The sequence below is a fragment of the Thalia democratica genome, chromosome 2 (genome assembly GCF_965202585.1).
Source record: "Thalia democratica chromosome 2, ktThaDemo2.hap1.1, whole genome shotgun sequence".
Taxonomy (NCBI): domain Eukaryota; kingdom Metazoa; phylum Chordata; class Thaliacea; order Salpida; family Salpidae; genus Thalia; species Thalia democratica.
The window spans coordinates 37911549-38055727 of record NC_139166.1 but is presented as its reverse complement, the minus strand read 5'-3'; positions in this window follow the sequence as shown (position 1 = coordinate 38055727).

Here is a 144179-nt window from a genome sequence, read left to right as displayed (position 1 = left end):
GTTATTTCAATTTTTGGTTATAAAATGCTCGTAATATATCATACAATTAACTAAATAAACTTTTTAGGTTAAAATTATTATTTTTAAAGAATTAAAACTCCTTTTGACGTCAAAATCGGCTGTTTATGACAAAACACTTGCAATAAATATTGTTTATCGTACAGTATATAATTTATTCTAGTTTTTGACCAAAATATTCGTCTCATACTTCGTACAGCTAATTAAATAAATCTCTTCGGTTAGGAATATTAGTTTTAAAGTATTAAAACTCCTTTTGACGTCAAAATTGGCTGTTAAAAACGAAACACTTGAAATAAACATTGTTTATCGTAAAGTGTTTAAGTTATTCCATTTGTTGTTTATAATGTTTTTGTAATATTTTGTACAGCTAATTAAATAAACGTCTTTAGTTATTAATCCAAATTTAAACATATTAAAAGTACTATTGACGTTAGAATAGGCTGTTTTAACAAAATACTTGTAAAAAACCCTTTTTTCTTGTACAATATATAAATTATTTTGATTATTGGCTTTACTAATCATGTAATATATCATACAGCTAATTAAAACAACCTTTTCGGATAGTAATATTAGCTTTAATGTATTAAAACTCCTTTTGACGTCAAAATCGGATGTTTGAGACGAAATACTTGCAGTAAACATTGTTTTTCGTTCATTATTTGAGTTATTTCGATTTTTAGTTACAATTTTCTTGTAATAACTCGTAAACGGTATTTAATAAACGTCTTTGGTTAAAAATATTAGTTTTAAAGTTTTAAAACTCCTTTTGACGTCAAAATCGGCTGTTTAAGACGAAATACATGCAATAAACATTGTTTATTGTATATTATTTGAGTTATTTCGACTTTTGTGCATAATATTCTTGTAATATTTTTATAGCTAATTTAATAAACGTCTTAGGTTTGTAATCTAACTTTAAACATATTAAAAGTACTAAAGACGTTATAATAGGCTGTTCTAAAACAGAATAACTACATTAAACCCTTTTTTATCGTACGTTGTTTGAATTACTTTGATTATTATATTAGTAATCTTGTAATATATCATACGGCTAATTAAATAAACATCTTCGGTAAGAATATTAGTTTTAAAGTATTAAAACTTCTTTTGACGTTTAAATCGGCTGTTTAAGACGAAATACTTGCAATAAACATTGTTTATCGTTCAATATTTAAGTTATTTTGATTATTAGTTAAAATATTCTTGTAATAACTCGTAAAGGTAATTTAATAAACGTCTTCGGTTGAAAATATTTGTTTCAAAGCATCAAAACTTCCTTTGACTTCAAAACCGACTGTTTAAGACGAAATACTTGCAATAAACATTGTTTATCGTTCAATACTTGAGTTATTTCGACTTTTTGTTATAATATTGGTGTAATATTATGTGCATCTATTTTAAAAAACGTCTTTAGTTAGTAATCCAACTTTAAACATATTAAAAGTACTCTAGACGTTATAATACGCTGTTTTAAACAAAACACTTGTATTAAACCCTTTTTTCTCGTACACTATATGAATTATTTTCAGTATTGGCATTAATATTCTTGTGATATGTCATACAGCTAATTAAATAAACCTCTTCGGATAGGAATATTAGTTTTAAAGTATTAAAACTCCTTTTGACGTCAAAATCGGCTGTTTGAAACAAAATACTTGCAGTAAACATTGTTTATCGTTCATTATTTGAGTTATTTTCATAATTAGTTACAATATTCTTGTAATAACTCGTACAGCTAATTAAAAAAGCTCTTTGGATAGAAATATTAGTTTTAAAGTATTAAAACTCCCTTTGACGTCAAAATCGGCTATTTAAGACGAAATACTTGCAAAAAACATTGTTTATCGTTCATTATTTAAGTTATTACGACGGTTAGTTACAATATTCTTGTAATAACTCTTAAAAGGTAATTTGATAAACGTCTTCAATTAATAATATTATTTTTAAAATATATAAACACCTTTTGACTTCAAAATCGGCTGTTGAAGACGAAATACTTGCAGTAAATATTGTTTATCGTACAGTATTTAAGTTATTTCGATTGATGGTTATTCTTTTATTGTAGTATATAAAAGACAGCTTATCAAAAAAACCTCTTCGGTTTGAAATATTATTTTTAAAGTATTAAAACTCCTTTTGACGTCAAATCGGCTGTTTAAGACGAAATACTTGCAATAAACTTTGTTTATCGTTCTTTATTTGAGTTATTTTGATTATCGGTATTAATATTCTTGAAATATATCAAACATCTAATTCAATAAAGCTCATCGGTTAGAAATATTAGTTTTAAAGTATTAAAACTCCTTTTGACATCAAAATCGGCTCTTTAAGACGAAACACTTGCAATAAACATTGTTTATAGTACATTATTTGAGTTATTTCAATTTTTGGTTATAAAATGCTCGTAATATATCATACAATTAACTAAATAAACTTTTTAGGTTAAAATTATTATTTTTAAAGAATTAAAACTCCTTTTGACGTCAAAATCGGCTGTTTATGACAAAACACTTGCAATAAATATTGTTTATCGTACAGTATATAATTTATTCTAGTTTTTGACTAAAATATTCGTCTCATACTTCGTACAGCTAATTAAATAAATATCTTCGGTTAGGAATATTAGTTTTAAAGTATTAAAACTCCTTTTGACGTCAAAATTGGCTGTTAAAAACGAAACACTTGAAATAAACATTGTTTATCGTAAAGTGTTTAAGTTATTCCATTTGTTGTTTATAATATTTTTGTAATATTTTGTACAGCTAATTAAATAAACGTCTTTAGTTATTAATCCAAATTTAAACATATTAAAAGTACTATTGACGTTATAATAGGCTGTTTTAACAAAATACTTGTAAAAAACCCTTTTTTCTTGTACAATATATAAATTATTTTGATTATTGGCTTTACTAATCATGTAATATATCATACAGCTAATTAAAACAACCTTTTCGGATAGTAATATTAGCTTTAATGTATTAAAACTCCTTTTGACGTCAAAATCGGATGTTTGAGACGAAATACTTGCAGTAAACATTGTTTTTCGTTCATTATTTGAGTTATTTCGATTTTTAGTTACAATTTTCTTGTAATAACTCGTAAAAGGTATTTAATAAACGTCTTTGGTTAAAAATATTAGTTTTAAAGTTTTAAAACTCCTTTTGACGTCAAAATCGGCTGTTTAAGACGAAATACATGCAATAAACATTGTTTATTGTATATTATTTGAGTTATTTTGACTTTTGTTCATAATATTCTTGTATAATTTTTATAGCTAATTTAATAAACGTCTTAGGTTTGTAATCTAACTTTAAACATATTAAAAGTACTAAAGACGTTATAATAGGCTGTTCTAAAACAGAATAACTACATTAAACCATTTTTTATCGTACGTTGTTTGAATTACTTTGATTATTATATTAGTAATCTTGTAATATATCATACGGCTAATTAAATAAACATCTTCGGTAAGAATATTAGTTTTAAAGTATTAAAACTTCTTTTGACGTTCAAATCGGCTGTTTAAGACGAAATACTTGCAATAAACATTGTTTATCGTTCAATATTTAAGTTATTTTGATTATTAGTTAAAATATTCTTGTAATAACTCGTAAAGGTTATTTAATAAACGTCTTCGGTTGAAAATATTTGTTTCAAAGCATCAAAACTTCCTTTGACTTCAAAACCGACTGTTTAAGACGAAATACTTGCAATAAACATTGTTTATCGTTTAATACTTGAGTTATTTCGACTTTTTGTTATAATATTGGTGTAATATTATGTGCATCTATTTTAAAAAACGTCTTTAGTTAGTAATCCAACTTTAAACATATTAAAAGTACTCTAGACGTTATAATACGCTGTTTTAAACAAAACACTTGTATTAAACCCTTTTTTCTCGTACACTATATGAATTATTTTCAGTATTGGCAGTAATATTCTTGTGATATGTCATACAGCTAATTAAATAAACCTCTTCGGTAATTTGTGTTAGTTTTAAAGTATTAAAACTCCTTTTGACGTCAAAATCGGCTGTTTGAAACAAAATACTTGCAGTAAACATTGTTTATCGTTCATTATTTGAGTTATTTTCATAATTAGTAACAATATTCTTGTAATAACTCGTACAGCTAATTAAAAAAGCTCTTTGGATAGAAATATTAGTTTTAAAGTATTAAAACTCCCTTTGACGTCAAAATCGGCTATTTAAGACGAAATACTTGCAAAAAACATTGTTTATCGTTCATTATTTGAGTTATTACGACGGTTAGTTACAATATTCTTGTAATAACTCGTAAAGGTAATTTGATAAACGTCTTCAGTTAATAATTCTATTTTTAAAATACATAAACACCTTTTGACGTCAAAATCGGCTGTTAAAGACGAAATACTTGCAATAAACATTGTTTATGGTACAGTATTTAAGTTATTTCGATTGATGATTATTATTTTATTGTAGTATATCGTAAAGCTTATTAAAAAAACCTCTTCGGTTTGAAATATTATTTTTAAATTATTAAAACTCTTTTTGACGTCAAAATTGGCTGTTTAAGACGAAATAATTTCAATAAACTTTGTTTATCGTTCATTATTTGAATTATATCGATTATCAGTATTAATATTCTTGAAATATATCATACAGCTAATTCAATAAAGCTCATTGGTTAGAAATATTAGTTTTAAAGTATTAAAACTCCTTTTGACATCAAAATCGGCTGTTTAAGACGAAACACTTGCAATAAACATTGTTTAAAGTACATTATTTAAGTTATTTCAATTTTTGTTTATAATATTCTTGTAATATTTCGTACAGCTAATTAAATAAAGCTCTTCGGTTAGGAACGATGGTTTTAAAGTATCAAAACTCCTTTTGTGTCAAAATCAACTGTTTAAGACGAAATAGTTGCAATAAACATTGTTTATTGTACATTATTTGAGTTATTTCGACTTTTGAATATAATATTCATGTAATATTTTGTGTAGCTAATTTTATTAACGTCTTAGGTTAGTAATCTAACTTTAGTTATATTAAAAATAGTCTAGATATTATAACAGACTTTTTAAAACAGAATAACTATATTAAACCCTTTTTTATCGTAGGTTATTTGAATTACTTTGATTAATATATTGGTATTCTTGTAATATATCATACGGCTAATTAAATAAACATCTTTGGTTAGGAAATTAGTTTTAAAGTTTTAAAACTCCTTTTGACGTTTAAATCGGCTGTTTAAAACGAAAAACTTGCAATATACATCTTTTATCGTTTAATATTTAAGTAATTTCGAATTTTGTTAATAATATTTTTGTATTATTTCGTACAGCTAATTAAATAAAGCTCTTCCGTTAGAAAAATTAGTTTTAAAGTATTAAAACTCCTTTTGACGTAAAATCGGCTGTTTGAGACGAAATACTTGCAGTAAATATTGTTTATCGTTCATTATTTAAGTTATTTGATAATTAGTTACAATATTCTTGTAATAACTCGTAAAGGTAATTTAGTAAACGTCTTCGGTAAGGAATATTAGTTTTAAAGTATTAAAACTCCTTTTGATGTCAAAATCGGCGGTTTAAGACGAAATACTTACAATAAACATTGTTTATCGTACATTATTTAAGTTATTGCGTTTGTTGGTTATAATATTCCTGTAATATTTCGTTCAGCTAATTAAATAAAGCTCTTCGGTTAGGAATATTAGTTTTAAAGTATTAAAACTCCTTTTGATGTCAAAATCGGCGGTTTAAGACGAAATACTTACAATAAACATTGTTTATCGTACATTATTTAAGTTATTTCGATTTTTGTTTATAATATTCTCGTTATATATCATACTGCTAATATAATAAAACTCTTCGGTTAGGACTATTAGTTTTAAACTATTAAAACTCCTTTTGAATTCAAAATTAGCTTTTTAAGACGAAATACTTGCAATAAACATTGCTTATCTTTAATTAATTGAGTTATTTCGACTTTTAATTATAATATTGATGTAATATTATGTTCAGCTATTTTGATAAACGTCTTTAGTTAGTAATCCAACTTTAAACATATTAAAAGTACTATAGACGTTAAATAGGCTGTTTTAAACATATTACTTGTATTAAACCCTTTTTTCTCGTACACTATATGAATTATTTTTAGTATTGGCATTAATATTCTTGTAATATGTCATACAGCTAATTAAATGAACCTCTTCGGTAAGGAATATTAGTTTAAAAGTTTTAAAACTTCTTTTGATGTCAAAATCGGCGGTTTAAGACGAAATACTTTTATAATCATTGTTTATCGTACATTATTAGAATTATTTCGATTTTTGTTTATAATATTCTTGTAATATATCATACAGCTAATTTAATAAAGCTCTTAACTTAGAAATATTAGTTTTAAACTATTAAAACTTCTTTTGACGTCAAAATTAGCTTTTTAAGACGAAATACTTGCAATAAACATTGTTTATCATTTATTATTTGAGTTCTTTCTATTATTAGTTACAATTTTCTTGTAATAACTCGTACAGCTAATTAAAAAAAGCTCTTCGGATAGGAATATTAGTTTTAAAGTATTAAAACTCCTTTTGACGTCAAAATCGGCTATTTAAGACGAAACACTTGAAATAAACATTGTTTATCGTTCATTATTTAAGTTATTTCGATTGTTAGTTATAATATTATTGTAGTATATCATATAGCTTATTAAAAAAACCTCTTCGGTTTGGAATATTATATTTAAAATATCAAAACTCCTTTTAACGTCAAAATCGGCTGTATAAGTCGAAATACTTGCAATAAACATTGTTTATCGTTCTTCGTTTGAGTTATTTTGATTATAGGTATTTATATTTTTGAAATATATCATACAGCTATTTCAATAAAGCTCATCGGTTAGAAATATTAGTTTTAAAGTATATTAACTCCTATTGACATAAAAATCGGCTGTTTAGTCGAAACACTTGCAATAAACATTGTTATAGTACATTATTTGAGTTATTTCAATTTTTGGTTATAAATGCTTGTAATATATCATACAATTAACGAATTAAAAGTCTTAGGTTAGTATTAGTTTTAAAGTATTAAAACACCTTTTGACGTCAAAATAGGCTTTTTAAGACGAAATACTTGCAATAAACATTAATTATCGTTCATTATTTAAGTTATTTCGATTTTTAGTTACAATATTCTTGTAATATTTTTATAGCTAATTTAATAAACGTCTTTGGTTAGTAATTAAATTTTGAACATATTAAAAGTACTATAGACATTACGTTATTAGACGTTTTTAACAAAATACTTTTACTAAACCCTTTTTATAGTATGCTAATAAATTATATTGATTATTGGCATTAATAATCTTGTAATATATCATACAGCTAGTTAAATAAATCTCATCGGTTAGGAATATTAGTTTTAAACTATTAAAACTTCTTTTGACGTCAAATCAGCTGTTTAAGACAAAATACTTGCCATTTACATTGTTTATCAATTATTCTTTGAGTTACTTTGATTATTAATTACTATATTCTTGTAATAACTTATAAAGGTAATTTTATAAACGTATTCGGTTAAAAATATTAGTTTTAAAGTATTAAAACACCTTTTGACGTCAAAATCGGCTGTTTTAGACAAAATACTTGCAATAAACATTGTTTATCGTACACTATTAGAGTTATTTCGACTTTTGATTATAAAAATCTTGAAATATTTTGTCATCTAATTAAATTTACGTCTTTGGTTATTAGTCTAACTTAAAACATTCTAAAAGTACTATAGACGTTATAATAGGCTGTTTTAAACAAAATACTTGTATTAAACCATTTCTTTATCGTACACTAAATGAAATATTTTGATTATTGGCATTTATAGTCTTGTAATATACCATACAGCTATTTTAATAAACCTATTCGGTAAAAAATTTATAATTTTAAAATATAAAAACTCCTTTAACGTCAAAATCGGCTTTTTGATACGAAACTATTGAAATAAACATTGTTTATCGTTCAATATTTAAGTTATTGCGATTATTAGTTAAAATATTCTTGTAATAACTCATAAATGTATATTAATAAACGTCTTTGGTTAAAAATATTTGTTTCAAAGCATCAAAACTTCCTTTGACTTTAAAACCGACTGTTTAAGACGAAATACTTATAATAAACATTGTTTATCGTACAGTATTTAAGTTATTTCGACTGTTGGTTATAATATTCTTGTAATATTTCATACAGCTAATTAAATAAAGCTTTTCGGTGAGCAATATTAGTTTAAAAGTATTAAAACTAGTTTTAAAATATTAAAACTCCCTTTAACGTCAAAATCGGCTGTTTAAGAATAAACATTTTCAATAAACATTGTTTACTTTACATTATTTGAGTTAATTCGACTTTTGGTAATAATGTTTTTGTAATATTTGTATAGCTAAATTAATAAACGTCTTCGGTTAGTAATCTAGCTTTAAAAATAAGAAAATACTATAGACCTTATAATAGGCTGTTCAAGACGAATTACGTGCAAAAAGCATTGTTTATCGTTCATTATTTAAATTATTTTAATTTTTCGTTATAAAATGCTTGTGTTATATCATACAGCTAATTTCTTAAACCTCTTCGGTTAGAAATATTAGTTTTAAAGTATTAAAACACCTTTTTACGTCAAAATCGGCTTTTTAAGACAAAATACTTGCAATATACATTGTTTATCGTTATTAAATTGAATTATTTCGATTAAAAGTTATTCTAGTAATAATTTGTAAAGGTGTTTTAATAATGGTCTTCGGTTAGAATTATTAGTTTAAAAAAATTAAAACTCCTTTTGACGTCAAAATCACCTGTTTAAGACTAGCAATAAACATTCTTTATCGTACAGTATATAATTTATTTTAATTTTTTTATATAATATTCGTCCAATACTTCGTAGAGCTAATTAAATAAATCACTTCGGGTAGAAATATTAGTTTTAAAGTATTAAAACTCCTTTTGACGTCAAAATTGGCTTTCAAAAACGAAACACTTATAATAAACATTGTTTATCGTAAAGTGTTTAAGTTATTCCATTTGTTGTTTATAATATTTTTGTAATTTTTCGTCCAGCTAATTAAATAAACGTCTTCAGTTAGTAATCCAATTCAAACATATTAAAAGTACTATTGACGTTATAATAGGCTGTTTTAAACAAAATACTTGTACTAAACCCTTTTTTCTAACTATTATAAATTATTTTGATTATTGGCATTACTAATCATGTAATTTATCATAGAGCTAATTAAATCAACCTCTTCGGATAGGAATATTAGTTCTAAAGTATTAAAACTTCTTTTGACGTCAAAATCGGCTGTTGTAGACGAAATATTTTCAGTAAACATTGTCTATCGTTTATTATTTGAGTTATTTCGATTTTTAGTTACAATATTCTCGTAATAACTCGTAAAGGTAATTTAATAAACGTCTTTGGTTAAAAGTATTAGTTTTAAAGTTATAAAACTTCTTTTGACGTCAAAATCGGCTGTTTAAGACGAAATACATGCAATAAACATTGTTTTTTTTACATTATTTAAGTTATTTCGACCTTTGATTATAATAATCTTGTAATATTTTGTGTAGCTAATTTTATAAACGTCTTAGGTTAGTAATCTAACTTTAAATATATTAAAAATACTCTAGATATTATAATAGTCTTTTTAGAACAGAATAACTATGTTAAACCCTTTTTTTTGTACGTTATTTGAATCACTTTTAATATTATATTAGTATTCTTGTAATATATCATACGGCTAATTAAATAAACATCTTCAGTAAGGATATTAGTATTTAAGTATTAAAACTCCTTTTGACGTTTAAATCGGCTATTTAAGACGATATACTTGCAATAAACATTGTTTATCATTTAATATTTAAGTTATTTCGATTATTAGTTAAAATATTCTTGTAATAACTCATAATGGTAATTTAATAAACGTCTTCGGTAAAAAATATTTGTTTAAAAGCATAAAAACTTCCTTTGTCGTCAAAACCGACTGTTTAAGACGAAATACTTGCAATATTGAATAATGAATCGTTCATTATTTGAGTTTCTTTGACTTTTGGCTATAATATTGGTGTAATATTATGCACAGCTAATTTAATAAACGTCTTTAGTAAGTAATCCAACTTTAAACGAATTAAAAGTACTTTAGACGTTATAATAGGCTTTTTTATACAAAATACTTGTATTAAACCCTTTTTTCTTGTACAATATATGAATTATTTTGATTATTGGCATTAATGATCATGTATTATATCATATAGCTAATTAAATAAACCTGTTCGGATAGGAATATTAGTTTTAATTTATTAAAACTCCTTTTGATGTCAAAATCGGCTGTTTAAGACGAAATACTTGCAGTAAACATTGTTTATCGTTCATTATTTGAGTTATTTTGATTATTAGTAACAATATTTTTGTAATAACTCGTAAAGGTAATTTAATAAACGTCTTCGGTAAAAAAATTAGTTTTAAAGTTTTAAAACTCCTTTTGACGTCAAAATTGGCTTTTTAGACAAAATACTTGCAATATACATTGTTTATTGTTATTAAATTGAATTATTTCGATTTTTAGTTACAATATTCTAGTAATAATTTGTAAAGGTAATTTAATAATGGTCTTCGGTTAAAATTATTAGTTTTAAAAAATTAAAACTCCTTTTGACGTCAAAATCGCCTGTTTAAGACTTGCAATAAGCATTGTTTATCGTACAGTATATAATTTATTTTAATTTTTTATTATAATATTCGTCAAATACTTTGTACAGCTAATTAAATAAATCTCTTCGGTTAGGAATACTAGTTTTAAAGTATTAAAACTCCTTTTGACGTCAAAATTGGCTGTTAAAAACGAAACACTTGAAAAAAACATTGTTTATCGTAAAGTGTTTAAGTTTTTCCACTTGTTGTTTATAATATTTTTGTAATATTTCGTACAGCTAATTAGATAAACGTCTTCAGTTAGTAATTTAAATTTAAACATATTAAAAGTACTATTGACGTTATAATAGGCTGTTTTAAACAAAATACTTGTATTAAACCCTTTTTTCTTGTACAATATATAAATTATTTTGATTATTGGCATTACTAATCATGTAATATATCATACAGCATGTTAAATAAACCTCTTCGGATAAGAATATTAGTTTTAAAGTATTAAAACTCCTTTTGACGTCAAGATCGGCTGTTTGAGACGAAATACTTCCAGTAAACATTGTTTATCGTTCATTATTTGAGTTATTTTGATTATTAGTTACAATATTCTTGTAATAACTCGTGAAGGTAATTTAATAAACGTCTCTGGTTAAAAAAATTAGTTTTAAAGTTTTAAAACTCCTTTTGACGTCGAAATTGGCTGTTTAAGACAAAATACTTGCAATAAAAATTGTTGATTGTACATTGTTTGAGTTATTTTGACTTTTGGTTATAATAATCGTATATTTTTTGTACAGCTAATTTAATAAACGTTTTTGGTTAGTAATATAACTTTAAACATTTAAAAGTACTATAGACGTTATAATTGGCTGTTTTAAAACAAAAAACTCTTGTATTAAACCCTTTTTCTTTGTACACTATATAATTTTTTTGATTATTGGCATTAATATTCTTGTAATATATCATACAGCTTATTAAATTAACCTCTTCGGTAAGGAATATTAGTTATAAAGTATTAAAACTCCTTTTGACGTCGAAATCGGCTGTTTAAGAAGAAATACTTGCAATAAACATTGTTTATCGTTCATTATTTAAGTTATTTCGATTATTATTTACAATATGCTTATAACTCGTAAAGGTAATTTAGTAAACGTATTCGTTGAAAATATTAGTTTTAAAGTTTTAAAACTCCATTTGACGTCAAAATCGGCTGTTCAAGACGAAAAACTTGCAACAAACATTGTTTATCGTACAGTATTTAAGTTATTGCGATTGTTAGTTATAATATTTCTGTAATATTTCGTACAGCTATTTAAATTTAGCTCTTCGGTTAGGAATATTAGTTTTAAAGTATTAAAACTCCTTTTGATGTAAAAATTGTCTGTTTAAGACAAAATACTTGCAATAACGTTGTTTATTGTACATTATTTGAGTTTTTTCAACTTTTGATTATCATATTCATGTAATATTTTGTATAGCTAGTTTAATAAACGTCTTAGGTTAGTAATCTAACTTTAAACATATTAAAAGTACCATAGACGTTATAATAGGCATTTTTAAACAGAATAACTATATTAAACCCTTTTTTATCGTACACTGTTTGAATTACTTCGATTATTATAAAAATATTCTAGTAATATATCATAAGGCTAATTAAATAAACATCTTCGGTTATGATATTAGTTTTAAAGTATTAAAACTCCTTTTGACGTTTAAATCGGCTCTTTACGACGAAAAACTTGCAATAAATATTGTTTATCGTTCAATATTTAAGTTATTTCGATTATTAGTTAAAATATTCTTGTAATAACTCATTAAGGTAGTTTAATAAACGTCTTCGGTTGAAAATATTCGTTTTATAAGATCAAAACTTCCTTTGACGTCAAAACCGACTCTTTGAGACAAAATTTTTGCAAAAAACATTGTTTATCGTTCATTAATTGAGTTATTTCGACTTTTGATTATAATATTGGTGTAATATGATGTGCAGCTATTTTAATAAACGTCTTTAGTTATTAATCCAACTTTAAACATATTAAAAGTACTATTTACGTTAAAAAAGGCTGTTTTAAACAAAATACTTGTATTAAACCCTTTTTCTTCGTACACTATATGATTTATTTTGAGTATTGGCATTAAAATTCTTGTAATATGTCATACAGCTAATTAAATAAACCTCTTTGGATAGGTATATTAGTTTTAAAATATAAAAACTCCTTTTGACGTCAAAATCGGCTGTTTGAGACAAAGTACTTGCAGTAATCATTGTTTATCGTTAATTATTTCAGTTATTTTGATAATTAGTTACAAAATTCTTGTAATAACTCGTAAAGGTAATTTAGTAAACGTCTTCGGTAAGGAATATTAGTTTTTAAGTATTAAAATTCCTTTTGATGTCAAAATTGGCAGTCGAAGACGAAATACTTACAATAAACATTAATTATCGTACAATATTTGAGTTATTTCGATTTCTGTTTATAATATTCCTGTAATATTTCGTAGAGCTAATTAAATAAAGATCTTCGGTTAGAAATATTAGTTTTAAGGTATTAAAACACCTATTGACGTCAAAATTAATTGTTTGAGACAAAATACTTGCAGTAAACATTGTTTATCGTTCATTATTTGATATATTTTGATAATTAGTTACAATATTCTTGTAATAACTCGTAAAGGTATTATTATAAACGTCTTCGGTAAGGAATACTAGTTTTAAAGTATTAAAATTTCTTTTGATGTGAAAATCGGCGGTTTAAGACGAAATACTTACAATAAACTTTGTTTATCGTACATTATTTGAGTTATTTCGATTTTTGTTAATAATATTCCTGTAATATTTCGTACAGCTAATTAAATAAAGCTCTTCCGTTAGGAATATTAGTTTTAAAGTATTAAAACTCCTTTTGACGTCAAAATCGGCTGTTTGAGACGAATACTTGCAGTAAATATTGTTTATCGTTCATTATTTGAGTTATTTTGATAATAGTTACAATGTTCTTGTAATAACTCGTAAAGGTAATTCAGTAAACGTGTTCGGTAAGGAATATTAGTTTTAAAGTATTAAAACACCTTTTGATGTCAAAATCGGCGGTTGAAGACAAAATACTTACAATAAACATTGTTTATCGTATATTATTTGAGTTATTTCGATTTTTGTTTATAATATTCTTGTAATATATCATACAGCTAATTTAATAAAGCTCTTCGGTTAGGAATATTAGTTTTAAACTATTAAAAATTCTTTTGACGTCAAAATAAGCTTTTTAAGACGAAATACTTGCTATAAACATTGTTTATTATTCATTATTTGAGTTATTTCGATTACTAGTTTCAATATTCTTGTAATAACTCGTACAGCTAATAAAAAACAGCTCTTCGGATACGAATATTAGTTACAAAGTATTAAAACTCCCTTTGACGTCAAAATCGGCCATTTAAAGACGAAACACTTGCAATAAACATTGTTTATCGTTCATTATTTAAGTTATTTCAATGGTTAGTTACAATATTCTTGTAATAACTCGTAAAGGTAATTTTATAAACGTCTTTAGTTAATAATATTATTTTCAAAATATTTAAACACCTTTTGACGTCAAAATCGGCTGTTTAAGACGAAATACTTGCAATAAACATTGTTTATAGTACATTAATTGAGTTATTTCAATTTTTGGTTATAAAATGCTTGTAATATATCATACAATTAACAAAATAAACCTCTTAGGTTAGGAGTATTAGTTTTAAAGTATTAAAACACCTTTTATCGTCAAAATCGGCTATTTAAGACAAAATACTTCCAATAAACCTTAATTATCGTTCATTATTTGAGTTCTTTCGATTATTAGTTACAATATTCTTGTAATATTTTTATAGCTTATTTAATAAACGTCTTTGGTTAGTAATCTAATTTTAAACATATTAAAAGTACTATAGACATTATAATAGCCTGTTTTAAACAAAATACTTGTACTAAACCCTTTTTTATAGTATACTAATAAATTATATTGGTTATTGGCCTTAATAATCTTGTAATATATCATACAGCTAATTAAATGAATCTCATCGGTTAGGAATATCAGTTTTAAACTTTTAAAACTACCTTTAACGTCACATCAGCTGTTTAAGACAAAATACTTGCCATTAACATTGTTTATCGTTCATTATTTGAGTTATTTTGATTATTAATTACAATATACTTGTAATAAATCCTAAAGGTAATATTATAAACGTCTTCGGTTAAAAATATTGGTTTTAAAGTATTAAAACACCTTTTGACGTCAAAATCGGCTGTTTAAGACAAAATACTTGCAATAAACATTGTTTATCGTACACTATTTGAGTTATTTCCACTATTGGTTATAATATTCTTGAAATATTTTGTACATCTTGTTTAATTAGTGTCTTTGGTTAGTAGTCTATGTAAAAACATATTAAAAGTACTATAGACGTTATAAAAGGCTGTTTTAAACAAAATACTGGTATTAAACCGTTTCTTTATCGTACACTAAATGAATTATTTTAATTATTGGCATTAATAATCTTGTAAAATACCATACAGCTATTTTAATAAATTTCTTCGGTTAAAAACATTATTTTTAATATATAAAAACTCTATATAAAACTGATTTTAAAATGTCAAAATCGTCTTTTTAAGACGAAACTATTGCAATAAACATTGTTTATCGTTCAATATTTAAGTTATTTCGATTATTAGTTAAAACATTCTTGTAATAACTCATAAAGGTAATTTAATAAACGTCTTCGGTTAAAAATATTTGTTTCAAAAATCAAAACTTCTTTTGACTTCAAAACCGACTGTTTAAGACGAAAAACTTGTAATAAACATTGTTTATCGTTCAGTATTTAAGTTATTTCGACTGTTGGTTATAATATTCTTGTAATATTTCGTACAGCTAATTAAATAAAGCTTTTTGGTGAGGAATATTAGTTTAAAAGTATTAAAACCAATAATACAAAATATTAGTATAAAACTATTTAATAAACGTCTTCGGTTTCTAATCTACCTTTAAACTTAAAAATGTACTATAGACCTGATAATAGGCTGTTCAAGATGAAATACTTTCAATAAACCATGTTTATCGTTCAACATTTGAATTATTTTAATTTTTCGTTATAAAATGCTTGTATTACATCATACCGCTAATTTCTTAAAGCTTTTTGGTTAGGAATATTAGTTTTAAAGAATTAAAACTCCTTTTGACGTCAAAATCGGCATTTTAAGACAAAATACTTGCAATATACATTGTTTATCGTTATTAAATTGAATTATTTCGATTTTTAGTTACAATATTCTAGTAATAATTCGTAAAGATAATTTAATAATGGTCTTCGGTTAATACTATTAGTTTTAAAAGATTAAAACTCCTTTTGACTTCAAAATTGGCTGTTTAAGACAAAACACTTGCAATAAACATTGTTTTTCGTACAGTATATAATTTATTTTAATTTTTGATTATAATATTCGTTTAATACTTCGTACAGCTAATTAAATACATCTCTCGGTTAGGAATATTAGTTTTAAAGTATTAAAACTCCTTTTGACGTCAAAATTGGCTGTTAAAAACGAAACACTTGAAATAAACATTGTTTATCGTAAAGTGTTTAAGTTATTCCATTTGTTGTTTATAATATTTTTGTAATGTTTCGTACAGCTATATAAATAAATGTTTAGTTAGCAATTCAAACTCAAACATATTAAAAAAACTATTGACGTTATAATAGGCTGTTTTAAACAAAATACTTGTATTAAACCCTTTTTTCGTGTACAATATATGAATCATTTTGATTATTGGCATTACTAATCATGTAATAAATCATACAGCTAATTAAATAAACCTCTTCGGATAGGAATATTAGTTTTAAAGTATTAAAATTCTTTTTGACGTCAAAATCGGCTGTTTAAGTCGAAATCTTAAGATTCCATATAAGAAGAGACCAACACGTTTTTAATTCACTCAGAAGATGGATGGACACTGGTTTAAAAAAACCATCTAATAGATCATCAGCGATTGCTGAACACCTTTTAATCAATTCACATTGCGCAAAGAACTATAGTGATAGTAACTTTTCAATTTTAAGTAAAGCTCGTAACGATTATCACCTAAGTGTTTTAGAATCTTTATTTATAAAAACATGTAAACCTAATCTATGTAAGCAACAATACGTTTATAAATCTAATCTTTATAAGTTGTTATAGATTTTATTTAAATTTTGTCGCTTATTTTTTTATTTTTAATGTTGCTTATCTTAGTTAAATTACTAATTAACTGTTTTATATATGCATTTATGAATTGTGAATGCTTAATTAATTTTTGCTAAATTATGCTAATTATTGTTAATTGTTTTTTCTGATTTCTCTGATGTAACCTCTAACTATTTATATACTCAAAATTTAATCTTAAAATTAGTTGCTAACAAAGGTAGTTGAAAAGCGTTAGCCGAAATCGATTTTACTTGTTTGTTGCTATAATAAAGATGTTTTTGAATGGATTTTGTCTTAGATTTTTGTACAAGATATGTAGTACTAAAAAGTTATTTAATTGTAATAACTCATAAAGGTAATTTAATAAACGTCTTCGGTTAAAAATATTTATTTTAAAGCATCAAAACTTCTTTTAACGTCAAAACCGACTGTTTAAGACGAAATACTTGCATTAAGCATTGTTTATCGTTTATTATTTAAGTTATCTCGATTTTTGGTTATAAAATTGGTGTTATATTATGTACAGCTAATTTAATAAACGTCTTTAGTTAGTAATCCAACTTTAAACATATTAAAAGTACTATAGACTGCCTGTTTAGTTAATAGGATGTTTTAAACTAAATACATGTATTAAACTCTTTTTTCTCGTACACTATATGAATTATTTAAGTTATCTCGATTATTAGTTACAATATTCTTGTAATAACTCGTAAAGGTAATTTAATAAATGTCTTCGGTTAAAAATATTAGTTTTAAAGTTTTAAAACTCCTTTTGACGTCAAAATCGGCTGTTTAAGACGAAAAACTTGTAATAAACATTGTTTATCGTACAGTATTTAAGTTATATTAATTGTTCGTTATAATATTCTTGTAATATTTTCTAAAGCTAATTAAATAAAGATCTTCGGTTAGGAATATCAGTTTTAAAGTATTGTAACACTATTTGACGTCAAAATCGTCTGTTTAAGACGAAATAAATGCAATAAACATGCTTATCGTACATTATTTGAGTTATTTCGACTTTTTGTTATAATGTTCTTTTAATATTTTGTACAGTCAGATTAATAAACCCCTTAGGTTAGTAATCTAACTTTAAACATATTAAAAGTACTATAGACGTTATAGTAGACTGTTTTTAACAAAATAACTATATCAAACCCTTTTTTATTGTACGTTATTTGAATTACTTTGATTAATATAATTAATATTCTTGAAATATATCATACAGCTAATTAAATAAACCTCTTCGGTAAAGAACATCAGTTTTAAAGCATTAAAACTTCTTCTGATGTCAAAATCGGCAGTTTAAGACGAAATACTTACAATAAACATTGTTTATCGTACATTATTTGAGTTATTTCGACTTTTGGTTACAATATTGGTGTATTATTATGTACAGCTAATTTAATAAACGTCTTTAGTTAGTAATCCAACTTTTAAAATATTAAAAGTACTTTCGACGTTAGAATAGGCTGTTTTAAACAAAATACTTGTAATAAACCCTTTTTTCTTGTACAATATATTAATTATTTTGATTATTGGCACTAATAATCATGTAATATATCATACAGCTAATTAAATGAACCTCTTCGGACAGAAATATTAGTTTTAAACTAATAAAAGTATTAATTCCTTTTGACGTCAAAATCTGCTGTTTCAGACGAAATACTTGCAGTAAACATTGTTTATCGTTCATTAATTGAGTTATTTCGATTTTTGATTATAATATATCTGTAATAACTCGTAAAGGTAATTTAATAAACGTCTTCGGTTAAAAAAAATAGTTTTTAAGTTTTAAAACTCCTTTTGACGTTAAAATCGGCTGTTTAAACCAAATACTTGCAACAAACATTGTTTATCGTTCATTGTTTAAGCTATTTTGACTTTTGGTTATAATATTCGTTTAACTTTTGTATAGCTAATGTAAAAAACGTCTTCGGTTAGTAATATAACTTTAAACATATTAAAAGTACTATAGACGTTATAATAATCCTTTTAAACAGAATAACTATATTAAACCCTTTTAAACCGACGTTATTTGGATTACTTTGATTATTATATTAGTATTCTTGTAATATATCATACGGCTAATTAAATAAACATCTTCGGTTATGATATTAGTTTTAAAGTATTAAAACTTCTTTTGACATTTAATTCGGCTGTTTAAGACGAAATACTTGCAATAAACATTGTTTATCGGTTAATATTTAAGTTATTTCGATTATTAGTAAAAATATTCTTGTAATAACTCATAAAGGTAATTTAATAAACGTCTTCGGTAAAAAATATTTGTTTTAAAGCATCAAAACTTCCTTTAACGTCAAAGCCGACTGTTTAAGACGAAATACTTGCAATAAGCATTGTTTATCGTTCATTATTTGAGTTATTTCGATTTTTGGTTATAATATTGGTGTAATATTATGCACAGCTAATTTAATAAACGTCTTTAATTAGTAATCCAATTTTAAACATATTAAAAGTACTATAGACGTTATAATAGGCTGTTTTAAACAAAATAATTGTATTAAACCCTTTTTTCATGTACAATATATGAATAATTTTAATTGTTGGCATTAATAATCATGTAATATATCATACAGCTAACTAAATAAACCTCTTCGGATAGAAATATTAGTTTTAAAGTATTAAAACTCATTTTGACGTCAAAATCGGCTGTTTGAGACGAAATACTTGCAATAAACATTGTTTATCGTTCATTATTTGAGTTATTTCGATTATTAAAAATAATAATCTTGAATAACTCTTAAAGGTAATTTAATAAACATCTTCGGTTAAAAATATTAATTTTAAAACTCCTTTTGACGTCAAAATCGGCTGTTTAAGACGAAAAACTTGAAACAAACATTGTTTATAGTACAGTATTTAAGTTATTGCGATTGTTGGTTATAATATTCCTGTCATATTTCGTACAGCTATTTAAATAAAGCTCTTCGGTTAGGAATATTAGTTTTAAAGTATTAAAACTTCTTTTAACGTCAAGATCGGTTGTCTAAGACGAAATACTTGGAAAAAACATTGTTTATCGTACATTATTTGAGTTGTTTCGATTGTTGGTTATAATATTCTTGTAATATTTTGTACAGCTAATTAAACAAAGTTCTTCAGTTAGAAATATTAGTTATAAATTATTAAAACTTCCTTTGACGTCAAAATCGGCTGTTTAAGACAAAATACATGCAATAAACATTGTTTATCGTACATTATTTAAGTTATTTCGGCTTTTAGTAATAATATTCTTGTAAAATTTTTTACAGCTAATTTAATAAACGTCTTTAGTTATTAATTCAACTTTAAACATATTAAAAGAACATACTATATACGTTATAATAGGCTGTTTAGAACAAAATACTTGTATTAAACCATTTTTTATCGCACATTATATGATTTATTTTGATTATTGGCATTAATATTCTTGTAATAAATCATACAGCTTATTAAATAAACCTCTTTGGTTAGAAAAATTAGTTTTAAAGTATTAGAACTCCTTTTGACTCGAAAATCGGCTGTTTAAGACGAAACATTTGCAATAAAGATTGTTTATCGTACAGTATTGAAGTTATTTCAATTGTTGGTTATTATTTTTTTGTAGTATATCATACAGCTTATTAAATAAACCTCTTTGGTCAAGAATATTATGTTTAAAGTATTAAAACTCCTTTTGACGTCGAAATCGGCTATTTAAAACCAAATACTTGCAATAAACATTGTTTATCGTTCAGTATTAAAGTTATTTCGATTGATGGTTATAATTTTATTGAAATATATCAAACAGCTAACTCAATAAAGCTCTTCGGTTAGAAATATTAGTTTTAAAGTAATAAAACTCCTTCTGACGTCAAAATCGGCTGTTTGAGACGAAACACTTGCAATAAACATTGTTTATAGTTCATTATTTGAGTTATTTTCAATTTTGGTTGTAAAATGCTTGTAATATTTTTATAGCTAGTTTAATAAACGTCTTTGGTTAGTAATCTAACTTTAAACAAATTAAAAGTACTATAGACATAATAATAGGCTGTTTTAAACAAAATACTTGTACTAAACCCTTTTTTCTAGTACACTAATAAATTATTTTGATTATTGGCTTTAAAATCTTCTGAATATATCATACAGCTAATTAGATAAACCTCATCGGTTAGATATATTAGTTTTAAACTATTAAAACTTCTTTTGACGTCAAATCAGCTGTTTAAGACGAAATACTTGCCATAAACATTGTTTATCGTTCATTATTAGATTTATTTTTATTATTAGCGATAATTAGCTTGTAATATATCATACAGGTAATTAAATAAGCCTTTACGGTTAGGAATATTAGTTTTAAAGTATTCAAACTTCTTTTGAAGTCAAAATCAGCTGTTTAAGACGAAAAACTAGCCATAAACATTGTTTATCGTTCATTTTTTGAGTTATTTCGATTATTAGTTACAATATGTTTGTAATAACTCATAAAGGTAATCTAACAAACGTGTTGCAATGAAAATGTTAGTTTTAAAGTTTTAAAAGTTCTTTTGACGCCTAAATCAGCTGTTTCAGACGAAATATTGTTAACAAACATTGTTTATCGTACAGTATTTAAGTTATTGCGATTGTAGGTTATAATATTCCTGTAATATTTCGTACAGCTAATTAATTAAAACTCTTCGGTTAGTAATATTAGTTATAAAATATATTAAAACTCCTTTTGACGTCAAAGTCGGCTGTTTAAGACGAAATACCTGAAATAAATATGTTTATTAAACATTATTTGAGTTATTTCGACTTTTTATTTTAATATTCTTGTAATATTTTGTATAGCTAATTTAATAAACGTCATAGGTTAGTAATCTAACTTTAAACATATTGAAAGTACTATAGACGTTATAATAGGCTTTTTTAAACAGAATAACTATATTAAACCCTTTTTTATCGTACACTGTTTGAATTACTTCGATTATTATAAAAGTATTCTAGTAATATATCATACGGCTAATTAAACATCTTCGGTAAGAATAGTAGTTTTAAAGTATTGAAACTGCTTTTGAAGTTTAAATTGGCTGTTTAAGACGAACTACTTGCAATAAACATTGTTTATCGTTAATATTTAAGTTATTTCGATTATTAGTTAAAATATTCTTGTTATAACTCATAATGGTAATTTAATAAACGTCTTCGGTTAAAAATATTTGTTTTAAAACATCAAAACTTCCTTTGACTTCAAAACCGACTGATTAAGACGAAATACTTGCAATAAACATTGTTTATCGTTTAATATTTGAGTTATTTCGACTTTTTGTTATAATATTGGTGTAATATTATGTGCATCTATTTTAAATAAACGTTTTTAGTTAGTAATCCATCTTTAAACATATTAAAAGTACTATAGACGTTATAATACGCTGTTTTAAACAAAATACTTGTATTAAACCCTTTTTTCTCGTACACTATATGAATTATTTTCAGTATTAGCATTAATATTCTGGTAATATGTCATACAGCTAATTAAAAAAACCTCTTCGGTAATTTGTATTAGTTTTAAAGTATTAAAACTCCTTTTGACGTCAAAATCGGCTGTTTAAGACGAAATACTAGCAATTAAAATTGTTTATCGTCATTCTTTGAGTTATTTCAATTATTTATTACAATATTTTTGTAATAACTCGTAAAGGTAATTTAATAAACGTCTTCGGATATAAATATTACTTTTAAAGTTTTAAAACTCGTTTTGACGTCAAAATCGGCTGTTTGAGACGAGACACTTGCAATAAACATTGTTTATCGTACAGTATTTAAGTTATATTGATCGTTGGTTATAATCTTGCAATATTACTAGAGCTAATTAAATAAACCTCTTTGTTAAGGAATATTAGTTTTAAAGTATTAAAACTTCTCTTGATGTCAAAATCGGCGGTTTACGACGAAATACTTACAATAAACATTGTTCATCGTACATTATTTGAGTTATTTCGATTTTTGTTTATAACATTCTTGTAATATTTCGTACAGCTAATTAAACAAAATTCTTCGGTTAGGAATGATGGTTTTAAAGTATCAAAACTCCTTTGTTGTCAAAATCGGCTGTTTAAGACGAAATAGTTGCAATAAACATTGTTTATTGTACATTATTTGAGTTATTTCGACTTTTGAATATAATAATCTTGTAATATTTTCTGTAGCTAATTTTATTAACGTCTTAGGTTAGTAATCTAACTTTAATTATATTAAAAGTAGTCTAGATATTATAATAGGCTTTTTAAAACAGAATAACTATATTAAACCCTTTTTTATCGTAGGTTATTTGAATTACTTTGGTTATTATATTGGTATTCTTGTAATATATCATACGGCTAATTAAATAAACATCTTTGGTTAGGAAATTAGTTTTAAAGTATTAAAACTCCTTTTGACGTTTAAATCGGCTGTTTAAGACGAAAAACTTGCAATATACATTTTTTATCGTTTAATATTTAAGTTATTTCGAATTTTGTTAATAATATTTTTGTATTATTTCGTACAGTTAATTAAATAAAGCTCTTCCGTTAGAAAAATTAGTTTTAAAGTATTAAAACTCCTTTTGACGTAAAATCGGCTGTTTGAGACGAAATACTTGCAGTAAATAATGTTTATCGTTCATTATTTCAGTTATTTTGATAATTAGTTACAATATTCTTGTACTAACTCGTAAAGGTAATTTAGTAAACGTCTTTGGTTAGGAATATTAGTTTTAAAGTATTAAAACTCCTTTTGATGTCAAAATCGGCGGTTTAAGACGAAATACTTACAATAAACATTGTTTATCGTACATTATTTAAGTTATTGCGTTTGTTGGTTATAATATTCCTGTAATATTTCGTAGAGCTAATTAAATAAAGATCTTCGGTTAGGAATATTAGTTTTAAAGTATTAAAACTCCTTTTGATGTCAAAATCGGCGGTTTAAGACGAAATACTTACAATAAACATTGTTTATCGTACATTATTTAAGTTATTTCGATTTTTGTTTATAATATTCTCGTTATATATCATACAGCTAATATAATAAAACTCTTCAGTTAGGAATATTAGTTTTCAACTATTAAAACTCCTTTTGAATTCAAAATTAGGTTTTTAAGACGAAATACTTGCAATAATCATTATTTATCATTCATTATTTAAGTTATTTCGATTATTAGTTAAAATAATCTTGTAATAACTCAAAAAGGTAATTTAATAAACGTCTTCGGTTAAAAATATTTGTTTTAAAGCATGAAAACTTCCTTTGACGTCAAAACGGACTGTTTAAGACGAAATACTTGCAAAAAACATTGTTTATCGTTCATTAATTGAGTATTTCGACTTTTGATTATAATATTGGTGTAATATTATGAGCATCTATTTTAATAAACGTCTTTAGTTAGTAATCAAACTTTAAACATATTAAAAGTACTATAGACGTTAAATTAGGCTGTTTTAAACAAAATACTTGTATTAAAAACTTTTTTCTCGTACACTATTTGAATTATTTTAAGTATTGGCATTAATATTTTTGTAATATGTCATACAGCTAATTTAATAAACCTCTTCGGATAGGAATATTAGTTTTTAAGTATTAAAACTCCCTTTGACGTCAAAATCGGCTATTTAAGACGAAATACTTGCAAAAAACATTGTTTATCGTTCATTATTTAAGTTGTTACGACGGTTAGTTACAATATTCTTGTAATAACTCTTAAAAGGTAATTTGATAAACGTCTTCAATTAATAATATTATTTTTAAAATATATAAACACCTTTTGACTTCAAAATCGGCTGTTGAAGACGAAATACTTGCAGTAAATATTGTTTATCGTACAGTATTTAAGTTATTTAGATTGATGGTTATTCTTTTATTGTAGTATATAATACAGCTTATCAAAAAAACCTCTTCGGTTTGAAATATTATTTTTAAAGTATTAAAACTCCTTTTGACGTCAAATCGGCTGTTTAAGACGAAATACTTGCAATAAACTTTGTTTATCGTTCTTTATTTGAGTTATTTTGATTATCGGTATTAATATTCTTGAAATATATCAAACATCTAATTCAGTAAAGCTCATCGGTTAGAAATATTAGTTTTAAAGTATTAAAACTCCTTTTGACATCAAAATCGGCTCTTTAAGACGAAACACTTGCAATAAACATTGTTTATAGTACATTATTTGAGTTATTTCAATTTTTGGTTATAAAATGCTCGTAATATATCATACAATTAACTAAATAAACTTTTTAGGTTAATATTATTATTTTTAAAGAATTAAAACTCCTTTTGACGTCAAAATCGGCTGTTTATGACAAAACACTTGCAATAAATATTGTTTATCGTACAGTATATAATTTATTCTAGTTTTTGACCAAAATATTCGTCTCATACTTCGTACAGCTAATTAAATAAATCTCTTCGGTTAGGAATATTAGTTTTAAAGTATTAAAACTCCTTTTGACGTCAAAATTGGCTGTTAAAAACGAAACACTTGAAATAAACATTGTTTATCGTAAAGTGTTTAAGTTATTCCATTTGTTGTTTATAATGTTTTTGTAATATTTTGTACAGCTAATTAAATAAACGTCTTTAGTTATTAATCCAAATTTAAACATATTAAAAGTACTATTGACGTTAGAATAGGCTGTTTTAACAAAATACTTGTAAAAAACCCTTTTTTCTTGTACAATATATAAATTATTTTGATTATTGGCTTTACTAATCATGTAATATATCATACAGCTAATTAAAACAACCTTTTCGGATAGTAATATTAGCTTTAATGTATTAAAACTCCATTTGACGTCAAAATCGGATGTTTGAGACGAAATACTTGCAGTAAACATTGTTTTTCGTTCATTATTTGAGTTATTTCGATTTTTAGTTACAATTTTCTTGTAATAACTCGTAAACGGTATTTAATAAACGTCTTTGGTTAAAAATATTAGTTTTAAAGTTTTAAAACTCCTTTTGACGTCAAAATCGGCTGTTTAAGACGAAATACATGCAATAAACATTGTTTATTGTATATTATTTGAGTTATTTCGACTTTTGTGCATAATATTCTTGTAATATTTTTATAGCTAATTTAATAAACGTCTTAGGTTTGTAATCTAACTTTAAACATATTAAAAGTACTAAAGACGTTATAATAGGCTGTTCTAAAACAGAATAACTACATTAAACCCTTTTTTATCGTACGTTGTTTGAATTACTTTGATTATTATATTAGTAATCTTGTAATATATCATACGGCTAATTAAATAAACATCTTCGGTAAGAATATTAGTTTTAAAGTATTAAAACTTCTTTTGACGTTTAAATCGGCTGTTTAAGACGAAATACTTGCAATAAACATTGTTTATCGTTCAATATTTAAGTTATTTTGATTATTAGTTAAAATATTCTTGTAATAACTCGTAAAGGTAATTTAATAAACGTCTTCGGTTGAAAATATTTGTTTCAAAGCATCAAAACTTCCTTTGACTTCAAAACCGACTGTTTAAGACGAAATACTTGCAATAAACATTGTTTATCGTTCAATACTTGAGTTATTTCGACTTTTTGTTATAATATTGGTGTAATATTATGTGCATCTATTTTAAAAAACGTCTTTAGTTAGTAATCCAACTTTAAACATATTAAAAGTACTCTAGACGTTATAATACGCTGTTTTAAACAAAACACTTGTATTAAACCCTTTTTTCTCGTACACTATATGAATTATTTTCAGTATTGGCATTAATATTCTTGTGATATGTCATACAGCTAATTAAATAAACCTCTTCGGATAGGAATATTAGTTTTAAAGTATTAAAACTCCTTTTGACGTCAAAATCGGCTGTTTGAAACAAAATACTTGCAGTAAACATTGTTTATCGTTCATTATTTGAGTTATTTTCATAATTAGTTACAATATTCTTGTAATAACTCGTACAGCTAATTAAAAAAGCTCTTTGGATAGAAATATTAGTTTTAAAGTATTAAAACTCCCTTTGACGTCAAAATCGGCTATTTAAGACGAAATACTTGCAAAAAACATTGTTTATCGTTCATTATTTAAGTTATTACGACGGTTAGTTACAATATTCTTGTAATAACTCTTAAAAGGTAATTTGATAAACGTCTTCAATTAATAATATTATTTTTAAAATATATAAACACCTTTTGACTTCAAAATCGGCTGTTGAAGACGAAATACTTGCAGTAAATATTGTTTATCGTACAGTATTTAAGTTATTTCGATTGATGGTTATTCTTTTATTGTAGTATATAAAAGACAGCTTATCAAAAAAACCTCTTCGGTTTGAAATATTATTTTTAAAGTATTAAAACTCCTTTTGACGTCAAATCGGCTGTTTAAGACGAAATACTTGCAATAAACTTTGTTTATCGTTCTTTATTTGAGTTATTTTGATTATCGGTATTAATATTCTTGAAATATATCAAACATCTAATTCAATAAAGCTCATCGGTTAGAAATATTAGTTTTAAAGTATTAAAACTCCTTTTGACATCAAAATCGGCTCTTTAAGACGAAACACTTGCAATAAACATTGTTTATAGTACATTATTTGAGTTATTTCAATTTTTGGTTATAAAATGCTCGTAATATATCATACAATTAACTAAATAAACTTTTTAGGTTAAAATTATTATTTTTAAAGAATTAAAACTCCTTTTGACGTCAAAATCGGCTGTTTATGACAAAACACTTGCAATAAATATTGTTTATCGTACAGTATATAATTTATTCTAGTTTTTGACTAAAATATTCGTCTCATACTTCGTACAGCTAATTAAATAAATATCTTCGGTTAGGAATATTAGTTTTAAAGTATTAAAACTCCTTTTGACGTCAAAATTGGCTGTTAAAAACGAAACACTTGAAATAAACATTGTTTATCGTAAAGTGTTTAAGTTATTCCATTTGTTGTTTATAATATTTTTGTAATATTTTGTACAGCTAATTAAATAAACGTCTTTAGTTATTAATCCAAATTTAAACATATTAAAAGTACTATTGACGTTATAATAGGCTGTTTTAACAAAATACTTGTAAAAAACCCTTTTTTCTTGTACAATATATAAATTGTTTTGATTATTGGCTTTACTAATCATGTAATATATCATACAGCTAATTAAAACAACCTTTTCGGATAGTAATATTAGCTTTAATGTATTAAAACTCCTTTTGACGTCAAAATCGGATGTTTGAGACGAAATACTTGCAGTAAACATTGTTTTTCGTTCATTATTTGAGTTATTTCGATTTTTAGTTACAATTTTCTTGTAATAACTCGTAAAAGGTATTTAATAAACGTCTTTGGTTAAAAATATTAGTTTTAAAGTTTTAAAACTCCTTTTGACGTCAAAATCGGCTGTTTAAGACGAAATACATGCAATAAACATTGTTTATTGTATATTATTTGAGTTATTTTGACTTTTGTTCATAATATTCTTGTATAAGTTTTATAGCTAATTTAATAAACGTCTTAGGTTTGTAATCTAACTTTAAACATATTAAAAGTACTAAAGACGTTATAATAGGCTGTTCTAAAACAGAATAACTACATTAAACCATTTTTTATCGTACGTTGTTTGAATTACTTTGATTATTATATTAGTAATCTTGTAATATATCATACGGCTAATTAAATAAACATCTTCGGTAAGAATATTAGTTTTAAAGTATTAAAACTCCTTTTGACGTTTAAATCGGCTGTTTAAGACGAAAAACTTGCAATATACATTTTTTATCGTTTAATATTTAAGTTATTTCGAATTTTGTTAATAATATTTTTGTATTATTTCGTACAGTTAATTAAATAAAGCTCTTCCGTTAGAAAAATTAGTTTTAAAGTATTAAAACTCCTTTTGACGTAAAATCGGCTGTTTGAGACGAAATACTTGCAGTAAATAATGTTTATCGTTCATTATTTCAGTTATTTTGATAATTAGTTACAATATTCTTGTACTAACTCGTAAAGGTAATTTAGTAAACGTCTTTGGTTAGGAATATTAGTTTTAAAGTATTAAAACTCCTTTTGATGTCAAAATCGGCGGTTTAAGACGAAATACTTACAATAAACATTGTTTATCGTACATTATTTAAGTTATTGCGTTTGTTGGTTATAATATTCCTGTAATATTTCGTAGAGCTAATTAAATAAAGATCTTCGGTTAGGAATATTAGTTTTAAAGTATTAAAACTCCTTTTGATGTCAAAATCGGCGGTTTAAGACGAAATACTTACAATAAACATTGTTTATCGTACATTATTTAAGTTATTTCGATTTTTGTTTATAATATTCTCGTTATATATCATACAGCTAATATAATAAAACTCTTCAGTTAGGAATATTAGTTTTCAACTATTAAAACTCCTTTTGAATTCAAAATTAGGTTTTTAAGACGAAATACTTGCAATAATCATTATTTATCATTCATTATTTAAGTTATTTCGATTATTAGTTAAAATAATCTTGTAATAACTCAAAAAGGTAATTTAATAAACGTCTTCGGTTAAAAATATTTGTTTTAAAGCATGAAAACTTCCTTTGACGTCAAAACGGACTGTTTAAGACGAAATACTTGCAAAAAACATTGTTTATCGTTCATTAATTGAGTATTTCGACTTTTGATTATAATATTGGTGTAATATTATGAGCATCTATTTTAATAAACGTCTTTAGTTAGTAATCAAACTTTAAACATATTAAAAGTACTATAGACGTTAAATTAGGCTGTTTTAAACAAAATACTTGTATTAAAAACTTTTTTCTCGTACACTATTTGAATTATTTTAAGTATTGGCATTAATATTTTTGTAATATGTCATACAGCTAATTTAATAAACCTCTTCGGATAGGAATATTAGTTTTTAAGTATTAAAACTCCCTTTGACGTCAAAATCGGCTATTTAAGACGAAATACTTGCAAAAAACATTGTTTATCGTTCATTATTTAAGTTGTTACGACGGTTAGTTACAATATTCTTGTAATAACTCTTAAAAGGTAATTTGATAAACGTCTTCAATTAATAATATTATTTTTAAAATATATAAACACCTTTTGACTTCAAAATCGGCTGTTGAAGACGAAATACTTGCAGTAAATATTGTTTATCGTACAGTATTTAAGTTATTTAGATTGATGGTTATTCTTTTATTGTAGTATATAATACAGCTTATCAAAAAAACCTCTTCGGTTTGAAATATTATTTTTAAAGTATTAAAACTCCTTTTGACGTCAAATCGGCTGTTTAAGACGAAATACTTGCAATAAACTTTGTTTATCGTTCTTTATTTGAGTTATTTTGATTATCGGTATTAATATTCTTGAAATATATCAAACATCTAATTCAGTAAAGCTCATCGGTTAGAAATATTAGTTTTAAAGTATTAAAACTCCTTTTGACATCAAAATCGGCTCTTTAAGACGAAACACTTGCAATAAACATTGTTTATAGTACATTATTTGAGTTATTTCAATTTTTGGTTATAAAATGCTCGTAATATATCATACAATTAACTAAATAAACTTTTTAGGTTAATATTATTATTTTTAAAGAATTAAAACTCCTTTTGACGTCAAAATCGGCTGTTTATGACAAAACACTTGCAATAAATATTGTTTATCGTACAGTATATAATTTATTCTAGTTTTTGACCAAAATATTCGTCTCATACTTCGTACAGCTAATTAAATAAATCTCTTCGGTTAGGAATATTAGTTTTAAAGTATTAAAACTCCTTTTGACGTCAAAATTGGCTGTTAAAAACGAAACACTTGAAATAAACATTGTTTATCGTAAAGTGTTTAAGTTATTCCATTTGTTGTTTATAATGTTTTTGTAATATTTTGTACAGCTAATTAAATAAACGTCTTTAGTTATTAATCCAAATTTAAACATATTAAAAGTACTATTGACGTTAGAATAGGCTGTTTTAACAAAATACTTGTAAAAAACCCTTTTTTCTTGTACAATATATAAATTATTTTGATTATTGGCTTTACTAATCATGTAATATATCATACAGCTAATTAAAACAACCTTTTCGGATAGTAATATTAGCTTTAATGTATTAAAACTCCTTTTGACGTCAAAATCGGATGTTTGAGACGAAATACTTGCAGTAAACATTGTTTTTCGTTCATTATTTGAGTTATTTCGATTTTTAGTTACAATTTTCTTGTAATAACTCGTAAACGGTATTTAATAAACGTCTTTGGTTAAAAATATTAGCTTTAAAGTTTTAAAACTCCTTTTGACGTCAAAATCGGCTGTTTAAGACGAAATACATGCAATAAACATTGTTTATTGTATATTATTTGAGTTATTTCGACTTTTGTGCATAATATTCTTGTAATATTTTTATAGCTAATTTAATAAACGTCTTAGGTTTGTAATCTAACTTTAAACATATTAAAAGTACTAAAGACGTTATAATAGGCTGTTCTAAAACAGAATAACTACATTAAACCCTTTTTTATCGTACGTTGTTTGAATTACTTTGATTATTATATTAGTAATCTTGTAATATATCATACGGCTAATTAAATAAACATCTTCGGTAAGAATATTAGTTTTAAAGTATTAAAACTTCTTTTGACGTTTAAATCGGCTGTTTAAGACGAAATACTTGCAATAAACATTGTTTATCGTTCAATATTTAAGTTATTTTGATTATTAGTTAAAATATTCTTGTAATAACTCGTAAAGGTAATTTAATAAACGTCTTCGGTTGAAAATATTTGTTTCAAAGCATCAAAACTTCCTTTGACTTCAAAACCGACTGTTTAAGACGAAATACTTGCAATAAACATTGTTTATCGTTCAATACTTGAGTTATTTCGACTTTTTGTTATAATATTGGTGTAATATTATGTGCATCTATTTTAAAAAACGTCTTTAGTTAGTAATCCAACTTTAAACATATTAAAAGTACTCTAGACGTTATAATACGCTGTTTTAAACAAAACACTTGTATTAAACCCTTTTTTCTCGTACACTATATGAATTATTTTCAGTATTGGCATTAATATTCTTGTGATATGTCATACAGCTAATTAAATAAACCTCTTCGGATAGGAATATTAGTTTTAAAGTATTAAAACTCCTTTTGACGTCAAAATCGGCTGTTTGAAACAAAATACTTGCAGTAAACATTGTTTATCGTTCATTATTTGAGTTATTTTCATAATTAGTTACAATATTCTTGTAATAACTCGTACAGCTAATTAAAAAAGCTCTTTGGATAGAAATATTAGTTTTAAAGTATTAAAACTCCCTTTGACGTCAAAATCGGCTATTTAAGACGAAATACTTGCAAAAAACATTGTTTATCGTTCATTATTTAAGTTATTACGACGGTTAGTTACAATATTCTTGTAATAACTCTTAAAAGGTAATTTGATAAACGTCTTCAATTAATAATATTATTTTTAAAATATATAAACACCTTTTGACTTCAAAATCGGCTGTTGAAGACGAAATACTTGCAGTAAATATTGTTTATCGTACAGTATTTAAGTTATTTCGATTGATGGTTATTCTTTTATTGTAGTATATAAAAGACAGCTTATCAAAAAAACCTCTTCGGTTTGAAATATTATTTTTAAAGTATTAAAACTCCTTTTGACGTCAAATCGGCTGTTTAAGACGAAATACTTGCAATAAACTTTGTTTATCGTTCTTTATTTGAGTTATTTTGATTATCGGTATTAATATTCTTGAAATATATCAAACATCTAATTCAATAAAGCTCATCGGTTAGAAATATTAGTTTTAAAGTATTAAAACTCCTTTTGACATCAAAATCGGCTCTTTAAGACGAAACACTTGCAATAAACATTGTTTATAGTACATTATTTGAGTTATTTCAATTTTTGGTTATAAAATGCTCGTAATATATCATACAATTAACTAAATAAACTTTTTAGGTTAAAATTATTATTTTTAAAGAATTAAAACTCCTTTTGACGTCAAAATCGGCTGTTTATGACAAAACACTTGCAATAAATATTGTTTATCGTACAGTATATAATTTATTCTAGTTTTTGACTAAAATATTCGTCTCATACTTCGTACAGCTAATTAAATAAATATCTTCGGTTAGGAATATTAGTTTTAAAGTATTAAAACTCCTTTTGACGTCAAAATTGGCTGTTAAAAACGAAACACTTGAAATAAACATTGTTTATCGTAAAGTGTTTAAGTTATTCCATTTGTTGTTTATAATATTTTTGTAATATTTTGTACAGCTAATTAAATAAACGTCTTTAGTTATTAATCCAAATTTAAACATATTAAAAGTACTATTGACGTTATAATAGGCTGTTTTAACAAAATACTTGTAAAAAACCCTTTTTTCTTGTACAATATATAAATTGTTTTGATTATTGGCTTTACTAATCATGTAATATATCATACAGCTAATTAAAACAACCTTTTCGGATAGTAATATTAGCTTTAATGTATTAAAACTCCTTTTGACGTCAAAATCGGATGTTTGAGACGAAATACTTGCAGTAAACATTGTTTTTCGTTCATTATTTGAGTTATTTCGATTTTTAGTTACAATTTTCTTGTAATAACTCGTAAAAGGTATTTAATAAACGTCTTTGGTTAAAAATATTAGTTTTAAAGTTTTAAAACTCCTTTTGACGTCAAAATCGGCTGTTTAAGACGAAATACATGCAATAAACATTGTTTATTGTATATTATTTGAGTTATTTTGACTTTTGTTCATAATATTCTTGTATAAGTTTTATAGCTAATTTAATAAACGTCTTAGGTTTGTAATCTAACTTTAAACATATTAAAAGTACTAAAGACGTTATAATAGGCTGTTCTAAAACAGAATAACTACATTAAACCATTTTTTATCGTACGTTGTTTGAATTACTTTGATTATTATATTAGTAATCTTGTAATATATCATACGGCTAATTAAATAAACATCTTCGGTAAGAATATTAGTTTTAAAGTATTAAAACTTCTTTTGACGTTCAAATCGGCTGTTTAAGACGAAATACTTGCAATAAACATTGTTTATCGTTCAATATTTAAGTTATTTTGATTATTAGTTAAAATATTCTTGTAATAACTCGTAAAGGTTATTTAATAAACGTCTTCGGTTGAAAATATTTGTTTCAAAGCATCAAAACTTCCTTTGACTTCAAAACCGACTGTTTAAGACGAAATACTTGCAATAAACATTGTTTATCGTTTAATACTTGAGTTATTTCGACTTTTTGTTATAATATTGGTGTAATATTATGTGCATCTATTTTAAAAAACGTCTTTAGTTAGTAATCCAACTTTAAACATATTAAAAGTACTCTAGACGTTATAATACGCTGTTTTAAACAAAACACTTGTATTAAACCCTTTTTTCTCGTACACTATATGAATTATTTTCAGTATTGGCAGTAATATTCTTGTGATATGTCATACAGCTAATTAAATAAACCTCTTCGGTAATTTGTATTAGTTTTAAAGTATTAAAACTCCTTTTGACGTCAAAATCGGCTGTTTGAAACAAAATACTTGCAGTAAACATTGTTTATCGTTCATTATTTGAGTTATTTTCATAATTAGTAACAATATTCTTGTAATAACTCGTACAGCTAATTAAAAAAGCTCTTTGGATAGAAATATTAGTTTTAAAGTATTAAAACTCCCTTTGACGTCAAAATCGGCTATTTAAGACGAAATACTTGCAAAAAACATTGTTTATCGTTCATTATTTGAGTTATTACGACGGTTAGTTACAATATTCTTGTAATAACTCGTAAAGGTAATTTGATAAACGTCTTCAGTTAATAATTCTATTTTTAAAATACATAAACACCTTTTGACGTCAAAATCGGCTGTTAAAGACGAAATACTTGCAATAAACATTGTTTATGGTACAGTATTTAAGTTATTTCGATTGATGATTATTATTTTATTGTAGTATATCGTAAAGCTTATTAAAAAAACCTCTTCGGTTTGAAATATTATTTTTAAATTATTAAAACTCTTTTTGACGTCAAAATTGGCTGTTTAAGACGAAATAATTTCAATAAACTTTGTTTATCGTTCATTATTTGAATTATATCGATTATCAGTATTAATATTCTTGAAATATATCATACAGCTAATTCAATAAAGCTCATTGGTTAGAAATATTAGTTTTAAAGTATTAAAACTCCTTTTGACATCAAAATCGGCTGTTTAAGACGAAACACTTGCAATAAACATTGTTTAAAGTACATTATTTAAGTTATTTCAATTTTTGTTTATAATATTCTTGTAATATTTCGTACAGCTAATTAAATAAAGCTCTTCGGTTAGGAACGATGGTTTTAAAGTATCAAAACTCCTTTTGTGTCAAAATCAACTGTTTAAGACGAAATAGTTGCAATAAACATTGTTTATTGTACATTATTTGAGTTATTTCGACTTTTGAATATAATATTCATGTAATATTTTGTGTAGCTAATTTTATTAACGTCTTAGGTTAGTAATCTAACTTTAGTTATATTAAAAATAGTCTAGATATTATAACAGACTTTTTAAAACAGAATAACTATATTAAACCCTTTTTTATCGTAGGTTATTTGAATTACTTTGATTAATATATTGGTATTCTTGTAATATATCATACGGCTAATTAAATAAACATCTTTGGTTAGGAAATTAGTTTTAAAGTTTTAAAACTCCTTTTGACGTTTAAATCGGCTGTTTAAAACGAAAAACTTGCAATATACATTTTTTATCGTTTAATATTTAAGTAATTTCGAATTTTGTTAATAATATTTTTGTATTATTTCGTACAGCTAATTAAATAAAGCTCTTCCGTTAGAAAAATTAGTTTTAAAGTATTAAAACTCCTTTTGACGTAAAATCGGCTGTTTGAGACGAAATACTTGCAGTAAATATTGTTTATCGTTCATTATTTAAGTTATTTGATAATTAGTTACAATATTCTTGTAATAACTCGTAAAGGTAATTTAGTAAACGTCTTCGGTAAGGAATATTAGTTTTAAAGTATTAAAACTCCTTTTGATGTCAAAATCGGCGGTTTAAGACGAAATACTTACAATAAACATTGTTTATCGTACATTATTTAAGTTATTGCGTTTGTTGGTTATAATATTCCTGTAATATTTCGTTCAGCTAATTAAATAAAGCTCTTCGGTTAGGAATATTAGTTTTAAAGTATTAAAACTCCTTTTGATGTCAAAATCGGCGGTTTAAGACGAAATACTTACAATAAACATTGTTTATCGTACATTATTTAAGTTATTTCGATTTTTGTTTATAATATTCTCGTTATATATCATACTGCTAATATAATAAAACTCTTCGGTTAGGACTATTAGTTTTAAACTATTAAAACTCCTTTTGAATTCAAAATTAGCTTTTTAAGACGAAATACTTGCAATAAACATTGCTTATCTTTAATTAATTGAGTTATTTCGACTTTTAATTATAATATTGATGTAATATTATGTTCAGCTATTTTGATAAACGTCTTTAGTTAGTAATCCAACTTTAAACATATTAAAAGTACTATAGACGTTAAATAGGCTGTTTTAAACATATTACTTGTATTAAACCCTTTTTTCTCGTACACTATATGAATTATTTTTAGTATTGGCATTAATATTCTTGTAATATGTCATACAGCTAATTAAATGAACCTCTTCGGTAAGGAATATTAGTTTAAAAGTTTTAAAACTTCTTTTGATGTCAAAATCGGCGGTTTAAGACGAAATACTTTTATAATCATTGTTTATCGTACATTATTAGAATTATTTCGATTTTTGTTTATAATATTCTTGTAATATATCATACAGCTAATTTAATAAAGCTCTTAACTTAGAAATATTAGTTTTAAACTATTAAAACTTCTTTTGACGTCAAAATTAGCTTTTTAAGACGAAATACTTGCAATAAACATTGTTTATCATTTATTATTTGAGTTCTTTCTATTATTAGTTACAATTTTCTTGTAATAACTCGTACAGCTAATTAAAAAAAGCTCTTCGGATAGGAATATTAGTTTTAAAGTATTAAAACTCCTTTTGACGTCAAAATCGGCTATTTAAGACGAAACACTTGAAATAAACATTGTTTATCGTTCATTATTTAAGTTATTTCGATTGTTAGTTATAATATTATTGTAGTATATCATATAGCTTATTAAAAAAACCTCTTCGGTTTGGAATATTATATTTAAAATATCAAAACTCCTTTTAACGTCAAAATCGGCTGTATAAGTCGAAATACTTGCAATAAACATTGTTTATCGTTCTTCGTTTGAGTTATTTTGATTATAGGTATTTATATTTTTGAAATATATCATACAGCTATTTCAATAAAGCTCATCGGTTAGAAATATTAGTTTTAAAGTATATTAACTCCTATTGACATAAAAATCGGCTGTTTAGTCGAAACACTTGCAATAAACATTGTTATAGTACATTATTTGAGTTATTTCAATTTTTGGTTATAAATGCTTGTAATATATCATACAATTAACGAATTAAAAGTCTTAGGTTAGTATTAGTTTTAAAGTATTAAAACACCTTTTGACGTCAAAATAGGCTTTTTAAGACGAAATACTTGCAATAAACATTAATTATCGTTCATTATTTAAGTTATTTCGATTTTTAGTTACAATATTCTTGTAATATTTTTATAGCTAATTTAATAAACGTCTTTGGTTAGTAATTAAATTTTGAACATATTAAAAGTACTATAGACATTACGTTATTAGACGTTTTTAACAAAATACTTTTACTAAACCCTTTTTATAGTATGCTAATAAATTATATTGATTATTGGCATTAATAATCTTGTAATATATCATACAGCTAGTTAAATAAATCTCATCGGTTAGGAATATTAGTTTTAAACTATTAAAACTTCTTTTGACGTCAAATCAGCTGTTTAAGACAAAATACTTGCCATTTACATTGTTTATCAATTATTCTTTGAGTTACTTTGATTATTAATTACTATATTCTTGTAATAACTTATAAAGGTAATTTTATAAACGTATTCGGTTAAAAATATTAGTTTTAAAGTATTAAAACACCTTTTGACGTCAAAATCGGCTGTTTTAGACAAAATACTTGCAATAAACATTGTTTATCGTACACTATTAGAGTTATTTCGACTTTTGATTATAAAAATCTTGAAATATTTTGTCATCTAATTAAATTTACGTCTTTGGTTATTAGTCTAACTTAAAACATTCTAAAAGTACTATAGACGTTATAATAGGCTGTTTTAAACAAAATACTTGTATTAAACCATTTCTTTATCGTACACTAAATGAAATATTTTGATTATTGGCATTTATAGTCTTGTAATATACCATACAGCTATTTTAATAAACCTATTCGGTAAAAAATTTATAATTTTAAAATATAAAAACTCCTTTAACGTCAAAATCGGCTTTTTGATACGAAACTATTGAAATAAACATTGTTTATCGTTCAATATTTAAGTTATTGCGATTATTAGTTAAAATATTCTTGTAATAACTCATAAATGTATATTAATAAACGTCTTTGGTTAAAAATATTTGTTTCAAAGCATCAAAACTTCCTTTGACTTTAAAACCGACTGTTTAAGACGAAATACTTATAATAAACATTGTTTATCGTACAGTATTTAAGTTATTTCGACTGTTGGTTATAATATTCTTGTAATATTTCATACAGCTAATTAAATAAAGCTTTTCGGTGAGCAATATTAGTTTAAAAGTATTAAAACTAGTTTTAAAATATTAAAACTCCCTTTAACGTCAAAATCGGCTGTTTAAGAATAAACATTTTCAATAAACATTGTTTACTTTACATTATTTGAGTTAATTCGACTTTTGGTAATAATGTTTTTGTAATATTTGTATAGCTAAATTAATAAACGTCTTCGGTTAGTAATCTAGCTTTAAAAATAAGAAAATACTATAGACCTTATAATAGGCTGTTCAAGACGAATTACGTGCAAAAAGCATTGTTTATCGTTCATTATTTAAATTATTTTAATTTTTCGTTATAAAATGCTTGTGTTATATCATACAGCTAATTTCTTAAACCTCTTCGGTTAGAAATATTAGTTTTAAAGTATTAAAACACCTTTTTACGTCAAAATCGGCTTTTTAAGACAAAATACTTGCAATATACATTGTTTATCGTTATTAAATTGAATTATTTCGATTAAAAGTTATTCTAGTAATAATTTGTAAAGGTGTTTTAATAATGGTCCTCGGTTAGAATTATTAGTTTAAAAAAATTAAAACTCCTTTTGACGTCAAAATCACCTGTTTAAGACTAGCAATAAACATTCTTTATCGTACAGTATATAATTTATTTTAATTTTTTTATATAATATTCGTCCAATACTTCGTAGAGCTAATTAAATAAATCACTTCGGGTAGAAATATTAGTTTTAAAGTATTAAAACTCCTTTTGACGTCAAAATTGGCTTTCAAAAACGAAACACTTATAATAAACATTGTTTATCGTAAAGTGTTTAAGTTATTCCATTTGTTGTTTATAATATTTTTGTAATTTTTCGTCCAGCTAATTAAATAAACGTCTTCAGTTAGTAATCCAATTCAAACATATTAAAAGTACTATTGACGTTATAATAGGCTGTTTTAAACAAAATACTTGTACTAAACCCTTTTTTCTAACTATTATAAATTATTTTGATTATTGGCATTACTAATCATGTAATTTATCATAGAGCTAATTAAATCAACCTCTTCGGATAGGAATATTAGTTCTAAAGTATTAAAACTTCTTTTGACGTCAAAATCGGCTGTTGTAGACGAAATATTTTCAGTAAACATTGTCTATCGTTTATTATTTGAGTTATTTCGATTTTTAGTTACAATATTCTCGTAATAACTCGTAAAGGTAATTTAATAAACGTCTTTGGTTAAAAGTATTAGTTTTAAAGTTATAAAACTTCTTTTGACGTCAAAATCGGCTGTTTAAGACGAAATACATGCAATAAACATTGTTTTTTTTACATTATTTAAGTTATTTCGACCTTTGATTATAATAATCTTGTAATATTTTGTGTAGCTAATTTTATAAACGTCTTAGGTTAGTAATCTAACTTTAAATATATTAAAAATACTCTAGATATTATAATAGTCTTTTTAGAACAGAATAACTATGTTAAACCCTTTTTTTTGTACGTTATTTGAATCACTTTTAATATTATATTAGTATTCTTGTAATATATCATACGGCTAATTAAATAAACATCTTCAGTAAGGATATTAGTATTTAAGTATTAAAACTCCTTTTGACGTTTAAATCGGCTATTTAAGACGATATACTTGCAATAAAAATTGTTTATCATTTAATATTTAAGTTATTTCGATTATTAGTTAAAATATTCTTGTAATAACTCATAATGGTAATTTAATAAACGTCTTCGGTAAAAAATATTTGTTTAAAAGCATAAAAACTTCCTTTGTCGTCAAAACCGACTGTTTAAGACGAAATACTTGCAATATTGAATAATGAATCGTTCATTATTTGAGTTTCTTTGACTTTTGGCTATAATATTGGTGTAATATTATGCACAGCTAATTTAATAAACGTCTTTAGTAAGTAATCCAACTTTAAACGAATTAAAAGTACTTTAGACGTTATAATAGGCTTTTTTATACAAAATACTTGTATTAAACCCTTTTTTCTTGTACAATATATGAATTATTTTGATTATTGGCATTAATGATCATGTATTATATCATATAGCTAATTAAATAAACCTGTTCGGATAGGAATATTAGTTTTAATTTATTAAAACTCCTTTTGATGTCAAAATCGGCTGTTTAAGACGAAATACTTGCAGTAAACATTGTTTATCGTTCATTATTTGAGTTATTTTGATTATTAGTAACAATATTTTTGTAATAACTCGTAAAGGTAATTTAATAAACGTCTTCGGTAAAAAAATTAGTTTTAAAGTTTTAAAACTCCTTTTGACGTCAAAATTGGCTTTTTAGACAAAATACTTGCAATATACATTGTTTATTGTTATTAAATTGAATTATTTCGATTTTTAGTTACAATATTCTAGTAATAATTTGTAAAGGTAATTTAATAATGGTCTTCGGTTAAAATTATTAGTTTTAAAAAATTAAAACTCCTTTTGACGTCAAAATCGCCTGTTTAAGACTTGCAATAAGCATTGTTTATCGTACAGTATATAATTTATTTTAATTTTTTATTATAATATTCGTCAAATACTTTGTACAGCTAATTAAATAAATCTCTTCGGTTAGGAATACTAGTTTTAAAGTATTAAAACTCCTTTTGACGTCAAAATTGGCTGTTAAAAACGAAACACTTGAAAAAAACATTGTTTATCGTAAAGTGTTTAAGTTTTTCCACTTGTTGTTTATAATATTTTTGTAATATTTCGTACAGCTAATTAGATAAACGTCTTCAGTTAGTAATTTAAATTTAAACATATTAAAAGTACTATTGACGTTATAATAGGCTGTTTTAAACAAAATACTTGTATTAAACCCTTTTTTCTTGTACAATATATAAATTATTTTGATTATTGGCATTACTAATCATGTAATATATCATACAGCATGTTAAATAAACCTCTTCGGATAAGAATATTAGTTTTAAAGTATTAAAACTCCTTTTGACGTCAAGATCGGCTGTTTGAGACGAAATACTTCCAGTAAACATTGTTTATCGTTCATTATTTGAGTTATTTTGATTATTAGTTACAATATTCTTGTAATAACTCGTGAAGGTAATTTAATAAACGTCTCTGGTTAAAAAAATTAGTTTTAAAGTTTTAAAACTCCTTTTGACGTCGAAATTGGCTGTTTAAGACAAAATACTTGCAATAAAAATTGTTGATTGTACATTGTTTGAGTTATTTTGACTTTTGGTTATAATAATCGTATATTTTTTGTACAGCTAATTTAATAAACGTTTTTGGTTAGTAATATAACTTTAAACATTTAAAAGTACTATAGACGTTATAATTGGCTGTTTTAAAACAAAAAACTCTTGTATTAAACCCTTTTTCTTTGTACACTATATAATTTTTTTGATTATTGGCATTAATATTCTTGTAATATATCATACAGCTTATTAAATTAACCTCTTCGGTAAGGAATATTAGTTATAAAGTATTAAAACTCCTTTTGACGTCGAAATCGGCTGTTTAAGAAGAAATACTTGCAATAAACATTGTTTATCGTTCATTATTTAAGTTATTTCGATTATTATTTACAATATGCTTATAACTCGTAAAGGTAATTTAGTAAACGTATTCGTTGAAAATATTAGTTTTAAAGTTTTAAAACTCCATTTGACGTCAAAATCGGCTGTTCAAGACGAAAAACTTGCAACAAACATTGTTTATCGTACAGTATTTAAGTTATTGCGATTGTTAGTTATAATATTTCTGTAATATTTCGTACAGCTATTTAAATTTAGCTCTTCGGTTAGGAATATTAGTTTTAAAGTATTAAAACTCCTTTTGATGTAAAAATTGTCTGTTTAAGACAAAATACTTGCAATAACGTTGTTTATTGTACATTATTTGAGTTTTTTCAACTTTTGATTATCATATTCATGTAATATTTTGTATAGCTAGTTTAATAAACGTCTTAGGTTAGTAATCTAACTTTAAACATATTAAAAGTACCATAGACGTTATAATAGGCATTTTTAAACAGAATAACTATATTAAACCCTTTTTTATCGTACACTGTTTGAATTACTTCGATTATTATAAAAATATTCTAGTAATATATCATAAGGCTAATTAAATAAACATCTTCGGTTATGATATTAGTTTTAAAGTATTAAAACTCCTTTTGACGTTTAAATCGGCTCTTTACGACGAAAAACTTGCAATAAATATTGTTTATCGTTCAATATTTAAGTTATTTCGATTATTAGTTAAAATATTCTTGTAATAACTCATTAAGGTAGTTTAATAAACGTCTTCGGTTGAAAATATTCGTTTTATAAGATCAAAACTTCCTTTGACGTCAAAACCGACTCTTTGAGACAAAATTTTTGCAAAAAACATTGTTTATCGTTCATTAATTGAGTTATTTCGACTTTTGATTATAATATTGGTGTAATATGATGTGCAGCTATTTTAATAAACGTCTTTAGTTATTAATCCAACTTTAAACATATTAAAAGTACTATTTACGTTAAAAAAGGCTGTTTTAAACAAAATACTTGTATTAAACCCTTTTTCTTCGTACACTATATGATTTATTTTGAGTATTGGCATTAAAATTCTTGTAATATGTCATACAGCTAATTAAATAAACCTCTTTGGATAGGTATATTAGTTTTAAAATATAAAAACTCCTTTTGACGTCAAAATCGGCTGTTTGAGACAAAGTACTTGCAGTAATCATTGTTTATCGTTAATTATTTCAGTTATTTTGATAATTAGTTACAAAATTCTTGTAATAACTCGTAAAGGTAATTTAGTAAACGTCTTCGGTAAGGAATATTAGTTTTTAAGTATTAAAATTCCTTTTGATGTCAAAATTGGCAGTCGAAGACGAAATACTTACAATAAACATTAATTATCGTACAATATTTGAGTTATTTCGATTTCTGTTTATAATATTCCTGTAATATTTCGTAGAGCTAATTAAATAAAGATCTTCGGTTAGAAATATTAGTTTTAAGGTATTAAAACACCTATTGACGTCAAAATTAATTGTTTGAGACAAAATACTTGCAGTAAACATTGTTTATCGTTCATTATTTGATATATTTTGATAATTAGTTACAATATTCTTGTAATAACTCGTAAAGGTATTATTATAAACGTCTTCGGTAAGGAATACTAGTTTTAAAGTATTAAAATTTCTTTTGATGTGAAAATCGGCGGTTTAAGACGAAATACTTACAATAAACTTTGTTTATCGTACATTATTTGAGTTATTTCGATTTTTGTTAATAATATTCCTGTAATATTTCGTACAGCTAATTAAATAAAGCTCTTCCGTTAGGAATATTAGTTTTAAAGTATTAAAACTCCTTTTGACGTCAAAATCGGCTGTTTGAGACGAATACTTGCAGTAAATATTGTTTATCGTTCATTATTTGAGTTATTTTGATAATAGTTACAATGTTCTTGTAATAACTCGTAAAGGTAATTCAGTAAACGTGTTCGGTAAGGAATATTAGTTTTAAAGTATTAAAACACCTTTTGATGTCAAAATCGGCGGTTGAAGACAAAATACTTACAATAAACATTGTTTATCGTATATTATTTGAGTTATTTCGATTTTTGTTTATAATATTCTTGTAATATATCATACAGCTAATTTAATAAAGCTCTTCGGTTAGGAATATTAGTTTTAAACTATTAAAAATTCTTTTGACGTCAAAATAAGCTTTTTAAGACGAAATACTTGCTATAAACATTGTTTATTATTCATTATTTGAGTTATTTCGATTACTAGTTTCAATATTCTTGTAATAACTCGTACAGCTAATAAAAAACAGCTCTTCGGATACGAATATTAGTTACAAAGTATTAAAACTCCCTTTGACGTCAAAATCGGCCATTTAAAGACGAAACACTTGCAATAAACATTGTTTATCGTTCATTATTTAAGTTATTTCAATGGTTAGTTACAATATTCTTGTAATAACTCGTAAAGGTAATTTTATAAACGTCTTTAGTTAATAATATTATTTTCAAAATATTTAAACACCTTTTGACGTCAAAATCGGCTGTTTAAGACGAAATACTTGCAATAAACATTGTTTATAGTACATTAATTGAGTTATTTCAATTTTTGGTTATAAAATGCTTGTAATATATCATACAATTAACAAAATAAACCTCTTAGGTTAGGAGTATTAGTTTTAAAGTATTAAAACACCTTTTATCGTCAAAATCGGCTATTTAAGACAAAATACTTCCAATAAACCTTAATTATCGTTCATTATTTGAGTTCTTTCGATTATTAGTTACAATATTCTTGTAATATTTTTATAGCTTATTTAATAAACGTCTTTGGTTAGTAATCTAATTTTAAACATATTAAAAGTACTATAGACATTATAATAGCCTGTTTTAAACAAAATACTTGTACTAAACCCTTTTTTATAGTATACTAATAAATTATATTGGTTATTGGCCTTAATAATCTTGTAATATATCATACAGCTAATTAAATGAATCTCATCGGTTAGGAATATCAGTTTTAAACTTTTAAAACTACCTTTAACGTCACATCAGCTGTTTAAGACAAAATACTTGCCATTAACATTGTTTATCGTTCATTATTTGAGTTATTTTGATTATTAATTACAATATACTTGTAATAAATCCTAAAGGTAATATTATAAACGTCTTCGGTTAAAAATATTGGTTTTAAAGTATTAAAACACCTTTTGACGTCAAAATCGGCTGTTTAAGACAAAATACTTGCAATAAACATTGTTTATCGTACACTATTTGAGTTATTTCCACTATTGGTTATAATATTCTTGAAATATTTTGTACATCTTGTTTAATTAGTGTCTTTGGTTAGTAGTCTATGTAAAAACATATTAAAAGTACTATAGACGTTATAAAAGGCTGTTTTAAACAAAATACTGGTATTAAACCGTTTCTTTATCGTACACTAAATGAATTATTTTAATTATTGGCATTAATAATCTTGTAAAATACCATACAGCTATTTTAATAAATTTCTTCGGTTAAAAACATTATTTTTAATATATAAAAACTCTATATAAAACTGATTTTAAAATGTCAAAATCGTCTTTTTAAGACGAAACTATTGCAATAAACATTGTTTATCGTTCAATATTTAAGTTATTTCGATTATTAGTTAAAACATTCTTGTAATAACTCATAAAGGTAATTTAATAAACGTCTTCGGTTAAAAATATTTGTTTCAAAAATCAAAACTTCTTTTGACTTCAAAACCGACTGTTTAAGACGAAAAACTTGTAATAAACATTGTTTATCGTTCAGTATTTAAGTTATTTCGACTGTTGGTTATAATATTCTTGTAATATTTCGTACAGCTAATTAAATAAAGCTTTTTGGTGAGGAATATTAGTTTAAAAGTATTAAAACCAATAATACAAAATATTAGTATAAAACTATTTAATAAACGTCTTCGGTTTCTAATCTACCTTTAAACTTAAAAATGTACTATAGACCTGATAATAGGCTGTTCAAGATGAAATACTTTCAATAAACCATGTTTATCGTTCAACATTTGAATTATTTTAATTTTTCGTTATAAAATGCTTGTATTACATCATACCGCTAATTTCTTAAAGCTTTTTGGTTAGGAATATTAGTTTTAAAGAATTAAAACTCCTTTTGACGTCAAAATCGGCATTTTAAGACAAAATACTTGCAATATACATTGTTTATCGTTATTAAATTGAATTATTTCGATTTTTAGTTACAATATTCTAGTAATAATTCGTAAAGATAATTTAATAATGGTCTTCGGTTAATACTATTAGTTTTAAAAGATTAAAACTCCTTTTGACTTCAAAATTGGCTGTTTAAGACAAAACACTTGCAATAAACATTGTTTTTCGTACAGTATATAATTTATTTTAATTTTTGATTATAATATTCGTTTAATACTTCGTACAGCTAATTAAATACATCTCTCGGTTAGGAATATTAGTTTTAAAGTATTAAAACTCCTTTTGACGTCAAAATTGGCTGTTAAAAACGAAACACTTGAAATAAACATTGTTTATCGTAAAGTGTTTAAGTTATTCCATTTGTTGTTTATAATATTTTTGTAATGTTTCGTACAGCTATATAAATAAATGTTTAGTTAGCAATTCAAACTCAAACATATTAAAAAAACTATTGACGTTATAATAGGCTGTTTTAAACAAAATACTTGTATTAAACCCTTTTTTCGTGTACAATATATGAATCATTTTGATTATTGGCATTACTAATCATGTAATAAATCATACAGCTAATTAAATAAACCTCTTCGGATAGGAATATTAGTTTTAAAGTATTAAAATTCTTTTTGACGTCAAAATCGGCTGTTTAAGTCGAAATCTTAAGATTCCATATAAGAAGAGACCAACACGTTTTTAATTCACTCAGAAGATGGATGGACACTGGTTTAAAAAAACCATCTAATAGATCATCAGCGATTGCTGAACACTTTTTAATCAATTCACATTGCGCAAAGAACTATAGTGATAGTAACTTTTCAATTTTAAGTAAAGCTCGTAACGATTATCACCTAAGTGTTTTAGAATCTTTATTTATAAAAACATGTAAACCTAATCTATGTAAGCAACAATACGTTTATAAATCTAATCTTTATAAGTTGTTATAGATTTTATTTAAATTTTGTCGCTTATTTTTTTATTTTTAATGTTGCTTATCTTAGTTAAATTACTAATTAACTGTTTTATATATGCATTTATGAATTGTGAATGCTTAATTAATTTTTGCTAAATTATGCTAATTATTGTTAATTGTTTTTTCTGATTTCTCTGATGTAACCTCTAACTATTTATATACTCAAAATTTAATCTTAAAATTAGTTGCTAACAAAGGTAGTTGAAAAGCGTTAGCCGAAATCGATTTTACTTGTTTGTTGCTATAATAAAGATGTTTTTGAATGGATTTTGTCTTAGATTTTTGTACAAGATATGTAGTACTAAAAAGTTATTTAATTGTAATAACTCATAAAGGTAATTTAATAAACGTCTTCGGTTAAAAATATTTATTTTAAAGCATCAAAACTTCTTTTAACGTCAAAACCGACTGTTTAAGACGAAATACTTGCATTAAGCATTGTTTATCGTTTATTATTTAAGTTATCTCGATTTTTGGTTATAAAATTGGTGTTATATTATGTACAGCTAATTTAATAAACGTCTTTAGTTAGTAATCCAACTTTAAACATATTAAAAGTACTATAGACTGCCTGTTTAGTTAATAGGATGTTTTAAACTAAATACATGTATTAAACTCTTTTTTCTCGTACACTATATGAATTATTTAAGTTATCTCGATTATTAGTTACAATATTCTTGTAATAACTCGTAAAGGTAATTTAATAAATGTCTTCGGTTAAAAATATTAGTTTTAAAGTTTTAAAACTCCTTTTGACGTCAAAATCGGCTGTTTAAGACGAAAAACTTGTAATAAACATTGTTTATCGTACAGTATTTAAGTTATATTAATTGTTCGTTATAATATTCTTGTAATATTTTCTAAAGCTAATTAAATAAAGATCTTCGGTTAGGAATATCAGTTTTAAAGTATTGTAACACTATTTGACGTCAAAATCGTCTGTTTAAGACGAAATAAATGCAATAAACATGCTTATCGTACATTATTTGAGTTATTTCGACTTTTTGTTATAATGTTCTTTTAATATTTTGTACAGTCAGATTAATAAACCCCTTAGGTTAGTAATCTAACTTTAAACATATTAAAAGTACTATAGACGTTATAGTAGACTGTTTTTAACAAAATAACTATATCAAACCCTTTTTTATTGTACGTTATTTGAATTACTTTGATTAATATAATTAATATTCTTGAAATATATCATAGAGCTAATTAAATAAACCTCTTCGGTAAAGAACATCAGTTTTAAAGCATTAAAACTTCTTCTGATGTCAAAATCGGCAGTTTAAGACGAAATACTTACAATAAACATTGTTTATCGTACATTATTTGAGTTATTTCGACTTTTGGTTATAATATTGGTGTATTATTATGTACAGCTAATTTAATAAACGTCTTTAGTTAGTAATCCAACTTTTAAAATATTAAAAGTACTTTCGACGTTAGAATAGGCTGTTTTAAACAAAATACTTGTAATAAACCCTTTTTTCTTGTACAATATATTAATTATTTTGATTATTGGCACTAATAATCATGTAATATATCATACAGCTAATTAAATGAACCTCTTCGGACAGAAATATTAGTTTTAAACTAATAAAAGTATTAATTCCTTTTGACGTCAAAATCTGCTGTTTCAGACGAAATACTTGCAGTAAACATTGTTTATCGTTCATTAATTGAGTTATTTCGATTTTTGATTATAATATATCTGTAATAACTCGTAAAGGTAATTTAATAAACGTCTTCGGTTAAAAAAAATAGTTTTTAAGTTTTAAAACTCCTTTTGACGTTAAAATCGGCTGTTTAAACCAAATACTTGCAACAAACATTGTTTATCGTTCATTGTTTAAGCTATTTTGACTTTTGGTTATAATATTCGTTTAACTTTTGTATAGCTAATGTAAAAAACGTCTTCGGTTAGTAATATAACTTTAAACATATTAAAAGTACTATAGACGTTATAATAATCCTTTTAAACAGAATAACTATATTAAACCCTTTTAAACCGACGTTATTTGGATTACTTTGATTATTATATTAGTATTCTTGTAATATATCATACGGCTAATTAAATAAACATCTTCGGTTATGATATTAGTTTTAAAGTATTAAAACTTCTTTTGACGTTTAATTCGGCTGTTTAAGACGAAATACTTGCAATAAACATTGTTTATCGGTTAATATTTAAGTTATTTCGATTATTAGTAAAAATATTCTTGTAATAACTCATAAAGGTAATTTAATAAACGTCTTCGGTAAAAAATATTTGTTTTAAAGCATCAAAACTTCCTTTAACGTCAAAGCCGACTGTTTAAGACGAAATACTTGCAATAAGCATTGTTTATCGTTCATTATTTGAGTTATTTCGATTTTTGGTTATAATATTGGTGTAATATTATGCACAGCTAATTTAATAAACGTCTTTAATTAGTAATCCAATTTTAAACATATTAAAAGTACTATAGACGTTATAATAGGCTGTTTTAAACAAAATAATTGTATTAAACCCTTTTTTCATGTACAATATATGAATAATTTTAATTGTTGGCATTAATAATCATGTAATATATCATACAGCTAACTAAATAAACCTCTTCGGATAGAAATATTAGTTTTAAAGTATTAAAACTCATTTTGACGTCAAAATCGGCTGTTTGAGACGAAATACTTGCAATAAACATTGTTTATCGTTCATTATTTGAGTTATTTCGATTATTAAAAATAATAATCTTGAATAACTCTTAAAGGTAATTTAATAAACATCTTCGGTTAAAAATATTAATTTTAAAACTCCTTTTGACGTCAAAATCGGCTGTTTAAGACGAAAAACTTGAAACAAACATTGTTTATAGTACAGTATTTAAGTTATTGCGATTGTTGGTTATAATATTCCTGTCATATTTCGTACAGCTATTTAAATAAAGCTCTTCGGTTAGGAATATTAGTTTTAAAGTATTAAAACTTCTTTTAACGTCAAGATCGGTTGTCTAAGACGAAATACTTGGAAAAAACATTGTTTATCGTACATTATTTGAGTTGTTTCGATTGTTGGTTATAATATTCTTGTAATATTTTGTACAGCTAATTAAACAAAGTTCTTCAGTTAGAAATATTAGTTATAAATTATTAAAACTTCCTTTGACGTCAAAATCGGCTGTTTAAGACAAAATACATGCAATAAACATTGTTTATCGTACATTATTTAAGTTATTTCGGCTTTTAGTAATAATATTCTTGTAAAATTTTTTACAGCTAATTTAATAAACGTCTTTAGTTATTAATCCAACTTTAAACATATTAAAAGTACATACTATATACGTTATAATAGGCTGTTTAGAACAAAATACTTGTATTAAACCATTTTTTATCGCACATTATATGATTTATTTTGATTATTGGCATTAATATTCTTGTAATAAATCATACAGCTTATTAAATAAACCTCTTTGGTTAGAAAAATTAGTTTTAAAGTATTAGAACTCCTTTTGACTCGAAAATCGGCTGTTTAAGACGAAACATTTGCAATAAAGATTGTTTATCGTACAGTATTGAAGTTATTTCAATTGTTGGTTATTATTTTTTTGCAGTATATCATACAGCTTATTAAATAAACCTCTTTGGTCAAGAATATTATGTTTAAAGTATTAAAACTCCTTTTGACGTCGAAATCGGCTATTTAAAACCAAATACTTGCAATAAACATTGTTTATCGTTCAGTATTAAAGTTATTTCGATTGATGGTTATAATTTTATTGAAATATATCAAACAGCTAACTCAATAAAGCTCTTCGGTTAGAAATATTAGTTTTAAAGTAATAAAACTCCTTCTGACTTCAAAATCGGCTGTTTGAGACGAAACACTTGCAATAAACATTGTTTATAGTTCATTATTTGAGTTATTTTCAATTTTGGTTGTAAAATGCTTGTAATATTTTTATAGCTAGTTTAATAAACGTCTTTGGTTAGTAATCTAACTTTAAACAAATTAAAAGTACTATAGACATAATAATAGGCTGTTTTAAACAAAATACTTGTACTAAACCCTTTTTTCTAGTACACTAATAAATTATTTTGATTATTGGCTTTAAAATCTTCTGAATATATCATACAGCTAATTAGATAAACCTCATCGGTTAGATATATTAGTTTTAAACTATTAAAACTTCTTTTGACGTCAAATCAGCTGTTTAAGACGAAATACTTGCCATAAACATTGTTTATCGTTCATTATTAGATTTATTTTTATTATTAGCGATAATTAGCTTGTAATATATCATACAGGTAATTAAATAAGCCTTTACGGTTAGGAATATTAGTTTTAAAGTATTCAAACTTCTTTTGAAGTCAAAATCAGCTGTTTAAGACGAAAAACTAGCCATAAACATTGTTTATCGTTCATTTTTTGAGTTATTTCGATTATTAGTTACAATATGTTTGTAATAACTCATAAAGGTAATCTAACAAACGTGTTGCAATGAAAATGTTAGTTTTAAAGTTTTAAAAGTTCTTTTGACGCCTAAATCAGCTGTTTCAGACGAAATATTGTTAACAAACATTGTTTATCGTACAGTATTTAAGTTATTGCGATTGTAGGTTATAATATTCCTGTAATATTTCGTACAGCTAATTAATTAAAACTCTTCGGTTAGTAATATTAGTTATAAAATATATTAAAACTCCTTTTGACGTCAAAGTCGGCTGTTTAAGACGAAATACCTGAAATAAATATGTTTATTAAACATTATTTGAGTTATTTCGACTTTTTATTTTAATATTCTTGTAATATTTTGTATAGCTAATTTAATAAACGTCATAGGTTAGTAATCTAACTTTAAACATATTGAAAGTACTATAGACGTTATAATAGGCTTTTTTAAACAGAATAACTATATTAAACCCTTTTTTATCGTACACTGTTTGAATTACTTCGATTATTATAAAAGTATTCTAGTAATATATCATACGGCTAATTAAACATCTTCGGTAAGAATAGTAGTTTTAAAGTATTGAAACTGCTTTTGAAGTTTAAATTGGCTGTTTAAGACGAACTACTTGCAATAAACATTGTTTATCGTTAATATTTAAGTTATTTCGATTATTAGTTAAAATATTCTTGTTATAACTCATAATGGTAATTTAATAAACGTCTTCGGTTAAAAATATTTGTTTTAAAACATCAAAACTTCCTTTGACTTCAAAACCGACTGATTAAGACGAAATACTTGCAATAAACATTGTTTATCGTTTAATATTTGAGTTATTTCGACTTTTTGTTATAATATTGGTGTAATATTATGTGCATCTATTTTAAATAAACGTTTTTAGTTAGTAATCCATCTTTAAACATATTAAAAGTACTATAGACGTTATAATAGGCTGTTTTAAACAAAATACTTGTATTAAACCCTTTTTTCTCGTACACTATATGAATTATTTTCAGTATTAGCATTAATATTCTGGTAATATGTCATACAGCTAATTAAAAAAACCTCTTCGGTAATTTGTATTAGTTTTAAAGTATTAAAACTCCTTTTGACGTCAAAATCGGCTGTTTAAGACGAAATACTAGCAATTAAAATTGTTTATCGTCATTCTTTGAGTTATTTCAATTATTTATTACAATATTTTTGTAATAACTCGTAAAGGTAATTTAATAAACGTCTTCGGATATAAATATTACTTTTAAAGTTTTAAAACTCGTTTTGACGTCAAAATCGGCTGTTTGAGACGAGACACTTGCAATAAACATTGTTTATCGTACAGTATTTAAGTTATATTGATCGTTGGTTATAATCTTGCAATATTACTAGAGCTAATTAAATAAACCTCTTTGTTAAGGAATATTAGTTTTAAAGTATTAAAACTTCTCTTGATGTCAAAATCGGCGGTTTACGACGAAATACTTACAATAAACATTGTTCATCGTACATTATTTGAGTTATTTCGATTTTTGTTTATAACATTCTTGTAATATTTCGTACAGCTAATTAAACAAAACTCTTCGGTTAGGAATGATGGTTTTAAAGTATCAAAACTCCTTTGTTGTCAAAATCGGCTGTTTAAGACGAAATAGTTGCAATAAACATTGTTTATTGTACATTATTTGAGTTATTTCGACTTTTGAATATAATAATCTTGTAATATTTTCTGTAGCTAATTTTATTAACGTCTTAGGTTAGTAATCTAACTTTAATTATATTAAAAGTAGTCTAGATATTATAATAGGCTTTTTAAAACAGAATAACTATATTAAACCCTTTTTTATCGTAGGTTATTTGAATTACTTTGGTTATTATATTGGTATTCTTGTAATATATCATACGGCTAATTAAATAAACATCTTTGGTTAGGAAATTAGTTTTAAAGTATTAAAACTCCTTTTGACGTTTAAATCGGCTGTTTAAGACGAAAAACTTGCAATATACATTTTTTATCGTTTAATATTTAAGTTATTTCGAATTTTGTTAATAATATTTTTGTATTATTTCGTACAGTTAATTAAATAAAGCTCTTCCGTTAGAAAAATTAGTTTTAAAGTATTAAAACTCCTTTTGACGTAAAATCGGCTGTTTGAGACGAAATACTTGCAGTAAATAATGTTTATCGTTCATTATTTCAGTTATTTTGATAATTAGTTACAATATTCTTGTAATAACTCGTAAAGGTAATTTAGTAAACGTCTTCGGTTAGGAATATTAGTTTTAAAGTATTAAAACTCCTTTTGATGTCAAAATCGGCGGTTTAAGACGAAATACTTACAATAAACATTGTTTATCGTACATTATTTAAGTTATTGCGTTTGTTGGTTATAATATTCCTGTAATATTTCGTAGAGCTAATTAAATAAAGATCTTCGGTTAGGAATATTAGTTTTAAAGTATTAAAACTCCTTTTGATGTCAAAATCGGCGGTTTAAGACGAAATACTTACAATAAACATTGTTTATCGTACATTATTTAAGTTATTTCGATTTTTGTTTATAATATTCTCGTTATATATCATACAGCTAATATAATAAAACTCTTCAGTTAGGAATATTATTTTTCAACTATTAAAACTCCTTTTGAATTCAAAATTAGGTTTTTAAGACGAAATACTTGCAATAATCATTATTTATCATTCATTATTTAAGTTATTTCGATTATTAGTTAAAATAATCTTGTAATAACTCAAAAAGGTAATTTAATAAACGTCTTCGGTTAAAAATATTTGTTTAAAAGCATGAAAACTTCCTTTGACGTCAAAACGGACTGTTTAAGACGAAATACTTGCAAAAAACATTGTTTATCGTTCATTAATTGAGTATTTCGACTTTTGATTATAATATTGGTGTAATATTATGAGCATCTATTTTAATAAACGTCTTTAGTTAGTAATCAAACTTTAAACATATTAAAAGTACTATAGACGTTAAATTAGGCTGTTTTAAACAAAATACTTGTATTAAAAACTTTTTTCTCGTACACTATTTGAATTATTTTAAGTATTGGCATTAATATTTTTGTAATATGTCATACAGCTAATTTAATAAACCTCTTCGGATAGGAATATTAGTTTTTAAGTATTAAAACTCCCTTTGACGTCAAAATCGGCTATTTAAGACGAAATACTTGCAAAAAACATTGTTTATCGTTCATTATTTAAGTTGTTACGACGGTTAGTTACAATATTCTTGTAATAACTCTTAAAAGGTAATTTGATAAACGTCTTCAATTAATAATATTATTTTTAAAATATATAAACACCTTTTGACTTCAAAATCGGCTGTTGAAGACGAAATACTTGCAGTAAATATTGTTTATCGTACAGTATTTAAGTTATTTAGATTGATGGTTATTCTTTTATTGTAGTATATAATACAGCTTATCAAAAAAACCTCTTCGGTTTGAAATATTATTTTTAAAGTATTAAAACTCCTTTTGACGTCAAATCGGCTGTTTAAGACGAAATACTTGCAATAAACTTTGTTTATCGTTCTTTATTTGAGTTATTTTGATTATCGGTATTAATATTCTTGAAATATATCAAACATCTAATTCAGTAAAGCTCATCGGTTAGAAATATTAGTTTTAAAGTATTAAAACTCCTTTTGACATCAAAATCGGCTCTTTAAGACGAAACACTTGCAATAAACATTGTTTATAGTACATTATTTGAGTTATTTCAATTTTTGGTTATAAAATGCTCGTAATATATCATACAATTAACTAAATAAACTTTTTAGGTTAAAATTATTATTTTTAAAGAATTAAAACTCCTTTTGACGTCAAAATCGGCTGTTTATGACAAAACACTTGCAATAAATATTGTTTATCGTACAGTATATAATTTATTCTAGTTTTTGACCAAAATATTCGTCTCATACTTCGTACAGCTAATTAAATAAATCTCTTCGGTTAGGAATATTAGTTTTAAAGTATTAAAACTCCTTTTGACGTCAAAATTGGCTGTTAAAAACGAAACACTTGAAATAAACATTGTTTATCGTAAAGTGTTTAAGTTATTCCATTTGTTGTTTATAATGTTTTTGTAATATTTTGTACAGCTAATTAAATAAACGTCTTTAGTTATTAATCCAAATTTAAACATATTAAAAGTACTATTGACGTTAGAATAGGCTGTTTTAACAAAATACTTGTAAAAAACCCTTTTTTCTTGTACAATATATAAATTATTTTGATTATTGGCTTTACTAATCATGTAATATATCATACAGCTAATTAAAACAACCTTTTCGGATAGTAATATTAGCTTTAATGTATTAAAACTCCTTTTGACGTCAAAATCGGATGTTTGAGACGAAATACTTGCAGTAAACATTGTTTTTCGTTCATTATTTGAGTTATTTCGATTTTTAGTTACAATTTTCTTGTAATAACTCGTAAACGGTATTTAATAAACGTCTTTGGTTAAAAATATTAGTTTTAAAGTTTTAAAACTCCTTTTGACGTCAAAATCGGCTGTTTAAGACGAAATACATGCAATAAACATTGTTTATTGTATATTATTTGAGTTATTTCGACTTTTGTGCATAATATTCTTGTAATATTTTTATAGCTAATTTAATAAACGTCTTAGGTTTGTAATCTAACTTTAAACATATTAAAAGTACTAAAGACGTTATAATAGGCTGTTCTAAAACAGAATAACTACATTAAACCCTTTTTTATCGTACGTTGTTTGAATTACTTTGATTATTATATTAGTAATCTTGTAATATATCATACGGCTAATTAAATAAACATCTTCGGTAAGAATATTAGTTTTAAAGTATTAAAACTTCTTTTGACGTTTAAATCGGCTGTTTAAGACGAAATACTTGCAATAAACATTGTTTATCGTTCAATATTTAAGTTATTTTGATTATTAGTTAAAATATTCTTGTAATAACTCGTAAAGGTAATTTAATAAACGTCTTCGGTTGAAAATATTTGTTTCAAAGCATCAAAACTTCCTTTGACTTCAAAACCGACTGTTTAAGACGAAATACTTGCAATAAACATTGTTTATCGTTCAATACTTGAGTTATTTCGACTTTTTGTTATAATATTGGTGTAATATTATGTGCATCTATTTTAAAAAACGTCTTTAGTTAGTAATCCAACTTTAAACATATTAAAAGTACTCTAGACGTTATAATACGCTGTTTTAAACAAAACACTTGTATTAAACCCTTTTTTCTCGTACACTATATGAATTATTTTCAGTATTGGCATTAATATTCTTGTGATATGTCATACAGCTAATTAAATAAACCTCTTCGGATAGGAATATTAGTTTTAAAGTATTAAAACTCCTTTTGACGTCAAAATCGGCTGTTTGAAACAAAATACTTGCAGTAAACATTGTTTATCGTTCATTATTTGAGTTATTTTCATAATTAGTTACAATATTCTTGTAATAACTCGTACAGCTAATTAAAAAAGCTCTTTGGATAGAAATATTAGTTTTAAAGTATTAAAACTCCCTTTGACGTCAAAATCGGCTATTTAAGACGAAATACTTGCAAAAAACATTGTTTATCGTTCATTATTTAAGTTATTACGACGGTTAGTTACAATATTCTTGTAATAACTCTTAAAAGGTAATTTGATAAACGTCTTCAATTAATAATATTATTTTTAAAATATATAAACACCTTTTGACTTCAAAATCGGCTGTTGAAGACGAAATACTTGCAGTAAATATTGTTTATCGTACAGTATTTAAGTTATTTCGATTGATGGTTATTCTTTTATTGTAGTATATAAAAGACAGCTTATCAAAAAAACCTCTTCGGTTTGAAATATTATTTTTAAAGTATTAAAACTCCTTTTGACGTCAAATCGGCTGTTTAAGACGAAATACTTGCAATAAACTTTGTTTATCGTTCTTTATTTGAGTTATTTTGATTATCGGTATTAATATTCTTGAAATATATCAAACATCTAATTCAATAAAGCTCATCGGTTAGAAATATTAGTTTTAAAGTATTAAAACTCCTTTTGACATCAAAATCGGCTCTTTAAGACGAAACACTTGCAATAAACATTGTTTATAGTACATTATTTGAGTTATTTCAATTTTTGGTTATAAAATGCTCGTAATATATCATACAATTAACTAAATAAACTTTTTAGGTTAAAATTATTATTTTTAAAGAATTAAAACTCCTTTTGACGTCAAAATCGGCTGTTTATGACAAAACACTTGCAATAAATATTGTTTATCGTACAGTATATAATTTATTCTAGTTTTTGACTAAAATATTCGTCTCATACTTCGTACAGCTAATTAAATAAATATCTTCGGTTAGGAATATTAGTTTTAAAGTATTAAAACTCCTTTTGACGTCAAAATTGGCTGTTAAAAACGAAACACTTGAAATAAACATTGTTTATCGTAAAGTGTTTAAGTTATTCCATTTGTTGTTTATAATATTTTTGTAATATTTTGTACAGCTAATTAAATAAACGTCTTTAGTTATTAATCCAAATTTAAACATATTAAAAGTACTATTGACGTTATAATAGGCTGTTTTAACAAAATACTTGTAAAAAACCCTTTTTTCTTGTACAATATATAAATTATTTTGATTATTGGCTTTACTAATCATGTAATATATCATACAGCTAATTAAAACAACCTTTTCGGATAGTAATATTAGCTTTAATGTATTAAAACTCCTTTTGACGTCAAAATCGGATGTTTGAGACGAAATACTTGCAGTAAACATTGTTTTTCGTTCATTATTTGAGTTATTTCGATTTTTAGTTACAATTTTCTTGTAATAACTCGTAAAAGGTATTTAATAAACGTCTTTGGTTAAAAATATTAGTTTTAAAGTTTTAAAACTCCTTTTGACGTCAAAATCGGCTGTTTAAGACGAAATACATGCAATAAACATTGTTTATTGAATATTATTTGAGTTATTTTGACTTTTGTTCATAATATTCTTGTATAATTTTTATAGCTAATTTAATAAACGTCTTAGGTTTGTAATCTAACTTTAAACATATTAAAAGTACTAAAGACGTTATAATAGGCTGTTCTAAAACAGAATAACTACATTAAACCATTTTTTATCGTACGTTGTTTGAATTACTTTGATTATTATATTAGTAATCTTGTAATATATCATACGGCTAATTAAATAAACATCTTCGGTAAGAATATTAGTTTTAAAGTATTAAAACTTCTTTTGACGTTCAAATCGGCTGTTTAAGACGAAATACTTGCAATAAACATTGTTTATCGTTCAATATTTAAGTTATTTTGATTATTAGTTAAAATATTCTTGTAATAACTCGTAAAGGTTATTTAATAAACGTCTTCGGTTGAAAATATTTGTTTCAAAGCATCAAAACTTCCTTTGACTTCAAAACCGACTGTTTAAGACGAAATACTTGCAATAAACATTGTTTATCGTTTAATACTTGAGTTATTTCGACTTTTTGTTATAATATTGGTGTAATATTATGTGCATCTATTTTAAAAAACGTCTTTAGTTAGTAATCCAACTTTAAACATATTAAAAGTACTCTAGACGTTATAATACGCTGTTTTAAACAAAACACTTGTATTAAACCCTTTTTTCTCGTACACTATATGAATTATTTTCAGTATTGGCAGTAATATTCTTGTGATATGTCATACAGCTAATTAAATAAACCTCTTCGGTAATTTGTATTAGTTTTAAAGTATTAAAACTCCTTTTGACGTCAAAATCGGCTGTTTGAAACAAAATACTTGCAGTAAACATTGTTTATCGTTCATTATTTGAGTTATTTTCATAATTAGTTACAATATTCTTGTAATAACTCGTAAAGCTAATTAAAAAAGCTCTTTGGATAGAAATATTAGTTTTAAAGTATTAAAACTCCCTTTGACGTCAAAATCGGCTATTTAAGACGAAATACTTGCAAAAAACATTGTTTATCGTTCATTATTTGAGTTATTACGACGGTTAGTTACAATATTCTTGTAATAACTCGTAAAGGTAATTTGATAAACGTCTTCAGTTAATAATTCTATTTTTAAAATACATAAACACCTTTTGACGTCAAAATCGGCTGTTAAAGACGAAATACTTGCAATAAACATTGTTTATGGTACAGTATTTAAGTTATTTCGATTGATGATTATTATTTTATTGTAGTATATCGTAAAGCTTATTAAAAAAACCTCTTCGGTTTGAAATATTATTTTTAAATTATTAAAACTCTTTTTGACGTCAAAATTGGCTGTTTAAGACGAAATAATTTCAATAAACTTTGTTTATCGTTCATTATTTGAATTATATCGATTATCAGTATTAATATTCTTGAAATATATCATACAGCTAATTCAATAAAGCTCATTGGTTAGAAATATTAGTTTTAAAGTATTAAAACTCCTTTTGACATCAAAATCGGCTGTTTAAGACGAAACACTTGCAATAAACATTGTTTAAAGTACATTATTTAAGTTATTTCAATTTTTGTTTATAATATTCTTGTAATATTTCGTACAGCTAATTAAATAAAGCTCTTCGGTTAGGAACGATGGTTTTAAAGTATCAAAACTCCTTTTGTGTCAAAATCAACTGTTTAAGACGAAATAGTTGCAATAAACATTGTTTATTGTACATTATTTGAGTTATTTCGACTTTTGAATATAATATTCATGTAATATTTTGTGTAGCTAATTTTATTAACGTCTTAGGTTAGTAATCTAACTTTAGTTATATTAAAAATAGTCTAGATATTATAACAGACTTTTTAAAACAGAATAACTATATTAAACCCTTTTTTATCGTAGGTTATTTGAATTACTTTGATTATTATATTGGTATTCTTGTAATATATCATACGGCTAATTAAATAAACATCTTTGGTTAGGAAATTAGTTTTAAAGTTTTAAAACTCCTTTTGACGTTTAAATCGGCTGTTTAAAACGAAAAACTTGCAATATACATTTTTTATCGTTTAATATTTAAGTAATTTCGAATTTTGTTAATAATATTTTTGTATTATTTCGTACAGCTAATTAAATAAAGCTCTTCCGTTAGAAAAATTAGTTTTAAAGTATTAAAACTCCTTTTGACGTAAAATCGGCTGTTTGAGACGAAATACTTGCAGTAAATATTGTTTATCGTTCATTATTTAAGTTATTTGATAATTAGTTACAATATTCTTGTAATAACTCGTAAAGGTAATTTAGTAAACGTCTTCGGTAAGGAATATTAGTTTTAAAGTATTAAAACTCCTTTTGATGTCAAAATCGGCGGTTTAAGACGAAATACTTACAATAAACATTGTTTATCGTACATTATTTAAGTTATTGCGTTTGTTGGTTATAATATTCCTGTAATATTTCGTTCAGCTAATTAAATAAAGCTCTTCGGTTAGGAATATTAGTTTTAAAGTATTAAAACTCCTTTTGATGTCAAAATCGGCGGTTTAAGACGAAATACTTACAATAAACATTGTTTATCGTACATTATTTAAGTTATTTCGATTTTTGTTTATAATATTCTCGTTATATATCATACTGCTAATATAATAAAACTCTTCGGTTAGGACTATTAGTTTTAAACTATTAAAACTCCTTTTGAATTCAAAATTAGCTTTTTAAGACGAAATACTTGCAATAAACATTGTTTATCATTCATTATTTGAGTTATTTCGATTATTAGTTACAATATTCTTGTAATAACTCGTACAACTAATTAAAAAAAGCTCTTCGGATAGGAATATTAGTTTTAAAGTATTAAAACTCCCTTTGACGTCAAAATCGGCTATTTAAGACGAAACACTTGCAATAAACATTGTTTATCGATCATTATTTAAGTTATTTCGATGGTTAGTTACAACATTCTTGTAATAACTCGTAAAAGTAATTTAATAAACGTCTTCAGTTAATAATATTATTTTTAAAATATTTAAACACCTTTTGACGTCAAAATCAACTGTTTAAGACGAAATACTTGCAACAAACATTTGTTATCGTACAGTATTTAAGTTATTTTGATTGTTGGTTATAATTTTATTGTAGTAAATCATAAGGCTTATTACAAAAACCTCTTCGGCACCTCTTTATTTATCGTGCACTATTTGAATTACTTTGATTATTATAAAAGTATTTTTGTGATATATCAAACGGCTAATTAAATAAAAATCTTCGGTAAGAATATTAGTTTTAAAGTATTATAACTCCTTTTGAAGTTTAAATCAGCTGTTTAAGACGAAATACTTGCAATAAACATTGTTTATCGTTTAATATTTAAGTTATTTCGATTATTAGTTAAAATAATTTTGTAATAACTCAAAAAGGTAATTTATTAAACGTCTTCGGTTATAAATATTTGTTTTAAAGCATGAAAACTTCCTTTGACGTCAAAACGGACTGTTTAAGACGAAATACTTGCAAAAAACATTGTTTATCGTTCATTAATTGAGTATTTCGACTTTTGATTATAATATTGGTGTAATATTATGAGCATCTATTTTAATTAACGTCTTTAGTTAGTAATCAAACTTTAAACATATTAAAAGTACTATAGACGTTAAAATAGGCTGTTTTAAACAAAATACTTGTATTAAAAACTTTTTTCTCGTACACTATTTGAATTGTTTTAAGTATTGGCATTAATATTTTTGTAATATGTCATACAGCTAATTTAATAAACCTCTTCGGATAGGAATATTAGTTTTTAAGTATTAAAACTCCTTTTGACGTCAAAATTGGCTATTTAAGACGAAATACTTGCAAAAAACATTGTTTATCGTTCATTATTTGAGTTATTACGACGGTTAGTTACAATATTCTTGTAATAACTCGTACAGCTAATTAAAAAAGCTCTTCGGATAGAAATATTAGTTTTAAAGTATTAAAACTCCCTTTGACGTCAAAATCGGCTATTTAAGACGATATACTTGCAAAAAACATTGTTTATCGTTCATTATTTGAGTTATTACGACGGTTAGTTACAATATTCTTGTAACAACTCGTAAAGGTAATTTGATAAACGTCTTCAGTTAATAATTCTATTTTTAAAATACTTAAACACCTTTTGACGTCAAAATCGGCTGTTGAAGACGAAATACTTGTAATAAACATTGTTTATCGTACAGTATTTAAGTTATTTCGATTGATGATTATTATTTTATTGTAGTATATCATAAAGCTTATTAAAAAAACATCTTCGGTTTGAAATATTATTTTTAAATTATTAAAACTCCTTTTGACGTCAAAATTGGCTGTTTAAGACAAAATAATTGCAATAAACTTTGTTTATCGTTCTTTATTTGAATTTTATTGATTATCGGTATTAATATTCTTGAAATATATCATACAGCTATTTCAATAAAGCTCATCGGTTAGAATTATTAGTTTTAAAGTATTAAAACTCCTTTTGACATCAAAATCGGCTGTTTAAGACGAAACACTTGCAATAAACATTGTTTAAAGTACATTATTTAAGTTATTTCAATTTTTGGTTATAAAATACTTGTAATATATCATACAATTAACTAAATAAACCTCCTAGGTTAAAATTATTATTTTTAAAGAATTAAAACTCCTTTTGACGTCAAAATCGGCTGTTTAAGATAAAACAGTTGCAATAAACATTGTTTATCGTACAGTATATAATTTATTCTAATTTGTGATTAAAATATTCGTCTCATACTTCGTACAGCTAATTAAATAAATCTCTTCGGTTAGGAATATTAGTTTTAAAGTATTAAAACTCCTTTTGACGTCAAAATTGGCTGTTAAAACGAAACACTTGAAATAAACATTGTTTATCGTAAAGTGTTTAAGTTATTCCATTTGTTGTTTATAATATTTTTGTAATATTTTGTACAGCTAATTAAATAAACGTCTTTAGTTAGTAATTTAAATTTAAACATATTAAAAGTACTATTGACGTTATAATAGGCTGTTTTAACAAAATACTTGTAATAAACCCTTTTTTCTTGTACAATATATAAATTATTTTGATTATTGGCTTTACTAATCATGTAATATATCATACAGCTAATTAAAACAACCTCTTCGGATAGGAATATTAGTTTTAATGTATTAAAACTCCTTTTGACGTCAAAATCGGATGTTTGAGACGAAATACTTGCAGTAAACATTGTTTTTCGTTCATTATTTGAGTTATTTCGATTTTTAGTTACAATATTCTTGTAATAACTCGTAAAAGTTATTTAATAAACGTCTTTGGTTAAAAGTATTAGTTTTAAAGTTTTAAAACTCCTTTTGACGTCAAAATCGGCTGTTTAAGACGAAATACATGCAATAAACATTGTTTATTATATATTATTTGAGTTATTTCGACTTTTGATCATAATATTCTTGTAATATTTTGTATAGCTAATTTAATAAACGTCTTAGGTTTGTAATCTAACTTTAAACATATTAAAAGTACTAAAGATGTTATAATAGGCTGTTCTAAAACAGAATAACTATATTAAACCCTTTTTTATCGTACGTTGTTTGAATTACTTTGATTATTATATTCGTATTCTTGTAATATATCATACGGCTAATTAAATAAACATCTTCGGTAAGAATATTAGTTTTAAAGTGTTAAAACTTCTTTTGACGTTTAAATCGGCTGTTTAAGACGAAATACTTGCAATAAACATTGTTTATCGTTCAATATTTAAGTTATTTTGATTATTAGTTAAAATATTCTTGTAATAACTCGTAAAGGTAATTTAATAAACGTCTTCGGTTGAAAATATTTGTTTCAAAGCATCAAAACTTCCTTTGACTTCAAAACCGACTGTTTAAGACGAAATACTTGCAAAAAACATTGTTTATCGTTCATTAATTGAGTATTTCGACTTTTGATTATAATATTGGTGTAATATTATGAGCATCTATTTTAATAAACGTCTTGAGTTAGTAATCAAACTTTAAACATATTAAAAGTACTATAGACGTTAAAATAGGCTGTTTTAAACAAAATACTTGTATTAAAAACTTTTTTCTCGTGCACTATTTGAATTGTTTTAAGTATTGGCATTAATATTTTTGTAATATGTCATACAGCTAATTTAATAAACCTCTTCGGATAGGAATATTAGTTTTTAAGTATTAAAACTCCTTTTGACGTCAAAATCGGCTATTTAAGACGAAATACTTGCAGTAAACATTGTTTATCGTTCATTATTTGAGTTATTACGACGGTTAGTTACAATATTCTTGTGAAATCTCGTAAAAGTAATTTGATAAACGTCTTTAGTTAATAATTCTATTTTTAAAATACTTAAATACCTTTTGACGTCAAAATCGGCTGTTGAAGACGAAATATTTGCAATAAACATTGTTCATCGTACAGTATTTAAGTTATTTCGATTGATGATTATTATTTTATTGTAGTATATCATAAAGCTTATTAAAAAAACATCTTCGGTTTGAAATATTATTTTTAAATTATTAAAACTGCTTTTGACGTCAAATCTGGCTGTTTAAGACGAAATAATTGCAATAAACTTTGTTTATCGTTCTTTATTTGAATTATATTGATTATCGGTATTAATATTCTTGAAATATATCATACAGCTATTTCAATAAAGCTCATCGGTTAGAATTATTAGTTTTAAAGTATTAAAACTCCTTTTGACATCAAAATCGGCTGTTTAAGACGAAACACTTGCAATAAACATTGTTTGAAGTACATTATTTAAGTTATTTCAATTTTTGGTTATAAAATACTTGTAATATATCATACAATTAACTAAATAAACCTCTTAGGTAAAATTATTATTTTTAAAGAATTAAAACTCCTTTTGACGTCAAAATCGGCTGTTTAAGATAAAACACTTGCAATAAACATTGTTTATCGTACAGTATATAATTTATTCTAATTTGTGATTAAAATATTCGTCTCATACTTCGTATAGCTAATTAAATAAATCTCTTCGGTTAGGAATATTAGTTTTAAAGTATTAAAACTCCTTTTGACGTCAAAATTGGCTGTTAAAAACGAAACACTTGAAATAAACATTGTTTATCGTTAAGTGTTTAAGTTATTCCATTTGTTGTTTATAATATTTTTGTAATATTTTGTACAGCTAATTGAATAAACGTCTTTAGTTATTAATTCAAATTTAAACATATTAAAAGTACTATTGACGTTATAATAGGCTGTTTTAACAAAATACTTGTAATAAACCCTTTTTTCTTGTACAATATATAAATTATTTTGATTATTGGCTTTACTAATCATGTAATATATCATACAGCTAATTAAAACAACCTCTTCGGATAGGAATATTAGTTTTAATGTATTAAAACTCCTTTTGACGTCAAAATCGGATGTTTGAGACGAAATGCTTGCAGTAAACATTGTTTTTCGTTCATTATTTGAGTTATTTCGATTTTTAGTTACAATATTCTTGTAATAACTCGTAAAAGTTATTTAATAAACGTCTTTGGTTAAAAGTATTAGTTTTAAAGTTTTAAAACTCCTTTTGACGTCAAAATCGGCTGTTTAAGACGAAATACATGCAATAAACATTGTTTATTGTATATTATTTGAGTTATTTCGACTTTTGATCATAATATTCTTGTATAATTTTTATAGCTAATTTAATAAACGTCTTAGGTTTGTAATCTAACTTTAAACATATTAAAAGTACTAAAGATGTTATAATAGCCTGTTCTAAAACAGAATAACTATATTAAACCCTTTTTTATCGTACGTTGTTTGAATTACTTTGATTATTATATTCGTATTCTTTTAATATATAATACGGCTAATTAAATAAACATCTTCGGTAAGAATATTAGTTTTAAAGTGTTAAAACTTCTTTTGACGTTTAAATCGGCTGTTTAAGACGAAATACTTGCAATAAACATTGTTTATCGTTCAATATTTAAGTTATTTTGATTATTAGTTAAAATATTCTTGTAATAACTCGTAAAGGTAATTTAATAAACGTCTTCGGTTGAAAATATTTGTTTCAAAGCATCAAAACTTCCTTTGAATTCAAAACCTACTCTTTAAGACGAAATACTTGCAATAAACATTGTTTATCGTTTAATATTTGAGTTATTTCGACTTTTTGTTATAATATTGGTGTAATATTATGTGCATCTATTTTAATAAACGTCTTTAGTTAGTAATCCAACTTTAAACATATTAAAAGTACTCTAGACGTTATAATAGGCTGTTTTAAACAAAACACTTGTATTAAACCCTTTTTTCTAGTACACTATATGAATTATTTTTAGTATTGGCATTTATATTCTTGTGATATGTCATACAGCTAATTAAATAAACCTCTTTGGATAGGAATATTAGTTTTAAAGTATTAAAACTCCCTTTGACGTTAAAATCGGCTATTTAAGACGAAATACTTTCAAAAAACATTGTTTATCGTTCATTATTTGAGTTATTACGACGGTTAGTTACAATATTCTTGTAATAACTCGTAAAGGTAATTTGAAAAACGTCTTCAGTTAATAATTCTCTTTTTAAAATATATACACACCTTTTGACGTCAAAATCGGCTGTTGAAGACGAAATACTTGCAATAAACATTGTTTATCGTACAGTATTTAAGTAATTTCGATTGATGATTATTATTTTATTGTAGTATATCATACAGCTTAGTAAAAAAACCTCTTCGGTTTGAAATATTATTTTTAAATTATTAAAACTCCTTTTGACGTCAATATTGGCTGTTTAAGACGAAATAATTGCAATAAACTTTGTTTATCGTTCTTTATTTGAATTATATTGATTATCGGTATTAATATTCTTGAAATATATCATACAGTTAATTCAATAAAGCTCATCGGTTAAAAATATTAGTTTTAAAGTATTAAAACTCCTTTTGACATCAAAATCGGCTGTTTAAGACGAAACACTTGCAATAAACATTGTTTAAAGTACATTATTTAAGTTATTTCAATTTTTGTTTATAAAATGCTTGTAATATATCATACAATTAACTAAAAAAACCTCTTAGGATAAATTATTATTTTTAAAGAATAAAAACTCCTTTTGACGTCAAAATCGGCTGTTTAAGATAAAACACTTGCAATAAACATTGTTTATCGTACAGTATATACTTTATTTTAATTTTTGATTAAAATATTCGTCTAATACTTCGTACAGCTAATTAAATAAATCTCTTCGGTTAGGAATATTATTTTTAAAGTATTAAAACTCCTTTTGACGTCAAAATTGGCTGTTAAAAACGTAACACTTGAAATAAACATTGTTTATCCTAAAGTGTTTAAGTTATTCCATTTGTTGTTTAGAATATTTTTGTAATATTTTGTACAGCTAATTAAATAAACGTCTTTAGTTATTAATCAAAATTTAAGCATATTTAAAGTACTATTGACGTTATAATAGGCTGTTTTAACAAAATACTTGAATTAAACCCTTTTTTCTTGTACAATATATAAATTATTTTTATTATTGGCTTTACTAATCATGTAATATATCAAACAGCTAATTAAAACAACCTCTTCGGATAGGAATATTAGTTTTAATGTATTAAAATTCATTTTGACGTCAAAATCGGATGTTTGAGACGAAATACTTGCAGTAAACATTGTTTTTCGTTCATTATTTGAGTTATTTCGTATTTTAGTTACAATATTCTTGTAATAACTCTTAAAGGTTATTTAATAAACGTCTTTCGTTAAAAGTATTAGTTTTAAAGTTTTAAAACTCCTTTTGACTTCAAAATCGGCTGTTTAAGACAAAATACATTTAATAAACATTGTTTATGGTACATTATATGAGTTATTCGACTTTTGATCATAATATTCTTGTAATATTTTGTAAAGCTAATTTAATAAACGTCTTAGGTTAGTAATCTAACTTTAAACATATTAAAAGTACTATAGACGTGATAATAGGCTTTTCTAAAACAGAATAACTATATTAAACCCTTTTTTATCGTACGTTAGTAGAATTACTTTGATTATTATATTAGTATTCTTGTAATACAACAAACGGCTAATTAAATAAACATCTTCGGTTAGGATATTAGTTTTAAATTATTAAAACTCCTTTTGACGTTAAATTGGCTGTTTAAGACGTAATACTTGCAATAAACATTGTTTATCGTTCAATATTTCAGTTATTTCCATTATTAGTTAAAATATTCTTATAATAACTCATAAAGGTAATTTAATAAACGTCTTTGGTTAAAAATATTTGTTTAAAAGCATCAAAACTACCTTTGACGTCAAAACCGACTGTTTAAGACGAAATACTTGCAATAAACATTGTTCATCGTATAGTATTTAAGTTATTGCGATTGTTAGTTATAATATTCCTGTAATATTTCGTACAGCTAATTAAATAAAGCTCTTCGGTAAGAATATTAGTTTTAAAGTATTAAAACTCCTTTTGATGTCAAAATCGGCTGTTTAAGACGAAATACCTGTAATAAATGTGTTTATTGAACAATATTTGAGTTATTTCGACTTTTAATTATAATATTCTTGTAATATTTTGTATAGCGAATTTAATAAACGTCTTAGGTTAGTAATCTAACTTTAAACATATTAAAAGTACTATAACCGTTATAATAGGCTTTTATAAACAGAATAACTATATAAAACCCTTTTTTATTGTACATTATTTGAATAACTTTGATTATTATATTAGTATTCTTGTAATATATCATACGGCTAATTAAATAAACATCTTCGGTAAAAATATTAGTTTTAAAGTATTAAAACCGCTTTTGACGTTTAAATCGGCTGTTTAAGCCGAACTTCTTCCAATAAACATTGTTTATCGTTCAATATTTAAGTTATTTTGATTATTAGTTAAAATATTCTTGTAATAACTCATAAAGGTAATTTAATAAACGTCTTTGGTTAAAAATATTTGTTTCAAAGCATCAAAACTTCCTATGACTTCAAAACCGACTGTTTAAGACGAAATACTTGCAATAAACATTGTTTATCGTTTAATATTTGAGTTATTTCGACTTTTTGTTATAATATTGGTGTAATATTATGTGCATCTATTTTAATAAACGTCTTTAGTTAGTAATCCAACTTTACACATATTAAAAGTACTATAGACGTTATAATAGGCTGTTTTAAACATAATACTTGTATTAAACCCTTTTTTCTCGTACACTATATGAATTATTTTCAGTATCGGCATTAATATTCTTGTAATATGTCATACAGCTAATTTAATAAACCTCTTCGGTTAGATGTATTAGTTTTAAAGTATTAAATATCCTTTTGACGTCAAAATCGGCTGTTTAAGACGAAATACTTTCAATAGAAACTGTTTATCGTTTATTATTTGAGTTTTTTCAATTATTTGTTACAATATTTTTGTAATAACTCGTAAAGGTAATTTAATAAACGTCTTCGGATAAAAATATTAGTTATAAGTTTTAAAACTCCTTTTGACGTCAAAATCGGCTGTTTAAGACGAGACACTTGCAATAAACATTGTTTATCGTACAGTATTTAAGTTATATTGATTGTTGGTTATAATTATCTTGTAATATTTTCTAGAGCTAATTAAATAAAGTTCTTCGGTTAGGATGTTAGTTTTAAAGTATTAAAACTTTATTTGACGTCAAAATCGGCTGTTTAAGGCGAAATACATGCAATAAACATGCTTATCGTTATTTCGATTTTTGGTTATAATGTTCTTGTAGTATTTTGTACAGCTAGATTAATAAACCTCTTAGGTTAGTAATCTAACTTTGAACATATTAAAAGTACTATAGACGTTATAGTAGACTGTTTTAAACAAAATAACTATATCAAACCTTTTTTAATTGTACGTTATTTGAATTACTTTGATTTTTAATATTAATAATCTTGAAATATGTCATACAGCTAATTAAATAAATCTCTCCGGTAAGGAATATTAGTTTTAAAGTAATAAAACTTCTTTTGATGTCAAAATCGGCGGTTTACGACGAAATACTTACAATAAACATTGTTTATCGTACATTATTTGAGTTATTTCGATTTTTGTTTATAATATTCTTGTAATATTTCGTACAGCTAATTAAATAAAGCTCTTCCGTTAGGAATGATATCTTTAAAGTATTAAAACTACTTTTCTGTCAAAATCGGCTGTTTAAGACGAAATAGTTGCAATAAACATAGTTTATTGTACATTATTTGAGTAATTTCGACATTTGAATATAATAATCTTGTAATATTTTGTGTAGCTAATTTTATAAACGTCTTAGGTTAGTAATCGAACTTTAATTATATTAAAAATAGTCTAGATATTATAATAGACTTTTTAAAACAGAATAACTTTATTAAACTCTTTTTTCTCGTACGTTATTAGAATTACTTTGATTATTATAATAGTATTCTTGTAATATATCATACGGCTAATTAAATAAAAATCTTCGGTTAGGATATTTGTTTTAAAGTATTAAAACTCCTTTTGATGTTTAAATCAGCTGTTTAAGACGAAATACTTGCAATAAACATTGTTTATCGTTTAATATTTAAGTTATTTCGATTATTAGTTAAAATAATCTTGTTATAACTAATAGAGATAATTTAATAAACGTCCTCGGTTAAAAATATTTGTTTTAAAGCATGAAAACTTCCTTTGACGTCAAAACGGACTGTTTAAGACAAAATACTTGCAAAAAACATTGTTTATTGTCATTAATTGAGTAATTCGACTTTTGATTATAATATTGGTGTAATATTATGTGCAGCTATTTTAATAAACGTCTTTAGTTAGTAATCCAACTTCAAACATATTAAAAGTACTATAGACGTTCAAATATGCGTTTGAAACAAAATACTTGTATTAAACCCTTTTTTCTCGTACACTTATTGAATTATTTTGAGTATTGGCAATAATATTCTTGTAATTAGTCATACAGCTAAATAAAAAAATCCTCTTTGGATAGGAATATTAGTTTTAAAGTATTAAAACTCCTTTTGACGTCAAAATCGACTGTTTGAAACAAAATACTTGCAGTAAACATTGTTTATCGATCATTATTTGAGTTATTTTGATAATTAGTTGTAATATTCTTGTAATAACTCGTAAAGGTAATTTAATAAACGTCTTCGGTAAGGAATATTAGTTTTAAAGTATTAAAACTTCTTTTGATGTCAAAACCGGCGGTTTAAGACGAAATACTTACAATAAACATTGTTTATCGTACATTATTTGAGTTGTTTCGATTTTTGTTATAATATTGGTGTAATATTATGTGCATCTATTTTAATAAACGTCTTTAGTTAGTAATCCAACTTTAAACATATTAAAAGTACTCTAGACGTTATAATAGGCTGTTTTAAACAAAACACTTGTATTAAACCCTTTTTTCTCGTACACTATATGAATTATTTCCAGTATTGGCATTTATATTCTTGTGATATGTCATACAGCTAATTAAATAAACCTCTTTGGATAGGAATATTAGTTTTAAAGTATTAAAACTCCCTTTGACGTTAAAATCGGCTATTTAAGACGAAATACTTTCAAAAAACATTGTTTATCGTTCATTATTTGAGTTATTACGACGGTTAGTTACAATATTCTTGTAATAACTCGTAAAGGTAATTTGAAAAACGTCTTCAGTTAATAATTCTCTTTTTAAAATATATACACACCTTTTGACGTCAAAATCGGCTGTTGAAGACGAAATACTTGCAATAAACATTGTTTATCGTACAGTATTTAAGTTATTTCGATTGATGATTATTATTTTATTGTAGTATATCATACAGCTTAGTAAAAAAACCTCTTCGGTTTGAAATATTATTTTTAAATTATTAAAACTCCTTTTGACGTCAATATTGGCTGTTTAAGACGAAATAATTGCAATAAACTTTGTTTATCGTTCTTTATTTGAATTATATTGATTATCGGTATTAATATTCTTGAAATATATCATACAGTTAATTCAATAAAGCTCATCGGTTAAAAATATTCGTTTTAAAGTATTAAAACTCCTTTTGACATCAAAATCGGCTGTTTAAGACGAAACACTTGCAATAAACATTGTTTAAAGTACATTATTTAAGTTATTTCAATTTTTGGTTATAAAATGCTTGTAATATATCATACAATTAACTAAAAAAACCTCTTAGGATAAATTATTATTTTTAAAGAATAAAAACTTCTTTTGATGTCAAAATCGGCGGTTTACGACGAAATACTTACAATAAACATTGTTTATCGTACATTATTTGAGTTATTTCGATTTTTGATTAAAATATTCGTCTAATACTTCGTACAGCTAATTAAATAAAATTTCTTCGGTTAGGAATATTATTTTTAAAGTATTAAAACTCCTTTTGACGTAAAAATTGGCTGTTAAAAACGTAACACTTGAAATAAACATTGTTTATCGTAAAGTGTTTAAGTTATTCCATTTGTTGTTTAGAATATTTTTGTAATATTTTGTACAGCTAATTAAATAAACGTCTTTAGTTATTAATCAAAATTTAAGCATATTTAAAGTACTATTGACGTTATAATAGGCTGTTTTAAAAAAATACTTGAATTAAACCCTTTTTTCTTGTACAATATATAAATTATTTTTATTATTGGCTTTACTAATCATGTAATATATCAAACAGCTAATTAAAACAACCTCTTCGGATAGGAATATTAGTTTTAATGTATTAAAATTCCTTTTGACGTCAAAATCGGATGTTTGAGACGAAATACTTGCAGTAAACATTGTTTTTCGTTCATTATTTGAGTTATTTCGTATTTTAGTTACAATATTCTTGTAATAACTCTTAAAGGTTATTTAATAAACGTCTTTCGTTAAAAGTATTAGTTTTAAAGTTTTAAAACTCCTTTTGACTTCAAAATCGGCTGTTTAAGACAAAATACATTTAATAAACATTGTTTATGGTACATTATATGAGTTATTCGACTTTTGATCATAATATTCTTGTAATATTTTGTAAAGCTAATTTAATAAACGTCTTAGGTTAGTAATCTAACTTTAAACATATTAAAAGTACTATAGACGTTATATTAGGCTTTTCTAAAACAGAATAACTATATTAAACCCTTTTTTATCGTACGTTAGTAGAATTACTTTGATTATTATATTAGTATTCTTGTAATACAACAAACGGCTAATTAAATAAACATCTTCGGTTAGGATATTAGTTTTAAATTATTAAAACTCCTTTTGACGTTAAATTGGCTGTTTAAGACGTAATACTTGCAATAAACATTGTTTATCGTTTAATATTTCAGTTATTTCCATTATTAGTTAAAATATTCTTATAATAACTCATAAAGGTAATTTAATAAACGTCTTTGGTTAAAAATATTTGTTTAAAAGCATCAAAACTACCTTTGACGTCAAAACCGACTGTTTAAGACGAAATACTTGCAATAAACATTGTTCATCGTATAGTATTTAAGTTATTGCGATTGTTAGTTATAATATTCCTGTAATATTTCGTACAGCTAATTAAATAAAGCTCTTCGGTAAGAATATTAGTTTTAAAGTATTAAAACTCCTTTTGATGTCAAAATCGGCTGTTTAAGACGAAATACCTGTAATAAATGTGTTTATTGAACAATATTTGAGTTATTTCGACTTTTAATTATAATATTCTTGTAATATTTTGTATAGCGAATTTAATAAACGTCTTAGGTTAGTAATCTAACTTTAAACATATTAAAAGTACTATAACCGTTATAATAGGCTTTTATAAACAGAATAACTATATAAAACCCTTTTTTATTGTACATTATTTGAATAACTTTGATTATTATATTAGTATTCTTGTAATATATCATACGGCTAATTAAATAAACATCTTCGGTAAAAATATTAGTTTTAAAGTATTAAAACCGCTTTTGACGTTTAAATCGGCTGTTTAAGCCGAACTTCTTCCAATAAACATTGTTTAACGTTCAATATTTAAGTTATTTTGATTATTAGTTAAAATATTCTTGTAATAACTCATAAAGGTAATTTAATAAACGTCTTTGGTTAAAAATATTTGTTTCAAAGCATCAAAACTTCCTATGACTTCAAAACCGACTGTTTAAGACGAAATACTTGCAATAAACATTGTTTATCGTTTAATATTTGAGTTATTTCGACTTTTTGTTATAATATTGGTGTAATATTATGTGCATCTATTTTAATAAACGTCTTTAGTTAGTAATCCAACTTTACACATATTAAAAGTACTATAGACGTTATAATAGGCTGTTTTAAACATAATACTTGTATTAAACCCTTTTTTCTCGTACACTATATGAATTATTTTCAGTATCGGCATTAATATTCTTGTAATATGTCATACAGCTAATTTAATAAACCTCTTCGGTTAGATGTATTAGTTTTAAAGTATTAAATATCCTTTTGACGTCAAAATCGGCTGTTTAAGACGAAATACTTTCAATAAAAACTGTTTATCGTTTATTATTTGAGTTTTTTCAATTATTTGTTACAATATTTTTGTAATAACTCGTAAAGGTAATTTAATAAACGTCTTCGGATAAAAATATTAGTTATAAGTTTTAAAACTCCTTTTGACGTCAAAATCGGCTGTTTAAGACGAGACACTTGCAATAAACATTGTTTATCGTACAGTATTTAAGTTATATTGATTGTTGGTTATAATTATCTTGTAATATTTTCTAGAGCTAATTAAATAAAGTTCTTCGGTTAGGATGTTAGTTTTAAAGTATTAAAACTTTATTTGACGTCAAAATCGGCTGTTTAAGGCGAAATACATGCAATAAACATGCTTATCGTTATTTCGATTTTTGGTTATAATGTTCTTGTAGTATTTTGTACAGCTAGATTAATAAACCTCTTAGGTTAGTAATCTAACTTTGAACATATTAAAAGTACTATAGACGTTATAGTAGACTGTTTTAAACAAAATAACTATATCAAACCTTTTTTAATTGTACGTTATTTGAATTACTTTGATTATTAATATTAATAATCTTGAAATATGTCATACAGCTAATTAAATAAATCTCTCCGGTAAGGAATATTAGTTTTAAAGTAATAAAACTTCTTTTGATGTCAAAATCGGCGGTTTACGACGAAATACTTACAATAAACATTGTTTATCGTACATTATTTGAGTTATTTCGATTTTTGTTTATAATATTCTTGTAATATTTCGTACAGCTAATTAAATAAAGCTCTTCCGTTAGGAATGATATCTTTAAAGTATTAAAACTACTTTTCTGTCAAAATCGGCTGTTTAAGACGAAATACTTGCAATAAACATAGTTTATTGTACATTATTTGAGTAATTTCGACATTTGAATATAATAATCTTGTAATATTTTGTGTAGCTAATTTTATAAACGTCTTAGGTTAGTAATCGAACTTTAATTATATTAAAAATAGTCTAGATATTATAATAGACTTTTTAAAACAGAATAACTTTATTAAACTCTTTTTTCTCGTACGTTATTAGAATTACTTTGATTATTATAATAGTATTCTTGTAATATATCATACGGCTAATTAAATAAAAATCTTCGGTTAGGATATTTGTTTTAAAGTATTAAAACTCCTTTTGATGTTTAAATCAGCTGTTTAAGACGAAATACTTGCAATAAACATTGTTTATCGTTTAATATTTAAGTTATTTCGATTATTAGTTAAAATAATCTTGTTATAACTAATAGAGATAATTTAATAAACGTCCTCGGTTAAAAATATTTGTTTTAAAGCATGAAAACTTCCTTTGACGTCAAAACGGACTGTTTAAGACAAAATACTTGCAAAAAACATTGTTTATTGTCATTAATTGAGTAATTCGACTTTTGATTATAATATTGGTGTAATATTATGTGCAGCTATTTTAATAAACGTCTTTAGTTAGTAATCCAACTTCAAACATATTAAAAGTACTATAGACGTTCAAATATGCGTTTGAAACAAAATACTTGTATTAAACCCTTTTTTCTCGTACACTTATTGAATTATTTTGAGTATTGGCAATAATATTCTTGTAATTAGTCATACAGCTAAATAAAAAAATCCTCTTTGGATAGGAATATTAGTTTTAAAGTATTAAAACTCCTTTTGACGTCAAAATCGACTGTTTGAAACAAAATACTTGCAGTAAACATTGTTTATCGATCATTATTTGAGTTATTTTGATAATTAGTTGTAATATTCTTGTAATAACTCGTAAAGGTAATTTAATAAACGTCTTCGGTAAGGAATATTAGTTTTAAAGTATTAAAACTTCTTTTGATGTCAAAACCGGCGGTTTAAGACGAAATACTTACAATAAACATTGTTTATCGTACATTATTTGAGTTGTTTCGATTTTTGTTTTTAATCTTCTTGTTATATTTCATACAGCTAAATAAATAAAGCTCTTCGTTTAGGAATATTAGTTTTAAAGTATTAAAACTCCTTTTGACGTCAAAATCGGCTGTTTGAGACGAATTAGTTGCAGTAAATATTGTTTATCGTTCATTATTTGAGTTATTTAGATAATTAGTTACAATATTCTTGTAATAACTCGTAAAGGTAATTTTGTAAACGTCTTCGGTAAGGAATATTATTTTTAAAGTATTAAAACTCCTTTTGATGTCAAAATCGGCGGTTTAAGACGAAATACTTACAATAAACATTGTTTATCGTACATTATTTGAGTTATTTCGATTTTTGTTTATAATACTCTTGTAATATATCATACAGCTAATTTAAAAAAGCTCTTAGGTTAGGAATATTAGTTTTAAACTATTAAAACTCCCTTTGACGTCAAAATCGGCTGTTTAAGACGAAATACTTGCTAAAAACATTGTTTATCGTTCATTATTTGAGTTATTTCGACGGTTAGTTACAATATTCTTGTAATAACTCGTAAAGGTAATTTGATAAACGTCTTCAGTTAATAATAATATTTTTAATATAAATAAATACCTTTTGACGTCAAAATCGGATGTTGAAGACGAAATACTTGCAATAAACATTGTTTATCGTACAGTATTTAAGTTATTTCGATTGATGGTTATTATTTTATTTTAGTATATCATACAGCTTATTAAAAAAAATCCTTCGGTTTGAAATATTATTTTTAAAGTATTAAAACTCCTTTTGACGTCAAAATCGGCTGTTTAAGACGAAATACTTGCAATAAACATTGTTTATCGTTCTTTATTTGAGTTATTGTGATTATCGGTATTAATATTCTTGAAATATATCATACAGCTAATTCAATAAAGGTCATCGGTTAGAAATATTAGTTTTAAAGTATTAAAATTTTGACATCAAAATCGGCTGTTTAAGACGAAACACTTGCAATAAACATTGTTTATAGTACATTATTTGAGTTATTTCAATTTTTAGTTATAAAGTGCTTGTAATATATCATACAATTAACTAAATAAACCTCTTAGGTTAAATTTATTATTTTTAAAGAATTAAAACTCCTTTTGACGTCTAAATCGGCTGTTTAAGACAAAACACTTGCAATAAACATTGTTTATCGTACAGTATATAATTTATTTTAATTTTTGATTATAATATTTGTCTAATACTTCGTACAGCTAATTAAATAAAGCTCTTCGGTTAGGATTATTAGTTATAAGGTTATAAAATTAGTGTAATTTTATGTACAGCTAATTTAATAAACGTCTATAGTTAGTAATCCAACTTTAAATATATTAAAAGTACTATAGACGTTATAATAGGCTGTTTTTAACAAAATACTTGAATTAAACCCTTTTTTTTGTACAATATATAAATTATTTTGATTATTGGCATTACTCATCATGTAATATATCATACAGCTAATTAAAAAAAACCTCTTCGGATAGTAATATTAGTTTTAATGTATTAAAACTCCTTTTGACGTCAAAATCGGATGTTTGAGACGAAACACTTGCAGTAATCATTGTTTTTCGTTCATTATTTGTGTTTTTACGTTTTTTAGTTACAATATTCTTGTAATAACTCGTAAAGGTTATTTAATAAACGTCTTTGGTTAAAAATTCTAGTTTTAAAGCATCAAAAGTTCCTTTGACGTCAAAACCGACTGTTTAAGACGAAATACTTGCAATAAGCATTGTTTATCGTTCATTATTTGAGTTATTTTAATTTTTGGTTATATTATTGGTGTAATATTATGTACAGCTAATTTAATGAACGTCTTTAGTTGGTAATCCAACTTTGAACATATTAAAAGTACTATAGGCGTTATAATACGCTGTTTTAAACAAAATACTTGTAATAAAACCTTTTTTCTCGTACACTATATGAATTATTTGAGTTATTTCGATTATTAGTTACAATATTCTGTAATAACTCGTAAAGGTAATTTAATTAATGTCTTCGGATAAAAATATTAGTTTTAAAGTTATAAAACTCCTTTTGACGTCAAAATCGGCTGTTTAAGACGAAAACTTGTAATAAACATTGTATATCGTACAGTATTTAAGTTATATTAATTGCTGGTTATAATATTCTTGAAATATTATCTAGAGCTAATTAAATAAAGCTCTTCGGTTAGGAATATTAGTTTTAAAGTATTGTAACTCTGGTTGACGTCATAATCGGCTTTTTAAAACGAAATAAATGCAATAAACATGCTTATCGTACATTATTTGAGTTATTTTGACTCTGGTTATAATGTTCTTTTAATATTTTGTACAGCTAGATTAATAAACCTCTTAGGTAAGTAATCTAACTTTGAACATATTAAAAGTACTATAGACGTTATAGTAGACTGTTTTAAACAAAATAACTATATCTAACCCTTTTTTATTGTACGTTATATGAATTACTTTGAATATTAATATTAATATTCTTGAAATATATCATACTGCTAATTGAATAAACCTCTTCGGTAAAGTTCATTAGTTTTAAAGTATTAAAACTCCTTGATGATGTCAAAATCGGCGGTTTAAGACGAAATACTTACAATAAATGTTGTTTATCGTACATTATTTGAGTTATTCGACTTTTGGTTATAAAATTGGTGTAGTATTATGTACAGCTAATTTAATAAACGTCTTTAGTTAGTAATCCAACTTTAAATATATTAAAAGTACTATAGACGTAATAATAGGCTGTTTTTAACAAAATACTTGTATTAAACCCTTTTTTCTTGTACAATATATGAATTATTTTGATTATTGGCATTTATAATTATGTAATATATCAAACACCTAATTAAACAAACCTCTTCGGATAGAAATATTAGTTTTAAAGTATTGAAACTCCTTTTGACGTCAAAATCAGCTGTTTGAGACGAAATACTTGCAGTAAACATTGTTTATCGTTCATTATTTGAGTAATTTCGATTATTAAAAACAATATTCTTGTATTAACTCTTAAATGTAATTTAATAAACGTTTTCGGTTAAAAATATTAATTTTAAAACTCCATTTGACGTCAAAATCAGCTATTTAAGACGAAACACTTGCAAGAAACATTGTTTATGGTACAGTATTTAAGTTATTGCGATTGTTGGTTATAATATTCCTGTAATTTTTCGTACAGCTATTTAAAAAAAGCTCTTCGGTTAGGAATATTAGTTTTAAAGTATTAATCTTCTTTTGACGTCAGAATCGACTGTTTAAGACGAATTACCTGTAATAAATATGTTTAATGAACAATATTTGAGTTATTTCGACTTTTAATTATAATTTTCTTGTAATATTTTGTATAGCTAATTTAATAAACGTCTTAGGTTAGTAATCTAACTTTAAACATATTAAAAGTACTATAGACGTTATAATAGGCTTTTATAAACAGAATAACTATGTTTAAGCCGAACTTCTTCCAATAAACATTGTTTATCGTTCAATATTTAAGTTATTTTGATTATTAGTTAAAATATTCTTGTAATAACTCATAAAGGTAATTTAATAAACGTCTTCGGTTAAAAATATTTGTTTCATAGCATCAAAACTTCCTATGACTTCAAAACCGACTGTTTAAGACGAAATACTTGCAATAAACATTGTTTATCGTTTAATATTTGAGTTATTTCGACTTTTTGTTATAATATTGGTGTAATATTATGTGCATCTATTTTAATAAACGTCTTTAGTTAGTAATCCAACTTTACACATATTAAAAGTACTATAGACGTTATAATAGGCTGTTTTAAACATAATACTTGTATTAAACCCTTTTTTCTCGTACACTATATGAATTATTTTCAGTATTGACATTAATATTCTTGTAATATGTCATACAGCTAATTTAATAAACCTCTTTGGTAAGATGTATTAGTTTTCAAGTATTAAAACTCCTTTTGACGTCAAAATCGGCTGTTTAAGACGAAATACTTGCAATAAAAATTGTTTATCGTTTATTATTTGAGTTATTTCGATTATTTGATACAATATTTTTGTAATAACTCGTAAAGGTAATTTAATAAACATCTTCGTATAAAAATATTAGTTTTAAAGTTTTAAAACTCCTTTTGACGTCAAAATCGGCTGTTTAAGACGAGACACTTGCAATAAACATTGTTTATCGTACAGTATTTAAGTTATATTGATTGTTAGTTATAAAGTTCTTTTAATATTTTGTACAGCTAGACTAATAAACCTCTTAGGTTAGTAATCTAACTTTGAACATATTAAAAGTACTATAGACGTTATAGTAGACTGTTTTAAACAAAATAACTATAGCAAACCTTTTTTTATTGTACGTTATTTGAATTACTTTGATTATTAATATTAATATTCTTGAAATATGTCATTCAGCTAATTAAATAAACCTCTTCGTTAAGGAATATTAGTTTTAAAGTATTAAATCTTCTCTCGATGTCAAAATCGGCGGTTTACGACGAAATACTTACAATAAACATTGTTTATCGTACATTATTTGAGTTATTTAGATTTTTGTTAATAATATTCCTGTAATATTTCGTACTGCTAATTAAATAAAGCTCTTCGGTTAGGAATGATAGTTTTAAAGTATTAAAACACATTTTGTGTCAAAATCGGCTGTTTAAGACGAAATACTTGAAATAAACATTGTTTATTGTACATTATTTGAGTTATTTCGACTTTTGATTATAATAATCTTGTAATATTTTCTGTAGCTAATTTTATAAACGTCTTAGGTTAGTAATCTAACTTTAATTATATTTAAAATAGTCTAGATATTATAATAGGATTTTTAAAACAGAATCACTATATTAAACCCTTTTTTATCGTACGTTATTTGAATTACTTTAATTATTATATTAGTATTCTTGTAATATATCATACGGCCAATTAAATAAACATGTTCGGTTAGGATATTAGTATTAAAGTATTAGAACTCCTTTTGAAGTTTAAATCGGCTGTTTAAGACGAAAAACTTGCAATAAACATTTTTTATCGTTTAATATTTAAGTTATTTCGATTTTTGTTTATTATATTCTTGTAATATTTCGCACAGCTAATTAAATAAAGCTCTTCGGTTAGAAATATTAGTTTTAAAGTATTAAAATTTTGACATCAAAATCGGCTGTTTAAGACGAAACACTTGCAATAAACATTGTTTATAGTACATTATTTCAGTTATTTCAATTTTTGGTTATAAAATGCTTATAATATATCATACAATTAATTAAATAAACCTCTTAGGTTAAAATTATTATTTTTAAAGAATTAAAACTCCTTTTGACGTCAAAATCGGCTGTTTAAGACATAACAATTGCAATAAACATTGTTTATCGTACAGTATATAATTTATTTTAATTTTTGATTATAATATTCGTCTAATACTTCGTACAGCTAATTAAATAAATCTCTTCGGTTAGGAATATTAGTTATAAGGTTATAAAATTAGTGTAATATTATGTACAGCTAATTTAATAAACGTCTTTAGTTAGTAATCCAACTTTAAATATATTAAAAGTACTATAGACGTTATAATAGGCTTTTTTAAACAGAATAACTATATTAAACCCTTTTTTATCGTACGTTATTTGAATTACTTTGATTATTATATTAGTATTCTTGTAATACATTATACGGCTAATTAAATAAACATCTTCGGTTAGGATATTAGTTTTAAAGTATTAAAACTTCTTTTGACGTTTAAATCGGCTGTTAAAGACAAAATACTTGCAATAAACATTGTTTATCGTTCAATATTTAACTTATTTTCATTATTAGTTGAAATATTCTTGTAATAACTCATAAAGGTAATAAACGTCTTCGGTTAAAAATATTTGTTTTAAAGCATCAAAACTTCCTTTGACGTCAAAACCGACTGTTTAAGACGAAATACTTGCAATAGTCATTGTTTATCGTTCATTATTTGAGTTATTTCGATTTTTGGTTATAATATTCGTGTAATATTATGTACAGCTAATTTAACGAACGTCTTTAGTTGGTAATCCAACTTTAAACATATTAAAAGTACTATAGACGTTATAATAGGTTGTTTTAAACAAAATACTTGTATTAAAACCTTTTTTCTCGTACGATATATGAACTATTTGAGTTATTTCGATTATTAGTTACAATATTTTTGTAATAACTCTGAAAGGTAATTTAATAAATGTCTTCGGTTAAAAATATTAGTTTTAAAGTTATAAAACTCCTTTTGACGTCAAATTCGGCTTTTTAAGACGAAAACTTGTAATAAACCATGTTTGTCGTACAGTATTTAAGTTATATTAATTGTTGGTTATAATATTCTTGTAATATTTTCTAGAGCTAATTAAATAAAGCTCTTCGGTTAGGAATATTAGTTTTAAAGTATTAAAATTTTTTTTGATGTCAGAATCGACTGTTTAAGACGAAATACTTGCAATAAACATTATTTATCGTACATTATTTAAGTTATTTCGACTTTTGGTTATAATGGTCTTGTAACATTTTGTACAGCTGATTCAATAAATGTCTTTGGTTAGTAATATAACTTAACACCTTTTGACGTCAAAATCCGCTTTTTAAGACGAAATTCTTGCAATAAACATTGTTTATCGTTATTTATTTGAATTATTTCGATTATTAGTTAAATTGTTCTAGTAATAACTCGTAAGGGTAATTTAATAAAGTTCTTCGATTAAAAATATTAGTTTTAAAGTATTTAAACTACTTTTGACGTCAAAATCGGCTGTTAAAGACGAAACACTTGCAATAAACATTGTTTATACTTCATTATTGAGTTATTTCGATTATTAGTAACAAAATTCTTGTAATATTTTTATAGCTAATTTAATAAACGTCTTTGGTTAGTAATCTAACTTTAAACGAATTAAAAGTACTATAGACATTATAACAGGCTGTTTTAAACAAAATACTTGTACTAAACCCTTTTTTCTAGTATACTAATAACGTATTTTGATTATTGGCATTAATAATCTTCTGAATATATCATACAGCTAATTAAATAAACCTCATCGGTTAGGAATATTAGTTTTAAACTATTAAAACTTCTTTTGACGTCAAATCAGCAGTTAAAGACGAAATACTTGCCATAAACATTGTTTATCGTTCATTATTTGAATTACTTTGATTAATAGACATAATTTGCTTGTAATATATCATACAAACAATTAAATAAGCCTTTACAGTTAGGAATATAAGTTTTAAAGTATCAAAACTCCTTTTGAAGTCAAAATCAGCTGTTTAAGACGAAAAACTTGCCATAAACATTGTTTATCGTTCATTATTTGAGTTATTTCAATTATTAGTTACAATATGCTTGTAATAACTCGTAAAGGTAATTTAATAAACGTGTTGCAATGAAAATATTAGTTTTGAAGTTTTAAAAGTTCTTTAAAATCAAAATCGGCTGTTTCAGACGAATTATTGCAACAAACATTGTTTATCGTACAGTATTTAAGTAATTGCGATTGTTGGTTATAATATTCCTGTAATATTTCGTACAGCTAATTAAATAAAGCTCTTCGTTTAGGAATATTAGTTTTAAAGTATTAAAACTCCTTTTGATGTCAAAATCAGCTGTTTAAGACGAAATACCTGTAATAAATATGTTTATTGAACATTATTTGAGTTATTTCGACTTTTGGTTATAATATTCTTGTAATATTTTGTATAGCTAATTTAATAAACGTCTTAGGTTAGTAATCTAACTTAAAACATATTAAAAGTACTATAGACGTTATAATAGGCTGTTTTAACAAAATACTTGTATTAAACCCTTTTTTATGGTACGTTATTTGAATTACTTTGATTATTATATTAGTATTCTTGTAATACATCATACGGCTAATTAAATAAACATCTTCGGTAAGAATATTAGTTTAAAAGTATTAAAACTGCTTTTGACGTTTAAATCGGCTGTTTAAGACGAAATACTTGCAATAAACATTGTTTATCGTTCAATATTTAAGTTATTTTTATTATGAGTTAAAATATTCTCGTAATAACTCATAAAGGTAATTTAATAAACGTCTTCGGTTAAAAATATTTGCTTCAAAGCATCAAAACTTCCTTTGACTTCAAAACCGACTGTTTAAGACGAAATACTTGCAATATACATTGTTTATCGTTCATTATTTGAGTTATTTCGACTTTTTGTTATTATATTGGTGTAATATTATGTGCATCTATTTTAATAAACGTATTTAGTTAGTAATCCAACTTTAAACATATTAAAAGTACTATAGACGTTAAAATAGCCTGTTTTAAACAAAATACTTGTATTAAACACTTTTTTCTTGTACAATATTTGAATTATTTTGAGTATTGGCATTAATATTCTTGTAATATGTCATAAAGCTAATTTAATAAACCTCTTCGGATAGGAATATTACTTTTAAATTATTAAAACTCCTTTTGACGTCAAATTTAGCTGTTTGAAACAAAATACTTGCAGTAAACATTGTTTATCGTTCATTATTTGAGTTATTTTTATAATTAGTTACAATATTCTTTTAATAATTCGTAAAGGTAATTTTATAAACGTTTTCGGTAAAGAACATTAGTTTTAAAGTATTAAAACCTTTTTTGATCTCAAATTCGGCGGTTTAAGACGAAATACTTACAATAAACATTGTTTATTGTACATTATTTAAGTTATTTCGATTTTTGGTTATAATATTCTTGTTATATTTCATACAGCTAAATAAATAAAGCTCTTCGGTTAAGCATATTAGTTTTAAAGTATCAAAACTCCTTTTGACGTCAAAATCGGCTGTTTAAGAAGAATTAATTGCAGTAAATATTGTTTATCGTTCATTATTTGAGTTATTTAGATAATTAGTTACAATATTCTTGTAATAACTCGTAAAAGTAATTGAGTAAACGTCTTCGGTAAGGAATATTTGTTTTAAAGTATTAAAATTCCTTTTGATGTCAAAATCGGCGGTTTAAGACGAAATACTTACAATAAACATTGTTTATAGTACATTATTTGAGTTATTTCGATTTTTGTTTATAATACTCTTGTAATATATCATACAGCTAATTTAATAAAGCTCTTAGGTTAGGAATATTAGTTTTAAACTATTAAAACTCCTTTTGACGTCAAAATTAGCTTTTTAAGACGAAACACTTGCAAAAAACATTGTTTATCAATCATTATTTGAGTTATTTCGATTATTAGTCACAATATTCTTGAAATAACTCGTACAGCTAATTAAAAAAGCTCTTCGGATAGGAATATTAGTTTTAATGTATTAAAACTCCTTTTGACTACAAAATCGGATGTTTGAGACGAAATACTTGCAGTAAACATTGTTTTTTGTTCATTATTTAAGTTATTTCGATTTTTAGTTACAATATTCTTGTAATAACTCGTAAAGGTTATTTAATAAACGTCTTTGGTTAAAAGTATTAGTTTTAAAGCATCAAAACTTCCTGTGACGTCAAAACCGACTGTTTAAGACGAAATACTTGCAATAAGCATTGTTTATCGTTCATTATTTGAGTTATTTCGATTTTTGGTTATATTATTGGTGTAATATTATGTATAGCTAATTTAATGAACATCTTTAGTTGGTAATCCAACTTTAAACATATTAAAAGTACTATGAACGTTATGATAGGCTGTTATAAACTAAATACTTGTATTAAAACCTTTTTTCTCGTACGATATATGAACTATTTGAGTTATTTCGATTATTAGTTACAATATTCTTGTAATAACTCGTAAAGGTAATTTAATGAATGTCTTCGGATAAAACTATTAGTTTTAAAGTATTAAAACTCCTTTTGACGTCAAAATCGGCTGTTTAAGACGAAAACTTGTAATAAACATTGTTTATCGTACGGTATTTAAGTTATATTAATTGTTGGTTATAAAATTCTTGTAATATTTTCTAGAGCTAATTAAATAAAGCTCTTCGGTTAGGAATATTAGTTTTAAAGTATTGTAACTCTGGTTGACGTCAGAATCGACTGTTTAAAACGAAATAAATGCAATAAACATGCTTATCGTACATTATTTGAGTTATTTCGACTCTGGTTATAATGTTCTTGTAATATTTTGTACAGCTAGATTAATAAACCTCTTAGGTAAGTAATCTAACTTTGAACATAGTTAAAGTACTATAGACGTTATAGTAGACTGTTTTAAACAAAATAACTATATCAATCCCTTTTTTATTGTACGTTATATGAATTACTTTGATTATTAATATTAATATTCTTGAAATATATCATACAGCTAATTGAATAAACCTCTTCGGTAAAGATAATTAGTTTTAAAGTATTAAAACTCCTTCTGATGTCAAAATCGGCGGTTAAAGACGAAATACTTACAATAAATATTGTTTATCGTACATTATTTGAGTTATTTCGACTTTTGGTTATAAAATTAGTGTAATAAAATGTACAGCTAATTTAAAAAACGTCTTTAGTTAGTAATCTAACTTTAATTATATTAAAAGTACTATAGACGTTAAAATAGGCTGTTTTTAACCAAATACTTGTATTAAACTCTTTTTTCTTGTACAATATCAGAATTATTTTGATTATTGGCATTTATAATTATGTAATATATCATACAGCTAACTAAACAAACCTCTTCGGATAGAAATATTAGTTTTAAAGTATTAAAACTCCTTTTGACGTCAAAATCGGCTGTTTGAGACGAAATACTTGCAGTAAACATTGTTTATCGTACATTATTTGAGTTATTTCGATTTTGGTTATAATATTCTTGTAACATTTTGTACAGCTAATTCAATAAATGTCTTTGGTTAGTAATCTAACTTAACACCTTTTGACGTCAAAATCGGTTTTTAAGACGAAATACTTGCAATAAACATTGTTTATCGTCTTTTATTTGAATTATTTCGATTATTAGTTAAATTGTTCTAGTAATAACTCGTAAGGGTAATTTAATAAAGTTCTTCGATTAAAAATATTAGTTTTAAAGTATATAAACTAGTTTTGACGTCAAAATCGGCTGTTTAAGACGAAACACTTGCAATAAACATTGTTTATAGTTCATTATTTGAGTTATTTCGATAATTAGTTACAATATTCTTCTAATATTTTTATAGCTAATTTAATAAACGTCTTTGGTTAGTAATCTAACTTTAAACAAATTAAAAATACTATAGACATTATAATAGGCTGTTTTAAACAAAATACTTGTAATAAACCCTGTTTTATAGTATACTAATAAATCATTTTGATTATTGGCATTAATAATCTTCTGAATATATCATACAGCTAATTAAATAAACCTCATCGGTTAGTAATATTAGTTTTAAACTATTAAAACTTCTTCTGACGTCAAATCAGCTGTTAAAGACGAAATACTTGCCATAAACATTGTTTATCGTTCAGTATTTGAGTTATTTTGATTATTAGATATAATTTGCTTGTAATATAGCATACTCATAATTAAATAAGCCTTTACGGTTAGGATTATTAGTTTTAAAGTATTAAAACTCCTTTTGAAGTCAAAATTAGCTGTTTAAGACGGCAAAACTTACCATAAACATTGTTTATCGTTCATTATTTGAACTATTTCAATTATTAGTTACAATATGCTTGTAATAACTCGGAAAGGTAATTTAATAAACGTGTGGCAATGAAAATATTTGTTTTAAAGTTTCAAAAGTTCTTTGACATCAAAATAGGTTGTTTCAGACAAAGTATTGCAACAAACATTTTTTATCGTACAGTATTTAAGTTATTGCGATTGTTGGTTATAATATTCCTGTAATATTTCGCACAGCTAATTAAATAAAGCTCTTCGGTAAGGAATATTAGTTTTAAAGTATTAAAACTCCTTTTGATGTCAAAATCGGCTGTTTAAGACGAAATACCTGTAATAAATATGTTTATTGAACATTATTTGAGTTATTTCGACTTTTGATTATAATATTCTTGTAATATTTTGTATAGCTAATTATAATACACGCTATAATAGGCTTTTATAAACAGAATAACTATATTAAACCCTTTTTTATGGTACTTTATTTGAATTACTTTGATTATTATATTAGTATTCTTGTAATATATTCTACGGCTAATTAAATAAACATCTTCGGTAAGAATATTAGTTTTAAAGTATTAAAACTGCTTTTGACGTTTAAATAGGCTGTTTAAGACGAAATACTTGCAATAAACATTGTTTATCGTTCAATATTAAAGTTAGTTTGATAATTAGTTAAAATATTCTTGTAATAACTCAAAAAGGTAATTTAATAAACGTCTTCGGTTAAAAATATTTGTTTCAAAGCATCAAAACTTCCTTTGACTTCAAAACCGACTGTTTAAGACGAAATACTTGCATTATATATTGTTTATCGTTCATTATTTGAGTTATTTCGACTTTTTGTTATAATATTGGTGTAATATTATGTGCATCTATTTTAATAAACGTCTTAAGTTAGTAATCCAACTTTAAACATATTAAAAGTACCTTAGACGTTATAATAGGCTGTTTTAAACAAAATACTTGTATTAAACCCTTTTTTCTCGTACACTATATGAATTATTTTTAGTATTGGCATTAATATTCTTGAAATTTGTCATACAGCTAATTCAATAAACATTTTCGAATAAAAATCTTAATTTTAAAGTTTTAACACTCCGTTTGACGTCAAAACCGGCTGTTTAAGACGAGACACTCGCTACAAACATTGTTTATCGTACAGTATTTAATTTATATTGATTGTTGGTTATAATAATCTTGTAATATTTTCTAGAGCTAATTAAATAAAGCTCTTCGGTTAGGATGTTAGTTTTAAATTTTTAAAATCTATTTGACGTCAAAATCGGCTGTTTAAGACAAAATACATGCAATAAACATGTTTATCGTAAATAATTTGAGTTATTTCGACTATTGGTTATAATGTTCTTGTAGTATTTAGTACAGCTAGATTAATAACTCTCTTAGGTTAGTAATCTAACTTTGAACATATTAAAAGTACTATAGACGTTATAGTAGACTGTTTTAAACAAAATAACTATATCAAACCCTTTTTTATTGTACGTTATTTAATTATATAATTATTAATATTAATTTTCTTGAAATATGTCATACAGCTAATTAAATAAACCTCTTCGTTAAGGAATATTAGTTTTAAAGTATTAAAACTACTCTTAATGTCAAAATCAGCGGTTTACGTCGAAATACCTGTAATAAATATGTTTTATGAACATTATTTGAGTTATTTCGATTTTTGTTTCTAATATTCTTGTAATATTTCGTACAGCTAATTAAATAAAGCTCTTCGGTTAGGAATGATAGTTTTAAAGTATTAAAACTCCTTTTGTGTCAAAATCGGCTGTTTAAGACGAACTACTTGCAATAAACATTGTTTATCGTAAATTATTTGAGTTATTTCGAATTTTGATTATATTAATCTTGTAAAATTTTCTGTAGCTAGTTTTATAAACGTCTTAGGTTAGTAATATAACTTTAATTATATTATAAATAGTCTAAATATTTTAATAGGCTTTTTAAAACAGAATAACTATATTAAACCCTTTTTTATCGTGCGTTATTTGAATTACTTTGATTATTAAATTAGTATTCTTGTAATATATCATACGCCTAATTAAATAATCATCTTCGGTTAGGATATTAGTTTTAAAGTATTAAAACTCCTTTTGACGTTTAAATCGGCTGTTTAAGACGAAAAACTTGCAATAAACATTTTTTATCGTTTAATATTAAAGTTATTTTGATTTTTGTTTATAATATTCTTGTAATATTTCGTAAAGCTAATTAAATGAAGCTCTTCGGTTAGGAATATTAGTTTTAAAGTATTAAAACTCCTTTTGACGTCAAAATCGGCTGTTTGAGACGAAATGTCTGCAGTAAATATTGTTTATCGTTCATTATTTGAGTTATTTTGATTATTAGTTACAATATTCTTGTAATAACTCGTAAAGGTAATTTAGTGAACGTCTTCGGTAAGGAATATTAGTTTTAAAGTATTAAAACTCCTTTTGATGTCAAAATCGGCGGTTTAAGACGAAATACTTAGAATAAACATTGTATATCGTTCATTATTTGAGTTATTTCGATTTTTGTTTATAATATTCTTGTTATATATCATACATCTAATTTAATAATGCTCTTCGGTTAGGAATATTAGTTTTAAACTATTAAAACTCCTTTTGACGTCAAAATTAGCTTTTTAAGACGAAATACTTGCAATAAACATTGTTTATCATTCATTATTTGAGTTATTTCGATTATTAGTTACAATATTCTTGTAATAACTCCTACAGCTAATTAAAAAAAGCTCTTCGGGTAGGAATATTAGTTTTAAAGTATTGTAATTCTGGTTGACGTCAAAATCGGCTGTTTAAAACTAAATAAATGCAATAAACATGCTTATCGTACAAAATTTAAGTTATTTCGACTTTTGGTTATAATGTTCTTGTAATATTTTGTACAGCTAGATTAATAAACCTCTTAGGTTAGTAATCTAACTTTGAACATATAAAAAGTACTATAGACGTTAGAGTAGACTGTTTTAAACAAAATAACTATGTCAAACCCTTATTTATTGTACGTTATTTAAATTACTTTGATTATTAATATTAATATTCTTGAATCATTTCATACAGCTAATTGAATAAACTACTTCCGTAAAAAACAATATTTTTAAAGTATTAAAACTCCTTCTGATGTCAAAATCGGCGGTTTATAACGAAATACTAACAATAAACATTGTTTATCGTACATTATTTGAGTTAGTTAGACTTTTTGCTATAAAATTGGTGTAATATTATGTACAGCTAATTTAATAAACGTCTTTAGTTGAAGTATTTGTTTTAAAGCATAAAAATTTCCTTTGTCGTCAAAACCGACTGTTTAAGACGAAATACTTGCAATATTGAATAATGAATCGTTCATTATTTGAGTTATTTCGACTTTTGGTTATAATATTGGTGTAATGTTTAGCACAGCTAATTTAATAAACGTCTTTATATAGTAATCCAACTTTTAACATATTAAAAGTACTATAGACGTTATAATAGGCTGTTTTAAACAAAATACTTGTATTAAACCCTTTTTTCTTGTACAATATATAAATAATTTTGATTATTGGCATTAATAATCATGTAATATATATACAGCTAATTAAATAAACCTCTTCGGATAGAAATATTAGTTTTAAAGTATTAAAACTCCCTTTGACGTCAAAATCGGATATCAGACGAAATACTTGCAGTAAACATTGTTTATCGTTAATTATTTGAGTTATTTCGATTATTAAAAATAATATTCTTGTAATAACTCGTAAAGGTAATTTAATAAACATCTTCGGTTAAAAATATTAATTTTAGAACTCCTTTTGATGTTAAAATCGGCTATTTAAGACGAAACACATGCAACAAACATTGTTTATCGTACAGTTTATAAGTTATCGCGATTTTTGGTTATAAAATTCCTGTAATATTTCGTACAGCTATTTAAATAAAGCTCTTCGGTTAGGAATATTAGTTATAAATTATTAAAACTCCTTTTGACGTCAAAATCGGCTGTTTAAGACAAAATACTTGCAATAAACATTGTTTATCGTACATTATTTGAGTTATTTCGGCTTTTAGTAATAATATTCTTGTATAATTTTTTGCAGCTAATTTAATAAACGTCTTTAGTTAGTAATCCAACTTCAAACATATTAAAAGTACATAATATGTACGTTATGATAGGCTGTTTTAACAAAATACTTGTATTAAACCCTTTTTTATCGCACATTATATGATTTATTTTGATTATTGGCATTAATATTCTTGTAATATATCATACAGCTTGTTTAATAAACCTCTCTGGTTAGAAACATTAGTTTTGAAGTATTAAAATTCCTTCGACTCGAAAATCGGCTGTTTAAGACGAAACATTTGCAATGAAGATTGTTTATCGTACAGTATTAAGTTATTTCAATTGTTAGTTATTATTTTATTGAAGTATATCATACAGCTTATTAAATAAACCTTTTCGGTAAGGAATATTATTTTTAAAGTATTAAACTCCTTTTGACGTCAAAATCGGCTGTTTAAGACGAAATACTTGCAATAAATATTGTTTATCGTTCATCATTCAAGTTATTTTGATTATTGTTTTTAATATTTTTGAAATATATTATACAGATAACTAAATAAACCTTTTTGGTTAGGAATATCAGTTTTAAAATATTAAAACTTTTTTGACGTCAAAATTGTCTCTTTAAGACGAAAAACTAGCAATAAACATTGTTTATAGTACATTATACGAGTTAATTTAATTTTTAGTTTTAAAATGCTTGTAATATATCATACAATTAACTAATTAAACATCTTCGGTTAGGAATATTAGTTTTAAAGTATTAAAACACCTTTTGACGTCAAAATCGGCTTTTTGTGACGAAATACTTGCAATAAACATTGTTTATCGTTCATTATTTAAATTATTTCGATTATTAGTTACAATATTCTTGTATTAACTCGTAAAGGTAATTTTATTAACGTCTTCGGTTAAAAATATTAGTTTTAAAGTATTAAAACACCTTTTAACGTTAAAATCGGCTGTTTAGGACGAAACACTTGCAATAAACCTTGTTTATCGTACAGTATTAAAGTTATTTTAATTGTTGGTTATAATATTCTTGGAATATTTCGAAAGCTAATTAAATAAAGATTTTAAGATAGGAATCTTAGTTTTAAAGTATTAAAACTCCCTTTGACGTCAAAATCGGCTATTTAAGACGAAACACTTGCAATAAACATTGTTTATCGTTCATTACTTAAGTTATTTCGATGGTTAGTTTCAATATTCTTCTAATAACTCGTAAAGGTAATTTAATAAACGTTTTCAGTTAATCAAATTATTTTTAAAATATTTAAACACCTTTTGACGTCAAAATCGGCTGTTTAAGACGAAACACTTGCAATAAACATTGTTTATCGTACAGTATTTAAGTTATTTCGATTGATGGTTAAAATTTTATTGAAATATATTATACAGTTAATTCAATAAAGCTCTTCAGTTAAAAATATTAGCTTTAAGGTATTAAAACTCCTTTTGACGTCAAAATCGGCTGTTTAAGACGAAATACTTGCAATAAACATTGTTTATCGTACATTATTTAAGTTATTTTAATTTTTGGTTTTAAAATGCTTGCAATATATCATACAATTAACTAAATAAACCTTTTAGGTTAGGAGTATTAGTTTTAAAGTATTAAAACATCTTTTGACGTCAAAATCGGCTTTTTAAGACGAAATACTTGCAGTAAACATTGTATATCGTTATTTATTTGAGTTATTTCATATATTAGTTAAATTGTTCTAGTAATAACTCGTAAGGATAATATAATAAAGTTCTTCGATTGAAAATAATAGTTTTAAATTATTTAAACTAGTTTTGACGTTAAAATCGGCTGTGTAAGACGAAAGACTTGCAACAAACATTGTTTATAGTTCATTTTTTGAGTTATTTCGATTATTAGTTACAATATTCTTGTAATCTTTTTACAGGTAATTTAATAAACGTCTTTGGTTAGTAATCTAACTTTAAACATATTGAAAGTACTATAGACATTATAATAGGCTGTTTTAAACAAAATAATTGTACTAAACCCTTTTTTATGGTATACTAATAAATTTTTTTGATTATTGGCATTAATAATCTTCTGAATATATTATACAGCTAATTAAATAAACCTCATCGGTTAGGAATATAAGTTTTAAACTATTAAAACTTCTTTTGACGTCAAATCAGCTGTTTAAGACGAAATACTTGCCATAAACATTGTTAATCGTTCATTATTTGAGTTATTTTGATTATTAGATATAATTTGCTTGTAATATATCGTACAGGTAATTTAATAAGCCTTTACGGTTAGGAATATTACTTTTAAAGTCTTAAAACTCCTTTAGAAGTCAAAATCAGCTGTTTAAGACTAAAAACTTGCTATAAACATTGTTTATCGTTCATTATTTGAGTCATTTCGATTATTAGTTACAATATGCTTGTAATAATTCGTAAAGGTAATTTAATAAACATGTTGCAATGAAAATATTAGTTTTAAAGTTTCAAAAGTTCTTTGACGTCAAAGTAGGCTGTTTCAGACCAAAGAGATGTAATAAATATGTTTTTTGAACATTATTTGAGTTATCTTGACTTTTGATTTTAATATTCTTGTAATAATAGCTAATTTAATAAACGTCTTAGGTTAGTAATCTAACTTTAAACATATTAAAAGTACTATAGACGTTATAATAGGCTTTTTTAAACAGAAAAACTATATTAAACCATTTTTTATCGTACGTTATTTGAATTACTTTGATTATTATATTAGTATTCTTGTAATATATCATACGGCTAATTAAATAAACATCTTCGGTTAGAATATTAATTTTAAAGTATTAATACTGCTTTTGACGTTTAACACGGCTGTTTAAGACGAAATACTTGCAATAAACATTGTTTATCGTTTAATATTTAAAGTATTTCGATTATTAGTTAAAATAATCTTGTAATAACTTATAAAGGTAATTAAATAAACGTCTTCGGTTAAAAATATTTGTTTTAAAGCATGAAAACTTTTTTTGACGTCAAAACGGACTGTTTAAGACGAAATACTTGCAAAAAACATTGTTTATCGTTCATTAATTGAGTATTTCGACTTTTGATTATAATATTGGTGTAAATTTATGTGCTGCTATTTTAATAAACGTCTTTAATTAGTAATACAACTTCAAACGAACTAAAAGTACTATAGACGTTAAAATAGGCTGTTTTAAACAAAATACTTGTATTAAACCCTTTTTTGTTGTACACTATTTGAATTATTTTGAGTATTGGCATTAATATTCTTGTAATATGTCATACAGCTAATTAAATATACCTCTTTGGATAGGAATATTAGTTTTAAAGTATTAAAACTCCTTTAGACGTCAAAATCGACTGTTTGAAACAAAAAACTTGCAGTGAACTTTGTTTATCGTTCATTATTTAAGTTATTTTGATAATTAGTTACAATATTCTTGTAATAACTCGTAAAGGTAATTTAATAAACGTCTTCGGTAAGGAATATTAGTTTTAAATTATTAAAACTTTTTTTGATGTCAAAACCGGCGGTTTAAGACGAAATACTTACAATAAACATTGTTTATCGTACATTATTTGAGTTATTTCGATTTTTGTTTATAATATTCTTTTTATATTTTGTACAGCTAAATAAATAAAGCTCTTCGGTTAGGAAAATTAGTTTTTAAAGTATTAAAATTCCTTTTGACGTCAAAATCGGCTGTTTGAGACGAATTAGTTGCAGTAGATATTGTTTATCGTTAATTATTTGAGTTTTTTAGATAATTAGTTACAATATTCTTGTAATAACTCGTAAAGGTAATTTAGTAAACGTCTCCGGTTAGAAATATTAGTTTTAAATTATTAAAACTCCTTTTGACGTCAAAATTAGCTTTTTAAGACGAAATACTTGCAATAAACATTGTTTATCAATCATTATTTGAGTTATTTCGATTATTAGTTAAAATATTCTTGTAATAACTCGTACAGCTAATTAAAAAAGCTCTTCGAATAGGAATATTAGTTTTAAAGCATTAAAACACCTTTTGACGTCAAAATCGGCTATTTAAAACGAAATACTTGCAAAAAACATTGTTTATCGTTCATTATTTGAGTTTTTTCGACGGTTAGTTACAATATTCTTGTATTAACTCGTAAAGGTAATTTGATAAACGTCTTCAGTTAATAATATTATTTTTAGAATATATAAACACCTTTTGACGTCAAAATCGGCTGTTGAAGACGAAGTACTTGCAATAAACATTGTTTATCGTACAGTATTTAAGTTATTTCGATTGATGGTAATAATTTTATTGTAGTATATCATACAGCTTATTAAAAAAACCTCTTCGGTTTGAAATAATATTTTTAAAGTATTAAAACTCCTTTTGACGTCAAAATCGGCTGTTTAAGACTAAAATACTTGCAATAAACATTGTTTATCGTTCTTTATTTGAGTTATTTTGATTATCGGTATTAATATTCTTGAAATATATCATACAGCTAATTCAATAAAGCTCATCGGTTAGAAATATTAGTTTTAAAGTATTAAAACTCCTTTCGAGATCAAAATCGGCTGTTTAAGACGAAAAACTTGCAATAAACATTGTTTAAAGTACATTATTTGAGTTATTTCAATCTTTGATTATAATATTCGTCTAATACTTCGTACAGCTAATTAAATAAATCTCTTCGGTTAGGAATATTAGTTTTAAAGTATTAAAACTCCTTTTGACGTCAAAATTGGCTGTTGAAAACGAAACACTTGAAATAAACATTGTTTATTGTAAAGTGTTTAAGTTATTCCATTTGTTGTTTATAATATTTTTGTGATACTTCGTACAGCTAATTAAATAAACGTCTTTAGTTAGTAATCCAAATTTAAACATATTATAAGTACTATTGACGTTCTAATAGGCTGTTTTAACAAAATACTTGTATTAAACCCTTTTTTCTTGTACAATATATAAATTATTTTGATTATTGGGATTACTAATCATGTAATATATCATACAGCTAATTAAAAAAACCTCTTCGGATAGGAATATTAGATTTAATGTATTAAAACTTCTTTTGACGTCAAAATCGGATGTTTTAGACGAAATACTTGCAGTAAACATTGTTTTTCGTTCATTATTTGAGTTATTTCGATTTTTAGTTACAATATTCTTGTAATAACTCGTAAAGGTTATTTAATAAACGTCTTTGGTTAAAAGTATTAGTTTTAAAGTTTTAAAACTCCTTATGACGTCAAAGTCGGCTGTTTAAGACGAAATACATGCAATAAACATTGTTTATTGTACATTATTTGAGTTATTTCGACTTATAATCATAATATTCTTGTAATAATTTGTATAACTAATTTAATAAACGTCTTTTAGTAATCTAACTTTAAACATATTAAAAGTACTATAGACGTTATAATAGGCTTTTCTAAAACAGAATAACTATATTAAACCCTTTTTTATCGTACGTTAGTTGAATTACTTTGATTATTATATTAGTATTCTTGTAATATATCATCAGGCTAATTAAATAAACATCTTCGGTTAGGATATTAGTTTTAAATTATTAAAACTCCTTTTGACGTTAAATTGGCTGTTTAAGACGAAATACTTGCAATAAACATTGTTTATCGTTCATTATTTGCGTTATTTTAATTATTAGTTCTAATATTTTGTAATAACTCGTAAAGGTAATTTAATAAACGTCTTCGGTTATAATTATTAGTTTTTAAGTTTTAAAACTCCTTTTGACATCAAAATCGGCTGTTTAAGACCAAATACTTGCAATAAACATTGTTTATCGTACATTGTTTAAGTTGTTTTGACTTTTGGTCATAATATTCGTGTAATTTTTGTACAGCTAATTCAATAAACGTCTTTGGTTAGTAATATAACTTTAAACATATTAAAAGTACTATAAACGTTATAATAGGCTTTTTTAAACAGAATAACTATATTAAACCCTTTCTTATCGTACGTTATTTGAATTACTTTGATTATTATATTAGTATTCTTGTAATATATCATACGGCTAATTAAATTAACATGTTCGGTTAGGATATTAGTTTAAAGTATCAAAACTCTTTTTGACGTTTAAATCGGCTGTTAAAGACAAAATACTTGCAATAAACATTGTTTATCGTTCAATTTTTAACTTATTTCGATTATTAGTTAAAATATTCTTGTAATAACTCATAAAAATAATTTAATAAACGTTTTCGGTTAAAAATATTAGTTTTAAAGCATCAAAACTTCCTTTGACGTCAAAACCGACTGTTTAAGACGAAATACTTGCAATAAGCATTGTTTATCGTTCATATTTGAGTCATTTTGATTTTTGGTTATAATATTGGTGTAATATTATGTACAGATAATTTAATGAACGTCTTTAGTTGGTAATTCAACTTTCAACATATTAAAAGTACTATAGACGTTATAATAGGCTGTTTTAAACTATATATTTGTATTAAAACTTTTTTCTCGTACACTATATGATCTATTTGAGTTATTTCGATTATTAGTTACAATATTCTTGTAATAACTCGTAAAGGTAATTTAATAAATGTCTTCGGTTAAAAATATTAGTTTTAAAGTTTTAAAACTCCTTTTGACTCGATAATCGGCTGTTTAAGACGAAAACTTGTAATAAACATTGATTATCGTACAGTATTTAAGTTATATTAATTGTTGGTTATAATATTCTTGTAATATTTTCTAGAGCTAATTAAATAAAGCTCTTCGGTTAGGAATATTAGTTTTAAAGTATTGTAACTCTAGTTTACGTCATAATCGGCTTTTTAAAGCGAAATAAATGCAATATCATGCTAATCCTACATTGTTTGAGTTATTTCGACTTTTGTTATAATGTTCTTGTAATATTTTGTACAGCTAGATTAATAAACCTCTTAGGTATGTAATTTAACTTTGAACATGTTAAAAGTACTATAGACGTTATAGTAGACTGTTTTAAACAAAATAACTATATCAAACCCTTTTTTATTGTACGTTATATGAATTACTTTGATTATTAATATTAATATTCTTGAAATATAACATACAGCTAATTGAATAATTCTCTTCGGTAAAGATCATTAGTTTTAAAGAATAAAACTCCTTATGATGTCAAAATCGGCGGTTTAAGACGAAATACTTACAATAAATATTGTTTATCGTACAATATTTGAGTTATTACACCTTCTGGTTATAAAATTGGTGTAATATTATGTACAGCTAATTTAATAACGTCTTTAGTTAGTAATCCAACTTTAAATATATTAAAAGTACTATAGACGTTATAATAGGCTGTTTTTAACAAATTACTTGTATTAAACCTTTTTTTCTTGTACACTATATGAATTATTTCGATTATCGGCATTTATAATTATGTAATATATCATACAGCTAATTAAATATACATCTTCGCATAGAAATATTAGTTTTAAAGTATTAAAACTCCTTTTGACGTCAAAATCGGCTGTTTGAGACGAAATACTTGAAGTAAACATTGTTTATCGTTCATTATTTGAGTTATTTCGTATATTAAAAACAATATTCTTGTATTAACTTTTAAAGGTAGTTTAATAAACGTCTTCGATTAAAAATATTAATTTTAAAACTCCTTTTGACGTCAAAATCGGCTATTTAAGTCGAAACACTTGCAACAAACATTGTTAATGGTACAGTATTTAAGTTATTGCGATTGTTGGTTATAGTATTCCTGTAATATTTCGTACAGCTATTTGAATAAAGCTCTTCGGTTAGGAATATTAGTTTTAAAGTATTAAAACTTCTTTTGACGTCAGAATCGACTGTTTAAGACGAAATACTTGCAATAAACATTATTTATCGTACATTATTTGAGTTATTTCGACTTTTGGTTATAATTTTCTTGTAACATTTTGTACAGCTAATTCAATAAACGTCTTTGGTTAGTAATCTAACTTAACACCTTTTGACGTCAAAATCGGCTTTTTAAGACGAAATACTTGCAATAAACATTGTTTATCGTTATTTATTTGAGTCATTTTGATTTTTGGTTATAATATTGGTGTAATATTATGTACAGCTAATTTAATAAACGTCTTTAGTTGGTAATTCAACTTTCAACATATTAAAAGTACTATAGATGTTATAATAGGCTGTTTTAAACTTTATATTTGTATTAAAACTTTTTTCTCGTACACTATATGAATTATTTGAGTTATTTCGATTATTAGTTACAATAATCTTGTAATAACTCGTAAAGGTAATTTAATAAATGTCTTCGGTTAAAAATATTAGTTTTAAAGTTTTAAAACTCCTTTTGACTCGAAAATCGGCAGTTTAAGACGAAAACTTGTAATAAACATTGATTATCGTACAGTATTTAAGTTATATTAATTGTTGGTTATAATATTCTTGTAATATTTTCTAGAGCTAATTAAATAAAGCTCTTCGGTTAGGAATATTAGTTTTAAAGTATTGTAACTCTAGTTTACGTCATAATCGGCTTTTTAAAACGAAATAAATGCAATAAACATGCTAATCCTACATTGTTTGAGTTATTTCGACTATTGTTATAATGTTCTTGTAATATTTTGTACAGCTAGATTAATAAACCTCTTAGGTATGTAATCTAACTTTGAACATGTTAAAAGTACTTTAGACGTTATAGTAGACTGTTTTAAACAAAATAACTATATCAAACCCTTTTTTATTGTACGTTATATGAATTACTTTGATTATTAATATTAATATTCTTGAAATATAACATACAGCTAATTGAATAATTCTCTTCGGTAAAGATCATTAGTTTTAAAGAATAAAACTCCTTATGATGTCAAAATCGGCGGTTTAAGACGAAATACTTACAATAAATATTGTTTATCGTACAATATTTGAGTTATTTCACCTTCTGGTTATAAAATTGGTGTAATATTATGTACAGCTAATTTATGAAACGTCTTTAGTTAGTAATCCAACTTTAAATATATTAAAAGTACTATAGACGTTATAATAGGCTGTTTTTAACAAATTACTTGTATTAAACCCTTTTTTCTTGTACACTATATGAATTATTTTGATTATCGGCATTTATAATTATGTAATATATCATACAGCTAATTAAATATACATCTTCAGATAGAAATATTAGTTTTAAAGTATTAAAACTCCTTTTGACGTCAAAATCGGCTGTTTGAGACGAAATACTTGAAGTAAACATTGTTTATCGTTCATTATTTGAGTTATTTAGTATATTAAAAACAATATTCTTGTATTAACTTTTAAAGGTAGTTTAATAAACGTCTTCGATTAAAAATATTAATTTTAAAACTCCTTTTGACGTCAAAATCGGATATTTAAGACGAAACACTTGCAACAAACATTGTTAATGGTACAGTATTTAAGTTATTGCGATTGTTGGTTATAATATTCCTGTAATATTTCGTACAGCTATTTGAATAAAGCTCTTCGGTTAGGAATATTAGTTTTAAAGTATTAAAACTTCTTTTGACGTCAGAATCGACTGTTTAAGACGAAATACTTGCAATAAACATTATTTATCGTACATTATTTGAGTTATTTCGACTTTTGGTTATAATATTCTTGTAACATTTTGTACAGCTAATTCAATAAACGTCTTTAGTTAGTAATCTAACTTAACACCTTTTGACGTCAAAATCGGCTTTTTAAGACGAAATACTTGCAATAAACATTGTTTATCGTTATTTATTTGAATTCTTTCGATTATTAGTTGAATTGTTCTAGTAATAACTCGTAAGGGTAATTTAATAAAGTTCTTCGATTAAAAATATTAGTTTTAAAGTATATAAACTAGTTTTGACGTCAAAATCGGCTGTTTAAGACGAAACTCTTGCAATAAACATTGTTTATAGTTCATTATTTGAGTTATTTCGATTATTAGTTACAATATTCTTGTAATATTTTATAGCTAATTTAATAAACGTCTTTGGTTAGTAATCTAACTTTTAACAAATGAAAAGTACTATAGACATTATAATAGGCTGTTTTAAACAAAATACTTGTACTAAACCCTTTTTTCTAGTATACTAATAAATTATTTTTATTATTGGCATTAATAATCTTCTGAATATATCATACAGCTAATTAAATAAACCTCATTGGTTAGGAATATTAGTTTTAAACTATTAAAACTTCTTTTGACGTCAAATCAGCTGTTTAAGACTAAATACTTGCCATAAACATTGTTTATCGTTCATTATTTGAGTTATTTTGATTGTTAGATATAATTTGCTTGTAATATATCATACAGGTAATTAAATAAGCCTTTACGGTTGGGAATATTAGTTTTAAAGTATTCAAACTCCTTTTGAAGTCAAAATCAGCTGTTAAAGACGAAAAACTTGCCATAAACATTGTTTATCGTTCAATATTTGATTATTTCAATTATTAGTTTCAATATGCTTGTACTAACTAGTGATGTACCGGACTCACTATCCGGGTCAGGGTCCGGCCGGATATTGCCATTTTTGTTTGATATCCGGTTCCGGCCGGACTCTAATTTGAAAAAAAAGTCCGGATCCGGTTCCGGCCGGATTCTAATTTGAAAAAAAAGTCCGGGTCCGGTTCCAGCCGGAATCTAATTTGAAAAAAAAGTACGGATCCGGGTCCGGCCGGACCCGGATCTAGTTAGTAAAAAAGATCATACTGAAAAGTATTTTTTCAAAAACAAACCCTGTGAAATTTAATAAGATTCATTTTCGTCAGTTAAAATTAAACACCTACCATGATTGGCTCATTTTGTACACGTGACTAATTTACATTTATTTACATTTAAACTATAAATATTTCATGAAATGCAACTCTTTACATATGTTGTAAAATTGAAAACTTTTGAATGAATACTTGCACTATCTATTGTTTAAAGTTTAGCTCAGAGAATATTTAGAGTTAATACGGTTGAATGTACGAGCCAATGAGAATCATATGAAGAAATGTTTCAAACTAAATACTGATGCAACAAAACATCAGAACATGACAGGCAGTTTATATGTAAGCAGTTAGTTAGTTTGGTGTGTCGCTTGAAGCAACAAAATATCTTGAACGTTTTTGTGAATGCTTATTGTATTTAGTGTTTTGTCTTAAAAGTGAATATTTCAACAGGTGTTTAATTGTTTAAATATTTAAGCCAGGTTTATAGTTTAATAGTTTATTAAAATTTTACAGTTTCTTGTTTACTAAAAGTTTTATTTAACTTTTAGTTTTTTGTTTTAAGTCTTTTGATATAGTTTTAAATAGCTTCCAGTTTTTAAAGTGTTACCAAAGTAATTAAAAATTTTGTTTATGCTAGTATTTCTTGTTGTGTTTTATATAAAAGATTCATCACTTAAAACTGCCGTGTCTGATTATAGAAAGTAGTCTCAGTTATAATTTAGTATTTGTTAGATATTAATTAAATAAGGTAGGATTTAATTATGATGGGTAGTACTAATAAGTTAAGTGTACCACAATCAGTCCACAACTTTACTACCAAATTGTCAACCTTTGCTAGCTGTTCTACTGATTATTAGATTAAAGTTCTTTCTTTTCAATTTTAAAAACTTCATTCTGACTCAGGCTAGTTTGTTCTAGTGATGTACTGGACTCAGTATCCGGGTCCGGCCGGAAATTGCCATTTTTGTCTGATATCCGGATCCAGCCGGATTCTAATTAAAAAAAAAAGTCCGGATCCGGTTCCGGCCGGACTCTTATTTGAAAAAAAAGTCCGATTCCGGTTCCGGCCGGATTCTAATTTGAAAAAAAAGTCCGGATCCGGTTCCGGCCGGATTCTAGTTTGAAAAAAAAAGTCCGGATCCGGGTCCGGCCGGACCCGAAATTTTGGGTCCGGTACATCACTAGTAATAACTCGTAAAGGTAATTTAATAAGCGTGTTGCAATGAAAATATTAGTTTTAAAGTTTTAAAAGTTCTTTGACTACAAAATCGGCTGTTTCAGACGAACTATTGCAACAAACATTGTTTTAGCGTACAGTATTTAAGTTATTGCGATTGTTGGTTATAATATTCCTGTAATATTTCGTACATCTAATTAAATAAAGCTCTTCGGTTAGGAATATTAGTTTTAAAGTATTAAAACTACTTTTGATGTCAAAATCGACTGTTTAAGACGAAATACCTGTAATAAATATGTTTATTGAACATTATTTAAGTTAAATCGACTTTTTATTATAATATTCTTGTAATATTTTGTATAGATAATTTAATAAACGTCTTAGGTTAGTAATCTAACATTAAACATATTAAAAGTACTATAAACGTTATAATAGGCTTTTTTAAACAGAATAACTATAATAAACCCCTTTTTATCGTACGTTATTTGAATTACTTTGGTTATTATATTAGTGTTCTTGTAATATATCATACGGCTAATTAAATAAACATCTTCGGAAAGAATATTAGTTTTAAAGTATTAAAACTGCTTTTGACGTTTAAATCGGCTGTTAAAGACGAAATACTTGCAATAAACATTGTTTATCGTTCAATATTTAAATTATTTTGATTATTAGTTAAAATATTCTTGTAATAACTCATAAAGGTAATTTGATAAACGTCTTCGGTTAAAAATATTTGCTTAAAGCATCAAAACTTCCTTTGACTTCAAAACCGACTGTTTAAGACGAAGTATTGCAACAAACATTGTTTATCGTTCATTATTTAAATTATTTCTAATATTACTTACAATATTCTTGTAATAACTCGTTAAGGTAATTTTATAAACGTCTTCGGTTAAAAATATTAGTTTTAAGTATTAAAACACCTTTTGACGTTGAAATCGGCTGTTTAAGACGAAACACTTGCAATAAACATTGTTTTTCGTATAGTATTAAAGTTATTTTAATTGTTAGTTACAATATTCTTGTAATATTTCGTACAGTTAATTAAATAAAGATCTTCGGATAGGTATTTTTGGTTTTAAAATATTAAAACTCCCTTTGACGTCAAAATCAGCTATTTAAGACGAAACACTTGCAATAAACATTGTTTATCGTTCATTACTTAAGTTATTTCGATAGTTAGTTACAATATTCTTGTAATAAATCGTAAATTTAATTTAATAAACGTCTTTAATTAAAAGTATTAATTTTAAAATATTTAAACACCTTTCAACGTCAAAATCGGCTGTTTGAGACGAAATACTTGCAATAAACATTGTTTATCGTACTGTATTTAAGTTATTTTGATTGATAGTTATAATTTTATTGAAATATATCATACAACTTATTCAATAAAGCTCTTCGGTTAGAAATATTAGTTTTAAACTAATAAAACTCCTTCTGACGTCAAAATCGGCTGTTTAAGACGAAACACTTGCAATAAACATTGATTATAGTACATTTTTTGAGTTATTTTAATTTTTGGTTATAAAATGCTTGTAAAATATCATACAATTAACTAAATAAACCTATTAGGTTAGCAGTATTAGTTTGAAAGTATTGAAACACCTTTTGACGTCAAAATCGGCTTTTTAAGACGAAATACTTGCAATAAACATTATTTATCGTTATTTAATTGAAATATTTCGATTATTAGTTTAATTGTTCTAGTAATAACTCGTAAGGGTAATTTAATAAAGTTCTTCGATTAAAAATATTAGTTTTAAAGTATTTAAACTAGTTTTGACGTCAAATAAGCTGTTAAAGACGAAATACTTGCCATAAACATTGTTTATCGTTCATTATTTGAGTTATTTTGATTATTAGATATAATTTGCATGTAATATATCATACAGGTAATTAAATAAGCCTTTACGGTTAGGAATATTAGTTTTAAAGTATTAAAACTCCTTTTGAAGTCAAATCAGCTGTTTAAGACGAAAAACTTGCCATAAACATTGTTTATAGTTCATTATTTGAGTTATTTCAATTATTAATTACAATATGCTTGTAATAACTCGTAAAGGTAATTTAATATACGTGTTGCAATGAAAATATTAGTTTAAAGTTTTAAAAGTTCTATGACGTCAAAATCGGCTGTTTCAGACGAAGTATTGCAAAAAACATTGTTTATCGTACAGTATTTAAGTTATTGCGATTGTTGGTTATAATATTCCTGTAATATTTCGTACAGCTAATTAAATAAAGCTCTTCGGTTAGGAATATTAGATTTAAAGTATTAAAACTCCTTTTGATGTCAAAATCGGCTGTTTAAGACGAAATACCTGTAATAAATATGTTTATTGAACATTATTTGAGTTATTTCGACTTTTCATTATAATATTCTAGTAATATTTTGTATAGCTAATTTAATAAACGTCTTAGGTTAGTAATCGAACTTTAAACATATTAAAAGTATTAAAGACGTTATAATAGGCTTTTATAAACAGAATAACTATATTAAACCCTTTTTTATCGTACGTTATTTGAATTACTTTGATTATTATATTAGTATTCTTGTAATATATCATACGGCTAATTATTTAAACATCTTCGGTTAGAATATTAGTTTTAAAGTATTAAAACTGATTTTGACGTTTAAATCGGCTGTTTAAGACGAAATACTTGCAATAAACATTGTTTATCGTTCATTATTTGAGTTTTTTTGACTTTTTGTTATAATATTGGTGTAATATTATGTGCATCTATTTCAATAAACGTCTTTAGTTAGTAATCCAACTTTAAACATATTAAAAGTACTATAGACGTTATAATTGGCTGTTTTAAACAAAATACATGTATCAAACCGTTTTTACTCGTACACTATGTGAATTATTTTCAGTATTGGCATTAATATTCTTGTAATATGTCATACAGCTAATTTAATAAACCTCTTCGGTTAGATGTATTAGTTTTAAAGTATTTAAACTCCTTTTGAGGTCAAAATCGGCTGTTTAAGACGAAATACTTGCAATAAAAATTGTTTATCGTTTATTATTTGAGTTATTTCCATTATTTGTTACAATATTTTTGTAATAACTCGTAAAGGTAATTTAATAAACGTCTTCCGATAAAAATATTAGTTTTAAAGTTATAAAACTCCTTTTGACGTCAAAATCGGCTGTTTAAGACGAGACACTTGCAATAAACATTGTTTATCGTACAGTATTTAAGTTATATTGATTTTTAGTTATAATAATCTTGTAATATTTTCTAGAGCTAATTAAATAAAGCTCTCCGGTTAGGATGTTAGTTTTAAAGTATTAAAACTCTATTTGACGTCAAAATCGGCTGTTTAAGACGAAATACATGCAAAAAACATGCTTATCGTACATTATTTGAGTTATTTAGACTTTTGGTTATAATGTTCTTGTAATATTTTGTACAGCTAGATTAATAAACCTCTTAGGTTAGTAATCTAACTTTGAACATATTAAAAGTACTATAGACGTTATAGTAGACTGTTTTAAACAAAATAACTATATCAAACCTTTTTTTATTGTACGTTATTCGAATTACTTTGATTATTAATATTAATATTCTTGAAATATGTCATACAGCTAATTAAATAAACCTCTTCGGTAAACAACATTAGTTTTAAAGTATTAAAACATCTTTTAATGTCAAAATCGGCGGTTTACGACGAAATACTTACAATAAACATTGTTTATCGTACATTATTCGAGTTATTTCGAATTTTAATTATAATATTCTTGTAATATTTTGTACAGCTAATTAAATAAAGCTCTTCGGTTAGGAATGATAGTTTTAAAGTATTAAAACTCCTTTTGTGTCAAAATCGGCTGTTTAAGACGAAATACTTGAAATAAACATTGTTTATTGTACATTATTTGAGTTATTTAGACTTTTGATTATAATAATCTTGTAATATTTTCTGTAGGTAATTTTATAAACGTTTAGGTTAGTAATCTAACTTTAATTATATTAAAAATAGTCTAGATATCATAATAGGCTTTTTTAAACAGAATAACTATATTAAACCCTTTTTTATCGTACGTTAAATGAATTACTTTGATTATTATATTAGTATTCTTGTAATATATCATACGGTTATTTAAATAAACATCTTCGGATAGGATATTAGTTTTAAAGTATTAAAACTGCTTTTGACGTTTAAATCGGCTATTTAAGACGAAAAACTTGCAATAAACATTTTTTTCTTTTAATATTTAAGTTATTTCGATTTTTGTTTATAATATTCTTGTAATTTTTCGTACAGCTAATTAAATAAAGCTCTTCGGTTAGGAATATTAGTTTTAAAGTATTAAAACTCCTTTTGACGTCAAAATCGGCTGTTTGAGACAGAATACTTGCAGTAAATATTGTTTATCGTTCATTATTTGAGTTATTTTGATAATTAGTTGCAATATTTTTGTAATAACTCGTAAAGGTAATTTAGTAAACGTCTACGGTAAGGAATATTAGTTTTAAAGTATTAAAACTCCTTTTGATGTCCAAATTGGCGGTTTAAGACGAAATACTTACAATAAACATTGTTTATCGTACATTAATTGAGTTATTTCGATTTTTGTTTATAATATTCTTGTTATATATCATACAGCTAATTTAATAAAGCTCTTCCGTTAGGAATATTAATTTTAAACTATTAAAACTCCTTTTGACGTCAAAATTAGCTTTTTAAGACGAAATACTTGCGATAAACATTGTTTATCATTCATTATTTGAGTTATTTCGATTATTAGTTTCAATATTCTTGTAATAACTCGTACAGCTAATTAAATAAAGCTCTTCGGATAGGAATATTAGTTTTAAAGTATTAAAACTCCCTTTAACGTCAAAATCGGCTGTTTAAGACGAAACACTTGCAATAAACATTGTTTATCGTTCATTATTTAAGTTATTTCGATGGTTAGTTACAATATTCTTGTAATAACTCGTAAAGGTAGTTTAATAAACGTCTTCAGTTTTTAATATTATTTTCAAAATATTTAAACACCTTTTGACGTCAAAAACGGCTTTTTAAGACGAAATACTTGCAATAAACATAGTTTATCGTACAGTATTTAAGTTATTTCGATTGTTAGTTATAAATTTATTGTAGTAAAACATAAAGTTTATTAAAAAAACCTCTTCGGTACCTCTTTATTTATTGTGCACTATTTGAATTACTTTGATTATTATAATAGTATTCTTGTAATATATCATACGGCTAATTAAATATAAAACTTCGGTTAGGATATTAGTTTTTAAGTATTAAAACTCCTTTTGACGTTTAAATCAGCTGTTTAAGACGAAATACTTGCAATAAACATTGTTTATCGTTTAATATTTAAGTTATTTCGATTATTAGTTAAAATAACTTGTAATAACTCCTAAAGGTAATTTCATAAACGTCTTCGGTTAAAAATATTTGTTTTAAAGCATGAAAATTTCTTTGACTTCAAAACAGACTGTTTAAGACGAAATACTTGCAGTAAACATTGTTTTTCGTTCATTATTTGAGTCATTCGATTTTTATTTACAATATTCTTGTAGTAACTCGTAAAGGTTATTTAATAAACGTCTTTGGTTCAAAGTATTAGTTTTAAAGTTTTAAAACTCCTTTTGACGTCAAAATTAGCTGTTTAAGACGAAATACATGCAATAAACATTGTTTATTGTACATTATTTGAGTTATCTCGACTTTTGATCATAATATTCTTGTAATATTTTGTATAGCTAATTTAATAAACGTCTTTGGTTAGTGATATAACTTTAAACATATTAAAAGTACTATAGACGTTATAATAGGCTTTTTTAAACAGAATAACTATATTAACCCCATTTTTATCGTACGTTATTTGAATTACTTTGATTATTATATTAATATTCTTGTAATATATCATACGGCTGACTAAAAAATCATCTTCGGTTAGGATATTAGTTTTAAAGTATTAAAACTTCTTTTGACATTTAAATCAGCTGTTAAAGACAAAATACTTGCAATAAACATTGTTTATCGTTCAATATTTAACTTATTTCCATTATTAGTTAAAATATTCTTGTAATAACTCATAAAGGTAATTTAATAAACGTCTTCGGTCAAAAATATTTGTTTCAAAGCATCAAAACTTCCTTTGACGTCAAAACCGACTGTTTAAGACGAAATACCTGCAATAAGCATTGTTTATCGTACAGTATTTAAGTTATATTAATTTTTGGTTATAATATTTTTGTAATATTTTCTAGAGCTAATTAAATAAAGCTCTTCGGTTAGGAATATTAGTTTTAAAGTATTGTAACTCTGGTTGACGTCAAAATCGGCTTTTTAAAACGAAATAAATGCGATAAACATGCTTATCGTACATTATTTGAGTTATTTCGACTCTGGTTATAATGTTCTTGTAATATTTTGAACAGCTAGATTAATAAACCTCTTAGGTTAGTAATCTAACTTTGAACATATTAAAAGTACTATAGACGTTAAAGTAGACTGTTTTAAACAAAATAACCAAATCAAACCCTTTTTTATTGTACGTTATATGAATTACTTTGATTATTAATATTAATATTCTTGAAATATGTCATACAGCTAATTGAATAAACCTCTTCGGTAAAGATCATTATTTTTAAAGTATTAGAACTCCTTCTGATGTCGAAATCGGCGGTTTAAGACGAAATACTTACAATAAATATTGTTTATCGTGCATTATTTTAATTAATTCGACTTTTGGTTATAAAATTGGTGTAATATTATGTACAGCTAATTAAATAAACGTCTTTAGTTAGTAATCCAACTTTAAATATATTAAAAGTACTATAGACGTTATAATAGGCTGTTTTCAACAAAATACTTGTATTAAACCCTTTTTTCTTGTACAATATATGAATTATTTTAATTATTGGCATTTATAATTATGTAATATATCATACAGCTAATTAAATAAACCTCTTCGGATGGAAATATTAGTTTTAAAGTATTAAAACTCCTTTTGACGTCAAAATCAGCTGTTTAGACGAAAAACTTGCAGTAAATATTGTTTATCGTTCATTATTTGAGTTATTTCGATTATTAAAAACAGTGTTCTTGTATTAACTCTTAAAGCTAATTTAATAAACGTCTTCGTTTAAAAATATTAATTTTAAAACTTCTTTTGACGTCAATATCGGCTATTTAAACGAAACACTTGCATGAAACTATGATTATGGTAAAGTATTTAAGTTATTGCGATTGTTGTTTTTAATATTTCTGTAATATTTCGTACAGCTATTTAAATAAAGCTATTTGGTTAGGAATATTAGTTTTAAAGTAAAAAACGTCTTTGATTAGTTATCTAACTTAAATATATTAAAAGTACTATAGACGTTATAATAGGCTGTTTTAAACAAAATACTTGTATATAACCCGTTTTTCTTGTACATTGTATTAATTATTTTAATTATTGGCATTAATATTCTTGTAATATATAATACAGCTAATTAAATAAACCTCTTCGGTTAGGAATAATAATTTTACATATGAAAACTCCTTTTGACGTTAAAATCGGCTGTTCAATACGAAATTCTTGCGATAAACATTGCTTATGGTTCATTGGTTAAGTTATTTCGATTTATATTTACAATATTCTAGTAATAACTGGTAAGTGTATTTTAATAAAGGTCGTAAGTTAAAAATATTAGTTTTAAAGTATTTGAACTCATTTTGACGTCAAAATCGGCTGTTTAAGACGAAACACTTGCAATAAACATTGTTTATCGTACAGTATTTAAGTTGTTTCGATTGTTGGTTATAATCTTCTTGTAATATTTTGTACAGCTATGTAATTAAAGTTCTTCAGTTAGAAATATTAGTTTTAAATTGTTAAAACTCCCTTTGACGTCAAAATCGGCTGTTTAAGACAAAATACTTGCAATAAACATTGTTTATCGTACATTATTTGAGTTTTTCCGGCTTTTAGTATTAATATTCTTTTATAATTTTTTACAGTTAATTTAATAAACGTCTTAAGTTAGTAATCCAACTTTAAACATATCAAAAGTACTGACTATATACGTTATAATAGGCTGTTTTTAACAAAATACCTGTATTAAACCCTTTTTTATCGTACACTATATGATTTATTTTGATTATTGGCATTAACATTCTTGTTATATATCATACAGCTTATTAAAAAAACCTCTTTGGTTAGAAATATTAGTTTTAAAGTATTAAAACTCCTTTTGACTCGAAAATCGGCTGTTTAAGAAAAAACACTTGCAATAAAGATTGTTTATCGTACAGTATTTAAGTTATTTTAATGGTTGGTTATAATTTTATTGTAGTATATGATACAGCTTATTAAATGAACATCTTCCGTTAGGAATATTATTTTTTAAGTATTTAAACTCCTTTTGACGTCAAAATCGGCTGTTTAAGACGAAATACTTGCAGTAAATATTGTTTATCGTTCATTATTTGAGTTAATTTAATTATTGGTTTTAATATTTTTTTAAATATAATATACAATTAACTAAATAAACCTTTTCGGTTTGGAATATTAGTTTTAAAATATTAAAACTTTTTTTTGACGTCAAAATTGTATCTTTAAGACGAAAAACTTGCAATAAACATTGTTTATAGTACATTATTTAAGTTATTTCAATTTATGGTTATAAAATGCTTGTAATATATCAAACAATTAACTAATTAAACATCTTCGGTTAGGAATATTAGTTTTAAAGTATTAAAACACCTTTTGACGTCAAAATTGGCTTTTTGAGACGAAATACTTGTAATAAATATTGTTTATCGATATTTATTTGAGTTATTTCGATTATTAGTTAAAATATTCTTGTAATATATCATACAGCTTATTAAATAAAGCTCATCGGTTAGGAATATTAGTTTTGAAGTATTAAAATTCCCTTTGACGCAAAATCTACTAAAAGACGAAATACTTGCAATAAACATTGTTTATCGTTCATTATTGGAGTTATTTCGATTATTACTTACAATATTCTTGTAATATTTTAACAGCTAATTTAATAAACGTTTTTGGTTAGTAATCTAACTTTAAACATATTAAAAGTACTATAGACATTATGATAGGCTGTTTTAAACAAAATACTTGTACTAAACCCTTTTTTTTTGTATACTATATGAATTATTTTGATAATTGGCATTTATAATCTTGTAATATATCATACAGCTAATTAAATAAACCTCATCGGTTAGCAATATTAGTTTTAAACTATTAAAACTCCTTTTGACGTCAAAATTAGCTTTTAAAGACGAAACACTTGCCATAAACATTGTTTATCATTCATTATTTGAGTAATTTGATTATTAATTACAATAGTCTTGTAATAACTCGTAAAGGTAATTTTATGCACGTCTTCAGTTAATAATGTTGTTTTTAAAGTATTTAAACACCTTTTGACGTCAGAATCGGCTGTTTAAGACGAAACACTTGCAATAAACATTGTTTATCGTACAGTATTTAAGTTATTTCGATTGATGGTTAAAATTTTATTGAAATATATTATACAGCTAATTCAATAAAGCTCTTCAGTTAAAAATACTAGTTTTAAAGTATTAAAACTCCGTTTGACGTCAAAATCGGCTGTTTAAGACGAAACACTTGCAATAAACATTGATTATAGTACATTATTTGAGTTATTTTAATTTTTGATTATAAAATGCTTGCAAAAAATCATACAATTAACTAATTAAACCTTTTAGGTTAGGAGTATTAGTTTTAAAGTATTAAAATTTCTTTTGACGTCAAAATCGGCTTTTTAAGACGAGATACTTGCAATAAACATTGTTTATCGTTATTTATTTGAGTTATTTCAAATATTAGTTAAATTGTTCTAGTAATAACTCGTAAGGATAATTTAATAAAGTTCTTCGATTAAAAATATTATATTTAAATTTATATTTAAAGTATTTAAACTAGTTTTGCCGTCAAAATCGGCTGTGTAAGTCCAAAGACTTGCAATAAACATTGTTTATAGTTCATTATTTGAGTTTAAAACAGGTGGGGATACTGGAGTTTTCAAAGGTACCTTATATTGGAAAACCTAGTATCGAGTATAAAAAGAAACTAGAAAAGCTTCTAAACAACTACATCGAAGAATTCAAAGTAATTTTTACCACAACAAAAGTAAGCAATTACTTTAGTAATAAAGATAAGACACCCCATGAATTAAAATCAAACGTGGTCTATGAGTACAAATGCTCTTATGATAAGAGTATCCAATATATTGGATTCACTTCACGACCATTAGTAGAAAGAATTAAAGAACATTTAAAGGGCAAAACATCGGTATCGGACCATATTAGCAATTGTAATGTTTGTAAAAATGAAAAAATAACTGCTAATAATTTTGGAATTTTGAAAGAATGTAGAAATAAATTTGAGACCCTAATAAGTGAAGCTCTACTAATTAAACGCTATAATCCAATTTTAAATAAACAATTAATTAAACCGGGTATTACCCATACATTAAGAATTTTTGATTAGTTTGATATATATTAGTGTAACAATTTGTTAGTACTTATGTAAAATGTTTTTTTTGTATTAGAGTTTATAATCTTAATTTATAAATTTTTTATATATCGTATCACTTAGAAATTTGTTTTTGTATACTTAGTTGTTTATCACTAATTTTATTTATTTTTGCACATTAATTTGTTGATAATGACTTATTGAAAGTCGAAACGTCGTCATGCGAATAAATTTTAAACGTAGAATGTGTTTCTTACTGAATTGGTATTATTTGAGTTATTTCGATTATTAGTTACAATATTCTTGTAATCTTTTTATAGCTAATTTAATAATTGCTTTGGTTAGTAATCTAACTTTAAACATATTAAAAGTACTATAAACATTATAATAGGCTGTTTTAAACAAAATACTTGTACTAAACCCTTTTTTTAGTATACTAATAAATTATTTTGATTATTGGCATTAATAATCTTCTGAATATATCATACAGCTAATTAATGAAACCTCATCGGTTAGGAATATTAGTTTTAAACTATTAAAATTTCTTTTGACGTCAAATCAGCTGTTTAAGACGAAATATTTGCCATAAACATTGTTTATCGTTCATTATTTGAGTTATTTTGATTATTAGATATAATTTGACCGTAATATATCATACAGGTAATTAAATAAGCCTTTACGGTTAGAAATATTAGTTTTAAAGTATTAAAACACCTTTTATCGTGAAAATCGGCTATAAGTCGAAATAGTTGCATTAATTAAATACATTGTTATCGTTCATTATTAGAGTTAATTCGATTTTTGGTATTAATATTCTTGTTATATTTTGTACAGCTAATTTATTTAAGGTCTTTGGTTAATAATCTAACCTCAATTATATTAAAAATAGAATAACTATAGTAAACCCTATTTTATCATATGTTATTTGAATTACTTTGAAGATTAATATTAATACTTTGTAATATATCATACAGCTAAATAAAAAAATCTCCTCGATAACAAATATTAGTTTTAAAGTATTAATACTCCATTCAATGTCAAAATCGGCTGTTTAAGACAAAATACTTGCAATAAACATTGTTTATCGTACACTATTAAATTTTTTTGATTACTAGTTACAATATTTTTTGTAATAACTCATAAAGGTAATTTAATAAACGTCTTCAGTTAAAAATATTAGTTTCAGAGTATTGAAACTCCTTTTAACGTCAAAATCCGCTGTTTAAGACAAAATACATGCTATAAACATGCTTATCGTACAATATTTGAGTTATTTCGACTCTGGGTTATAATGTTCTTTTAATATTTAGTACAGCTTATTTAATAAACGTTTTAGGTTATTTATCTAATTTTGATAATATTAAAAGTACTATAGACGTTTTAGTAGACTGTTTTAAACAAAATAACTATATTAAACCCTTTTTTATCGTACGTTATTTGATTTTCTTTGATTATTATAGTAGTATTATTGAAATATATCATACGGCTAATTAAATAAACATCTTCGGTTAGGATATTAGTTTTAAAGTATTAAAACTCTTTTTGACGTTTAAATCGGCTGTTTAAGACGAAATATTTACTATAAACATTGTCAATCGTACATTATTTGAGTTATTTCGATTTTTCTTTATAATATTCTTGTTATATTTCGTACAGCTAATTAAATAAAGCTCTTTGGTTAGGAATGATAGTTTAAAAGTATTAAAACTCCTTTTGTGTCAAAAACGGCTGTTTAAGACAAAATACTTGCAATAAACATTGTTTATTGTACATTATTTGGGTTATTTCGACTTTTGATTATAATAATCTTGTAATATTTGTGTAGCTAATTTTATAAACGTCTTAGGTTAGTAATTTAACTTTAATTATATTAAAAATACTCTAGATATTATAATAAGCTTTTTAAAACAGAATAACTATATTAAACCCTTTTTTATCGTACATTATTTAAATTACTTTGATTATTATATTATTATTCTTGTAATATATCATACAGCTAATTAAATAAACATCTTCGGTTAGGATATTAATTTTAAAGTATTAAAACTCCTTTTGACGTTTAAATCGGCTGTTTAAGTTTACAATAAAATTATAACCAACAATTAAAATAACTTAATTACTGTATGATAAACAATTTTTATTGCAAGTATTTCGTCTTAAACAGCCGATTTTCGAGTCAAAAGGAGTTTTAATACTTTAAAACTAATATTTCTAACCAAAGAGGCTTATTTTATAAGCTATATGATATATTACAAGAATGTTAATGCCAATAATCAAAATAAATCATATAGTGTACGATAAAAAAGGGTTTATTACAGGTATTTTGTTCAAAACAGCCTATTATAACGTATATAGTCAATACTTTTAATATGTTTAAAGTTGGATTACTAACTTAAGACGTTTATTAAATTAGCTGTAAAAAATTATAAAACATTATTATTACTAAAAGGCGAAATAACTCAAATAATGTACGATAAACAACGTTTATTGCAAGTATTTTGTCTTAAACAGCCGATTTTGACGTCAAAGGGAGTTTTAATAATTTAAAACTAATATTTCTAACTGAAGAACTTTATTTACATAGCTGTACAAAATATTACAAGAAGATTATAACTAACAATTAAAACAACTTAAATACTGTACGATAAACAATGTTTATTGCAAGTGTTTCGTCTTAAACAGCCGATTTTGATGTCAAAAGGAGTTCTAATACTTTAAAACTAATGTTTTTAACTTACGACCTTTATTAAATTTCACTTACCAGTTATTACTAGAATATTGTAACTATAAATCGAAATAACTTAAACAATGAACAATAAGCAATGTTTATTGTAAGTATTTCGATTTGAACAGCCGATTTTGACGTCAAAAGGAGTTTTCATTTGTAAAATTAATATTCCTAACCGAAGAGGTTTATTTAATTAGATGTATTATATACTACATGAATATTAAAGCCAATACTGAAAACAATTAATACAATGTACAAGCAAAAATGGTTTAATACAAATATTTTGTTTAAAACAGCCTATTATAACGTATAAAGTTCTTTTAATATAATTAGAGTTAGATTACTTACCAAAGAAGTTTATTAAATTAGCTGTACAAAATGTTACAAGAATATTATAACCAAAATTCGAAATAACTCAAATAATGTACGATAAATAATGTTTATTGCAAGTATTTCGTCGTAAACAGTCGATTTAGACGTCAAAAGAAGTTTTAATACTTTAAAACAAATATTCCAAACCAAAGAGCTTTATTTAAATAGCTGTACGAAATATTCAAGAATATTATAACCAACAATCGCAATAACTTAAATACTGTACGGTAAACAATGTTTGTTGCAAGTGTTTCGTCTTAAATAGCCGATTTTGACGTCAAAAGGAGTTTTAAAATTAATATTTTTAACCGAAGACGTTTATTAAATTACCTTTTGAAGTTAATACAAAAATATTGTTTTTAATAATCGAAATAACTCAAATAATGAACTATAAACAATGTTTACTGCAAGTATTTCGTCTCGTCAACCGATATTACATAATTATTAATGCCAATAATCAAAATAATTTATATATTGTACAAGAAAAAAGGGTTTAATACAAGTTTGCTTAAAACAGCCTATTATAACGTCTATAGTACTTTGAATATATTTAAAATTGGATTACTAACTAAAGACGTTTCATAAATTAGCTGTACATAATATTACACCAATTTTATAACCAAAAGTCGAAATAACTCAAATAATCTACGATAAACAATGTTTATTGTAAGCATTTTGTCTCAAACCGCCGATTTTGACATCAGAAAGAGTTTTAAAACTTTAAAACTAATGTTGTTTACCGAAGAGGTTTATTAAATTAGCTGTATGATATATTTCAAGAATATTAATATTAATAATCAACGTAATTCATATAACGTACAATAAAAAAGCGTTTGATATAGTTATTTTGTTTAAAACAGTCTACTATAACGTCTATAGTACTTTTAATATGTTCACAGTTAGATTACTAACCTAAGAGGTTTATTAATCTAGCTGTAGAAAATATTACAAGAACATTATAACCAAAAGTCAAAATACTCAAATAAAGTATGAAAAGCATGTTTATTGCATGTATTTCGTCTTAAACAACCGATTCTGACGTCAAATAGAGTTACAATACTTTAAAAACTAATATTCCTTAACGAAGAGCTTTATTTAATTAGCTCTAGAAAATATTACAAGTATTATAACCAACAATCAATATAACTTAAATAATGTACGATTAACAATGTTTAATGCAAGTTTTTCGTCTTAAACAGCCGATTTTCACGTCAAAAGCAGTTTTAGAACTTTAAAACTAATATTTTTAACCGAAGACGTTTATAAAATTACCTTTACGAGTTATTACAAGAATATTGTAACTAATAATCGAAATAACTCAATAATGAACTATAAACAATTTTTATTGCAAGTATTTCGTCTTAAACAGCCGATTTGTCGTCAAAAGGAGTTTTAATACTTTAAAACTAATATACCTAACCGAAGAGGTATATTTAAATAGCTGTATGACATATTACAAGAATATTAATGCCAATACACAAAATAATTCATATAGATACGAGAAAAAAGGGTTTAATACAAGTTTGCTTAAAACAGCCTATTGAAACGTCTATAGTACTTTTAATATGTTTAAAGTTATATTACTAACTAGAGACGTCTATTAAATTAGCTGTACATAATATTACTCCAATATTTTAACCAAAAGTCGAAATAACTCAAATAATGAACGATAAACAATGTTTATTGCATGTATTTCGTCTTAAACAGTCGGTTTTAACGTCAAAGGTAGTTTTGATGCTTTAAAAACAAATATTTTTAATCGAAGACATTTATTAAATTACCTTTATGAATTATTACAAGAATATTTTAACTAATAATCGAAATCCATTAAATATTGAACGATAAACAATGTTTATTGCAAGTTTTTCGTCTTAAACAGCCAATTTAACGTCAAAAGCAGTTTTAATAATTTAAAACTAATATCCTAACCGAAGATGTTTATTTAATTAGCCGTATGATATATTACAAGAATACTAATATAATAATCAAAGTAATTCAACTAACGTACGATAAAAAAGTGTTTAATATAGTTATTCTGTTTTAGAAAAGCCTATTATAACGTCTATAGTACTTTTGATATGTTTAAAATTAGATTACTAACCTAAGACGTTAATTAAATTAGCTATACAAAATATTACAAGAATATTATGATCAAAAGTCGAAATAACTCAAATAATGTTCTATAAACAATGTTTATGCATGTATTTCGTCTTAAACAGCCGAATTTGACGTCAAAAGGAGTTTTAAAACTTTAAAACTAATACTTTTAACCAAAGACGTTTATTAAATAACCTTTATGAGTTATTACAAGAATATTGTAACTAAAAATCAAATGACTCAAATAATGAACGAAAAACAATGTTTACTGCTAGTATTTCGTCTCAAACATCCGATTTTGACGTCAAAAGGAGTTTTAAAACATTAAAACTAATATTCTTATCCAAATAGATTTTTCTCAATTAGCTGTATGATATATTACATGATTAATAATGCCAATAATCAAAATAATTTATATATTGTACAAGAAAAAGGGTTTAATACTAGTATTTTGTTAAAACAGCCTAATAAAACGTCTATAGTACTTTTAATAAATTTAAATTTGGATTACTATCTAAAGACGTATATTTAATTAGCTGTACGAAATATTACTAAAATATTATAAACAAAAAATGGAATAACTTAAACACTTTACGATAAACACCGTTTATTTCAAGTGTTTCGTTTTTAACAGCCAATTTTGACGTCAAAAGCAGTTTAAATTCTTTAAAACTAACAATTTTAACCTAAGAGGTTTATTTAGTTAATTGTATGATATATTACAAGCATTTTATAACCAAAAATTAAAATATTTCAAAAATGTACTATAAACAGTGTTTATTGCAAGTGTTTTGTCTTAAACAGCCGATTTTGACGTTAAAAGAAGTTTTAATACTTTAAAAATAATATTCCAAACCGAAGAGGTTTTTTTTAATAAGCTGTATGATATACTACAATAAAATAGTAACCAACAATCGAAATAACTTAAATACTGTACGATAAACAATGTTCATTGCCAGTATTTCGTCTTCAACAGCTGATTTTGACGTCAAAAGGTGTTTATATATTTCAAAAATAATATTAATAACTGAAACCGTTTATCAAATTACCTTTACGAGTTATTACAAGAATATTGTAACTAACCGTCGATATAACTCAAACAATAAACGATAAACAATGTTTTTTGCAAGTGTTTCGTCTTAAATAGCTGATTTTGACGTCAAAGGGGGTTTTAATACTTTTAAACTAATATTTCTATCTGAAGAGCTTTTTTAATTACCTGTACGAGTTATTACAAGAATATTGTAACTAATAATCGAAATAACTCAAATAATAAATGAAAAACAATGTTTATTGCAAGTATTTCGTCTTAAAAAGTTAATTTTGACGTCAAAAGGAGTTTTAATAGTTTAAAACTAATATTCCTAACCTAAGGGTTTGATTAAATTAGCTGTATGATATATTACAAAAGTATTATAGACAAAAATCGAAATAACTCAAATAATATGCGATAAACAATGTTTATTGTAAGTATTTCGTCTTAAATCGCCGATTTTTACATCAAAAGGAGTTTTATTACTTTAAAACTAATATTCCTTACCGAAGACGTTTACTAAATTACCTTTACGAGTTAATACAAGATTATTGTAACTAATTATCAAAATAACTCAAATAATGAACGATAAACAATATTCACTGCAAGTATTTCGTCTCAAACAGCCGATTTTGACCTCAAAAGGAGTTTTAGTACTTCAAATCTAATATTCCTAACCGAAAAGGTTTATTTAATTAGCTGTATGACATATTAAAAAAATATTAATCCCAATACTGAAAATAATTCATATAGTGTACGACAAAAAATACGGTTTAATATAAGTATTATGTTTTAAACAGCATATTATAACGTCTATAGTACTTTTAATTTGTTTAAAGTTGAATTACTAACTAAAGATTTTTATTAAAATAGATGCACATAATATTATACCAATATTATAACAAAAAGTCGAAATAACTCAAATAATGAACGATAAACAATGTTTATTGCAAGTATTTCGTCTTAAACTGCCGGTTTTAAAGTCAAAGGAAGTTTTGATGCTTTGAAACAAATATTTTTAATCGAAGACGTTTATTAAATTACCTTTATGAGTTATTACAAGAATATTTTAACTAATAATCAAAATAACTTAAATATTGAACGATAAACAATGTTTACTGTAAGTATTTCGTCTTAAACAGCCGATTTAAACGTCAAAAGCAGTTTTATTACTTTAAAACTAATATTCTAACCGAAGATGTTTATTTAACTAGCCGTATGATATATTACAAAAATACTAGTATAATAATCAAAGTAATTCAAAAAGCGTACGATAAAAAAGGGTTTAATATAGTTATTCTGTTTAAAAAAGCCTCCTATAACGTCTGTAGTACTTTTAATATGTTTAAAGTTAGATTACTAACCTAAGACGTTTATTAAATTAGCTATACAAAATATTACAAGAATATTAAAATCAAAAGTCGAAATAACTCAAATAATGTTTAATAAACATATTTATTACAAGTATTTCGTCTTAAACAGCCGATTTTGACGTCAAAATAACTTTTAAAACTTTAAAATTAATATTTTCAACGCAACACGTTTATTAAATTACCATTACGAGTTATTACAAGCATATTGTAACTAATAATCGAAAAAACTCGAATAATAAACGATAATTAACGTTTTTTGAAAGTTTTTCGTCGTAAACAGCCGATTTCGACGACAAAAGGAGTTTTAAGACTTTAAAAGTAATATTCCTAACCGTAAAGGCTTATTTAATTACCTGTATGATAGATTACAAGCAGATTATATCTAATATCAAAATAACTCAAATAATGAACGATAAACAATGTTTATAGCAAGTATTTCGTCTTAAACAGCTGATTTGACGTTAAATAAAGTTTGAATAGTTTAAAACTAATATTTCTAACCGATGGGTTAATTTAATTAGCTGTATGATATATTCAGAAGATTTTTAATGCCAATAATCAAAATATTTATTAGTATACTATAAAAAAATGTTTAGTACAAGTATTTTGTTTAAAACAGCCTGTTATAATGTCTAGAGTACTTTTAATTTGTTTAAATTTAGATTACTAACCAAAGACTTTTATTAAATAAGCTATAAAAATATTACAAGAATATTGTAACTAATAATCAAAATAACTCAAATAATGAACTATAAACAATGTTTGTTATAAGTTGTTCGTCTTAAACCGCCGACTTTGACGTCAAAACTAGTTTAAATACTTTAAAACTAATATTTTTAATCGAAGAACTTTATTTAATTACCCTTACGAGTTATTACTATAACAATTTAACTAATAATCGACATAATTCAAATAAATAACGATAAGCAATGTTTATTGCAAGTATTTCGTCTTAAAAAGCAGATTTTGACGTTAAAAGGTGTTTTAATACTTTAAAACTAATAATCCTAACCTAAGAGGTTTATTTAGTTAATTGTATGATATTTTACAAGCATTTTATAACCAAAAATTAAAATAACTCAAATAATGTACTATAAACAATGTTTATTGCAAGTGTTTCGTCTTAAACAGCCGATTTTGACGTCAGAAGGAGTTTTATTACTTTAAAACTAAATTTTCTTACCGAAGAGCTTTATTGAATCAGCTGTATGATATATTTCAATAAAATTATAACCATTAATCGAAATAACTTAAATACTGCACGATAAACAATGTTTATTGCAAGTTCTCGTCTTAAACAGCTGATTTTGACCTTAAAAGATGTTTAAATATTTTAAAAATTATACTAATAATTTAAGACGTTTATTAAATTACCTTTACGAGTTATTACAAGAATATTGTAACTAACCATCGAAATAACTTAAGTAATAAACGATAAACAATGTTTATTGCAAGTGTTTAGTCTTAAATAGCCGATTTTGACGTCAAAGGGAGTTTTAATATTTTAAACTAACATTCTTATCCGAAGATCTTTCTTTAATTAGCTGTACGAAATATTACAAGAATATTATAACCGAAAATTAAAATAACTTTAATACTGTACGATAAACAATGTTTATTGCAAGTGTTTCGTCTTAAACAGCCGATTTTAACGTCAAAAGGTGTTTTAATACTTTAAAACTAATATTTTTAACAGAAGACGTTTATAAAATTACCTTTACGACTTATTACAAGAATATTGTAAGTAATGATCGAAAAACTCAAATAATGAACGATAAACAATGTTTATTGCAAGTATTTCGTATTAAAAAGCCGATTTCGACATCAAAAGGAGTTTCAATACTCTAAAATTAATTCAAATACTTTAAAACTAATTTTAATATTGTAAAACTAACATTTTTAACCAAAGACCTTTATTAAATTTTCTTTACGAGTTATTACTAAAATATTTTAACTAATAATCGTAACAACTCAAATAAATATCGATAAACAATGTTTATTGCAAGTATTTCGTATCAAAAAGCCGATTTTGACGTCAAAAGGTGTTTTAATACTTTAAAACTAGTATTCCTAACCGAAGATGTTTAAGTAGTTAATTGTATGATATATTTCAAGTATTTTTTAACCAAAAATTGAAATAACTCAAATAATGTACTATAAACAATGTTTATTGCAAGTTTTTCGTCTTAAAGAGACAATTTTGACGTCAAAAAAAGTTTTAATATTTTAAAACTAATATTCTTAACCGAAAAGGTTTATTTAGTTAACTGTATAATATATTTCAAAATAATTAAAACCAATAATCAAAATAACTTAAATAATAAACGATAAACAATATTTATTGCAAATATGTGTCTTAAACAGCCGATTTTGACGTCAAAAGGAGTTTTAATACTTTAAAAAGAATATTCCTTACCGAAGAGGTTTATTTAATAAGCTGTATGATATACTACAATAAAATAATAACCAACAATTGAAATAACTTAAATACTGTACGATAAACAATCTTTATTACAAATGTTTAGTCTTAAACAGCCGATTTTCGAGTCAAAAGGAGTTTTAATACTTTAAAACTAATATTTCTAACCAAAGAGGTTTATTTAATAAGCTGTATGATATATTACAAGAATATTAATGCCAATAATCAAAATAACTCAAATAATAAACGATAAACTATTTTTATTGAAAGTATTTCGTCTTAAACAGCCGATTTTGACGTCAAAAGGAGTTTTAATACTTTAAAACTAATACATCTAACCGAAGAGGTTTGTTTAATTAGCTGTATGACATATTACAAGATAATTATCCCCAATACTGAAAATAATTCATATAGTGTACGAGAAAAAAGGGTTTAATACAAGTATTTTGTTTAAAACAGCCTATTATAACGTCTATAGTACTTTTAATTTGTTTAAAGTTTGATTACTAACTAAAGACGTTTATTAAAATAGATGCACATAATATTATACCAATATTATAACAAAAAGTCGAAATAGCTCAAATAATGAACGATAAATAATGTTTATTGCAAGTATTTCGTCTTAAACAGTCGGTTTTAATGTCAAAGGAAGTTTTGATGCTTTGAAATAAATATTTTTAACCGAAGACGTTTATTAAATTACTTTTATGAGTTATTACAAGAATATTTTAACTAATAATCAAAATAATTTAAATAGAGAACGATAAACAATGTTTATTGCAAATAATTCCCTCTTAAACAGCCGATTTAAACGTCAAAAGCAGTTTTAATACTTTAAAAGTAATATTCTAACCGAAGATGTTTATTTAATTAGCCGTATGATATATTACAAGAATAGTAATATAATAATCAAAGTAATTCAAATAACGTACGATAAAAAAGGGTTTAATAAAGTTATTCTGTTTAAAAAAGCCTATTATAACATTTATAGTACTTTTAACATGTTTAAAATTACATTACTAACCTAAGACGTTTATTAAATAAGCTATACAAAATATTACAAGAATATTATAATCTAAAGTCGAAGAAACTCAAATAATGTTCAATAAACATATTTATTACAAGTATTTCGTCTTAAACAGCCGATTTTGACATCAAAAGGAGTTTTAATACTTTAAAACTAATATTCGTAACCGAAGAGCTTAAATTAATTAGCTGTACGAAATATTACAGGAATATTATAACCAACAATCGTAATAAATTAAATACTGTACGATAAACAATGTTTGTTGCAATACTTCGTCTAAAACAGCCGATTTTGACGTCAAAAGAACTTTTCAAAATATAAAACTACTATTTTCAACGCAACACGTTTATTAAAATACCTTTACGAGTTGTTACAAGCATATTGTAACTAATAATCGAAATAACTCAAATAATAAACGATAATTAACGTTTCTTGCAAGTATTTCGTCTTAATCAGCCGATTTCGACGACAAAAGGAGTTTTAAGACTTTAAAACTAACATTCCTAACCGTAAAGACTTATTAAATTACCTGTATGATATATTACAAGCAAATTATATCTAATAATCAAAATAACTCAAATAATGAACGATAAACGATGTTTATAGCAAGTTTTCGTCTTAAACAGCTAATTTGACGTCAAAAGAAGTTTTAATAGTTTAAAACTAATATTCCTAACCGATGAGGTTTATTTAATTAGCTGTATGATATATTCAGAAGATTATTAATGCCAATAATCAAAATAATTTATTAGTATACTATAAAAAGGGTTTAGTACAAGTATTTTGTTTAAAACAGCCTATTATAATGTCTATAGTACTTTTTATTTGTTTAAAGTTAGAGTAATAACCAAAGACGTTTATTAAATTAGCTCTAAAAATATTACAAGAATATTGTAACTAATAATCGAAATAACTCATATAATGAACTATAAACAATGTTTATTGCAAGTGTTTCGTCTTAAACAGCCGATTTTGACGTCAAAACTAGTTTAAATAATTTAAAACTAATATTTTTAATCGAAGAACTTCATTAAATTACCCTTACGAGTTATTACTAAAACAATTTAACTAATAATAGAAATAATTCAAATAAATAACGATAAACAATGTTTATTGCAAGTATATCGTCTTAAAAAGCCGATTTTGACGTCAAAAGGTGTTTTAATACTTTAAAACTAATACTCCTAACCTAAGAGGTTTATTAAGTTAATTGTATGATATTTTACAAGCATTTTATAACCAAAAATTAAAATAACTTAAATAATGTACTATAATCAATGTTTATTGCAAGTATTTCGTCTTAAACAGCCGATTTTGACGTCAGAAGAAGTTTTATGACTCTAAAACTAACATTTCTAACCGAAGAGCTTTATTGAATTAGCTGTATGATAAATTTCAATAAAACTATAACCATCAATCGAATTAACTTAAATACTGTACGATAAACAATGTTTATTGTAAGTGTTTCGTCTTAAACAGCCGATTTTGACGTTAAAGGTGTTTAAATATTTTAAAAATAATACTATTAGTTGAAGACGTTTATTAAATTACCTTTACGAGTTATTACAAGAATGATGTAACTAACCATCGAAATAACTTAAGTAATGAACGATAAACAATGTATATTGCAAGTGTTTAGTCTTAAATAGCCGATTTTGACGTCAAAGGGAGTTTTAATATTTTAAAACTAACATTCCTATCCGAAGATCTTTATTTAATTAGCTGTACGAAATATTACAAGAATATTATAACCAAAAATTAAAATAACTTTAATAATGTACGAAAAACAATGTTTATTGCAAGTGTTTCGTCTTAAACAGCCGATTTTAACGTCAAAAGGTGTTTTAATACTTTAAAACTAATATTTTTAACCGAAGACGTTTATAAAATTACCTTTACGATTTATTACAAGAATATTGTAAGTAATAATCGAAATAACTCAAATAATGAACAATTAACAATGTTTATTACGTATTTCTTATTATATAAATATATTTATTATATTAAGTATTTCGTCTTAAACAGCCGATTTCCACATCAAAAGGAGTTTTAATACTCTAAAACTAATTCAAATACTTAAAAACTAATTTTAATACTGTGAAACTAACATTCTTAACCAAAGACCTTTATTAAATTTTCCTTACGAATTATTACTAATTTATGTTAACTAATAATCGAATTAACTCAAATAAATATCGATAAACAATGTTTTTTGCAAGTACTTCGTCTCAAAAAGCCGATTTTGACGTCAAAAGGTGTTTTAATACTTTAAAACTAATATTCCTAACCGAAGATGTTTAATTAGTTAATTGTATGATACATTACAAGTATTTTTTAACCAAAAATTGAAATAACACAAATAATGTACTATAAACAATGTTTATTGCAAGTTTTTCGTCTTAAAGAGACAATTTTGACGTCAAAAAAAGTTTTAATATTTTAAAACTAATATTTCTAACCGAAAAGGTTTATTTAGTTAACTGTATAATATATTTAAAAACTATTAAAACCAATAATCAAAATAACTCAAATAATGAACGATAAACAACATTTATTGCAAGTATTCTGTCTTAAACAGCTGATTTTGACGTCAAAAGAAGTTTTAATACTTTGAAACTAATATTTCTATCCGAAGAGGTTAATTTAATTAGCTGTATGATATATTAGATGATTATTAATGCCAATAATCAAAATAATTCATATATTGTACAAGAAAAAAGGGTTTAATACAAGTATTTTGTTTAAAACAGCCTATTATAACGTCTATAGTACTTTTAATATGTTTAAAGTTGGATTACTAACTAAAGACGTTTATTAAACTAGCTGTACATGATATTACACCAATTTTATAACCAAAAGTCGAAATAACTCAAATAATGTACGATAAACAATGTTTATTGTAAGTATTTCGTCTTAAACCGCCGATTTTGATATCAGAAGGAGTTTTAGTACTTTAAAACTAATATTTTTTACCGAAGAGGTTTATTCAATTAGCTGTATGATATATTTCAAGAATATTAATATTAATAATCAAAGTAATTCAAAAAACGTACAATAAAAAAGGGTTAGACATAGTTATTTTGTTTAAAACAGTCTACTATAACGTCTATAGTACTTTTAATATATTAAAATATAATAGTTAGTTATAATATTGTTGTAATATTTTATACAGCTTATTTAACAAACGTCTTTGGTTATAATATATCTAATTAAATATTTAAAAATTAATTTAGATGTTGTGATAGGAATATTAGTTTTAAAGTATTAAAAATCCTTTTAACGTCAAAATCGGCTGTTTAAGATAAAATACTAGCCATAAACATTGTTTATCGTTCATTATTTAAGTTATTTCGATGGTTAGTTACAATATTCTTGTAATAACTCATAAAGATAATTTAATATACGTGTTCGGTTAAAAATATTATTTTTAAAATATTAAAACTCCTTTTGACGTCAAAATCGGCTGTTGAAAACGAACACTTCCAATAAACATTGTTTATCGTACAGTATTTAAGTTATTTCGATTTTTGGTTATAATATTCTCGTATTATTTCGTACAGCTAATTAAATAAATCTCTTCGGTTAGGAATATTAGTTTCAAAGTATTAAAACTTCTTTTGACGAAAAAATCGGCTATTTAAGACGAAATACTTGCAATAAACATTGTTTATCGTACAGTATTTAAGTTATTTCGATTTTTGGTTATAATATTCTTGTAATATTTTGTATACCTAATTAAATAAAGGTCTTCGGTTAAAAATATTAGTTTTAAAGTAGTAAAACTCCTTTTAGTGTCAGAATCGGCTATTTAAGATAAAATACTTGTGATAAACATTGTCTATTGTTCATTATTTGAGTTATTTCGATTGTTGGTTACAATATTCTTGTAATAACTAGTTAAGGTAATTTAATATCCGTGTTCGATCAAAAATGTTTTTTTTTTAAATATTAAAACTTCTTTTGACGTCAAAATCGGCTGTTGAATACGAAACTATTGCAATTAACATTGTTTATCGTTTAGTATTTAAGTTATTTCGATTGCTGGTTATAAAATTATTGTAGTATATCATACAGCTTATTAAAAAAACTTCAAGGTTAGGAATATTATTTTTAAAGTATTAAAACTCCTTTCGACGAAAAAATCGGCAATTTAAGACGAGATACATGTAATAAACATTGTTTATCGTTCAGTATTTAAGTTATTTCGATTGTTGGTTATAATATACTTGTAATATTATGTAGAGCTAATTAAATAAAGCTCTGCGGTTAGAAATATTAGTTTTAAAGTATTAAAACTTCTTTTGACGTCAAAATCGGCAGTTAAAGACGAAATACTTGCAATACACATTGTTTGTCGTACATTATTTGAGTTTTTTCGATTTTTAGTTATAATTTTGTTGTAATATTTTGTACAGCTTATTTAATAAACGTCTTTGGTTATTATCAATCTCGTTTAATTTTAAATTACTATAGACGTTATGCTAGGCTGTTTTAAACAAAATACTTGTATATAGTTATTTTTTATCGTACACACTTTGAATTATATTTATTAATAACATTAATATTCTAGTAATATACCATACAGCTAATTTAATAAACCACTGAGTTTAGAAAAAATAGTTTTGAAGTATTAAAACTCCTTTTGACGTCAAAATCAGATATTTAAAATGTAAAACTTGCAGTAAACATTGTTTGTCGTTCATTATTGGAGTTATTTCAATTTTTTGTTATAAAATGCTTGTAATCTACATACAGCCAATTTATTAATTTTTTTTGGTTAGGAATATTTGTTTTAAAGTATTAAATAAATTTTGACTTCGAAATCGGCTTATAAGACGAAACATTTGCAATAAACATTGTGTATCGTTATTTATTTAAGTTATTTCGATTATTAGTTACAATATTATAGTAATAACTGGTAAGGGTAATTTAATGAAGGTCTTCAGTTAAAAATATAAGTGTTAAAGTATTAAAATTCCTTTTGAAGTAAAAATCGGCTGTTTAAGACGAAACACTTGCAATAAACGATGTTTGTCGTACACTATATAAGTTATTTCGATTGTTGGTTAAATATTCTTGTAATATACCATACAGCTAATTCAATAAACCTCTTCAGTTAGGATTATCAGTATTAAAATATTAAAACTCCTTTTTACTCAAAAATCGGCTATTTAAGACGAAACACTTGCAATAAACATTTTTTACGGTTCATTGTAAGAGTTTATTTGATTATTAACTACAATATTATAGCAATAACTGGTAAATGTAAGTTAATAAAGGTCTTTGGTTAAAATAATAAGTTTTAAAGTATTAAAACTCTTTTTGACATTAAAACCGGCTGTTTTAGCCGAAAGACTTGCGAAAAACATCGTTTCTCGTACATTATTTGAGTTATTTCGAGTTTTTGTTATAATATTCTTGTAATATTTTTTACAGCTAATTTAACAAACGTCTTTAGTTAATTTTCCGTATTTAAACATATTAAAAGTACTATAGACGTTATAATAGTCTGTTTTAAACAAAATACTTGTATTAAACCCTTTTTTATCACACACTATATGAATTATTTTGATTATTGGCATTAATAATCTTGTAATAATAACACAGCTAATCTTAATAATAATACAGCTAATTAAATAAAACTTTTTGTTTAGGAATTTTAGTTTTAAACTATTAAATCTCCTTTTGACGTCAAATTTAGCTGTTTAAGACTAAATACTTGCCATAAACATTGTTTGTCGTTCATTATTTGATTATTTCGATTATTAGTGACAATATTCTTGTAATAAATCGTTAAGGTAATTTAATAAACGTCTTCGGTTAAAAATATTAGTTTTAAAATATTAAAACTCCTTTTGACGTCAAAATCGGCTGTTTAAGACAAAACACTTGCAATAAACATTGTTTATCGTAAAGTATTTAAGTTATTCCGTTTGTTTGTTATTATATTTTTGTAATATTTCGTACAGCTAATTAAATAAACCTCTTCGGATAGGAATATTATTTTAAAGTTTTAAAAAACCCTTTGACTTAAAAATCGGCTGTTTATGAAAAAATACTTTCAATAAACATTGTTTAGCGTACATTATTAGATTTATTTCCAAATTTGGTTATAACATACTAGTAATATTTTGTATAGCTAATTTAATAAACGTCTTTGGTTAGTAATCTAATTTTTAATATATTAAAAGTACTATACACGTTATAATATGCTGTATTAAACAAAATACTTTGATTATTGGCATTAATATTTTAGAAATATACCATACAGCTAAATTAATAAACCTCTTCTGTTAGAAATATTAGTTTTAAAGTATTAATACTCCTTCTGACTTCAAAATCGGCTGTTTAAAAAGAAACACTTACAATAAACATTGTTTAACGTAAAGTATTTAAGTTATTCCTTTTATTGGTTATAATATTCTTGTAGTATTTCGTACAGCTAATTAAATAAAGCTATTCAGTTACCATTATCAGATTTAAAGTATTAAAACTCCTTTTACCGACAAAATCGGCTATTCATGACGAAATAGTTGCGATAAAAATTGTTTATTATTCATTGTTTGAGTTATTTCGATTAATAGTTACAATATTCTAGAAACAACTGGTAAATGTAATTTAATAAACGTCTTCGGTTGAAAATATTAATTTTAGAGTATTCAATTCTTTTTGACGTTTAAATCGGCTGTTTAAGACAAATCACTTGCAGTAAACATTGTTTATCGTACATTAATCGAGTTTTATCGAATTTTGGTTATAATAGTCTTGTAATGTTTTGTACAGCTAATTTAATAAACGTCTAAAGTTAGTAATCCGAATTTAAATATATTAAATGTACTATAGACGTTACACTAGGGTGTTTTAACAAAATACTTGTACTAAACCCTTCTTATCGTACACTATATGAATTAATTTGATTATTAGCATTAATATGTGTGTAATATATCATACAGCTAATTAATTAAACATCTTTGGTTAGGAATATTAGTTTTAAAGTATTAAAACTCCTTTTGACGTCAAAATCGGCTATTTAAGACGAAATACTTGCAATAAACATTGTTTATGTGCATTGTTTGAGTTATTTCGATTATTAGTTACAATATTCTAGTAATAACTGGTAATTGTTATTAAATTAGGGACTTCAGTTAAAAATATTACTTTTAAAGTATTAAAACTCCTTTTGACGTCAAAATCGGCTGTTTAAGACGAATCACTTGCAATAAACATTGTTTATCGTACATTATTTAAGTTATTTTGACTTCCGGTTATAATATTCTTGTAATATTTTTTACAGCTAATACAATTCACGTCTTTTGTTAGTAATTCAACTTTAAACATATTAAAAGTACAGACTAAAGACGTTATAATAAGCTGTATTAAACAAAATACTTGTATTAAACCCTTTTTTATTACACACTTTATAATTTATTTTTATTATTGGCATATTCAAATATTAGATCATACAGCTCATTAAATAATACTCTTCAGTTAGAAATATTAGTTTTAAAAGATTAAAACTCCTTTTGACGTCAAAATCGGCTGTTGATGACGAAACTATTGCAATAAACATTGTTTATCGTTTATTATATGAGTTATTTCGATTATTGGTTACAATTTTCTTGTAATATTTAGTATAGCTAATTTGATCAACGTCTTTGGTTAGTAATCTAACTTTAAACATATTAAAAGTACTATAGACATTACAATAGATTGTTTTAAACATACTACTTGTATTAAACCCTTTTTTATCGTCACTATATAAATTATTTTGATTATTGGCATTAATAATCTTGTAATATATCATCCAGCTAATTAAATAAACGTCTTTGGTTAGAAATTTTAGTTTTAAAGAATTAAAACTCCTTTTGACGTCAAAATCAGCTGTTTAAGACGAAATACTTGCCATAAACGATGTTTATCGTTCATTATTTGAGTTATTTCGATAATTAGTGACATTATTCTTTTAATAACTCGTTAAGGTAATTTAATAAACGTTTCAGTTAAAAATATTAATTTTAAAATATTAAAACTCCTTTTGACGTCAAAATCGGCTGTTGAAGACGAAACTATTGCAATAAACATTGATTATCGTATATTTTTTGAGTTATTTCGATTATTGGTTACAATTTTCTTGTAATATTTAGTATAGCTAATTTGATCAACGTCTTTGGATAGTAATCTAACTTTAAACATATAAAAAGTACTATAGACATTACAATAGATTGTTTTAAACAAAATACTTGTATTAAACCCTTTTTTATCGTCACTATATAAATTATTTTGATTATTGGCATTAATAATCTTGTAATATATCATCCAGCTAATTAAATTAACATCTTTGGTTAGAAATTTTAGTTTTAAAGAATTAAAACTCCTTTTGACGTCAAAATCAGCTGTTTAAGACGAAATACTTGCCATAAACGATGTTTATCGTTCATTATTTGAGTTATTTCGATAATTAGTGACATCATTCTTTTAATAACTCGTAAAGGTAATTTAATAAACGTTTCAGTTAAAAATATTAATTTTAAAATATTAAAACTCCTTTTGACGTCAAAATCGGCTGTTTAAGACAAAACACTAGCAATAAACATTGTTTATCGTAAAGTATTTAAGTTATTCTGATTGTTGGTTATTATATTTTAGTAATATTTCGTAGAGCTAATTAAATAAACTTCTCCGGATAGAAATATTATTTTAAAGTATTAAAACTGCCTTTGACGTAAAAGGCGGCTCTTTAAGACAAAATACTTGCAATAAACATTGTTTATTGTACATTATTAGAGTTATTTCCATTTTTTGTTATAATATTTTTGTAATATTTTTAAAAAATATATAACAGAATGCATTTAATTTTGTTTAAATTTATTTAAGTACTTTCAAATAGGACTCGTCAGAAATTTTATCTACTGGATTGTATTGAATACAAATTTAAATAAAATTATACTGCAGTTTAAAGTTTTAAGATATAGAATGACGTAATAATCAAATGTTTAAAATTAAATAAGTTCTAATGCTAAACAAATTTGATAAACTAATAAAACTCAGTAGAATTGAAACAATCTAAATAAAGAAGCGATAAAAATTTTAAATTGAAGCTATGCTTAAAAATAAAGTTTAACAAGAAACTAATTACTTTAAAATTACTAATATAAGGATTTAAAAAGTTTAGTTTGGTAAACGAACTTTTTCTGCTTACATAAAATTTTTTATAGCTAATTTAATAAACGTCTTTGGTTAGTCATCTAATTTTAAACATATTAAAAGTACTATAGACGTTATAATAGGCTGTATTAAACAAAATACTTGTAATTAACCATTTTTTATCGTACACTATATGAATTATTTTGATTATTGGCATTAATATTCTAGAAGTATACCATACAGCTAAATTAATAATAATCTTCTGTTAGGAATATTAGTTTTAAAGTATTAAAACTCCTTTTGACTTCAAAATCGGCTGTTTAAAAAGAAACCCTTACAATAAACATTGTTTATCGTTAAGTATTTAAGTTATTCCGATTGTTGGTTATAATATTCTTGTAATATTTCGTACAGCTAATTAAATAAAGCTATTTGGTTACCATTATCAGTTTTAAAGTATTAAAACTCCTTTTGACGTCAAAATTGGCTATTCAAGACTAAATACTTGCAATAATTATTATTTATCGTTCATTGTTTGAGTTATTTCGATTATTAATTACAATATTCTAGTAACAACTGGTAAATGTAATTTTATAAACGTCTTCGGTTAAAAATATTTATTTTAAAGTATTAAAAGTCTTTTTGACGTTAATATCGGCTGTTTAAGACAAATCACTAACAAATAAACATTGTTTATCGTACATTAATTGAGTTATATTGACTTTGGTTATAATATTCTTCTAATGTTTTGTCCAGCTAATATAATAAACGTCTCTAGTTAGTAATCCGAGTTTAAACATATTAAAAGTACTTTAGACGTTATACTAGTCTGTTTTAAACAAATTACCATAAACCCTTCTTATCGTACACTATATGAATTATTTTGATTATCGGCATTAATATTTGTGTAATATATCATACAGCTAATTAATTAAACCTCTTTGGTTAGGAATATTAGTTTTAAAGTATTAAAACTCCTTTTGACGTTAAAATCGGCTGTTTAAGACGTAACACTTGCAATAAACATTGTTTAACGTACATTATTAAAGTTAATTTGATTGTAGGATTTAATATTCTTGTAATATTTTGTACAGCTAATTAAATAAAGCTCCTTAGTTAGAAATATTAGTTTTGATGCATTAAAACTTTTTTAAACGTAAATCGGCTGTTTAAAACGAAATACTTGCAATAAACATTGTTTATAGTACATTATTTGAGTTATATCGACTTTTGGTTATAATTATCTTGTAATATTTTGTACAGCTAATTTATTTAACGTCTTTGGTTAGTAATCTAACTTCAAACATATTATATGTACTAAAGACTTTATAATAGGCTGTTTCAAACAAAATACTTGTATTAAACCCTATCTTATCATACCCTTTATTTTCAATATTTGCATTAATATTCTTGTAATATTTTGTACGGCTAATTAAATAAAGCTCTTCGGTTAGGAATATAAGTTTTAAAATATTAAAAGTCCTTTTGACGTAAAAATTGGCTATTTAAGACGAAATACTTGCAATACACATTGTTTACCGTTCATTGTAAGAGTTAATTCGATTATTATTTACAATATTCTAGTAAGAACTGGTAAATGTAAGTTAATAAAGGTCTTTGGTTAAAAAGATTTGTTTTAAAGTATTAAAACTCTTTTTGACGTTAAAATCGGCTGTTTAAGACTAAACACTTGCATAAAACATCGTTTCTCGTTTTTATTTAAGTTTGTTCGACTTTTGGTTATAATATTCTTGTAATATTTTTTACAGCTAATTTAATAAACATATTTAGTTAGTTCTCCGTATTTAAACATATTAAAAGTACTATAGATGTTAAAATAGTCTGTTTCAAACAAAATACTTGAATTAAACCCTTTTTTATCGTACACTATATGAATTGTTTTGATTATTGACATTAATATTCGTGTAATATATCATACAGCTAATTAATTAAACCTGTTCGTTTAGGAATATTAGTTTTAAAGTATGATACTCCTTTTGACGTCAAAATCGGCTATTTAAGACGAAATACTTGCAATAAACTTTGTTTATCGTACAGTATTTAAGTGTTTTCGATTGTTGTATATAATTATGTTGTATTATTTTGTAGAGCTAATTAAATAAAGCTCTTAGGTTAGGAATATTAGTTTTATAGTATTAAAACACCTTTTGACGTCAATATCGATTGGTTAAGACGAAATAATTGCAATAAACATTGTTTATCTAAATTATTTGAGTTATTTTAATTTTTAGTTATAGTATTCTTGTAATATTTTGTACAGCTTATTTAATAAATGTCTTATGTTATAATCAATCTAATTTTGAATATTTTAATATTACTATAGACGTTGAGATAGGCTGTTATAAACAAAATACTCGTAATAAATTCTTTTTTATCATACACTATACAAATTGTTTTGATTATAGGTATTATCATCTGAAAATATATCATACAGCTAATTAAATAAAGTTCTTCGGTTAGGAAAATTAGTTTTAAATTTTTAAAACTCTATTTTTTGTCAAAATCGGCTGTTTAGGATAAAATACTTGCAATAAACATTGTTTATCGTTTATTATTTGAGTTATTTCGATTGTTAGTTACAATATTCTTGTAATAACTCGTAAAGGTAATTTAATAAACGTCTTCGGTTAGGAATATTATTTTTAAAGTATTAAAACTCCTTTTGACTTCAAATTCGGCTGTTCAAGTCGAAATACATGCAATAAACATTGTTTATCGTACATTTATTGAGTTATTTCGACTTTTGGTTATAATATTCTTGTAACATTATGTACAGCTTATTAAATAAACGTCTTTAGTTAGTAATCTGAATTTAAACACATTAAAAGTACTATAGACGTTTTAATAGTCTGTTTTAAACAAAATACTTGTATTAAACCCTTTTTTATCGTACACTATCAGAATTATTTTGATTATTGGCGTTAATATTCATTTATCATATCATACAGCTAATTAATTAAACCTCTTTGGTTAGGAATATTAATTTAAAAGTATTAAAACTTCTTTTGACATCAAAATCGGCTGTTTAAGACGAAATACTTGCAATACACATTGTTTATCGTTCATTGTTTGAGTTATTTCGATTATTAATTACAATATTCTAGTAACAACTGGTAAATGTAATTTTATAAACGTCTTCGGTTAAAAATATTAATTTTAAAGTATTAAAAGTCTTTTTGACGTTAATATCGGCTGTTTAAGACAAATCACTAACAAATAAACATTGTTTATCGTACATTAATTGAGTTATATTGACTTTGGTTATAATATTCTTCTAATGTTTTGTACAGCTAATATAATAAACGTCTCTAGTTAGTAATCCGAGTTTAAACATATTAAAAGTACTTTAGACGTTATACTAGTCTGTTTTAAACAAATTACCATAAACCCTTCTTATCGTACACTATATGAATTATTTTGATTATCGGCATTAATATTTGTGTAATATATCATACAGCTAATTAATTAAACCTCTTTGGTTAGGAATATTAGTTTTAAAGTATTAAACTTCCTTTTGACGTTAAAATCGGCTGTTTAAGACGTAACACTTGCAATAAACATTGTTTATCGTACATTATTAAAGTTAATTTGATTGTAGGATTTAATATTCTTGTAATATTTTGTACAGCTAATTAAATAAAGCTCCTTAGTTAGAAATATTAGTTTTGATGCATTAAAACTTTTTTAAACGTAAATCGGCTGTTTAAAACGAAATACTTGCAATAAACATTGTTTATAGTACATTATTTGAGTTATATCGACTTTTGGTTATAATTATCTTGTAATATTTTGTACAGCTAATTTATTTAACGTCTTTGGTTAGTAATCTAACTTCTAACATATTATATGTACTAAAGACTTTATAATAGGCTGTTTCAAACAAAATACTTGTATTAAACCCTATCTTATCATACCCTTTATTTTCAATATTTGCATTAATATTCTTGTAATATTTTGTACGGCTAATTAAATAAAGCTCTTCGGTTAGGAATATAAGTTTGAAAATATTAAAAGTCCTTTTGACGTAAAAATTGGCTATTTAAGACGAAATACTTGCAAAAAACATTGTTTACCGTTCATTGTAAGAGTTAATTCGATTATTATTTACAATATTCTAGTAAGAACTGGTAAATGTAAGTTAATAAAGGTCGTTGGTTAAAAAGATTTGTTTTAAAGTATTAAAACTCTTTTTGACGTTAAAATCGGCTGTTTAAGACTAAACACTTGCAATAAACATCTTTTCTCGTTTATATTTAAGTTTGTTCGACTTTTGGTTATAATATTCTTGTAATATTTTTTACAGCTAATTTAATAAACGTATTTAGTTAGTTCTCCGTATTTAAACATATTAAAAGTACTATAGATGTTAAAATAGTCTGTTTCAAACAAAATACTTGAATTAAACCCTTTTTTATCGTACACTATATGAATTGTTTTGATTATTGACATTAATATTCGTGTAAAATATCATACAGCTAAGTAATTAAACCTGTTCGTTTAGGAATATTAGTTTTAAAGTATGATACTCCTTTTGACGTCAAAATCGGCTATTTAAGACGAAATACTTGCAATAAACTTTGTTTATCGTACAGTATTTAAGTGTTTTCGATTGTTGTATATAATTATGTTGTATTATTTTGTAGAGCTAATTAAATAAAGCTCTTAGGTTAGGAATATTAGTTTTATAGTATTAAAACACCTTTTGACGTCAATATCGATTGGTTAAGACGAAATAATTGCAATAAACATTGTTTATCTAAATTATTTGAGTTATTTTAATTTTTAGTTATAGTATTCTTGTAATATTTTGTACAGCTTATTTAATAAATGTCTTTTGTTATAATCAATCTAATTTTGAATATTTTAATATTACTATAGACGTTGAGATAGGCTGTTATAAACAAAATACTCGTAATAAATTCTTTTTTATCATACACTATACAAATTGTTTTGATTATAGGTATTATCATCTTAAAATATATCATACAGCTAATTAAATAAAGTTCTTCGGTTAGGAATATTAGTTTTAAATTTTTAAAACTCTATTTTTTGTCAAAATCGGCTGTTTAGGATAAAATACTTGCAATAAACATTATTTATCGTTTATTATTTGAGTTATTTCTATTGTTAGTTACAATATTCTTGTAATAACTCGTAAAGGTAATTTAATAAACGTCTTCGGTTAGGAATATTATTTTTAAAGTATTAAAACTCCTTTTGACTTCAAATTCGGCTGTTCAAGTCGAAATACATGCAATAAACATTGTTTATCGTACATTTATTGAGTTATTTCGACTTTTGGTTATAATATTCTTGTAATATTATGTACAGCTTATTAAATAAACGTCTTTAGTTAGTAATCTGAATTTAAACACATTAAAAGTACTATAAACGTTTTAATAGTCTGTTTTAAACAAAATACTTGTATTAAACCCTTTTTTATCGTACACTATCAGAATTATTTTGATTATTGGCGTTAATATTCATTTATCATATCATACAGCTAATTAATTAAACCTCTTTGGTTAGGAATATTAATTTAAAAGTATTAAAACTTCTTTGACATCAAAATCGGCTGTTTAAGACGAAATACTTGCAATACACATTGTTAATCGTTCATTATTTGAATTATTTCGACTTTTGGTTATAATATTCTTGTAATATTTTTTACAGCTAATTTAATAAACGTTATTAGTTAGTAATCCAATTTTGAACATATTAAAAGTAATACTATAGACTTTATAATAGGCTGTTTTAAACAAAGTATTTGTATTAAACCCTTTTTTATTGTACTCTATATGATTTATTATGATTATTGGCATTAATATTCTTGCAATATATCATACAGCTTATTAAATAAACCCCTTCGGTTAGAAATATTAGTTTTAAAGTATTAAAACTCGTTTTAAGATTAAAATCGGCTTATTAAGATGAAATACTTGCAATAAACATTGTTTGTCGTTCATTATTTAAGTTATTTTGATTTTTAATTACAAAATTCTTGTAATAACTCGTAAGCGTAATTTAATAAAGGTCTTCGGTTAAAAATATCAGTTTTAAAGTATTAAAACTCCTTTTGACGTCAAAATCGGCTATTTAAGACGCATTACTTGCAATAAACATTGTTTAACGTTCATTATTTAAGTTATTACGATAGTTAGTTACAATATATTTGCAATAACTTGTAAGGGTAAATTAATATACGTCTTTGGTTAAAAATATTAGTTTTAAAATATTTAAACTCATTTTGACGTCAAAATCGGCTGTTTAAGATTAAACACTTGCATTAAACATTGTTTATCGTATAGTATTTAAGTTATTTCGATTATTAGTTATAATATTTTAGTGATAATTCGTAAAGGTAATTATATGATGTTCTTCGTTTAGGAACATTAGTTTTAAAGTATTTAAACTCCTTTGACGTCAAAATCGGCTGTTTAAGATGAAACACTTGCAATAAACATTAATTATCGTACAGTATTTAAGTTGGCTGTTTAAGACGATATACTTGTAATAAATATTGTTTATCGTACATTATTTCAGTTATTTCAACTTTTAATTATAATATTCGTGTAACATTTTGTACAGCTAATTTAATAGATGTCTTTGGTTTGTAATATAACTTTAAACATATTAAGAGTACTATAGACATTTAAATAGGCTGTTTTAAACAAAACAACTGTATGAAACTTTTTTTTAACGTGCGTTATTTGAATTACTTTGATTATAAGTATTAATATTCTTATAATATATCATATATTTTACTAATCAAGCTTGTTCGGTAACAAATATTAGTTTTAAAGTATTAAAACTCCTTTTGACGTCACAATCGGCTGTTTAAGACGAAATAGTTGCAACAAACATTGTTTATCGTACAGTATTTAAGTGATTTCGATAGTTGGTTATAATATTCTTGTAATATTTTGTATAGCTAATTAAATAAAAGTTTTTGGTTAGTAATCTAACTTTAAACATTTTAAAAGTAATAAAGACGTTACAATAGGCTGATTTAATAAAATACTTGTATTAAACCCTTTCTTATCGTACACTATATGAATTATTTTTATTAATAACATTTATATTCTTGTAATATACCATACAGCTACTTTAAGAAACCTCTGCGGTTAGAAAAAAATAGTTTTGAAGTATTTAAACTCCTTTTGATATCAAAATAAGCTATTGAAGACGTGATACTTAAAATAAACATTGTTTATCGTTTATTGTTTGAGTTATTTCGAATATAAGTTACAATATTCTAGTAATATCTGGTAAATGTAATTTAATAACGGTCTTCGGTTAAAACTATTGATCTCTAAGTATTAAAACTCTTTTTGACGTCAAAATCTGCTGTTTAAGACGAATAACTTGCAATAAACATTGTTTATCGTTCATTATTAGAGTTATTTTTATTATTGGTATTAATATTTTTGAAATATATAATACAGTTAACTAAATAAACCTTTTTGGTTAGGAATATTAGTTTAAAGTATTAAAACGCCTTTTGACGTTAAAATCGGCTGTTTAAGACAAAATACTTGCAATAAACATTGTTTATCGTAAATTATTTGAGTTATTTCAATTTTTAGTTATAAAATGCTTGTAATATATCATACAGCTAATGTATTAAACCTCTTCGGTTAGGAATATGATTTTAAAAGTATTAAAACACCTTTTGACGTTAAAAATGGGCTTTTTAAGACGAAATACTTGCAATAAACATTGTTTATGGTTTTTATTTAAGTTATTTCAATTATTAGTTGCAATATTTTAGTAATAACTCGTAATAGTAATTTAATAAAGGTCTTCGTTTAAAAAGATTAGTTTTAAAGTATTAAAACTCATTCTGACGTCAAAATCGGATGTTTAGAACAAAACACTTCAAATAAACATTGTTTATAGTCCAGTATTTAAGTTGTTTTTAAATGTTGGTTATATTATTTTTGTAATAATTCGTCCAGCTAATTGAATAAAGCTCTTCGGTTAGAAATATTAGTTTTAAAGTTATAAAACTCCCTATGACGTCAAAATCGAATATTTAAGACGAAATACTTGCAATATACATTGTTAATCGTTAATTGTTTGAGTTATTTCGATTATTAGTTACAATATTCTAGTAATAACTGGTAAATGTAATTAAATAAAGGTTTTCGGTTAAATATATTAGTTTTAGAGTATTAAAACTCTTTTTGACGTCAAAATCGGCTGTTTAAAACGAAACATTTGCAATAAACTTTGTTTATCGTAAAGTGTTTAAGTTGTTCCAATTGTTGGTTATAATATTTTTTTAATATTTCGTACTGCTAATTAATCAAAGCTCATCGGTTAGGAATATCAGTTTTATGGTATTAGAACTCCTTTTGACGTCAAAATCGGCTGTTTAAGACGACTTACTTGGAATAAACATTGTTTATCGTACGCTATATGAATTATTTTGATTATTGGCTCTAATATTCTTGTAATATATCATACAGCTAATTAATCAAACCTCTTCGGTTAGGAATATTAGTTTTAAAGTGATAAAATTCCTTTTGACGTCAAAATCGGCTTTTTAAAACGAAATACTTGCAATTAACATTGTTTATCGTACAGTATTTAAGTTATTTCGATTTTTCATTATAATATTCTTGTAATGTTTTGTAGAGCTAATTAAATAAAGCTTTTCGGTTAGGAATATTAGTTTTAAAGTATTAAAACTCTAATTGACGTCAATATCGGCTGTTTAAGACGAATTACTTGCAATAAACATTGTTTATTGTACATTATTTGAGTTATTTCGATTTTAATTTATAATATTCTTGTAATATTTTGTACAGCTTATTTAATAACTGCTTTGGTTATAATCAATCTAATTTTATATATTTTAAAATTACTATAGACGTTATAATAGGCTTTTTAAAACAAAATACTTGTATTAAATTTTTTTTTATCATACACTCTTTGAA